This window comes from Typopeltis vanoorti, chromosome 8 (assembly GCF_054136105.1).
Source record: "Typopeltis vanoorti isolate ZY-2024b chromosome 8, IOZ_Tvanoo_1.0, whole genome shotgun sequence".
NCBI classification, from domain to species: domain Eukaryota; kingdom Metazoa; phylum Arthropoda; class Arachnida; order Uropygi; family Thelyphonidae; genus Typopeltis; species Typopeltis vanoorti.
The window spans coordinates 3,754,396-3,876,291 of NC_143556.1; the positions used below are offsets into that span (position 1 = coordinate 3,754,396).

General features: G+C 39.1%; 1 protein-coding gene and 1 non-coding gene across 2 annotated transcripts; both read right to left on the reverse strand.

The window, feature by feature from the left end:
* Nucleotides 1-18,376: 18,376 nt before the first annotated feature.
* On the reverse strand, nucleotides 18,377-18,447 carry TRNAG-GCC (transfer RNA glycine (anticodon GCC)). The gene has a single exon. It is a non-coding gene; the product is annotated as a tRNA-Gly (tRNA).
* A 35,345-nt stretch (nucleotides 18,448-53,792) lies between these two features.
* LOC150103687 (cubilin-like) lies at nucleotides 53,793-109,040 on the reverse strand. Its single transcript, XM_090397051.1, has 17 exons — nucleotides 108,927-109,040; nucleotides 98,476-98,500; nucleotides 93,571-93,840; nucleotides 91,027-91,161; nucleotides 90,689-90,934; nucleotides 85,692-85,826; nucleotides 83,778-84,017; nucleotides 83,440-83,568; nucleotides 82,782-83,012; nucleotides 81,478-81,612; nucleotides 80,400-80,642; nucleotides 79,577-79,699; nucleotides 74,765-75,022; nucleotides 69,338-69,469; nucleotides 60,839-61,075; nucleotides 56,554-56,645; nucleotides 53,793-54,020 (listed from the first exon to the last, which is right to left on the reverse strand). The coding sequence occupies exons 1-17, from the start codon at nucleotides 109,035-109,037 to the stop codon at nucleotides 53,793-53,795; spliced, it is 2,970 nt and encodes a 989-aa protein (XP_090253177.1). The 5' UTR covers nucleotides 109,038-109,040.
* Nucleotides 109,041-121,896: the final 12,856 nt, after the last annotated feature.

Sequence of the window (121,896 nt, forward strand, 5' to 3'; positions counted from 1 at the left end):
GCCGCCGTACTACGAGTTGCCCTAGCCGAACCTTATAGAAAGCACGCACGCTCAAAGCGCCCGTATATTCTCCACCTGCTGGTCCATTTTGATAAGGTTCTCACTGATCTGAGAGCTGTTTCAAACTCATTGGATTTCGTCAGAGATCACTGTTTAAGTAAAGGATCTCCCTGAAAATTAGGCGATCCCCCGGACCACTCCCTACCAGTGACCGAAAGATTGTCCAACTGAGCATTGGTTCCACTCAGCAACAGGCTCACCCACCACTGAGCAGAACCGCTCATATTCCAAGGAAAAACACCCACAGACAAGGTTCCCCACGGGCCGCGTCGGAAAACACTTTCCCCGGAGACTCAAAATGCTCTCTTAGGGCAAACAACCGAACTCTAAGCTCCCCTCACTGTGAACGAGATTCGGAAGAAATCTAAGAGAGCAAAAACTCTCAGTACTAAGGAATTGATAATTGACATTAATGTCTTTAGGGGTGAAGCAAGAGGTTTTTCATATTCCCCGCGATCTGTTACGGCTACAGTGAGGGTAAAATTTATGAGCAGTCTGCTTGCCCTGAATGGACATGGAGATTATGCATCGCTACAGGAAGTTAAAATAGCTTTTGGTCTTTTATGTTTGAATAGATCCGTTGCCTCGTAGTCTACAGCTTGCTGAACGAGATCGTTGGGGTGAATGGACGTTTTTAGGAAAAACTTTATTTGCTAAAGATTGTAGGAAAGAGAAGAGATGAGGAATATTTGTATCTCGATGAAGTTGATTATTTCTGATGAACCATGGGGAGTTTAGGATCATTCGCAGGCACTTGTTTTGTACATGTTGCAGTTTGAGAATGTTAGTATTGGATGTATGGCTCCAAGCTGGAGAAGCATAAGTGACTATGGGATGAATCGTCAGCTGGTATAAAAGCAATTTGGTTCTGATGTTTAGCTTGCTGTTCCTGTTAATTAGGGGGTAGATCTGGGCGATGTGGCTTTAGATGTCTTTGCACACGTAGTCTTGATGTGTTGGTTAAAAGTTAATTTTTTCTCGAGTACTACACCAAGGAATTTGTTTCTGTCTTCCAGAGAATTTCAGTATTGAATTGTAAGACGTCTCATGCAGGAGATATCGATCTTTTCGGGATTTTCTTGTAGTCTCCATTTGGAGAACCATTTCTCTAACTTTAAAAGGTTTTCTTGAAGCTTTTTAGTAATGAGGTGGGCCGGAGAGATCTGGATGATAATGCTGTATCATCCGCATATAGGGCCATGATGGATGACATTGGGTTCTGTGGAATGTCTGACATGTATATAGAGAATTGCAACGGAGCCAGCAGGGATCCCTGCGGTACTCCGGCCACGATATGGCGCTGGGATGAGGTAGTACCATTGATCTTGAGTTGCATGCTTCTATTCTGTAGATATGATCTAACTAGATGTGCCATTTTCAGTGATATAGCGGCTGAGATAAGTTTATGTGGCAATCCGAAGTGCCATATTTTGTCAAATGCTTTGGATAGATGAAGAAAAACAGCTCCAGTGTATTGATGCCAGTTGTAGCTGGTGGTAATATATTCAACTATTCTGAGGATTTGCCGGGTAGTACTATGGTGTTGCCGAAAACCGAACTGCTCTTTAGGAAGGATGTTTAGTTCATTTACTGAAGCTTGAAGTCGTGAGAGGATGACCTTCTCTGCAATCTTACCCAAGTTGGAGATGAGGCTGATAGGACGATAATTGTGAGGCAGGTGTGGGTCCTTGCCTGGCTTATGTATTGGGATTACATCAGCCCTGTTTCCAGGTGGGAGGAAAATAGCGAAACCTTAAGATTGCATTTATTATTATGGTCAGATGCACTACAGCTTTTCGGGTCAGCAGCTTGATCGCCCTATTTGTGATGCCATCTGGACCAGGAGCTTTTTTTGTTCTTTGATTTTTTATAATATCATATTTCAGCAGGTGATGATGTGAGTGCAATATGGTCGGCACCGGTGTCACTGAGTTTTAATGAGTATCTGACCTGTTTGTGAATTTTTTACAAGTGATCGAAATCTAAGTTTTCATATGAAGGTTTGCTCTGCTCTTCTAAATTTTTTGCTTCTGCCTTTTCTATGAAAGGCCCTGGTCAGAAAGTATAGGGAGAAGGGATATGCCTTTGTTTCTGATATTTCTCAGTAGTCCTCAGATAGAGTAATCAGTAGGTGAGAGAGAAACTAACTTTTCTTCCCATAGTTGGTCTCTGTAAGCTTTGAGTGCATCTCTCACTGCCCCATTTAGTCTATTAAGAACTGGAACCAAAAGACAAAACCACGCCTGTTTTGTCTTGTGGCGCGTGGGGTACTCTGAAATCTTTTCTTTGCTCTGTTTTTTTCTCTGATAAATTTTATAATGTCTTCGGGCAGACGACCCAGGCTTGGGGACAGATTTGTAGGAGGTGGCTGCCATTATAGCGGAGTTAATTTGTTGGTGAAGATGGTGCCTGCGGTTTCGACATCTTCTTTTGAACTCATATGAGGAACAGGTCCAACGTAATCCCTGAGTGCTTTTGACAATTTTTCGCACGATATAAATGAGTGAGAGGGAGGAGACAGGTATTCTTGTTTTCCCAGCTGTAGTAGAATTGGGTTGTGATCAGATGACAGCTCGTTCAATAAGTTTAGGCTGTACTGAAGTTTAATATCTTGCAGGATAGCTATATCCAGGATATCAGCAGTGCCAAACGTACTAAGATCAGTTGGTTCGGTGGGGCCTATCACAACAGCATAGTTTGATCCTATGTAGTTGGAAAGGAAGCAACCATTCTTGTTGGTGGTTCTACAATTCCAGGCAGGTTGCTTGGAGTTTAAGTCTCTGGCAATAATGATGGACTCTCTGACGCCTAAGATGGCATTTAAATCAGAATGCAGTAGAGTTTTTAAGGGTGGGTTGTAAGATAAGTTGATTTTCAGAATGGTGTTTGATATTATTTTTAATGAAGATGGCAGTGTCGCTGCCTCTATATTTTAACCTGTCGGTTCTGTATAGGAGATAACCCCCCTTATTTTAGGGTTATCTGAGGATCTTAGATGTGTGTCTCGCTTATCAGAATAACATCTGGTTGATATCTATGAGTAAAATCTTGGAGCTCCAGAATTTTGTTTTTCTGAGGCCATTTGCATTCCATGCAACGATCTGAAGAGAGACTAGTTTGTTTCTATTCATCTATAAGTGCTGTGAGGATGGCCTGTGTTTCGCGTAGGAATCTTTTAGTGGAGGTTGCTGAAGGGTTTGACAGGCTGAAGTCTTGTAACATGTTTGCTAGAGAGGTCGCAATAACAACTGTCAGGTTTGTAGGTGTTGTTGGCTGATTCTGTTCTGGTGTTGACTTGTTTGTATGGGTCACTTGTTTGCCTTTGGCACTTTTTATTTTTGAAGGCCTCCGACTGTGGCTGCCGATCCTCCGGCTGTGGTGCACGGGCATCTAGTGTTCTTGTACCAGAGAAGGAGGACTGTTTAGCTGTCTCTAACCGTCTGTTCTTTGGGTGCTGAGTACATCCCTTATAGTTGCAGTATGAGGGCTACCGAAGTTGGCACATTCAGCTGAGGTGGTTTTCAGCTTTGTACAGATATTGGTTGGGTGGCTATCCCAACATTTCAGACATTTAAACTCAGCTTTACACAGTTTATGGACGTGACCAAACTTTTAGCACCTGTGGCATTGCCCAGAAGATGCCCTTTTCCGAAGTGACTCTGGTGTGATGAGCCCGCAGATTGATTTTAAGTTGTAAATATTTTTGTATATGTTGTGGATCTCTACAAGGACTAACGGCATAGGAGTCTTGTCAGATCTATACATTCTGCTGACCTTTATAGGAGGCAGATCCTGTAAATTAAGATCAACAGCCATCTCTTTTGGATCAATGTCTTCAGAGGCGCCACGGAGGACCACTTTTAATTTTTTTCTGATCTGAGTGAGAAGGTATGATACTTAATATCTCTGACGTCCATTTCCTTTATTAATTTTGTATAATCTGTCACAGTGGCGGGTTGTATCTTGATACCCTCATCCACATTTTTGGCCTTTGTGTAATCAGTTTGTAAACTGGACATTGTAGATCTTAGAGCTGACCATTTGTGTTTTTCTCTTAGTATGATTGGAGGCACGTTTTCTTTGGGAGAAGCAGTGGAGTCCGAGAATGGACCATCTTGTTCCATTTCTTTATCTTTGGGTGGTTCTACGGTTGTTTTGCTCTTCTTGCTTGCGCGGACCTCTTCAAAATCTGAGGGAGTAGAGATCACCGAATCCAACTGTTCCCGCATTTCAGCGGCGTCATCGCCTGTGATGCTTGCGGGGGAAACGTATCGTAAAGTTTCTCCTTTCCTGGCCAATTGTTATTAAGAAGCCCGCCTAGTCTGATGAATTCACGATATACAGGGTGTTCGGGATAAATTTGACATACTTATAATTAATTATATTTTTCCGTAAGTTACATGTATTAACACACACTTCTCTTCATTTAAAAGTTTGGACCCTTCTTCATTCATATACAAGATGTCAGAAAGGATGGATAGCTGGAACCCACCTGAATCATGGAAGAGAATAACTTGTATCATGATGATTCGTGCCCGCCATCAAAATAAGGATATTACGACTGCTGCCCAATGCTCCCTGAATACAGTAAAAACAATCAGGCATGAACTAGAGACTTGCAATGGTGACTACGAGGATGTAGCAAGAAGAAAGATCCCTAGCAGACGATCTGATTGCGTTCGTACAGCAGAATTCCTCGCAAATCTGCAGGAACAGGTGTTGAAGAACCCTGGCATTGGAATTCGGGCTTTGTTCGTGGAGTTGCTAACTGTAGTCAAGCCCTGGATAACAAGGGTAGCCAATGGTAGGCCGTATGTATGGCAGCAGGATTCGGCCCCTTGCCACACCTCTGGGAAAAGTCAAAAATGGTTGTCTGAAAATTTCTACGACTTCACCAGTCCAAATGTTTGGCCTCCAAACTCCCCAGACCTTAACCCCATGGATTATTTTGTATGGGGCGCAGTTGAAAAAGACACCAATCGCACTTCCAGTAATACAAAAGCCCAGTTAATGGATAAAATTAAAACAGTTTTTGCGGCCCTTCCCAGGGAGACTGTAGCATCAGCTTGTTCGAGGTTCCGAAGCAGAATTGAAGCTGTGATCGATGCTAATGGTGGTTATTTTGAGTAAATCTTGTTGATAGTATTGTAATTAACTCTGCCTGTAATGTTTTTTGTCAATTCATTAAATTTAATAGATACAAAGAAGATTTTCTTTTCCCTTACGAAACTGTCAAATTTATCCCGAACACCCTGTACTTCCTCAAATATCGTCTCATATATTTGTTTTTTCATGTCTATCAATGTGAAGTGTCAGAAGCTGAGGAAAAAAGAAAAAAAAAACGCTTACAGTGCTGTTGTAGCCTGGCCGGCACTTCTGCAAAACTCCAAATTTTTTGGATAAATGCACTGGCATAAAATGGCGAGATCTTCAGAACTCATCTGCAACAAGTATCACTTACAAAAGTCATTCCTCGAGGACCCTAAGTACTAAGGAATAATAATGAACGAATAACATTTCTGGCTAGATGGGTGAAGCAAAATTGCTTTTCATATTCCCCTTTGTCTGAAATGAAAAACTTTGAATGGAGTGTTTATGAGCCACATGCTCGCCCAGTGAGGGCAGTGACATTAGCTGTGTTCAGCTGAACTTAAGATAGACTTTGGTCTTTTATATTTGTAACTTTCTGCTTCATTATATTCCGAAGCTTCCTTGATCAACGGGTTTGGGTGGTTGCTAGTCTTGGTAAAGAACTTCGCTGCTAGATCTAGAAGAAGGGAAGAGATGTAAGGAATGTTAACGTCTCTATGGATCTGGGTGTTTCTGATAAACCAAGGGGCATCCAAAATCATTCTCAGGCACTTATTGTGCAATCTCTGCAGTTTTAGAATATTTGTATTTGCGGTGCGGATCCATGCCGGGGACGCATAAGTGATGACCGGCTGAATCACCATCTTGTAAATTGTTAATTTTGTTTGTGTACCCAATTTGCTTTGTCTGTTGATTACTGGGTAGAGTTGGGCTATGACCTTGGATGTCTTTGAGGTAATGTGTCTTATATGATTGCTGAGTAGAAGTTTTCTATCCAGGATCACTCCGAGATATTTGACTTCGCTCTGCCATGGAATCTTAACTCCCAAAAGAATGTCCTCCATATTGTGGATTTTCTTTCTTGTAAACAGCATGGCTGAACTCTTCTGTGGGTTAACTTGGATCCTCCAGTCCTCCAGCCATCTCTCTAATATATGTATACTAGTTTACAATCTTCTAGTTGCCAGTTTTGGGCTCAGAGGGCTTGCCATTAATGCATTATCATCTGCATATAATGCAGTGAATGTTGTTATTGGGTTTCAGAGCGATATCTGCTACGTAGATTGAGAACAAGAGAGGGGCCAGAAGAGAGCCCTGTGGTACTCCTGCAAATACCCTGCGTCTGGACGAAATCGATTCTCCGACCCTGATCTGCATATATCTGTCTTTCAGGTATGAGTGGGGTATTCTTATCAACTTGATTGGAAAGCCGAACTTTGAGTTTGTAGAGAAGGCCTTGATGCCACACTTTGTCGAACGCCTTCTCTGCATCGATGAAGATGGCAGCGGTACTGGTTTTCCAATTGAAACCTTTCGTAATGATTTCTACTGGCCTGTGGATTTGTTGAGCTGTACTATGCGGAAGCCAAACTGCTCGTCAGGCAAAACTTCTAACCTGTCCGTTTCTGCTTGGAGTCTTGTGAGGATCACTTTCTCTGTTACCTTCCCGAGGCTGGACAACAGGCTGATTGGTCTATAGCTCTCGGGAAGGTGAGGTTTTTTTTCCTGGCTTCTTCAGTGGTACGATGGTGGCTGTTTTCCACGCAGTGGGAAAACGCTGGAATCTGAAAATTGCATTGGTAATATTGACGAGATGAACTGTGGTCTTTCTTGGGAGTAGTTTTACTATTCGGTTAGTTATGCCATCAGGTCGTGGAGCCTTTTTATTATTTAGATGTGTGACGATATTTATTACTTCAACCCGAGTAATCGGGGTGATGTGTTCAGAATTAACAGTGTGCTGCCATAAAGTTGATCTAACATGCCGGCGAATTTTGTACATAAGATTTGCATAAGATGGACTGCACTGAGATTCTAGGTTATCTATTAATGCTTCGGCTTTCTCTTCATCTTTGTGAACTGTCCCTTTCTTTGCTTGTACAGGAGGTATGAGTTGCTTTTTGGTGCGGATGGCTCTTCGGAATTTCCAGACGGAGTGATATTCAGTCTTGATGTTAGCCAATTGATTCCCATTTGTGGTTTCTGTGTTTTTGGAGAGCTTCCCGGACCTGTCTGTTTAGGTTGTTCAATACTGTTTTGTCTTCTGGGGCTCTGGTATTGTGGCATCTCTTTCTGGCTCTACTTTTTGCTCTGATTAGCTCCATGATTCCTTCTGGGATACGGTTGGTTGGGGGGGGGGAAGACAGTGGATTGTCTGACATGAATTTGTATGGTTAGGTTATTTACTGCTGTGTCAATCTCTTCCTTTTTACTGATATTGGGCACTGGACCAATATAATCTGGAAGAACTTTGGCTAACCTAGCCCAAGGTATGAATGTGTGTGGAGGAGAGAATTGATCTGATGAACCTAGATTAAGCACTATGGGGCTGTGGTCAGAAGATAATTCGTTAACTGTTTCCAATATATATTGGTATCTTATATTTTTGAAAACGACGATGTCTAGCAGATCTGAGCCATCTGATGGGCTGAAGTGAGTGGGCTCGGTGGGACCTATCACCACTGCAGAGTTCAGCATTGCGTAGTTGAATAGTGTGTAGCCTTTGGAGTTAATTGAAGAGCTGTGCCAAGCTGTCTGGTTTGAATTGAGGTCTCCTGCTATTATTATGGAATCATTTTGTCCAAGTATGGAGTCAGATCAGTTGTTAACAGAGGAATGCTGGGGGGGGGGGGTATATAAGCAGCATAAATCTTGAGACTCAGCATTGCTGGTATGTACCTCCATCCTGATCACTTCGAGGTTTACGATTTGAGGGTTGGCTATTGTATTATGATTCAGGTAACTCTTAATAGATATGGCAGTGCCTCCCCCCTCTCGCACCAGTTCTGTCATTTCTGTACATAGTGTATCCACGGATTTTTGTGTAAACGATTTGGTGCTATATGCAAACTCTTCAAAAGTATTTGTATTCGCCTCCGTTTGGTGAAGTTGCGGCTCTGCTCCTCTTCCTCCTATCCTTGGAATTCCAAGGAATATGAAAAGCATTTCAGGGAATTTCGTGGCAGAGTAATCGTTGGTTGCCATTTCCAAGAGACTTCCTCGCAAACAATCTGCGATGATTCCACCTGTTTTTCAGCCCCCTGTTGGCGATGTTAGTCCGCTTGAATCCCCTAATGCAGTCGGATAACCTTTGGTGGAGTGAGCTGAATTGCCAGATAAGGGCTCCACTGACCCGCTTCTTTTACTCTGAGGGGGAAGCCTCTTCTTTACCTTGAAGGGGAGAGAGGAAAAAAAGAAAATAAAAAACTGTCCACCATCATAGGAGCGATTTTTGGGGAAAAAAAATCTTATCAATCTCTAAAGTGAAAGATCGACACAGGCGAGTCGATACTTTTCATTTTTGTGGCTTGGACAACATTTTGTTAATCCAGCACTTCAAACAACAGAACCAAAAGAGCGTTAATAAAACTGCAAATGAAGTATTCCTTGTTGGATGAACTTCTTATTCTTAGAGATTCCACACGCAGCCTTACAATTTCAAAAGGCCGTTTCGAAACGTTTCTCTTCTCGTCTTTGTCGAACTCATCAGATTTTAATCTTGTCATTAAGGGATGTTTCGTGAGAGGCCTTCATCTTTGGGCTCCTTTGGCTACAAACACTTCCACGATTGTTTCTCATTCCCGTAATTTTTAAACTGAATATCACCATTTATTCCTGTCTTCTCTCCTTCATGGAACATTTCTTCTGCTTCTTTGATCTACCATTTTCTTCTCAGCGTATTTACGAAATATATAAATCCCTAACGCGCTTTTTTTTTAATTCCCCAGTGGAAGTAATCATAGCCATTCAGCCTCTAACTGACGTCTGAAGACCAGAAAACAGCCTCTTGTAAAGATTTTGGCAGGGAAGGAATATTTCTGGATCGAGCGACAAATATTTTCGTAACAATTAGCGCATCACTTCCCATGAGATATTTTTTTAATGATTTTGTCCGATTTATCACATATGCCAGTCATGGCTTTTCTTTTTATTTCGTTGATCCTTTTCTGTCGATTCAACGCACCGCCTTCTCGTTTCTCATAGTTGTGATCCAAGGAGCTATTCACCACTTTATCATTTGTTAAATAAATAAATAAATAAATAATAAAAAACTCGAAACTATCCGACACAATAGTACCTCTTCACATTATCATTCAACAGTTTGTGAAACCTGAACTGATATCACTGCAACCCGTTGTCACCTTGGCTTTTTCACTCAACATCCATCTTTTCCACCTCCATGCTGATTTGTGATTAATCATAAGATTTAATGTTTGCAGATGCACACATGTTTACTTCATACATAGTGATGGGAGTTAACTTAGACACGTAACCTCCACATTGGACTCATTTCGCATATTTCTTGGGGTCACCTGTTTTATCTAGATTTTTCCGAGCAGGTGTAACTTGGAGTCGAATGTTGGTCCTCCCTGCAGACATGTGGCTTGAAGTGGCGTGAAATTAGTGGGACGACAACATTTAATACAATTAATGTTGGGTTCGAAAGAAACATTAATAATATTTTTGTATGAATTTTTTTTAGCTTTAGCTTCAAACGATGGCGCTTAGTCATCGTTCGAATTATCCAAATATAAAATGATTAATAATTATATATTGAAACTATTTATAATCTTTAACTGAATTTAAATTTATTACAATTATTATTATTTACACTTTTAATTGTGATCATATTTTGCATCCAACTTAATTTTATTCTCATGAACTTTGAAACATTAACCTTCAGTGCTTCTTCAAAATGGAGTTTTTAATACTCTTAAAAAATCAAAATTACATTTCAAAGTAAAGAACACAGAATTATAATACTGTGTGTGTGTGTGTGTGTGTGTGAGCAGACTTGAAGGCCATAAAATACAAAAGCGCTTCTGTTTAATCGGTTTCAGCTTCTATGTGGAACGCACACAGATAGAAAAATTCGTATATTATTATTATTATTTTACGGGATCTCTATGGAGTCCGGAGACTCATCATGGAAGACCCAAATCAATCATTATACATACAAATCCTATCACACCTCTCCTTGGATCCATTCACTGTCAGGGAACTCACAACCAATTCTGGCAATCCATTCCACTCACTCACTCACCACTCTCCACGAAAAAAATCTGGTCTGCACATCCCTACTAACCACACTCTTCCACAACTTTTACGGATGGCCCGTAATTATCTGACTATTTGTAGAATACTGAAAATTTTTCTTTGCATCAATTTAATAAATCCCCTTTAATATCTTAAAAGTTTCTATCATGTCCCCTCTTTTCCGCCTATTAACTAAACTCCGCAACCCACCAACATTCAACCTACACTCGTAGGGAGTATTCCGCAGACCTGTTATCACGTTGGTGACTCGTCTCTGAATCTTTTAGACCACCTTTTGGTTTCCCAAGAAACCCAAGTGACCAAATCTGTGCGCAGTAGTCAAGATGTGGGCGAATCAAAGCTTTATAAAGGGGGATAATAACAACTTCCTTATCTTTTACGTGTTAGCGTGTTTTTCAACATCCAAGATATTCATTGAGCTATCTTATCAACTTTTGCAATATGCCCTCTGAACTTTAACTCTGTCCACCATTATCCCCTAAGTCCCTAGCCTCATCAATTTCCTGCAACACAATACCATCAATATGATACACCGTATGCAACCTCTTCAACCCGAAGTGCATAACCTGACATTGTGCAACATTAAATTGACCAACGTTATCCTTTGTCCACAATGCTAATTTACTTAAATCATAGTGCAGGATATCTACATCACCTTTTATCAACTATTGCTCTCCCCAGTTTTGCATCATCAGCAAACAACTGAATATCCCTCCCCTTAAAATTTTATTTTCTTTCATCTAGAAACGTAACTGCTTTTTTCCTTCCCCGTTTTTTTTTTTTTTTTTTTTTTTTTTTTGGGAGAAGAATTAAAGCAGTGGTTCCAGAGCGAGTCGCCGACTGGCAAGGAAGCCGAAAATATTTTCGGGACCCACAGAGAACCCTATGTATACCTTCTCCCAATCCCCCCCCCCCCATGTTACTATAATAACCGTTTGTTAGAAATCTGCTGTTCACATTTCTTTTGGAAAGTTGGTGTCACGTCCTGTTCCGAGATTAGCAGACATTGTTTGCTGTCTTCACCCCCCTCCTTCCATGGCATCCCTCGTGGTTCGGTTTAATATTGTACCGGTTTTGAAATGACATGTAACGAACGAAGAATGAATTCACCCCCTCTCTCTCTCTCTCTCTCCCCGGCAAATAAAAGTAGAACTAGGAAAGTTGGAGGTTATATGCGTACGTTTTCAGAAACGCGAAGAAATTCGTGTTGTACGTATTGCTGCCCACAGCTGTTCCTCGTAACGCAATAACTTCAGCAGGGGTCAGTACAACGTTGCCATGGCAGCGCTGTGGTTCTAGTAAAGCGGTTTTGTAGGATAGATCTCATTATTTTGCTTAATCGCGTTCGTGTTGATATGCTAAAAATGTTCGACGTGAACCTAAGCCGAAATGCATAAACATATTCGATGCAGATCCGGAAAAAGAAAAAGAGGAATTTGCGTTAAATTAGATGTGTTCGCCTTCAGTGTCATGTTTATTTCTAGTTATGCAATACGAAGTTGATGCTGGTTCGACACATTTCACAAATAAGAGTGAATTTCACGTTGAACAGGTTTTTATTAAATTTCATAATAATATAGCGATGAGGGTACTAAAAGCATGCCATTTATGAGTGAGTCTAAACGAGGCGCATTCACACGGTGTTCGTTCGCTCTCATTGCAGATGTCAAGACAGACGTCGGAGGACGAATTCGGACACGACGAGGACGAAGATGATGACAGCTACTCTTCGTTTGTGCGCGTTGATGATCGCAATAAGTAAGTTGCAAACGTTTTCTTTCATGTCACCGAAACCTCATTTGAAGCTCGATCAGCGATTTCGCTCAATCCGTATCTAACTTTGCGAAAAACATGAGAACATGAGATTCGTTTCCGAAATGTCTCTAATCTTACGCCCTTTTTTTTTTTTTTTTTTTGCCTTAAAATGCGCCGCATTAGCGCCTTACGCACCCTGAGGCTCAAAATTTCAGGGATAATTGAAAAGGAGAGCGAAACATACTTTCTGCAATCTAACTAACCACTAACCCCGGAAAGTGATGTCATTTCGAATAACAGCGTAATGTTTGAAACCTTAAAAACTGTTTATCTGCAGTTATGCCTCGTTGTTTACATTTTATATTCTACAAAAGACAAACTAGCCAGCGAACATACTAATCCACTTGATAATAGATTGTCCTCTTAGCCTCAGTAATTCTTCGTAATTCTTCGTTTTTCGAAGAATTCCTCAGTAATTCTTCGCAAATTCCTGGTTGTAATTCTTCGGCCATAATTACAACCAGGTATTTGCTTTCCAATGCTAATAATTCATAAAATATTGTTTTGGTATTTTTTAGAATTTTCTAAACGTATACTTCTGGTTGTTCAATAAACAGAAATTGCCGTTCTGCTCTCCTTATTGCTTCATTCGTTAACTTGAATTTTTTCCCCCCCTAGACATATATTATAATATGCATATAGCGGAGAAAACAAAAAATCTGTATGCTGATAATTTTCGTTTCCCAGAGTGAGATGACCATGATCTCGACCACTACGCTAAATGGAAGCCGGAAGTGGCTTGAAAAAGTTCAGTCTCTAAAGAACGGTTTCGAAATTCTTATCTAATCCATCTAGAGATTCTCAACCTTTTTTTTTTTTTTTGAGTGAGGGCCATTTCGGTTTCGTTCACGCTTCTCGTGTCGAAGCAAATGAATTTTTCTAAAATGCCATTTAAGTGATATCCTGGGACAGCAGGGGATAAAGTTGCATTCAAGTCAAGTGGAAAGCCACGAAGATGAAAAATTGCACGAATTAATGAGTGTTCGCTTTAAAAAGAGTACGTTCTATTCATTTTTACACATCCTGAAAGGCAGAATTATCGAGGATTGTGTCGTAATTCGTTGAGTGCAATAAAAATGGTCGACCCCCCCCCCCCCCCTGCTTACTTCAGAAATTAAAAGAAATGATCGTGAAAATGTCACGGAATAAAACCGAAGTGGATGGGTGAGGACAGAATTGCCAATTTTTCACAAACTGAATGCGCTTCCGGGTTTCGATGGAAGTCTTTTTCTTGAAAAGACGGGGTTCAAATCATGTCGAGGACACGGAAAGTCTTCATCAGGGCATTTCAGAGTTGGAGGTGAGTTAGCTGGCCTCATACTGAGGTAAATTGTCCTCCTGGAAACTTTTTTTCGTCGTGCGATCAGGAAAACTGACCAAGAAAACACTCAATTTGCATAGAAATGCACATTTTAGCATGGGACTGGTCGCCTTATCATAAAGCTGCGGTTCTGAAAGCCAGAGACACTTGGCAGGTCGTGAACTTCTAAGTTCCGGATGGCTTATTGTTCCCGAACTGCGTGTTGCTACTCATTTCAAAGGCTGCCCCACAGATTTTCAGATTTCGCCTTTTTTTTTTTTTTTTTTTAGAACTTCATCTCAAAAGTATGTTAGCCAACTCGGCCGGAATTTTATTGTTCTTTTATTATTTTTCGTCCGAAGCGTTCATTAAAGTAAGTTTAATTCATTTTATTCGATAAAGTCTTAAATGATAAATAATAATTAAGTATATTAGTTATTGTTAATTATTCAATTAGTGTTTGTATTATTTTCAACGAGTATTTAAATAAGCATATCTTATGTCAAGACATTTCGTAAATTTTTAATTTTTATTGCCAGTGGACATTAGCGAATAATCATCATCATATAAATCCGTCGTGGAGTACTGTACGAGAACTTTGTTTCTCCACCCCAGATTCATTCACTCTTTAGGTGGGCGGAATGCATTGCTTGAACACCCACTCTCCAACCTTTCTCACTTTAAAAATCTTCCTCTCCTTCTCTTGAGCAGTTTCCAATGGTTGCATAATTCCCTTGGGTATGTTTTTGAATAAATCGCTCGGGTAAATCTATTTGCTCTGCAGGAACATGCCATCCATCTATAGCCATCGCCGATACCTCGCAGTCCCAATACAATCTCTGTTAACTGTATTAACAGAGACGCTCCGAAATCTTACAAGGGAACCATTGCAGTTTTATCTGTACTGGTCAAAGTCTTTCGCGGCATTGCAGCAATGCTTGCGTATCGAAGTAGCTGATGGGTTAGTAATGAGTACTCCGTGTTCTAACATAAAGAAATTCACATGGAGAGAATACCAAAAAAAGTCTAATTGACTGTATTATCTTTGATAGTGATCTTCACTCTTGGGCAGGACACAAGTGCGTACACGAGATTTGGGAAATTGGAAGTGGTCATCAAATTAGTTTTAAGTAGGATAAAATAAACATCACATGGAAAATTTTTAAAATAAATTAAAGCTGAGCAACTTTCAGAGGTGCACTGTAGACTCAAGCAGACAAATCTATTATTATCATTATTACGAGACAAGGACAAATCGCGCGGGGGCACTCTACTTCACTATATTCAACCCGTCCTCTTCTTTAATTAATCTTTCATCTACTACTATCACAACGTCACCACCACCAACAGTATTTTTTTGTCTGTAAATTGCGTGTGTTCTGAAGGGCCGATTTATCTGTATGCGGGATAAAAAAAAAAAACCGAGTTTCCTGGAGTAAAAATCCTGCTACCTCCGTATGAGATCAGCTAACTCATCTTCAATTGAATAATCCCATATAAAAATTATTCTCGTCAAGACGAGAATAGAACTCAGGTCTTTTCCAGTTAAAGGGTGCAATTCTTCTTCCAATTGCGCTACGGAGAAAGATGAAAACAAAGCGAAATCTGAGACGCAGTGACGAAATATGAAGAAAACATTCTGATTCAATCAGGGAGACCAGTGGTGGTGGTGTTGTCGGCAGAGATAGAAAAATCAATCCATGATAGACTCAAGAGTTCCTAGCAAGTAAATCATCCTCAGTTATAAAGGGAATACAGCAAAAATGTAAGAAAGCAAAGCAACGTGTAAAAGTAGTTATACAAAAGTAATGGGAAGACTTTTGGTGAAAAAGCCTACAACATAAATATCACGAAGGAGCCAAACGTTTTGGAGGTTATTGAAAAAGCTTAAAAATGGAGGAAAGAGTACTGTAAAGGGAACCAGGGATGATAAAGGTGACATGAAAACTGAAGATAAAGAGAATTCTGGAATGGATGGAGTAAATGGTTTGAAAAACTTTTAAATGGAAAAAGAAGACGTTAGAAAACATTGAAAACGAATATCAGTGGGAATGCAGAATAATACTTGATGTGCAAAGAGCCATCAGAAACCAGAAATGTGAAAAGGCAGTTGGGGTAGATGAGATTCAACCAGAAATTGAAAAGCTTTATGGAAACTGCATTACATAACTCAGTTGATTGGACAGATGCTCACTATCTACACTCTTACTTATCGTCTAGACTCTAGACATACCAGCCACTGAATTAGAAATCCTTATGCAGATGTACGCAAACGTCACTGACGCAGCATACGTGCAAAATTCAGCAACCGCCAACTGTTTTGATCAAAACGGGAAAAACAAAGGATCTTTTGGAGTTCGATAAAGGGCTTATTTTCGTTCCCCGTCTGTATAGAACCATGATTTTGTAAACAGTTTTTGTTTAATCAGTGGAAAAATAATCCACATTGCTTGTCTAAGAGGCAAATCTGTGGTCCTAAGACAGTCTGTCAGGAACGAGATCGCTCTCATCTGACAAACAGAAATCCCGCTTGCAGCAATTGACCGAAGCATTTAATAAAGGCCGTTCCCAATCCATATCTCACCAAACTATGCTCGGGGAATTGAAATGGATCGGTATTGGCAGTTGCATAACTGTACGAAAAAAACTAATTTCTGCGAAGAATCAGAAAGTTTGTCTGTATTGATGTCAGGAACAGCGTGACTGGACACTGGAAGATTGGAAAAAAACTCATCTGGTCCGATGAGTCACTGTACAGCTTTTTCTGTACCGACGGTAGGCAGAGAATTTGGCAGGAGCCCCAAGAATCAATGAACCCAGTTTGCCTTGTAAACGCAACTAAAGGTCCTGGAGGTGGTGTGGGCATGTTCTGTTGGTACGGAATGGAAACCCTGATATGCTGGAAGATCGGATGTCCTCCAAGGAATACCTGAACATAGTTTCCGATCTAGTCCATCCTACAACGTTGACTTTTTTTCCAGCAGGTGACTGTTGTTTCACTGAAGGCAATGCTACTGTCCATCGCGCAACAATGTTCAGCAGTGGTTCAGCGAGCATGACAACGACTTCCACCGTTTTCCCCAGTCACCACAAGGTCCGGATCCGAACCCCATTCCGAAAGTATTGGGCATGTTAGTAAAAGAGATCAGGGAGCAAAGTTCTGGATGATAGACATTGATGCAATCCAACACCTTGTGGAATGCATGCCAAACCGCATATGTTCTGCAATTCGGGCTAAAGGAGGTCCAACACGGTATTAATAAAAGTTTCTAATTCAGTGGCTGTATGTGTATTGTGGATATCACATTATGAATGAAAGTGGTATTAAACCTAATCTCAAAATTGGAAATATTAGTTCTTTATGTAGACGATGTTATGCTTTTTAATAAATCTATTTTCAGACTGCAGGATTCCCATCAAAAGCTGCATCAAATTTAACCTGAAGGCTAGCAATAAAAGACAAAAATTATGAAAATCGGAAGGAATAAATATTGAAAACTGCATCCTGAAAGGAGACAAAGTAAAATGAAATTATTATAAAATTGCTAAATTGCCTCTTAGGAACTTTTTTTTTTCTTCTTCTCTTTAGAAAACAAGAGAAATCAAATCTGGAGATCGACCGCAGAATAAGCAAAGCTGGGTGGTGGAGAGCCACATGAATAGATTTACGTGGAATAAGAGAAATATCACTGAAAACTCTAAAATAGCTTTGCACAAGACAGTCTTCCAACCAGTTTTAAGTTATAGAACCAGGTTAGAAATAAAACCCTTGATCAAAGAGTGGAGACCACAGAGGAATCACTTCTGAAGAATATTGGAGAAGGAACAGACGGGAAGTTTAGGTAGAAGATGAATTTCATCCGCCAGTGTCTTTTTTCTTCTAATTCACTTATTGATGTGTCTTGGAAGAATCCCAAGCTTCGTCTCTAGAGCAATATTTCTGGATTATGTAAAAAATTAATTCAAACAAATTAATAAAAATAGAAAAAACTCCTTAGACCACCAAAGGTGCTAAATGTGTTATGGATTCACACGCTTTCATCGGTGGGATTAAAATGGAATCGCATTATGGGCGAATCATTCAAAATGAAGGAACTTGACATCGTTAGCAATGCGTGAGTAATGTTAATCTACGATCGCATGGTAACTTAAGGAGAAAGTCAGAGGAACGGATAACAAAACAAGTGTTTGATGCCTGGATAAGATCGCTTCGGTGGTAGACTATGCTCCGTCTGCAGTGATGCGGTTAGAAGTGTGTTGGAAGACTGGAAAAGAAGCGCTGAAAATATTGGAGTGAAGACAAATAAGCGACTAATTTAGAATTTAAAAGAAGAAAAAAAAAACGTGTCGATAAGAAGTTAATTTAACGTAAACTCATGCAGTATTATCATCGTATCCTGCTTTTAAGGGTTGAATCAGGAATTTTGTGATGGTGAAATACAATTGCTGACGGTAGATGGCGATGTAAGCGCGTGGTGAAGTTTGTCATGGTAGGTCGCAATTATTGAAGTCCCTGAAGGTCATATATACTTATTATTATTATACTTTATATATAATTTATATATATTTATTTTATATAATTATTAAATTTTCATTCTTAATAATAATAATAATTGTTATTATTATTAAAAACAAAAGAAACTGGTTTGTCTTTAGCTTGAAGTATATCTCCATGTAAGGTATCGTTGGTTAGCACATTGTAAAATACAGCAACAAATTCTTGGCACAACATTTTCTTATTTTCGTTTGCTTTGTTGCTTGAGATAAGTCAACTTAAATTCCACCATGAACTGAATTCTTAATGTAATAAATAAATGAAGTTTAAAAAAAATTTGCATCAGCCGGGAATCGAACCCGGGCCGCCCGCGTGGCAGGCGAGCATTCTACCACTGAACCACTGATGCACGCATGAAGCGTATCCTTTTTATCTTATATAGACTAATACATGATATTACACTGAAATGGAAAATTTTGTGTTTTTTTAAAATACAAATAGAAAGCAATATCATCATCATCATACGTATCAAGGATTTAGGCCTAGCATGGCCTTCTTAGAAGTCATCGTTGAATCGTTTAAGAGGACGTCCTGGTTTTCTTTTTCCTAATGGCTTTAAGGCTTGTTTCGGTAATCTTTCTGTTTTCATTCTTTGAACGTGTTCCATCCATTTGTTTTTATTTTTTAATTTTTTCTATTACTGGTTCTGGTTTAATTCTTTCATAATATCTTCGTTTCTTTTGTGATCAAATAGGGTATACTTTGCAGTTTTTCTCATAAACTTCATTTCTGCTGTTGTTAATCTTTGTTTGTCTTTTTGTTTTATTGTCCAGATTTCGCTTCCATACATTAAGACCGGTAAGGCTAATGTATTGTATACTTTTAGCCTGGTTTGTTTTTGAACTAGGTTTGGTTTAAATATAGAGTTAATTGCACCTGTTATTTTTAAATATTTTGCAATTTTTACGTTTATATCTTTTTCATTTTCATATGTGATCATACATCCTACATAGAAAGCAATATATTGTATGTAATTTTATTAAAATTAAAATGAATAAACTTATTATTATTATTGTACACTCCACAGGGAGTCGGGAGACTCATCGAGAGCATTAGGCAAGGTACATGCTCGAATTAATCACAAGTTCACGCATAGATTACATTATATCGTGTTACACTCAAGTATTTTCTGATGAAGTTTTTTTTTTTTTTTTTATCAAATCACAAACCTTACGGAAATCCTAAGTGGATAAAAACCTTCGGTTTTGGCAATCCTGTTGAATTCAGTTATTCGACTGTGAAATAAGGATGGATCGGTAATATTTTTCAAAACAGAAAAAAAAATCAGCTCACTTAACTTTGAATGCACCGAATAACGCAGTGAAGGTGCGCATCTTCAACGCGTCACGGGTTACTTACTGAAACGGGAAGAATCTGGAAATTCCAGGCGATTCACAGCTACGGAGCGAGTACGCAGGTTGCGGATAGGAGAACTGTCCCTAGTTATTCAGGTTAGTTGTGAATATCCAATACAGTATTCACAAATTTAGTAACACTGGTAACATTCCCCCCCTCCCACACACACATGAGGCAAAGGTAAATTGAAAGAAGTTATGAATCGATCTTATTCAAACACGAATGATCAGAAAAGTATTTTATTATTTACCGGTTGTGTTTTAATAAATTACGAATATCGTCATCAAATTCCTGACATGCATCCTCAAGCGGTGGGCGGGCTACTCTGAGAGGAATTATTAAATTACAAACACGTGAACCACTGCTTTTTAATCCACTGCAATAAATACAAACAGGATTGAACACTTGTGAACGCACTCGTGGGTGGCGAAACAATCGCGGAAGCAGTTACAATTTAAGATACGGATAAATGATACCGAAACTTAGTGGAGAGTTCCGACTGTGATGATTCGAATTATTCGAATTAACATCCGGGGATGAATTTAACCCCCCTTTCGCTTACCCCTGGTGGTAGGTTTTTGGGAAACACTGCTATAAAATACTATCGAAGACCGCAAATAAGTTACCGTAAGTAAGTTCTAAGGAACTTCCCGTTCCCTAACGGATCGGAGGAGAATCTTCAAGGCTGATCCAGAATTAGAAAGCCCTCGTTCCGGGAAGGGGGGAGGGACTGGGCTTCGTGTTTGTGACTCGTTGAAACAAGAGTGCGAAGTGATAATACAGAATGACTTGGGCGCGTGAAGTGGCCAATGCAGACTGAACACGCTGATTAGCGGAATCTGCTGAACTTGTTTCTTCCATCTTGCTGTACAGCGGTGATGTCAGTGATGGATTTCAATCAGCTCTTATTGCAGACAGTTTAAGAAGCTGCTTTTAAGATTTACACCCATCGTGGAGACGCTTGCTTGCTCCATTATAGTGAACATCAAGTTTTTCAAGATAACATTATTATTATTATTATTATTATTATTATTATTATTATTCACATAATTGATACGCAGTCAAAACAAGATATCATATAAATAAAAATATGACTGGTGATTCAGAACAATTCAGATTCTACCCTCTGTCAGGTAACATCCTAAAATATGGACTGTTCCAAGTAATGCTGTTTTTTGTAGGTCATATGGGGTCACTTCAGTGATTTTTAATTGCTGTCAATAGTTGGACAGCTTCTTTGAAGTTGCACCAAGTGCACCGATAACTATTGAGATGACTTTGGTGTGTTTAAGCCACAGTAGGCCAACTTCGATTGCCAGATCTCGATATTTAGTAATTTTTTCCAGTTCTTTGTTGTTGTCACTGGGTACTGCGATATCAATAATCCAAACCTGTCGATGTTCGATAATTGTGATGTCAGGTCTATTGTGTTCCAAATGCCGATCAGTTTGTATTCTAAAGTCCCAGAGAATTTTTGCTGTTTCGTTTCCCAGTACTGTCTCCATCTTATGCTGCCACCAGTTATCAGAAGTAGGAAAGCCATATTTTTTGCATACATGCCAATGAACTATTTTGGCCACTTGATCATGGCGGTATTTAGAGTCAGTTTGAGCTATTCTGATGCAGGCACCGAATAGATGTTCTACAGTCTCATTTTTCTGATCGCATAATCTGCATTTGCTCTTATTATTGATGTTGAAAATTTTTGCTTTGATTGCATTAGTTTGTAATGTCTGTTCTTGAGCTGCTAGAATAAATCCGTCTGTTTCTTTTTTAATGTATCGTGTTGTAGCCATTGCCATGTTTTGTTCACGTCAATTTTGTCCTCAGTATCTCGAAGAAATTGGCCATGCAAGGGTTTATTTTTCCAGCGCACATATCGGATATTTTCTTGTTTCTTTCTGTAATCGGATTTGTTTCCTGTTACTTTTAGAAGGCCCTCTTGTGTAATTGCTTGAAGCAATAGCTCAGAGCTATTGTCGATGTAATTTCTTAAACTAATTTCTTCTTCTTCCACAGTCTGTCTCACTTGCAGCAGACCCCGTCCACCTATTCTCCTTGGTAGGTACAACCGGTCAACATCACTTCGTGGATGTGATGCATAGTCAATAGTTTTCTAGTTTTGCGGTCTAGTTTATCCAGGTCTTCTTTTGTCCAATTTATTATGCCAGCTGTGTATCGGATCACTGGTATAGCCCAAGAATTCATTGCTCTAACTGTGTTTAATCCATTTAGTTTTGTTTTCAGAATATTTGTAACTCTTTTGGTGTATTCTGATGCTGCCTGTTGTTTAACTTTCGAGTGGAATCCCAGTTTAGGAATATTAGAAGCCAATATCATTGGCTTCTAATATTCCTAGGCATTTATACTGAAATTGGTGTTATATATTTCTCTTGATCAAAATTAAAATTGCTAGTGCCATTAATTTTCCCTCGTTTAATAGATAAAATTACGCATTTATCTAAACCAAATTCCATTTTGATGTCCTGACTGAAAATACGAACTATGTTCAATAAAGAATCTATTTGCTGGGCCGATTTTCCATATAGCTTCAAGTCATCCATATACAACAGATGGGAAATTTTAATATTACATTTAGGAATTTCATATCCAAGTTTTTTTTTTTCTTCAGAATCATAGACAAAGGTATCAAAGAAATGTTGAAGCGCAATGGTGACAAGGAATCACCTTGGAAAATTCCAGGTTAATGCTGATATCTCCAAATTCTTCATTATTCACTATTAAAGTTGTTTTCCATGATTTCATAGCAGCAGCCAGAAACGAACACATGTTTTTGCTAATTCCAAATATTTTTAGTGATTTAGGATCCAGGAGTGTGGGAGGGAATCGAATGCTTTCTTGTAATCTATCCATGTCATGTTTAAATTAGTTTTTCGTCTTTTTGAGTTTCTAATAATTATTTTATTAATAACGATATGGTCTTTTGTTTCTCTAGATTTTTGAAAATTGACTTTTTGTTTAATCGGATAAATCTGATTATCTGATAAGTAGTGGTATATGGAATTTGCTACGATTGCAGTGAACAGCTTAAGCATAGGTGGTAGGCATGTTATTGGACGACAGTTACTTGGATCTGCATCCTTATCCTTATCTTTCATGAAGAGAAAAGTGCGCCCAGTTATCATCTAGTCTTCCACTGAGCCAGACTGCAACAAATATTAAATTGTTTTGCCAGTCGATCATGTGGACTGGTTAGATGTTTTAACCAAAAGCCATGTAGTACGTCGCCAGGTGCACTCCAGTTTTTTAATTTTCTAGCTTGAGAACTGACCATTTCTTTAGTGACAATGACATTTTGCATTTGTTTTTGTTTCATTTCTGATTCTATTTCCTTAATCCATGAAGCATCTTTATTGTGTTCAATAGGATTAATCCAGATTGACTTCCAAAATTTGAGTGTTTCTTCTTTTCCAGGTGAATGATGGTTTGCATTTGTATTTCTCTGGAGAGACTGGAAGAACTGACGTTGGTTCTGTCGAAATTTCATATTTTGTACATATTGGTTTATTCTTGCTTCATATCTTTTAATTTTCTGTGCAGTTGCTGTATTCTTTGTTTTAGCTCTTCGGTAACATCAGCAATTGTTTTGTTGGCCAAATTATGTGTTAATCAGTTTGTTTTTGATGTTATTATTTTTCAACCGTCCTTCTTTAAAACTCTTTCAGTTTACTTAAATTACTTAAATTAAGGGGATATTAAATCCCAATACTTTTAAAACCGAATAAGCAACTCAAAGATTGGAATCAGAGAGTTTCTTGCCGAATATAGTAAACTATAAAGTATCGGCGACACATTATAGTTTACTATATTCGGCAAGAAACTCTCTGATTCCAATCTTTGAGTTTCTTATTCGGTTTTAAAACTATGTGGGATTTAATATCCCCTTAATTTAAGTAATGTTTTCATTGCCGAAATGAAGCTTATTAGCTCTTTATACTTAAGTAACTTAATGGTTGCACCTGTTTGGATAACTCGTTCGCAGAGTATATAAGTTCTTTTCGCTATACACTTTGGTATTAGGTCTAGCTACTCACTGATGAAGCCTCAAAAAAGGCTGAAACCGGTCTGGGTAGTGACCTCTCTCCATGTAATAATGTAATAACAGCATACATTTCCTAGGAAATGTGTTTTTACATTATGGAAAATACCTAAGAATAGCGATCTGAACTTCCCCCACCTTTGCAACGAGTCGTCCGGTATTGTACTACGTACTAGGATCACTTGCATTTGCTAACGCTCGTGTCGCCGATACTTTATAGTTTACTATATTCGTCAAGAAACTCTCTGATTCCAATCTTTGAGTTTCTTATTCGGTTTTAAAACTATGTGGGATTTAATATCCCCTTAATTTAAGTAATGTTTTCATTGCCGAAATGAAGCTTATTAGCTCTTTATACTTAAGTAACTCTTTAAGTTGCTTGGATCAGCTCGAAGCCTGTTGACCTTTCGTTCTAACCGGATTTTCCATGGTGCAGATTGTTTCATCCTCGGCTTTTGCTCTTTCGGTTTGCAACCAAGCTTCACTGAAATGATATAGGCTGTGCTGTATAGGAACTGATTTGTTTCCTTTATACTGTTGGTTATGATGGTTTCAATTACAGCATTTGCGTCTAAGAGGAGCTGTTTTAGCTTAGATTGTTGCAAAGCTTTTAATGGTGGTAGTCTTATATGCTACTCCACTCTTTTACACACACCTAACCGTCTCCCCTACTTCTGTACTTAATTCTTCTACTACACACAACTACCATCAACATTTATACGCACACGTGCGGATAAATATTGATGTTAAACAGAGGAAGATAGCAAGTTAAGCTGCAGTCTGTTCGCCTCATTCTCATTCAGGCACCACTGAAATGATCTGCGCGCAGCGACTCCTAGCGATTTGTTTTTTGTTAAAACACAAATAAGTTTGCAATATTTTGTGACTCAACATTTATTTATTAGATAAAAAAACAAACTCTGTTCATTCAGTTATTAGAAGTCATTCATAAGAGTTAAGTTTTTTTCTCTCAGACTTTGTGGTCTCAGTCAATCAGCAAACTGCTGTAGGAAGGATCGCACACATCCTGACTGCTTCGCTTCTATGCCTGGCATTTCATAGTCATGAAAGAATTTATACCGGTCGTAAAATCAGGGGGTCGTAAAGCGAGTGTGTGTGTGTGTGTGTGTGTGTGTGTGTGTGTGTGTGTGTGTGTGTGTGTGTGTGTGTGTGGAAGCAGACATGCGAAATGTCCACTTTGCTTATTAGAGGCTGGAAGTTGCTTTGTAAAAGTTCCACGTTTGGTCCTCAGATGAAAAGAATGAATTGTCCCCCCCCCCTACGACCCACCTACTGTACTCATGTATTACAGGTTGTGCGACAACCTTTCGTGGGATGGGTTCTTCATAACAAATGCTTCTAAACCATCCCTTACTTCATGAGACATTTATAAATTTTATGTGAATTCTAATTTCAGAAAAAAAAAAGTTAAAAAAGGTTTGGTTTCCAAACCGTCCTCTCGTCTTATGCAACGAACTCGACTTGAAAATGTTCAGTCGTTTTGCCTTCCTCTCCTTCAAAATATTATAAAATTTAAAACAGTGTTCACCGCTCTGCTTTATGAGTCTGTTTATGAGTCCCTCTCAAAATAGCCGAAGGCAAACAGATTAATCCAATTTTATCGATTTACTTTTTTAAATCTTTTTTTTTTGTCTTTCTTATTTAATTTTTCCTAAATGGTATTATTATTATTATTATTATTATTATTATTATTATTATTATTATTAAAAAATTGTGTTGCATGTCGGTGAAATCCCACTTGATTACCCTCCAGTTCTTCAAAAATCTTCGGCAATAAATCCACTCCTCGCTTCTATTCTTTTCAGTGTGAAAAGTTTTGAATTTTGCAATTTTCCATTTTTTGTACTTTTTATGCAAATTTTTTTGCATTACTTCGTGGCACTAAAGAGTGACGTTGCACGTTAGACCTTCCATAGCATCGACGACGCCCTTTGAGTCTTTTCTTCGAGACGCGAAGAATATTTATCACGAATACAGTGTCCCAACAGACAGTGTCCACATCTTCAGATGAGTTAGCGCGTACGATACGGAGGTGGAAGGGTTGCTTTCTCCGGGAAACTGTTTTCATCCTGGAAAACAGTCTCACAGGAGAACAGGCGAAGATTACATACAAAAGCATCTTCACAGGCATAATTTAAAGTTGTTATCTGTCTGATCGTGTTAAGATTACGATTAGGAAATCCACAAGCACCTGGTAGAGCATGAGGCAGAAAGCATCATTCCCTAGAAAACAGATTTTTGCTTTTCATTCTTTTTTCTCCTCCAATATGAGGATTGACAAGTAAAAACAAATGGCTTTTCTCGGTGGCATAGGAATGCTATGGCTCGGAATAGTTGCCAGGCCAGGACGTTTTTATGTCAGAAGGGTACCGGTGACAACAGGATTTTTTTTGTTGTTGTTGTTGTTAATTATCGAAAACTTTGGGGATAAAACCAAAGCCACACCTTCCAGTCGGTGCCCCCGAAGAAATGCTGGATATACTACTTCCAATAAGCTGACGTGCTTGTGAAGCATGTTCGGGCCAATAATCCCATTATGCGGATTTATTGCTAATTAAGAAAGGAATATACGAGACACAGGAAAAATCAACGTCCATTCCTCTTTCTCAAAGAGAAATTATGAAGCCTGCCGGGGAAAACCTTCAAAGAAGCTCAGAGGGTGAAGCAGGAAGAGGTAGACATTCAAATCATCAACTCGGGAGAAATACACTCATCATATCTACTTGAAATCTGGAAAATTCCATGAACTTTGCACGGGAGCAGAGTCGGCAAACCTCGATGCAGCCCGCATCCAAAAACACAGGTGGAGAACAGATTTTGAATGGAATGAAGGCGCATCAAGTTGCAAAAATGGACTTCCATCTAAACATCAGCAGACAAATCTGTTAATGGAGGAAGCGGAATCCTACTCGACAAAAGGATTTGTAGGCACATCTCATCTATCTCCGAGAGAATAATGGCAATAACATTAAACTCTAATCCAAAGTATGAAAACTCCAAGAATGCTTTCTGCAGTCAACCCTCAGACTTTCTTTTCAGTGTCCCAACAGACAGTGTCCACATCAAGGGATCGCAAAAGATATGGGCCGTTTATGTACCACAGTACAACAAATGAAAATGGATGTCTTCTAGCTGAACTACGTAACACTCATAACTTTGCCAATCTTCAGAGAAAATTTCCAAACAAACGTAGAAGAAAATTGACCTAGGAACATCCAATGGATGACGAGCTTACAATATTGTAGAACTAAATTCCGATCACAGAATACCGAGTGCACAAACAAAACTTCGTCTCAGTGCTTTTAAACCTAACACAAAAATAACAAATATCACTGGAATGACTTAACTCTTCCTATCATAGAAACTTCAGTATAAAAAAATACCACAGCAAAAACTAGCGGAATGCTCGATGCTTGAAGAACCGTCCCAGAGCTTTGTATAATCCATTCGTGAGATAGTAGCAAAAACATTGGTGGCCAAGACTTCATCGTCTTCTCAAAGGAAATGGGTAATCCACCATTGAAGAAATGGTAAAAAACGCAATGAGATTAAGCAGTAATGTAGGAATCAGAGGCCGCACAATCTCCATACTCAGTTAAAAACTAAATGGTGAAGTATATATGTGGCCTTTCGAAATGACAAGGAAAACTATATCTGCCAAAAATTAGAACTCTATCAGAATACACATTAAATCAGGGAAATGTAGCAGGCAGCTAATTACAGAGAGAGGAAGCTCAAACGACTAAGAACAAAAGCTAAAAACGACAAGATACCTGAAGTGAAAAAATGGAGGAGTCATTTCGAAAAAGAAATTGAATAATTCATCATTTAACTCCACTACAGATGTTTTGCCAGAAATAACAATCCGAAAAGAACTTTCCATTGCGTGCAACAATTTAAAACGGCACTGGAACCCAAAAGAATAAGAAAGCATCTGGATTGGATGGTAGAATAGCAGTCGCCATTAAACATGGAGGAAACAGCTTTGGAAACCACTGCTAAACAGCCGCGATGCAGCTCTAGCTACATCCAGCATTCCATCACAATGGAGAGAAGGCTTAGTAATACCAACACCCGAGAAAGGCAATCTGAACAACCCAGAAAATTACAGAGGAATCACACTACCACGTGCAAAATCTATAACAGGATGCTTCTAAACCGAATTGAAGTACACGTAACATCTCTTCTACTCAAACATGAAGCGAGTTTCTTTAAAACGGAAGCACTGTTGAACAAACATCCACTGCAATCGAAGTTTGCTACAACGAGCAAGAAATTAGCAAAAAGAAAGCAGAAAGCTCTTCAATTCCATAAAAATCTAACTAATACCTGGAAATCCAATCTCATCACTAAAATTCATCACCAAAATTCGTCTGCACAAACCACCAGTCGAGCCATATTTACGTGTGGTGTCTAGACATGGAACGTCACTACTCAACGAGCAGATAATATCATCAAGCACCTTTGGGAACATGCCTTCGGTCAATGCCAGGATACACGTGGCAAAATGATGTTCCTAATACTGTCACTCTTGAAGAGAGCCAGCAAAGACCTCTGACAGAACAATTCAAAAAAAAAAGAAAAAAAAAGTCAACTGAGATGGTTGTTGAACACAACTTGGACATCCACCTTCACCTATGTTCAATGCTCTTGCTCTCTACAGGCCAGCGAATGGACACAGGGGAAGAGGAAGACCAAGAAAACAGTCTTGGCAATAAATGAGCAAATTTCATGTTTGAAGATGAAGCTACATTTAACATTTGGCACAAAACAGAGCAACCTGACTCGCTTTCGTCAAATGGACTTGATGAGTTTTATAATATTTGAATATTTCTGTATATAAATCCGTATTCATACATGAATAAACGATGATCGAAATTGCCACACTGGAAATGACTTGTAGCTAGTAATCTGCCAAGGGCGCCAAAACCCTTGCAAAGCGTTTGCTTACCCTACAAAAGAAAAACTCGAGTGAGATAAGAAAACTCATTTTGCAGGGGTGTTCGCAATTGCCGTGTTCTCGTTGTTCTGCGAGATTATATTTCTCTGAACGAATGCAAAGAAGGAACGATCTGAGAGAGAGAGAGAGACAGAGAGAGTTACGCTAATAAATCCGAGGGTGACACGTTTGTGTGAGGATACCGTAAACAATTTAGCGGGAAGGGTGATGGTCAATGCCGGTTGTCCTTTCCTCGCAGCAAGGTTGAGCGAATCCTTCGGGTCCACCCTTGAAGAGCCCTTCGAGACGTCACAGCCGCGATTAGATAAGCGACTGCTCGCCTGTTGTTCGGTCGCTTACAAAACGGTTGCCAGTTCATCGACTTTAAGAATTTATCGCCACCGGAGACTTCCGGGTGGGCGGCAGCGCCCTATCTCCGCCATTAGCGGTTATCTCTTTGTGCGTGCGTGTACTATCTGTTGCTGGCTGCCATCCGCTTGCGTGCCGCGCGGAAATACCGACGAGGCACTTCTCCCGGCAGGGAGTTTGTCGAATAAATGAGAGCGATAGCGAAAGGCAATTTCCTCGCAGATAACGGGCACGAGATGCCCGACTTAGATTGTCGATGGAACACGCGCTTCATCCAGCAGCTTCTCGCCGAGCCTGCGGAGGGTGCACGAGAAGAGATAGTATCGCGTGGCGTCGTCGCTGCACGTCATCACGTTGCCATAGGATACCTGCGACAACGGGACCAGGATATTCGAGACGTGCTTCTTACGTGACCGAAGAGGGTGATGCAAAATCGAGTGCTGCATCGTGCCACCAGGTGGCGTCATCTTTAGGGATCGTTTGATGGGCGCGCGTGTCGCGCTCCGTTTCAATCACAAAGGCTAACCCGCAATAGAGATTCAGCTACACCGTTAGATCTCATCAAGGAGTCTCTGGGAACCATTCCGCGAATAATTACATTTTTTTAGTTTTTAAATAATGAGTGATTTTAAATTCCACTCTCCGTTCGGTTGGCCATTCGATCACGTGCACTTCCGGTTGTTGTTCCCCTTCCAGGAGGTAACAAGATACTCCATGAACGTATAGATTTTATGATTTCATGAACCAGAGCACCGCCTATTACTAATAAGGAGGTGTAATAAAGTCAGACATTTTTAGGCTCTTTTGGAGTCCTTCGCCCCCTCTGTCACTATTCTGGATTGTCCTTTCTTCAACATTTTTGAACGCAATCCTCTTCCGCTGTTCCTGAAGAAAACTGGCATCATTATGTGGCTTCTTTCCACTCTTCGTGAAGAATCGCATTCTTCTTGGTGAGCTCCAGGACTGAATATAAGCGACTGCTGAAAACCTTTTAAAATGGAACTGCGATTTTTTGAAAAAATAAAACAGCAACAAAAATTCTCAGTTGAAAGATGACGAAATTTAATTTCGGTGATTTTTTTCGTTATTGTATTCATGAAAGCTCTTGTTGGAAAGTAAGGAGTGAGAAACTTGAAAGAAAGAAATAACAAATAATGGTTTGATGCCAGACGTGTGGCGTAGGCTGCTTTCTCAGTGAGCCCTTGGACTCATTGGGAACGCATTCAGAGCGTCTCTCCTCTTCGCATTAGTTGCCGTTTTAGTAACGCCTTCCGCAGCAAAAACTAAGAATGTTTAATTGATCCCGGAAGATTGTCGATGGACGTTCATCTTGCTGACTTCATCGCATCATTTCATAAAAAAAAAAGAAATTAAACAAACTAAAAAGAAGCTTGAATTTAAAATCTACGTGGGTTTTGAGTTCGATTTTTCGCTGCTCCCTTGACTCCTTCTTTCATGCAAAATAGGGAAATGCCATGTTCTATAGGGTAATACAAAACATAAGGTTAAAGCGAATCGATCCCTTGTGTCAGGTAAAGACGCCCCGTAAGGGCACAATCGAAGCCGCCCTCTCCTTTTAAAACGTCCCCTAATAATGAAGCGCATTTCCTTCTTCCCTTAATTGCTGTTTGCAGAGATTGACAGTCACGATATTTGTAGGAAGTTTTTAAAGAACTTAATAGCGCTTGTAAATAAAAACAAAAACACGTGATGGCGATACGGCAATTTCGGTTTGGCGGCGGGCTTCGTCTGTTTAACAAAATATTCAAAGATAACAGCGACGGAATTTTCTGTCAAACTCTGCTTAAGCGACACTTTCGTGTATGAAGACTGGCCATTCGCGCGTGCATTCGTTCCCAGTTTCGTTACTTTTAGAGAGCGTTTTGCAAAATGGGTCGCCACTTGTTGGATTCCTATCGTGGGTTTCCTTTCTCACGCATGCTATTTCTACACTCTGTCTGAATTCTAATAACAATCTTTAGAAACATTCATCGAGTCATCCCAATGTCGGATTCAATGAGACCATCTGCGAGCTCAAGAGGCAAGCAACAGGTTCAAAATTAGGTATGGTGGGAATTCCGCTCTGATGTGATAGTCGAGAGCGGAGTTCACACACACACACACACACACGCACACACACACACACACGCACACACACACGCACACACACACAGATGGTATTCACGTGATTCAATTTTAGTTTTAATCGGATTACGTTTTTTCGTTGGCAAATTTGGCAACCAGATTCCAAGCAGTATTTTAATCTCTCCACACCGGGTGCGTGGGTGCGTGGACTTGAATGAAGTTTAGGCAAAAAAATTACACGAGGATAAGCCGTAAAAAAAAGTTTTAGGTACAATTCTTGTGATAATGAAATGTGCCACAATACAAAAATGCACAACTTTCTTTACGTCTAACATCGTTTCCTGACCTTCTCCCAGGCCAAAAGAACATTTGTGGTGTTAGCTGAACTCAAACGTACAATGTTGGGAGCAGTATTTCACTACGCAAGGAGAACTATCTAGAGTCTACTGTTGCCATGGAAACATCGTTTCACAACTACATTTGACATCGAAGAAACGAAAATCTTCCTCGAACACTCACTCAAAAAACATAATGATAAAAAGAAAGAAAGAAATGAATAAATAAATAAAAAATAAATGACTTGCCACATGAGGAGATTCTCGAAGTGCAATTCTGAACAGCGCTGGATTGTGGCATTGCTTGACATGCAGGTGTGGGAGGACGCGCGAGCATAATTTCCATATTATCATGTGACGAAATTTCTTTCTGTTTGTTTTTTTTTTTTTGCAGAACGGAGCCTAGCATTCCGACGACTCTCACGGTGACGCTGCCCAGGTTAACCCCATCGGATGACCCTGGAGGAGGTAAGTATTAGTTTTTTTTTCCCACCAACTTTGCTCTTTCTTTATTCGCTTTGGGCAAGCAGTGCCTTTCGCTGCCAACGATGCTGTGATCGAGTTGATGGGCCGGGTAGGGAGGGAGGGGGGAGAATGCCGCACTTCCACTGCGAGGAATTCGCTGTGAATAGCGAAAACCAAGTTGAATACAAAATACAGGTGAAAACTTCCGCGATTACAAAACAAGAAGACTCGCGCGATTTTCTTACTTGGTTTGCTTCATTCGGTTGTTCTTTTGTGTTTGTCTTATTTGAGAAGAAAACCGACGTCGACACTCTTAAGTTTAAGTCAAACGGATTTTTTACTTCGAACAGTCGTGACACGAAAATGTGACAAAAAAAAAAAACAAAAACTCGAGAATTCTTCTCAATTGGAAAATATGGAAACGATAACAAGTCGCTTTTCAGCTGAGAACACACGTTGAGAGCAAAATGTTCTCAGTAATGTTCAGATGAGAGTTCGTTCTTCTGTTTGCGTTTTCGAATTTAAAAAACGAAAGACAAAATGAGCTGCTTTGGACGCTTCTTCGCGATCCATTTCGAATGACTGCAGTTTGCTGTCGCTCGTTTTCGATGGATGACAAAAATATTCTAAGACTTGCCATTGCTTACAAATGATCGTTAGATTGCACGTGGTTCAATGATTGAGCCACGTGCAGTGTTAACTGTCAGTCTATTAAGTGTGTGTTCTGAAGATGGTTTTTTCCTGTTTTGTTGGATTAAAAATTCTTCGCCTTCGTTTTGAGAAGCAGCTTCTTTAGTTACGAAGAATTTATAAGGTTCCGAGTCCGCGTGGTCAGCCTGGTGGCTGCGCTTCGCATGCCTGGGGAAGAAGTGTCCTCGGTTCGATTCTCGTCGACGACGTGAGGAGCTTAAGGATCTTCCTCAACAATAGACAAGTTGGGCGTGGACAACAGGGTTTTTTCCCAGTTTATGTGGGTTTTTCATCCCGCAAGCAGGCAAACCGGCCCCGTGAACACACGCAGCTACACTCTTAGGATTAGTGCTTAATGCCTCGTTAGGGGGCTCAACCAGTCTTACGGGGCGGCCGAGGAACGGGGGGAACCCCACACCAATAAAAAATAAGGTTCCGAACTGGGATTCAAACCCATGAATAACCAAGTCCATGAGGAGTCTTTTATTTTATTATTTTATTTTATTATTTCTTTATTTGAAAAACAAACAGAAAAGAAACAAGGACGTTCGAGCGTTTACCTCTCGAACGCTGTGTTTATCAAGCAGTTTAAAACAAGTCGATAAGGTTGAACCTCAAGGCAAATTATAAAACCATAATCAGATACAAAACCATGGCATCTGGAAGACCAAACTTAAGATGGCATCTTAAGTTTGGTCTTCCAGATTAGTTTTTGTATTACCGCCAATGAACTGCACCCGATTCAAGAACGAACTGTCGTATGGAGTCATAGCAAGATTTTTTTTTTTTTTTTTTTTTTACAATCGTTTCGATAAAGTGTAAAGAAACCACAGAAGCTTATCGTAAACTTAAAGAAGATTTATATATAATTTGAGCGAGCATCGGATATACGCGAATCGATGTCCGAAGGCCTCTCACTAAATTTCAGACGAATTCTCTCACAGCTTTTTGCAGAATGTGGTCCTCATTTATTGTTATGCTTTGTTGTTTCAGGTGGGATGAGGACGGCTTCCAAAGATCCCGCTAAGGAACGCACCACCTATGAGAAGGTAATCAGTTTAACTGCAATAAATATCTTTATAAAACATTTATTATTAAATCTTTGATTGAACAATTGCACAGTTCCTTAATGAGACTGTCCGTCTGGTGTTCTTGTCTTCTTCGTATCAGCCGGATTGTAGCTAGTGTGGACCAAATTTACGTTGTCACCAGTGGCGGCTCGTGCATAAGCACTGCGACACTGCAGCAACCCCAAGGAAACAATGAAAATTTAAAATTTTGTTAACAATGCTTACAACATTATATAAATGCTGTACAACATGTTAAAGGTTACAGCTTGTGTTTCGACGGTGATTGAATAGTTAATAATTCGAATTGTTCGATTAACGCTTTAGATTACAAAACCAAATGAACTGCGATCTAACGCAGTGTCGGAATTATCGCGTTCGGCCAATTGCAGCTAGACTCGCCGATATGCGTTTGCTTTTGCGATTGCACGTTACAAGTCATTTTGACACTGCTCGTTTGGGCAGTGTATCGTATGCTTGCGCGCGTTATTTCTGTGAGATACAAAACTTTTATTATTGGTGCATGTTCTTGGTGAGGGTGAAATATTTTTAATAAAGCAATTTTTTAATATGTAAATTCATTTATTAATAAATTGGTTACTGATTAGGAAAAAAAGAATTTTTATTTTATTTTATTTTTATTTTATTTTGTATATGCAGCACCCCCACTTAAAATTTTCACCGGCCGCCACTGGTTGGCACCATGCACACTCCTCGTACTGATAACGGATTCGCTTCATCTTAGAAGAATTAGTTAAGTTGAATTAGTTAGAATCATGGCTGAAGAAGCCGTCGTTCAAACTAATTCAACGAACCCAATGTTTTGGGTTGTACGCGAAGAGGTCCTTAGGGGATACGAGTCGCTGTTTTCTTAATTTGATTACTTTTTTGTTTTGATTTTTCCTTTCTCATTTTGTCATCGCCTTACTAAATCTGCATTTGTCTGCTACAGCAGACAAATGCAGATTTAGTCCACAATTATCTCAATAACTGAAATATCTAAAGAAAGATTTAAACAAAATGCGTATCTTTGCATTCATCGACTGACCTCTGTTAGAGCCGTCTGGTTAACAGCACGACCTCTAACAGAGGTCAACCTTGTGGTTCGAATTATTTGAATTTAAACGTATGATACAAACAGTTCGAACCGCGTGGTCGGAACGTTCCGCTAAATTTCATTCGTCTTATTCAACTTTTTTTTTTTTTTTTAACTGAAAACATAATTTTAATCATTTTTGTTTCTAGCGCATGCGTAGTAAAATAGTATCGCTAAAAATGTATTCAATGATTTTTTAAAAATATTGCTTCACGTGTTCGTAATTTATTATGACGCAAATGTTAAGAAAGATAAATAATTTTATATTCATTCGTGTTTGAATGAAATATTCTCAACTCCTCCGAATTGCCTTTTTACCTGAGAGGGACATGCCGGTGTTAGTCACATTTCAAGAGGATATTTGGGAAACACTGTCTTAGATTAAGGAAAAAATAATCAATATCTTTATTTGTTGAGGGGTTGTATCCTTTCCTAGTGAAACCGAGATGTACTCCCCTCGCGCGATGTTATTAGGGCACCTACTCTCGTCATTTGTGATGTCGAGGTTTTTATTAAGCCAGCAGGGAGGCGCATTACTCTTTAGGTGTATATTAGTGTGTGCAGGGGCACGCCGAGGGTATTTGTCGCCCGAGTGCAAACTTTTATCGGTCGTCCCTAATACTGTATTGTGTAATCCAAATTTGATATTAGCTACATAAAATGCCGCCCCCTATCAATGTTGCAGCCCGGGTGGTCCTCGAGTTGGCGCTGCCCCCTGAGTGTGTGGATCTTCTGTAGACAGCATAAGAAACATAAGAGTAAATTAATCTGAAGCCTTAAGCAATTGTTTTTACTTCATTTTTTGCTCGCCATTTTATTCTTGGGTTCAAGTTGTTTACGTGCGTTTCCAGCGTCTAACTGGCCACTTGGCTAAATATCGAACGCGTCGTCATAGTAACACAAGCCGGGCTTCGAAGAAGTTCTTTTCCTCGAATGACTTCATAAAACTTGGCGAGGAGGGTGGGGTGGGGGGGAGGCAAGACGTATCCGTGTCCTCGGGTTGGACATGAAACAAACTGAACGCATTGTTAATTTAAAGAGGGGGCGCAGATGTCACGTGTTTTTCTTTATCCTAATTAGGATTGTTTCGTAAGAGTGTTAACAAGAACATCTCTTCGTTCTTAGCGTGACCACCTGCGTCTCCCTCTGTTTCGTCCATCTGGGGGTTGGCCATTTTTTCGAAAATACTTGAGACGTAAGCGCGCATGGCAATTCCATCGCTAAAAATGCTTACATGTTGCAACTGTAAGGAAAAAAGGGAGTGACATGGTGACTTTCCACTGATTTCTCCCCCCCACACACACACCACACACGTCATTCATAGAATGTAGCGTTTGCCATTATTTCAGATATGATATGCAATTAGATGTATTTGTTACATTTACCGCAATCTGATCGCAGAACACGTCTAACTGTTTCACAAATTCTTTGAGAAAAAAAAAAAAAAAAACCTGTGCTACCCGTAAAAATATGAATTTTTGTATTTTGTGGCGTTCATGACGTTGCCGACTCTTGGTGGAAAGCCGATAATAAATTATTAATAATACTAATTTAAAACAACTTAAATAAAGTAAGGCAAAAATGATGACAATTTGGTTTAAAGGAACCAATTTGGAATTAACGTCTGAATGTTGTGATGAGTTAGAAAAATGAGTCGAAAAGGGCTTCCTCCAACCCACGTGGATGCCTTATTGTGCAAGAATCCATTGCGAAACACACCTCCTTGCTGTGATCATTTTCATCCCTCCCCCGAACAACATTGATCCCCAGGAAACTTATAAAACTATGGAAGTGCACTCACCACGAGCGTATCCAAGTCAGGGAGGCAATAATTTGCACAAAAATGCAATAAAAAAAAATTAATGTACTGCCTTAGAAGAAGTGATGTGGAGTTAAAAACTAAGAAGCTTTCTCCAATTGAAGAAAGAAGTAGATAATCAGCATTTTGCTTTGGTCGCAGAAATACCCGCTTATGGTTTGGCGGGGGCTGGGGAGGAGGAGGAGGAGGGGCGATTACTTTCTTGAAGGGGAGCGGAGAAGCAACTTCTTTAATAGAAAGGAATTGAATAAAACAAAACAAATGCACCAAAGACATGGCTGATAAATTTATGCCTGAGACGTGCACTATTATAGAGGATATAGAGCATGTTCTCCTGCTGCGTATTCCAATTGAAATGACTGATTCGCCTGCGAGTGAATGACGAATGGGTTATGTGGCCTCGCACCGGACGACGAACACCTCTCACTAAAGACAACCCCAAGCAGTTATATATGTTAGAAATTTTATGTTAGAATTGAAGGCAAAAAAAGTAATGACTGCCAAGTGAACTCTCCGACCAACAGGTGGGGAATTCGAAACCCTTAGAGGGTGGTATAAATGCTTGGGATTGTTTTTTAGTGGGAGGTGTTCATTTCCCGGTGCGAGACCATCACCCCTTTAGTGGAGGATTAAAAAGTGACTGTTTGATCTGTAGAATGGGTTGTCAAGATCACGCAACCCCTCAGTCCATGTAAAAGTTTACAACTGATGAGATTTGCATAAAAGTGGGTTTGGTGCGAAAGAGCTTTCAAACCCAAGAAATGGATGTTTTGTGTCCAGGCTGCTGTTCGTTTTCCCTACTGATTAAAGTGCTTTCTTAATTTTTTTTTCTTTTCCCCAGGGTTCAAGCGAAGTCCCTATGTTTCCTCCTGTGAATGAACTCTCGCAGTTTCTTTCCATGAACGACCTTCCGCCCTTCCCGTCGGGCTACCTCTGCGAGACCTGCATCCTCTGCCACGGGCCTCTCTTCGCAGGCAAGAACGACAAGGCCAAGTCTAACGACTCGCAACCCCGTTGCGAAACTCCCCCTTACCTCAAGGGACAGAGCGACATCCCCGAAGCCGTCAAGGAGTGCTGGGAGATCTACCGGAAGCTGTTCGATAAGGGAGTTCCCGTGCAGTTCTCCACTCTGCAGAGGTGAGTCTCGTCCGTGCTCTGACGTATTTCATTTTGTGTCAGTGGCGTTGCTGGAGTTTTCGCCGCCCGGAGAGGACCGCCTCCCCCCCCCCCCCAACTACGCCGTTGTCTTGTGTCATTATCGTCCTTCCTCATTATCTTTGAACGTAAGTTTTTCTTTTAATTACAAGATCAGTACATCATCTTAGATAAGCTTTTCTTCTTCAGGAACGTTTAATTATCTCTCGCTCTAATACATCCCACCTGTATTTGTCATGACGTCATGGACTATCAAGTGGATAAGAAAACAATCTTCTTTTCACTGATTATATGACCACACACACACTATCGCGATCTCTTATCTTTTTTTTTTTTTTTAAAGGAAAATTTGCCAAGTCACAAGTCCGATCGCTACTAATCAAGGATACGTTCTGCCAAATCACAAGTGACGTCATGATAGAAATACCCCGAAAAGTAAATGTCTTAATTTTTCATATGTCAGTGATTCCATCGGTGCACTCCCTGAGGGTTATGATGTCTGTGGTCTCCAGTCTGTAATCGACTGCTTTACCTTTTCCCCAGCTCTCAAATCAATCCACAAGTTAAAATTAGTTTGGACACCGCGTTATTTCCATTTTCTCAAGCTCTAGATGAGTAGAGTGAACAGTTTCGCTGTACCATCTATAAAAAGGGAAATTAAAAAACAACGAGCGAATTATGGAAAATGTCCTTCAACAACGTCAAGTAAACTTACAAAGCATTCTAGAGAACAACCAAGAAACATTCTAAAGTAAGCAATTGCTATTTAGATTCCGACCAAACAGGTATTAGTGTGATCACTAACTAGCTTGGAGTTCTGTTGGATTTCTTTCTTATCATCAACTGGGCTTATTCTGTTATCCATTTCCAAATTTAGTTTGCCCTCTTCCCTATAATTTTTCGTCAATGGCCAAGGTGTTTATCTTGTTCTTCATTGTGAACGCGGGGAATGTTTCCCACCTTCTTGCTTGTTTTTGGTTTTATCGCTGCAATTCTTTAGTTTGAAGATTTGATAACTCTTGAATGCTTGCAGCACATTTACTTAAGAAAATAACATCATCTACATAAAAAAAGATGAATAACCAGATATTTTAGCATCTAGATTGATATCACTTTCCTTAATAAGGTGATTAGGGTGGTCATAAACAGAAGTAGGGTTAAGGATGACGGGTCATGGGAAAAGTTGTCTTCGTTATTAAGTAAAAAGGTTAATAATTTGCTATCCAGATAATTATTTGGGATTGTTTTTATTATGTTTAGAAGTTGTCCTCAAGACTAATAAAATAAAACGAATAAAAAGACAAAACTTAACGATTGAGCGAGAGATAAAATAATTTATAACACATCCTTTCTTTCATGCTTACACGGTGATCAGAATACATCGTGCAAATTATGGACAAAACTACCGTGTTAGAGTGAAACGTTAGTTTAATATAAACCAAAAGAAACACTCGACGTTTCGACTATCATATGAAGGTCATCATCTGGATCATACACAAAGAAACAAGCTGCACTACACTCTACATGGCATGTTAAAATTACTGACGAACCGTTATGACTATTGGCCTGATCTCTGGTGTGAAAAAAAGAAAGAAAAAACCTTACTACATCAAAGCTAGACTCCTATTATTGTTATCTATTAGGTTACAGAATTAAATTAAGCTGGAGAGCAACATTTTTACAAAAAGAATAAAATAAAAATCACCTAAATAGTATACATATAATTAAGAGGGAGATGTTAATTATAGGGTCGAAATCTATCGACATCCATAGAGTTTCAATGCCGAAAAAAACTATCGGCGGAACCAAGTGTAAATGATCACTTGGGTAGTACAACACCAGGGCAACCTCCATGCAAAGGTGGAGCAAGATCCATCACTAACTTTAATATTCTTTCATAATGTAAAACCCAGCTCCTAAGAGATGTAAATATATTTATATATTTATATTGTTTTACATTATGAGAAGAGGTCACTACCCAGACCGGTTTCAACCTTTTTTTTGAGGTCTCATCAGTGCGTAAGTAGACCTGGAATATGAAGGTTTTTAAGTGAACATGAACTTACATACCTCTACTATCGAATTGCCGAATACGTATAAATTACAACACACTGGTATGGACACTAATCTCCGATAACAGCACCTATCAACTTGTGAACTATAATCCGGCTAACAGGATAAAGAAAAAGGCTGTGAAATTACTTAAGTCTGTCACTTCTCGGCCGTCAGACCCTGTTAAAATACTAATACCCCACTATGCCTGCTCTTCCAGATTTATGGTGTTCCCAAGGTTCACGAACATAACGTTCCACTTCGGCCGATAGTTGAGGGAATAGACAGCCCTATTACCACTTAGCCAAGAAATTAGCGTCGACACTCAAGCAGTTGGTAGGTCATTCCTCCTCCTATATAAAGAACGCACAACACTTCATGAACAAAATTAAAAACATAACACTTGGCGAAGATGATTTATTAGTCAGTTTTGATGTTTCTGCCCTTTTCACAAATGTCCCAATCAGTGACATTCTCCTACAAAACAAATTTCCTCCCGACATTACGGCTCTCTTTGACCAAGTTCCAGTTACTTCGTGTGGCAAAATAAATTTTACTTACAAAAAGAAGGAATCCCCATGGGCTCATCTCTTCTCTTGCTCCCAATTGCTAACTTTCATATGAAAGCTTTTGAGCAACGTGCCCCCGATTCCTTTACTCTAAAACCAGGCTTAGATACGTTGACATGTTTTCGTTTTCTGGCCACACGGCCGCTGAACGTTAAACACATTCCTCAGCCACCTGAACAAACAACATGAGCGCATACAATTCACTATTGAAATTGGAAATCGGAACCCGCTCCCTTTCCTGGATACGCTGGTCACACGTCTTCTCCCAGGCAGTCTATCCTTTTCTGTTTACCGCAAACCTGCACATACGGCCAATACGTACATGCTAATTCATGTATCACCATCCTTCGCAAAAATTTGGAGTCATCAACACCCTCAAAAACAGAGCTATAACAATTTGCTCTAATGAACAAGCTCTTAAACAAGAATTTAAAATTATTAGCAATACATTTATAAATAACGGATAAAGCAAAAATACTATTAATAAAATTCTTCATAAAGCTTCATCAAAAAGTAATGTAGATTACAGTAAAACCACAGCTATCCCATACATTAAAGGATTATCAGAAAAAATTAATAGAATCCTGCACCATTATAATTTTAATGCCACTTTTAAACCGCCTATAAAATTAAAAAAATATATTCAACTCCTCTAAGGATCCTCTCCCCCCCATTGGCCCACCCTAGAGTTTACTGGATCTATTGCACTGTAACGTACCTTATATTGGGGAAACTGGACGTACAATCCCTATTCGTAAAAAAAGAACATAAACGACCATTAACAATTTTGGTGAAGCAGGCCTCTCAGATCACGCTCTTAATACCCTACACCAAATTGATTGGTGTAGGGTGCTTGTTCTTTACATCATACAGAAACAACCTGGCATGAACGGAAATTTAAAGAAGCGTGTGAAATTTTGATTAACCACCCCAATCTTAACAATAATGGTGGCATAAAAATCTCAAGAATTTGGATGGCACACATTCATCCCATTTACTTTCTAGCAAACCCTGACTTTAGGACTCGGAGCAATTTTTCAGCTTTTATTGGCCACTATCCATACCAGTGTGTTGTAATTTATATGTATACTATACAGGTGATTTTTATTTTATTTTATTTATTAATTTTTTTATTTTACTTTTTGTAGACATGTTACTCTCTAGCTTAATTTAATTTTGTAACCCAATAGATAATAATAACAGGACTCTAGCTTCGACGTACTAATTTTTTCCACCAGAGGTCAGGCCAATAGTTGTAATTGTTGGTCAGTAACTTTAGCACACCATGTAGATTGTAGTGCAGCTGGTTTCTTTGTATATATGTGTATGCTCCAGATGATGACCTTCATGTTAAGGTTAAAACGCCGAGTGTTTATTTTGGTTTATATTAAACTAAAGTTTTACTCTAACACGGTAGTTGTTTCCATAATTTGCATGATGTAATTTCAAACACATGTTTAAGTGTCTTGTTTTTCAAGCACCAGTCACCTAACCATTCTTACTACTGTTGGATTAGTCGACACTCAGTTTTTTTTTTCCTCTTTCTCCAGAGCAACAGACTCCAGTGAAGATTCACAAGCATCAGTTCCTTGTTCTATGACATTTGAAGCATCTGCATTATGAAATATTACGCAGGACATAACAGACATCAAAGAAGGTGCCCTTTGTACCATTTGAAGTCTGCGTATCATTTGTCCTTCACATGACGATTGCAGTTTGTGATAAAACACGTGAATATATTTGAAATGTCCGTCATGTTTCGAGTGCATTTGATGGCAGAGAGAGAACGTTTTCAAGAGAAGGGTTACTTCTAAACATGTAAGCACACGACGTTGAAAGAGATTGATGTGCTACGAGAAAGTGGAAGTGTTTGGGCAGAGAAACTAGAGTTGAGGGTGGAAGGAAGGGCTTCAGGCAAGAATGGTGATTCGGGAGACATGGTATCGTGGACTACCTTGGGCAGACAACAATGGATATGGAGCAAATGAAAATTGACAGCACTGACACAGCAGGTGTGAATACAGAGAGGACTGGGATGGACATCTTTTCTATGTGCAAATAACTGAAATATAAAGAATAAAGCGAACGAGTTTGCAGCGTTGGTTGGACCCAGTCTCTCCAAAGATTACTGATGTTGGTGAAAGACGATTAACAGAGGTAGAAGTGGGCGAGGTCAGATAGGTCAGTGGAAAATGCTTGTGGACTATTTCACTTACGAACATGTAGATTGGGTGGAGGAAGTGGCATATTACGAAAAGGAAGCGGAGTTTCTGGAATTCATGAGGGACAAAAATCTTTATCAGCATGTGATCGAGGGAAATCGAGAATTTTGGACTTGGTCCCAATATCAGAGGATCTGATTGCAGCTGCGATGTCCTACTTGCCTCCGCCTGGCGAGAGAGTTACCATGCAGTACGCAAAAAATTTTGAAAGAACTGGATGCAAAATTATAATGCAGGCAGTTTTAATAGTCTTAGAAACCAACCTGAGAAGTAACAGAGAAGAATTGGAAGGGAGAGAGTGAGTTCGAAGCTAGTTTGGTGAAATCTAGTTTTTTTTTTTTTTTTTTTATGTTGCTCCCACCCACGAAAGGTTATTAGCAAACATATATCCCTTTATCTACCGTGGGTAGACTAAACATTTTTTTTCTATTTTTAATATATATTCTTGTTTTCCCAGCCATTTCAGGCCTTTAGTAAGTGGGCAGTGGTCTCACACAAGGCAATGACATTCATCTTCCACCGAGTTTCGTATTTGTTAACAGCAACTGCAAAATGAAGGCCATGAGTCAGAAAACTATTTTTAAAAACGTGGGATAAAATGATGAATAAGGATATCAAAAAAGAAATGCAGATGAAAAAGAGTATTGGGAAAGAATACAGAGTGTGAGAGGTGATGAACTGTTGCACGAGGAATATAAAATTAAAGCAAAAAAGGTGGCTAATTGTAGTGAGGAGAGAAAAAAATAGAATATGAGGAGAGAAAATTAGAATATGAGTCTCCATTTTTCGTTATTTCGCCAGCAACAGAAGGAATGATCACAGACGAATGGTCGTGCTACATGGAAGAGGTGGTTAAGTGACCAATAAGAGCATTTCATTCTGGCGAATAAAGGGTTATTCGAAAATGCATGCAGAAGATTGAACAATTAATCGTGATTGAAGTGGATGCAGCAAGACAGCTAACAGAACATTCACTTGGCTGTTTAATGAAAGTCTCACAATGAGAAAGTCCCTGGGGAGAGGAAGGAGAAGCAGCTCAGGATGTCGAGGTGATGGTCGATCAAAATTTGAAATTCAAAAGAAATATCGTGGTTTTAAAGAAGCAGGGGATTGCTGCACTATCAATGAAAACATTAATCAGCGGGGATAAAATGGTAGTGATTCTATTGTATAAGATCATGTTCAAATCAAATCTGGTCACCGCAGCTTAGAGGGAATGAAGATACTTTGGAGAGGGTGCAGAGGCGGTTGACAAAAATGATTTCAGGACTGTGAAATGTTAACTACGAGGATAGACTAAAGTCACGTAATCTGCAGTGTTTGGCAGATAAAAGACTCGGGTCAATACGAGGGAGAATTTTCAAAGGAAAGGCCATTGTTGAAAATTGCTCGAAGGGGTGATGAACAAGAGGGCCAGGAGTAATTTTTACGCGGCGAGTGGCGTTAAGCGGAGTGCAATGTCCGAATGTGTTGTGGGTGGCTTTGAGGTTCAGCATGGTAGAGATGTTGCAGGCAGGGAAGACTTTCCGTAATTAGTCTGCGAACTTTTGTAATATTTGCATAATTTTTTATAATGTTTGTTATACATAAATTTCGCTCTCCCTCGATGGGTCTTTAAACTGCAAAATAATGAACTATTTGCCGATAGCACTATTTTGTGAGCCTTTTAGCTCAAGTCCTCAAATTAATGTCACATGCACTAGGTGATTACTTCAAAATTAGTGACTGAAAACAGCTAACCCGTTGGTTAATATGTTCATTGCCAATCAAGCGATATGCAACCTTTCATATCTCTCTTGTTATGTAGTGGTATGAAATCGACTTCTTCCAGTCTCTAGGCCATGATCCTGTCTCCCATATCCTTGTAATCAATCTATGAAACACTCTTATCCCTCTATCCCCTGTGACTTTAATTAAATCTTCCGGGATTCCATCTGCATTTGGGGCCTTCTTGTTTCTTAGCTGTTTAACTGCTCCTTCAATCTCATCCCTAAGTGGAGGAGGTTCCAAATCGAAATTTTTCTAGTGAGAGGATTCCTCCAAATTTTCCTTATCCTATCTGCTGTACACGGTATTCTTTCCACATGTTTCTGATTTCCAGTTCTTCTGTTATTACTGTTTCATTCCTGTTGGAGACTGTAATGTATTTCTCGAACAGGATCCCCTGCTAGTCCTGATTATTCTCAGATTATTCTGCATGACAACCGATGCAGCATGAGATGTATTATAAAGCATAGCATAACCATTTTTGCATTTTGGAGTGAAGTCACTACACGAACAAACAGTGGTTTGGCTGTGGAGGCATTTTCCACATATCTGTGATGTTTTGGTCCCAACTCATCCCAGCTAGCCAGGTAGGTTGGGACTTCAGCCTACTAGATAAAGGAAAATTCTAGGAAACAATGCAGACTTCCACTGTATAAAACGAAATGAAATAGCAAAGATTAATCCCCCCAGTAGTCCTCCAATACTCCAAGAGCATTGTGTGGGTGGGGATGTGAAGAAGCAAGAAGAAAAGAAAGAAGGAGAGAGACCAGTCTACATATTATTATTATATGACACTTCCAGGGAGTCCAAAGACTCATCGAGGGACGGCACCTACTCTACAACTCTGTCGCCACCACTCAACTACCATTTACACCAACGCCATCTACCGCCCAATACCAATAGTAGTATTTTCACAGACAATCACAAACATCCATGCCCACGGCGGGATTCGAACCCGCAGCCTTTTTGGTTGGAGAGCGGATACGCTAACCAGTCGGTAACCAGGCTGGCGTTATGATCAATATATAATAGAACAGATGTACGGGGGACGTCCAGAAAGGAAGTTCCGATGGGCTGTCAAAGAAACAAAAATATACCTACAAAAAACTTGATTGGAAATTAAAGTAGACATCTTTCACTACTTTGCTACATAATTTCTGCCATTGTTCGGGCACTTATCATAACGGGGCACCAAGAATTGTATTCCTTCGTCGTAGAAGGTTGCCGCCTGCGACGCTAACCACGTATTGACTGCTTCTTTGACCTCGTCGTCGTCTTGAAACCGCCAGCCACCAAGGAAAAATTTCAGATGTTTGAACAGGTAAAAGTCGCTTGGCGCGAGGTCAGGACTACAGGGGGGGGGGATGATGAAATCGTTCCCGGCCGAAGGTGGCGAGAAGTTGAACCGTTGAATCACTCATTGCGTGTTCTCCATAAACCTCAATAATTTGCCGATGAATTCCAGCTGCTTTAACGTCCCTCGCATTCAAGAAACGGATAACTGACCTAATTTCACATGCGTGGGCGATTCGATTTTCTTAGACATTATAAACACACACCAAGAAGCGTACGCACTGCGAGAATGTCTGAAAATGGCACCAACGCCTTGCTAACGAATCAACAAACTCAGCACGCATGCGCACTTGCGATCACAGCGCTACAGTGAAAATATTTAAAAAGAACTTACTTTCTGGACGTCCCTCGTATATTAAATGAAGTAAGGCATGGTCCAGCGTGGTACTAGACTCGGGTCACCACAATTTAAACACTTGAAATCAATAAGAATCATGCCAAATTCATTAACTCCACTCACAGTTCCACCAAATTACTCGTAGTTATTCGCCATGTAACATGTATTCATAAGCTCGCACCTGAAATACTAATAATACGCCGGTGTCCTAGGGGCGAACGCTATTTCTGAAGATTATAACCGCATATTCAAACGCTTCAAACGATTTCGAGTAGAAAACGGGTACACATTCAAATTTTCGAATCACGCTTAAAGAGGGTCACGTGGTAGCACTCGAAAGGAAAAATGGCCAAAGGCTGCGCTGAGGGAATTGTGTTTGAAGGAATCGCTTTTCGTGAAGTTGCAAACTTGGATGTCTTGTAATGTCTCAAAGACATCATCGAGATGACTTCCCTTGGGGAAGAATTATTGAAAGGTCGCAGAATTACTGAAACTGCCAGAGAGTTTGGAATCTATCAGAGCGTTGTATCCAGGCTCTGAGCAGTTTCAGACCAATGGAATGTTTGCTGAGAGGTCGTCTTTTCTCTATCACGTATTTTTAGTTTTAACAGAAAAATACGATGAATGCCCCACGACAGGTTGGCTTGGAAATCGGCTTCATTCAAGTACAGGTAGTGGATATCTCGACAAACTGCAGCAAGACGTCTGCGACAAGTAGGGGTATACGCCTGAAGGCCTGAGGTCTGCATCCCTTTATCCACAGCTCATCGTAGAGCACGCTTTCAGTGGTGTTGTATCCATAAAAATTGAACAAGATCCCAATGGGCTGATGTACTCGCTACGGATGAGAGTAGTTTTAGTCTTTCCTCCGATTCTAGGCGATACTTGATCTGGCGTGAAAGTGGAGCTGCTTACCATCGCGAGAATGTTCTTGACAGAGATAGATACGGCAGTGCTGGGGATCATGGAATCCTAATCATGTGGCTTCCCCTCTTTGAGAGGGTTGCAGCTGATTACTAGGGAGATAATGACGCAAGGTGGTTTCCCGTTGCCTTCCTTACCGTAAGTATTTACGACTGTGTGGGTGTTCATGGCACCGGTTTGCCGGTTTTGGGGGAAGAAAAACCCGAGTTACCTGGAGAAAAATCCTCCATCGCCGTAGGAGACCGGATAACTTACATTTAGTCAAAAGAGACCTCATAAAGGTTCGTGACGTTCTGGACGAGAATCGAACCCAGGTCTTTCCGACCAAAGGGCTTCTTCTATACCGACTGAACTTCGGAGGTTCGGTCATGGTGTAGGGAGGCTTAATGCTTAATAGACGCACCAAGCTACTACAAGCGCTGGAAAAGGGGACTGACTGGTGAACGATATCGCAACGAATCATGTTCGATTGTTCCGTGGTGCTGTAGGTGAAGAATTCACTTTTATGGATGACAAGGTCACCCCACATCATACACGAGTAGGGAAGATGCTTCTGGGGACCGAAGATATTAATCGAATCGGATGGCCACCACACTCCCCAAATCTCAACCGCATAGAACACGTTTGGGACGCAATAGAGAGATGCGTTGCTGCTCGAAATCCTCCCCCCTAGAAAACAAACAAGCCTTATCCTTGCTCTGAAGGAGAAGTGGGCCAGTTTGCCTCAAGAGCTCCTGAATCACCTGGTGCTAAGCACGGTACGACGTTGTAAGAGCTGCATAGCAGTTCGGGATGGACATGTTCCATACTGAAATGTTTCCCCGCATACTTTTCTATAAACACTGTTCATTAATTCTTCAAGTATATCCGTAGGAAATTTATTACTTTTACCAAAAACGTATTGCAGTTTAATTTGTACGAAATTTATATCACTTTTTGTGTAATATAATTTATTAATATGTTCCCATTAAATTTATGTTTACATTTGGCTCTAGTCATGAAAATGTTTTCATATACAGGTAAAAATATAGTTCGTCCTTAGTTTTTGGACACCAGCGTATAATCACCAACATATTAGAGATGAGAAAACCATCTTGCTCCGCCTTTAGATGATTCCTGGCTTTTAAATTCGTTTGTGTTCGAAGAGGTGTGAAATGAAATTTATTCTATAAATGTGCATCATAGAAAGTGAGTAAACAACTGGAGCTCAGTTGGTACAGACCAAGCCGTTTGGTCGGAAAGACCTGGGTTCGATTCCCGTCAGTGATTCGAGGAATCTTTATCTAGTCTCTTTCGACTAAAGGTGAGTTAGCCGGTCTTCATAGGATTGTGGAATACATATTATGAAGACAGATTGAGAATTTGTAGACTGCAGACACCAGAAAACAGGAGAAATAAGGGAGATATGATTGAGACTTACAACTTCTGAAAGGGTCACACAGGATTTCAGTTGATGGAATTTTTCAGTTTATGGAGGATGGGGAAAGGACGAGAGGGCATCCTTGGAAGCTGAGAACGAAGGCCGCCAAGAAGGGTGTGAGGGCTAGATTTTTCTCTCGTAGGGTGGTGCGTGATTGGATTGGATTGCCATTGGATGTTGTGAGTGCAAGCAGTGTGAATGAAATCAAGAATAAGCATGATAGCGTGTGTGTGTGTGTGTGTGTGTGTGTGTGTGTGTGTGTGTGTGTGTGTGTGTGTGTGTGTGTGTGGTATGTGGCTGTCTTCATTGAGTCCTTGACTCCCTGGAGGTCTCTCTGAATAATAATAAAAATAATAATAATAATCGCTTAACTAATATATCGGCTATTTTCAACCCGTTATTTTTCGTGCAGCCCCAGTAGATGCGAACATAACGGTGCGAGGAAAAGAACCTTAAGGATTGCAAAGTAGTGCTTTCGACATGTCGCTCATTCCTGTACAACTTCTTTCTCGATAATCCATATATACATCCCTTTGTGACATTAAAAGAAATGCAATACGCAGATCTGAAAGCGAGTGTAGACTTCATGTACAATGGTGAAGTGAACGTTTCACATGACCCGCTTATTGCTCTCTTAAAGACATTCTGGGATGGAAATGAATTTACACAACTAATGAGCGATAATTACATGAGGTGGCATGCGATGGAGGAGACTCTGGGTTGGAGAGTGTTGGATCTAATGATAACATCGTGGATTTGCTCGTATCCCAGGTAGCAATTTTGGCTCTGATTGGAGAGCGTGGTCATGCAGTGAGGCAGCCAAGCATGGCGAATGTTTGGTCTTTAAGAACGGGTTTTAGAGCTGCTGATTACGATAAACTCGGGGAACAGGTTGGAGCAGTGCTACGACATGAGAAACTGCAAGGGATGTTAGCAGGGCATGAATATAATGAAGGGGGGATATCTGAGGGAAGCTGCATCAAACTGTATACCCACAGCGAGAAGGAAAATCAGGAAGGGGTTCGATGAATGAATGAATCAAGAGAAGAAAATATTGTTGAGGGATTATAAAGTGAAATGCTGTCATCATCATCATCATCATGCATATGAAGGATTTAGGCCTAGCGTGGCCTGTTCCGGCCTTAGAAGTCATCGTTGAATCGTTTAAGAGGACGTTCTGGTTTCCTTTTTCCTAATGGCTTGTACTTTAAGGCTTGTTTTGGTAATCTTTCTGTTTTCATTCTTTGAACGTGTTCCATCCATCTATGTTTATATTTTTTAATTTTTTCAATTACTGGTTCTTGGTTTAATTCTTTCATAATATCTTCGTTTCTTTTGTGATCAAATAGGGTATACTTTGCAGTTTTTCTCATAAACTTCATTTCTGCTGTTGTTAATCTTTGTTTGTCTTTTTGTTTTATTGTCCAGATTTCGCTTCCATACATTAAGACCGGTAAGTCTAATGTATTGTATACTTTTAGCCTTGTTTGTTTTTGAACTAGGTTTGGTTTAAATATAGTTAATTACACCTGTTATTTTTAAATATTTTGCAATTTTTACGTTTATATCTTTTTCATTTTCATATGTGATCATACATCCTAGGTAGTTAAATGAATTCACCTGTTCTAAGATCTTGTTATCTATTACTGTTTTAGTTCTTGCTGGATCTTGTCCTTTAAAGGCCATAGTTTTTGATTTTTCCGTTGATATTATCATACCATAATCTTTGGATATCTCATTTAGATTTAAAATAGCTTTCTGTAAGTTATCTTCAGAATTTGTAATTATTATTTGGTCGTCGGCAAAGAGGAGAGTGTTTAAGTTCACAGTAGGAGAAAGTTCAATACCTTGATTTAAATTTTTATTCCATTTTAATGTTATTTCATTTAGGTAAATATTAAAGAGAGTTGCTGAGAGGGGACATCCCTGTCGGACCCCTTGGGTTATTTCTCTCGTATATGACAGCTCGTGATTTAATCTTATTTGTATTTGATTATTTTCATATATACTTTTGATAGCTTTTAGGATATTATTTGGTATTTGTCTTTCTTTTAATATGTTAAATGCTGTAAGAATGCAAAACAATAATCCTGCACAAGCGAAGGTGTTCTTTAGGAAAACAAAAGCTTAATATGAGAGAAGTTAGCTGAACAGGCCAAACGAAATCTAAGACTTCTTTCGCTATGTAACGAGTAAAGGAAAAAATATTATAGAAAGACATCTTCAATGAATGCAAATGGAATGAAAATCGCAGAAGTAGTCAGATTACTAACTGATTATTTTGGGAAGGTGTATCATCCAGGAAGGAGATTTTCTTTCAGTTTCCGATGTAAGAGACCGATGTGGGAATTGTGTCAGAAGAACCAGAAGTGCTGGGGTCTCTCAATATGTAGCCTTTCCCATTGAAGAAATCCCACCTTCTGTGGCTTCCACGGTGTCTCTGGCGAGGCGAGTACTTTTTTTTAACGTGACTCCGATTCACGAAAGGTTTAAGTCAATAGCACATTAATACCGTGGATGGACTGAGTTTTCTTTTATTTTCTTTTTTTTTAATTAATTCTTATTTTTCGTATTTTTTACATACTCCGGAAACCGTGCTCTAGAGACCAAACACATTGAAGCCACTTCAGTCCTCCAATAAGGAGGATGAGGCGGTGGTCTCACACACGACAATGAAATTCAACTCCCACCTAAAGACGATCACAAACTATACCCACGGCAGGATTCGAACTTGCGGGCGGTTCTTTGGAGAGCGTATACGCTAACCACTCGGCCGCCAGAGTACTGTCGCCTTACAACTCGGGAAGATGCGATTGTAGCATATCGGGGACGGACGTCTAAGGAAAAGATGGACTGGAACGGCCCACGAGGTCGAAATCCCTGAAAGGATGATGAGCTTTTCTGCTTGAAGAGTGGTGAATGAATTTGTGTTTGGGCAGTGAATCAGTTTAAGGAGAAGTATGACGGCAAGTAGCACGCGAATGATGGTTAGTGTGTATTCCTGCGCCGAGTTTTTGGATTCCATGGAGATTAATTGTTAATAATACTCATAAAATCCTTTTTTGTAACCCCTGCAAAATTGTAATGGAAACAAATTCTTATTATAGTCATGAAAGTAAAATTCTGGCTTTGGCAATCCTTGTTTGTCCAGACATCAAGTAGTCTTCAACAAGCTGCTGATTTAAGAAATTTTTAACTTCTCTAGCATGCTCGATAAGCTTAACTCCTTTTCTTTTGATGTATAACGAGAGCCCTTCTCTATACATCTTGGATTCGTGCCCTTCCAAAACGTTCTTGAAAGCTGTAACAATTTTATCACTTTCATACCATCTTATTGGCCTTCGGGTGAAGTATCGTCTGTGTTTTTCCGAATATCAAGTTCATAATAACATTTTTCTGTCAGCGGTATTGAAATATTTTCATGGTGTGTGTTCAGTTATTGCATTTTCTTTATGATCTTTAATTTATTTTGTAGAAGCTTAAAAAGTGCTACAGTTTTGGAGAGGGTAAACCGTCTTCAAAACTGGAAGATAAGAAAAAACTTTCTACGCGATACTTACGGGAACTCCTGCTGTATCGCTTTACTTACAGCAAAGAGATGCAGCAGGAGTTGCTGCAGGAGTTTCATTCTTTATTATTTTCATCATTATTTGTTTCATTCTTTGGAACCATATGTTGTATTCATCGCGATTCCTCCACAAAGAAATAAGATCGTTGTTCAATTTTCCGTTTTAACATTCCCCTTACGTACGTTACGTTTATAATTAATCTAAAACTGAATACTCGCTGCTTTATTTTAATTACTGAATAAACCACCTTTTACAAAACACTTTCAGTTACGTGCAAAAAAAGGAAAAAAAGCAGATAAGATGTACACATTTCTTGTTACACTACGATACTTAAAAAAAGTGTGTTTGTCTTTTCAGGGCCATCATGACGCCCCTAGAGATGCGGCAAGTGGAAAAGTTGGACTAAATATTGCCTCGGCAGCTGGTCAGCTAATGCAGGGCCATCGATGGAGCACAGCGAAACCAAACGTTTCCTCTTCTCACGGTGGTGCAGTGTTTCAAGTACCGCACAGTTTCTTCACACTGCCGAGTGGAGACAAAGAAGTGGAAGAAAGATTGCGAGCCGCAGATCGCGTGTTAATGTTGTGTGCAAGCAGTAAAGGAATCCTTCGTGAAGAATTTACGGTCAAAAATTTACACGATCACCACCGACATTCACGTTGACCTGTCTTTGAACATCATCGGTCAACGACAGTGAATGATCAGGGCAGCGTAGATGTCAAGGATGTCCTTGACGACGTTCGCGATTGCTTTTAAGATGTTCGTTATGCGTAAAATTGCTGCGTCATCGCTCGATATCCAAGGAATACTCTTCAAGGATTCCGCATCTGCTATTTCCTCCTCTCTGTTTCTAATGGAGTTTATGTTCCCGCTTATTTAGTCTTCTACCCATTCGTTTTTCTAACTGTTTTCACCCTCACGATTCCCCAGTGTTTGTGTGTCCACATGTCCACACGCTGCAGTTTTCTGGAGATTTGTGGCTTCTTTAAGTGCCAAATAATCGATGAAGGGCAGTACAAATACACTGGATTTTTTATTTTCAAAGTGAGCCCCACACGGTGGATTAACACCGTGGATAGATGGGTCAAAAGTTAGACAAGCTTAAAACCTTATCATAAAGACCAAATATCACTTTCTTTATGCTTCTTCTAACAGATTTGTTCCGACGCCAATAAACAAACAATTTTAAAAACATCCCTGCCGCCTGAACCCACTATCTGTCAGTGGCAAAAATTTAGCTTTTTCCACGTGTCCACCGAAGTCAGCATGTCATGGATTTTGCGCTGATATAAATGACGTGATTTCTTTTGTAACAATTCGGTATCGCCACCGAAATGTAGCGAAAGTTCTTCAAAACATCAACGCAATGGGGTTGGTTGCAAACGGCGACTTGACATGGAAAGAATGGATTCAAATCTTGTTGGGATACGGCACATACCACAACCGAGGATAGGCCAGCCAGTCTTAGAGGCGAGAGGGCTTTTCCTTCCAGAAACTCAAGTTTACCTCCCCGCCCCCCGCGAAAAAAACAGACAGACGAAGAATCGCTCACAGTAATTAGCTAATACAGCCTCATGGCCATTGTTTCATCGCCGTTATTTCAACTAGCCCTGCTCGACCAAGAAGCATATAATGTTTATAAAGGTACATCCTTCAGTAACTTGTAAAGGAAAGTGTGTGTATTGTGATACAGAGCAGGAGTGAGCCACTTAGAGAGAAGGCAGTAGAACACAACGTAATGGCGTGCAGATACATCGTCCGGAAGATACTTTGGTATCAAGATGAGGAAACCAGAATTTGGAGTTGCACACAATTTCCAAAAACAAGCGATTAAGTGGAAACAGAAACTTGTTAGAATGAATCACAAGAAGGCATAAAAGTTAAATGCATTTGGATCCGACCGATACCATCTCATATAACGGACCCTAACGAGCGGTAGATATTTGGGTTGTAGGTTCTGTTAAGGTACAGACTATTCAAGCTGTGTTTGCCTAAATCATTTCGTTAACTTCAAATCATTTCACTCATTCCCAGTGAAGTTTCACCCCGTTCGCTCTTAAAGAGTGGCGGAATAATCTCATTCTTATTTGGTTTAGTCCGCAATTACTTTGTGAGCAAGAAGGGAACCTCAAGAATTCTTCTAGTGGATTTTCATCAGTAAGCATATCGCAAGAAGCAGAACCTCCAAACAATACTTCAAACAGATCTTCATTTAACCGATTGGCGTCTATCCTCTGCATGAGGTAGAATTGCTAATGGAAAAAAAAAAAAAAAAAAAAACTCATTTTCTACTTAAGTGAGCATTATCTGCTGCAGACTTTCCCGGTAGTCGAAATCCCCATTAAACCAAAAATTCCTGCCTGAAAATATTCAAGCTGAAAACACCTCGGGTATTTGTGCCACCACCAGTCCAATAAAGAGGAGGAGGAGGAGATTCTTTACTGGACGATGGTGGCCCAATTGAATTCCGTCTTCAGCAATTGGGAGCATTCCCCCGAAGGAGTTTGACTCCATTGAGTTCCTGCTACTAACGGTTTACCCACTTTCTGTCTCTTTCCCAGCCTCAGCGTGTGCAGAATTCCTTGAATGATGTTTCGGTCTGCGTCTGTTTCTCACTGAGAAACTCCTCATCCACAGCCGTTGCACCGTTTTTTCTGCTTCTAATTTGCAGATAACATTTCTAGAGTTGCTCCAAGGACTGAAACGTTCAGAATGTTTAATCCCTGATTTAAAAAATCAACTTAAAAAGTCGATTAATTGGCGATGCACGCCGGATGTTGGTGTATGGTGGGTTCGTGAAAAATAAACGTTTTCCATTCAATAAGGCTTTTTATAATCTTCCCTGTGGGTTCGAATGAGGGCTGCAAGGGCCCTCCCCCTCTCTCTCTGTTATGGGCTGACTGATGGGGTCAGTCCAGCATGACAATCCAAGTGCAATGCTCACCTGCGCCACTTGACTTCTAGTAGAGAGGAAGATCTCATCTCTCTCTCTCATCGTTGTTTTCCTTTCGCTGGTTTGCACTTCCAAACGTTCGTTGATTTTCCAGGACGTGTTTCTCTTGTCGATTGCGTTTCTCCCACGAAAACCTTAGCGGTAGCTTCCTCGTTTCTGTGCTTGGCATCGCTGCGAGTGCGTCTTGCACTTCTTTGGTCAATTCTAATTCAGTGTTCGTCTCCCCGTACGCGAGCGATTCAGGGTGACGCAGTGTAGTCTTCCGCTTCGTGCCACGTTCCTAAAGATATAGGCAGAGCGCCCCGAATATTTTTGAATAAACTGCGACTTGCAGCAATGCAAAAACTGTAAATTAAAAAAATAAATAAATAGAAGCAATATTTTCAAAAATAACGTAGTGGATGAAAGAGAGCAGATTACGACGGAACTGCAGGCAATCCCGCGGACGAAACGAAGTAGCTTCAAGAACTTGAACTTCCGAGTTAACTCCTGTGTATTCATTGCGCGATTTAGGCTGATTCCAGCGGTGCAACTCGAGGCAGGCTTTCGAGTGTAGGAACAGATATAAGTACGGAAAAAAAAACGAACAGCAAACTAAAGAATCAAAACCAGTGGCGCACCCAGAGGTGGGGGGCCAAGGGGCCCGGGCACCCCCCAAAGAAAAGGAAAAAACACTAGAAAAATTTCTAAAAATCTTTTCCTAATTAAAATTCATTTTTTTTATTTATGTTGTGTGCTACTTATGAATTAGCGATCACTGCAGATGCTCATTTATAGGTCGTATGCGATGTGTAGTGTGCAAAACGTCCACTCAACTCGGCCCCCCCCTAAAGGTTAAATCCTGAGCGCTCGGCCCCCTCCAAGATTAAATCCTGAGTGCGCCACTGATCAAAACAGTGCAAAGATAACTGCGATACTGATTTAGCTAGAGAGTATCCCCTCATTGCACCATGCTCGGGTAAGCTCAATGAAGAACAGGAGGGAAGTGTGGATGTTTGTTCAATGAAAGCGATGGAGGTTGGAGATCGCATTCCGAGTAGCTCATCTGCATGTTTGCCGCCGAGCTAACTCTCCTTCGGTGACTTTTCTGATTCCTGACAGTTGAGGCGATTTAAAAGGAAATTCGGGTTCCTGGCAGGATGTTCACAGCTTTAAAGGAATCTGTTGAATTATTACACTTTGAATCTGTGGGCTCACATCCTGCTCTCTTTCATCCATTACGTGTGTCCTGATAGAGTGAACCTGTTTAGTGCCCTAGCAGTGTGAATGTGACAAATGATATTCTATGTATGTACAGGCCAGACGTTTCTGACGCTACTCGTCAGCTGTCCTTTATTCGTCCCTGTTTCCCTTTTAGACTGGCAGTGAGTGACGTGTGTACAGAAATAAAACATTCCAACGCTGTTGTATCTTTCTTCCTTTCCAATTCTCACACACCTCCAAATTGTGTGTGTGTGTGGGGGGGGGAGAATGTGATGATTCAACGCATCCTTACAGCTAGCGATCTATAAAAGTGGATCCTAAAATTTGAGAACTGAATTTTTAAAAAAAATGAATCACACATCTGAGAAACACTTTTCGGGACAAAGCCTGAACCTGCATCCGGGAGATGCAGGATCAGCTTGAACCTGCATCTCCTTCGCTTCTCCATGAAGCTGCAGATAATCTGATCTTTATTGTCTTCCGCAAGGAGAGGTTCCAGTAGTGTAATATGTGAGCGTGTGTGTGTGTGAAAGGAAGAGAAAGAAGCAATGCAAAAACGATTTTCTGATAACCTTTTTACTTATAAATCCTTTATACAACTGAGTTCGTCGATTCGACTAACACTTTACTTGGTTCACGTTCAAGAAGAATCCCGCTCCATTCTTGTAGGAATCCGTGTGGAAACGAATGACCATCTCATCTTCCAAGAACTCGTATGTACCTGCAAGACAAAACACCAAACTGAACATCTCATTCCGACCGTTAACTGAGCAAGTGTTTCTTTTGAGATGGAATTCGTAACGGAACCTTCTAAACTGCCTCCCATGGGGACCCACAGACAGCATGAGCAACACTACAAGGCTGAGACATTTTCAGATTACTTCCATTAGATCACAGCGTTGAGTGTGAGTGGAAAGGGGTTGACCTTTATTGAATCGCCCATTGACGCAGTTGCTTACAGATGGACGGTTACAGGACGCGAGGGAATGAATGATGAAAGGAGATTTCTGTGGGCGGTGATTCATTCGCAAAGTTGCGCACGAGTTCGCAGAATTTACCAAAGTCTCCACAATGCAGGTCGTAGGTGTCATTCATCGCGAACCTGTCCGCAATGCTTTGTGGAATTCTCATGAAATATTCGTTGCCTCTATTAAGACGATTGATAACGGAAACTGTCTTATTTGGGTTGTAATTCATTTCAGAACGGTGCAAGTGTCAATGTTTTCACATATTTTTGTGTCGCGGAACACAATACAGGTTTTAATAGAGTGAGTGAGTGTTGGGAAAATATCGATAATTTAGAGCGATGGATCTATGAGTACACTGTTTGGAAAGAGGTCAACGGACAACACCGTAGTGTGAGGAACAGACAGCCATGGCGCCCACCTTAGTAAGATGTAGGATAGGACTTCCTTTCGCCCTACGGGATATACTTTCCTCAAGAGTACGATAGCGATCAATGGGAATTTTGGACCATTCTTGCTGAAGGTATGTAATAAGGTTCTGGACTGTTGCGGAGTGGACGTCCTTTGACCTCACCCACCAGTTCATCTCGAAGATGTTCAACGGTTAAGATCAGGGCTCTGTGGAGCCAGTCAAGTGTGGTGATGTTCATGTCCACAAACGACGCGGTTACAGCAGCAGCATTGTTATGACACGTTGCACTGTCTTGCTAAAAGAGAATGCTCAGTTCCGAAGAAACGCAACAAAGTAGGAAGCAATGCGTTGTCGAGAGTGTTCAGATACTCCTCGGAGTGCAACGTTCGTGGCACCAAAGGGCCGAGGCCAAACTAGGAAAAACAAGACCATAACACCGTCACTTCCGAATTCACACTTCGGGTTACGCACTCGGGTAAGAGACGTTCACCGGCATCCGCCATACCCATCTATCTGCTCGGTCAAGGATGTAGCTTGATTATTCGTCGCTCCGTAGCACAGCTTTCCAAGCGTGTGCGTCCCACTGTACACGCTCTTTGCACCATTGAAGAGGACGCTGCATCGGTTCGGGTAATGCAAGGGCTTGTGTTTTGCGGTCTACTATGGAAACCCATGTTGTGAGCTTCGGTTCTGAATGTTTTGTGGTGATTCGTGTTCCGGTCGATGCCCGGAACTCCACATTCAACGTGTTGGGTATCGATTGGAACACAAATCTGCACAAAATCATTCAAAACCAAGGCTCACTAAGATGGAAGAGCATTTGACTCCCTGTGCTTCCATTTCAGAATGGTTTTACTGATTGTTGACCTGGGATGACGTAATGTTAGGTGAACATCAGTTTACCTAATAGATAGGCCTGCAATGTGACATCCTATCACAATGCCTCTTTCAAAATGGTCATTTCCCTTCGCGTAGCCATTTCACCCGGACACAGTTGCGTTGACTTGGGAGCATCATATTTCTCCAGTAGATGCGGCTACAAACACGTGACTCATTATATGGAACGATGAACCTTGCTATGTGGGTGTCGGTTGACTTCTTTCCAAGCAGTGTTTCAGACTTCTCAACTCGGCATTATTAAGAAGGTCACAGCCAATTCGTACGTAATTCAAGTTCGAATGGTTATTACAAACACGTCGGAACAAGGTGTGAGCGGCCAGCGTTCGCAGCAAGGCTGCAAATGTGAAGGCCGTCGTTAACACAGTCGTAACCAGCACTGCGGTTAATTTCTCTCAAGCCGTAAGAAAGTCGGAGGCAACCACAAGCGGCCGTCAGGTTTCGCAGGAATCAGCAAACTACGCAGCATCGCCGATGAACGCAAAGCGTCCCCTTAAGTGACCAATCTATCACTCTAGTATGAAAATTGCGTGCGGGGGGGGGGGGATTCGATTAAGCTGTGTAAATAGGTAAAGTGTTGCAGAACTACGTCACGAAATGTCTCCAATGTGCGACAGAATATGTCGCAATGTTGGAGGGGGAAATATAAAGAAACACGATTTTGAGGGAACAGAATCCCAAACAGTTACGCCACAATAATAAAAGCACATCGCTTTCTTAAAAAGCCTTTCGTAAAAATACAGGGATCATGTTTTTTTTTTTTTTTTATTGACGACTCGCTTTTTATTCACTTAGAAAGACTGAGTGAATAAAATCGCTTCTACTCCTCTTGTTATCCCTTTTTCCAGCCCAACTGATTTCTCTCCCTAGAGCGAGTGGGAGCGGCGGTTAAACTCCAAAGCAAATCGGGGAATAAGTCGTAAAACGAGTGTGTGAGATCCGAATGCAGCAGTGGTTAAATTCTAAACGAATAAGTTCCGGGCCCGATACAAAATAACCAATTGTGTTTACCTTTGAATGCTATCCGGGGAAGCCCCAAACCTCCCTGTCCCTTTCATCACCGTTCGTAACCAGGCGACTGTTGATATTGACTTTATATACGCATTCAAAACTGTAAACGATTGGTGAATAACAACACACTAATGTAGGCATAATCACCGTAAAGGGAGAAAAGTCACAAAACAGAAAAATGTTCCTACAAAATAACCGACTGCATTTACCTTTGAATGCGATCCACTGGTCCAGCAAGTCGGCAAATCTTTCCTTTCGTTCAGCGTATTAATATTATCGCATTGCAATTGATGGGAATCCTGTGTTTCTGTGGATTCGTTACAGACACACTATTCGTTACTCTCTTCAGAAACTACGCACAAACTATCATTACAAACTCGTTTTGTATTGTCACTATCATCTGATCTTTTTTTCTGTTTAAAGAAGGTTCCAATGTACTTATCCATAGTTGAAATACCGTACTTTTCGAAAATAGAAATTAAAAAGTTTCGCGCATGAAAAAAAAAAAGCTTAAACACGTTCAAGTCGGGGCGACAGTAACTTGCTCCTGAGATAAACAACACGCCCTTTTATTAACGAGTACTTTTATTATGCCAGTGAATAAGGTACAAGCACTCTGTGTAATATATTTCTCAACAAATAGTGCAATTAGACACGACTGGGATAAAAACACACTAATGAATGAATCACATGTCCCCTCCTACAGGAACTATGCAAGGCAGCAATAAAATTCAACCGAACATGTTAAAATTCGTAAACGTGTTAAAACTAAGAATATATATATATATATATATATGGTGATCAGCTTTTACTCGGTTGTTGTACATTTGAATAAAATATAGATTTAATGACTATAAAACCGAGATAACATATAAAGATTTTAATGATAAATACTACTAGTTTCGGCATATGGCAGCCTTTTTCAGGTATTTATAAAGGAATACTAATAAACATTGAATTATTTAAACAAACTGGAAATTACAGGTACAAACTGCCTCACATAATCGATGCATATATATATATATTTATATAGTGAATGTTGTTATGGCAGTTTCACATATTGTTGGAATTCAGTTGAAGAAAGTTAGCATTTCAACTCCATTGTCGGCTTGCTTTTATGTTTCAGTCGCGCGATCTTTTGTTAATACCCACCAATCATATGCACGTTTTAATAACCTGCCTTTGCTGTCTGTTTCGCGTTAGGCTTAATTACCGTAAAGGGAGAAAAGTCACAAAACAGAAAAATGTTCCAGGGCCTGCCCCCCCCCCCCCCCCCCCGGCTGAATTTAACCACTGGATTGCAGCAACGTGATTTGGCAACATCTGCATGTTGTGATCGGTTGAGCTTGAAGTGGGATAAAAAATCTCATTCAACACGTGCAAATGTCCACTAACATGATGCCCTTTTTTATATTATGCGCGTGCATTCAGAGCAGCGAAACTACCACCAAAATAAATAATAAAATAATAATTAAACATGCATTAACATTTGCTTTGCCCAGTGGCAAGAAACTCATTCCCTTTCAGGCACGACTGGCGATATATTTTAATATTTACCGAATATGTAAGCTTTTCGACATAACGCGCTTAATTCCCCCCCCCCCCCGTCAAAGATAGTAATGAACTTACGGACAGAGTCGTATTCCAGTCTGCCGCACAGTTTGAACTGCGCAATCTCCAGGAAGTCGTTCTCGCAGTCCTCCGACTCTTCCAAGTCGAACGTGTAGAATTTCACTTCGATGGCGCACACGTCAAACGACGACTTCTTGATGGTGTAGCGACAGTCCAAGTTCCCCTGATAGGAGCCCTCCTGGTACCCTGGACTCACGATCTGGAACGTTTCTCCTGACAGTTCTTTGTCGCATGCTAAGAAAGAAATCAGAAAAGTAGAAGGCCAATCAGTCGCTTCGTCAGTGAAACACAAAAATTCCTGGCAAAATGAAGGAATCAAATTCAAAGCGCTACAAAGTGGCGAAGAAAAAGTGGGTTTACCGACGCATCGTTCGGAATTGTTGCGTTGAAAGCCCAAGAAAAGCAAAAGCGAACACTTTTTGTCTCAGATGACGACGCACTCGAATGGAGATGGCGAGCACACCAGTGGCCCGCCTGGATTGATTCTGGAAGAACCCAAAAGAGATCTTCCTTGCAGCGTGTCACTTAAATGGCCAGTTGAGAGAAGAGAGCCAAGAAGTTTCTTATGGGATCGACAAAGAAAAACTGGAATGCAGGCTCCTGATGCGGGTGCTTTTCCTCACCTTCACGTTTTGGCTTATTCAGCGAACACTCGTGTTTAATCTCTGTGGTGGACCCAAGGAAATGCTGTCTGATAGCATTTATCGAGTTGTACGTGCCAGCTCTCGGTGAACTGTGATAAAATTCCGAAGGCATTCAGCGAGGACACCGCTACATACGATTAACAATTGATTCTTTGATTCTCCATGGTTATCTTCACACACGCACAACACAGAGAGAGAGAGAGAGAGAGAGAGAGAGAGACAGTCACACAAGCTCAGGCGCGAATGGACGTGCCTGAAATCATTCCTGCTTTTACCTTGAATGAGTGCGTATCGAACAGAAAAACTGAATGCATCGACTGATAGCTCGTACAGTGCTTTGTCTAACAGTGAGTAATTTACTCTATAGTTTCATAGTTCTAAGCACGTATGAGTGAAATTTTATTCTACCTTTATGCAGGCTCGTTTCTACATTTTGCGGGCCCTGTACGAAATGGAAAATCGGGGCCCCTGAAAGTTAGTGACATTTATGGAAATTTTAAATGGAAGAATATCTTGTTAATTAATTAATTAAAACAACTATGAAAAATATTTATGCACATAAATAAACAAGTATGCTCTTTAGCATCAATTTAAGCAAAGGAGAAAAATTAGTTAAAAAATAAATGTGCTTTTTTGTACATGATATATTATTTTATTATGTAAGTACACATTATCACATAAATACGCCGGAACAATGATTCATTTAATCATATAAATAATAATATAAAAATATGAAAAAATATCCATTTTTACTATAAACAATGAAATATATATATAACAACTTATAAGATTTAAAAGAAATCTTAATATATTAAATTTTATTTACCCTAATGTGCTTATCAATAAAATAATTTATAACGCTATCAAAATTCAAATTTTTTGCAATTTCATGTTCTACAGATATTATTGCCAGGGACAACAAACGTTCTTGAGACACAGAAGATCGCAAATAGGTTTTTATTAATTTTAATTTGGAAAATGACCTTTCTGCTGATGCGACCGTAACTGGTCTGATCAATAATATTTTAAATGTCGTAGTAATATTTGGATAAATATCCGACAAATTCTTTGCAATTATGAATTTTAAAATATTAATGGGTGCATCTTCTGGAACGATATTTCTAAAAATAATTAATTCATCGTAAAATTCAGATTCATCAATATATGTAATTTTTGATACAGCTGTTGCAGTAAAATTTTAATTCATTTTTCGTCGAAGAAAAAATACTTTTCTTCGACCTACTCGACTTTCTTTAAATTTAATTTCTGTTTCTAATAGATTTGAGAGTTCTTTAGCAATCTCGAAACAGCTATCAAATCCTGATATTCTCTGCTCTTCAAAGTACTGCACTCTTTAATTGCTACGTCTATGAGAATTTTTGCATTTTGTGATACTTTACTTACTAAATTAACTTTTGACAAAAGCTCATACCAAATTACAGCCTTAGAATAAACTCAAATGAATATTATTTGTTCATATATTGAAACCACTTCTACTTTGATAGTATTATTTGATGCAGTTTTAAATAATTCTCTTAGTGCATTTAAAAATTCTGGAATTTGAAAACGTACAGCTCTGATTCTATTCTACATTCCCATCTTGTATCACATAACGGTTTTGGAGTTAATTGTTTAATACATTTCTTTAACATGTTCCAGCGTGAATTGAGCCAGCAAATGATGTATATATTTTTTGTATAACATTAAAAAAAATTGCAATAATTTTGGGGCCCTGTGCCACCGCACAGTTCGCACACCCATGAATACGGCCCTGCCTTTATGAAAATGACCTTTCTGCTTTATGAACTGAATACTGCTCAGACTATCTATTGTTCAGATACCTCAAGGACAATGTCCTGGTAATAATAGGATTAGCTGCTACAGCAAGGGCTAACACCGCCCCCCCCCAACTGCTGCCTCTGAAGCCTATTCAATGGAATTGTCACGTCTAGGAACAAGCAGGAAAACTGTAAGTAAACTATCTTAAACTATGCATCTTAGAAAGCATAGCAGCTCAATAGGAAGGCTATAACTAGGCTGACCGTATTTCCTTGAGACAAAAACGAGACATTGGGATGGCAAAAAGTAAGACGGTAAAAAAAAAGTTTTATTACATAAACATTATTGAGCTTTGCATTCTTCTTCAGTGACAGAACCCATACAAAACTTTAGGTAGACGTAGAGGGGGGGGGGGCTGAATTTCACCACGATCGCAAAATGAATATTTCTCCGATGAAGTGATCTTATGTTCGGTCAAAGTTCGGTCTTTCAACATCTCATCATAAAACTTCTCACACTCCATTATGACACAATTTTGTCTTACAACTAACACAGCCCTCATTGTCTCACCATTTAATCTAGATTTTGACTTTGACTGTTCATAACAGAAAATATTCTCTCAACAGGTGCTGTACTTCCTGGAAGACAAAGAATAAACTTTACAATATTACAGTCTTAAAAGTCTAGGCGTTTTTCTCTCATTTCAGAAAAAATCTGTACTTTTGTTCTATCACTTGTACACGGTTTGTCCAGTTTAATCAATCAATTCTTTCTGGAGATCGTCATTAAAATTGCACTTTCGCCTCTTTGACATTGCCTGGATAGACTTAAAGCTTTAAAAAAAATATATGAAATTTAAACCACCGCCATCGAATAACAAAGCCACCGGTTAGCATCTGGGCAAAACAAAAACTAACGCTACAGCAGAACAGACGCCACATCTGAGACGCACAAGTGTTGCCAACATGCATTTTTTATTTTCTCTGAATAAATCACTGCAGATATTGATATTTAGTATCGAACAATGCGACTCCATGGTTATACAAATTACTGGTATCCATGCTATCGATGTACGATTATAGGTTATGAATAATAATTTATGATTGACCAATATTAAAGTATATTTATAGTTTTTATTAAAAACGGGACAAAATTTACATTTTTATCAAAACGACGGAACGGCCGGGAAATTTGAAAACAAAAACGGCACGTCCCATTCAACAATACGATGGTCAGCCTAGCTATAACACACAACTTTAAATAACATTAAGATGGCAGCAAGGGAAGAATTAGAGTTCGAAAAAGCCCTAGATTTGCTACGTAACGTTTGCCAAAGTAAGCGGTAATTTAAGAAACGATTTTTTAAAAAAAAAAAACATACTAACCGCAGTTAGCGAACTAACAAAGATTTTCAATAAAATTAAAAACGAAACTAAAGTAGCAATAGAACTACAGGCAGCTACAAACAACCAGGAACAGTTAACTTAGCTCAGCCTACTGATCTATACTCGCAAGTCGTTAAAAACAATGCTAAATAGAAAGACGAATTTGAAAACAATCCATGCTATAAACTAATAGCGAAACCGATAGCTCAACTAAACAGCGAGAGAACTAAAAATATCATCAAAGAAAAAATAGACCCAAGGAAAATCAAAATCGGAATAACAAAAATGAAAAGTATTAATAACGGAGGAGTCTTAATTGAATCCAAAGAAAAGACCGATATAGACTTGCTACATAACGAAATATCTAAGGAATGCAAAGACACATTAGTAGCAAATCCCAGTAAGAAATATCTTCCGAGACTAATTATATATGGTAGTCCCATGAAATTGATACGAACAACGCAATCGACTCAATCTGCATGCAGAATGAAGAACTCTTCAGAAGCGATACAAAGCTGACACAGAAATTCAACATGATAAATAAAAGAAACGAACAAGAGAAATTTAATTATTGAAGTCGATCCAACGGTCAGGACCAAATTGCTAAAATCTGGTGTCAAAATGCTGAAAAGTGGAGAATTTGCCATTGTGCAGACTATGTAAAAAACGTTCTGAGATGCTTTAACTGCAATAAATTCCTGCACACGAGACTGTAGGGTGGGGGGGGGGGGAACCACCTGTCCAGTCTGCTCTAAAGAACATAAGTTCAGCGAGTGCCCACCAAATAAGATCGAGATGAACTGCATAAATTGCCAAAATCACAACAAGCATGCCAAAATCAAAAAGTCTTTGCTTAGGACCAACACATGGTACTAAGCAAAGACTACCCGACATACAACTATTACAGACAACTCAAAATTCAAAACGCATATCATGGAAAGCAATAATAAAGTTAGCAGAAACAGCACTACTTCCCTGGCATGCCTTCAAATAAATCTACAACGCTCTATCAAGGCTGTTAATAACTTAACAGAACTCATAAATAGAAAAAATATAGGACTAGCATTAATACAAGAACCCTACAACATCAACAACAAAATCAAAGTAATTATAATTATAAAATGTTTTCAAAGGGATCAGAAAGAACGAGAGCTGCAATACTAGTGATCAACCCTGAAGTCGAGGCAATATTAATTTCTCAGCACAGCAACAAGGATTCGGTACTCATCGAAATTACATGCAGAGGAATTAAAACTTTTGCTGCAAGTATGTATCTAAACTATCACTCTGACATAAAATACGACCTAGAAAAAATGGGCAACTTCATGGATTTTACCATCAACCACAGCCTAATTCCAGGAATAGAGAGAAACGCCCATTCGGTATTATGGTTTAACGAGAGCACAAACAATAGAGGTAAAAAACTGGAAGAGTTCATAACATCAAATTCCCTAAACATTCTAAACGACGATTGTAGCAGTCCATCATTTGAAAATACCAGGGGCTTCATTCATCTGACATTAGCAAACAACGCTATTTCACCCCGGGTTTCTGAATGGAAATGCGAAGAAGAGGAAAGCTGTTCTGACCATCGCATAATAAGTTTCATCATCAGTAACAAAAATTTAAACGGAATACACAACACAAACCATCGTATTAATACCAATACTTCACCAATAAAACCAACTTAGAGAAATTTATAAAAGCATTAAAAAGAGAATTTTCACGCCTAATCTCAGAAGATCACTATAATGCGAACAGCGAACAACAGCCCAGCGTAGACAAAAACCTAGCCATCTGGACATCAGTACAAACTGATTCCTTGCTTCTGCGCTTTCATCAAGTCTGATAAAATTCAGCGACCAAACACTCAGAACAACCAATAAGTTAAAATTGACGTATTGATTTTCTTCCATCGATGTTTAACTTATTGGTTGTTCTGAGTGTTTGGTCTTGATGGAACGACGAACAAACAGTCCTAAGAAAACGTGTTAACGAACTCCGACGACTATACTAAAGAACATACAATAACGAAGATTAGAGAGAGAGAGAGAGAGAGAGAGAGAGAGAGAGAGAGAGAGAGAGAGAGAGAGAGTAGAAGACAGAACTACTATAAAGCCAAATATAGCTATCAGTCCAAAATTACAAACGCGAAAACAGAATCATGGAAAAAATTCTGTACAGTTTCAACCGCATCGAATCCTTGTATATATAATATATAGTATATATAGTATGTATATATAATAGCATATATAAATTAGCAGCAAGCGAGAATAAGACAACACCTATATTATGAACTATCAAGAAAACAGACGGCATCTACACTAAAAACTTAGCGGAAACTGCAGCTATTATGATAAAGAAGTTCATTCCCAATGACGATGAATCAACAGATGAAGAAAATCACAAACTTTCAGACAAAGAATGAAAATAGACATAGACACTTCTGACGACGACTTATATACATCTAATGAAATCGAATCACTATTAAGATCAATAGTTCAAAAAAAAAAAAAAATACTGGAGAAGACAGAATAACCAGCAATATACTCCTAAGAGCGTTTCTCGAATTCCCAGAATTCATAACAACAGTTTACAACGAATGCTTAAAAAGAGGTCGATTTCCTTCAATATGGAAACGCTCAAAAATTATACCTATAATCAAACCAGGAAAAGAAACATCCGACGAAATTAGCAAATATAGACCAATCAGTCTCATAAACGTTACTGGTAAGGTGCTAGAAAAACTCCTAATAATGCACTATGTCTACTCAAGAAACCTATTAAGCAGCAATCAATACGCATTTAGACCTCAGGCCAGCACAGTAGACGCAATTATGGAGGTTAAAGGATTCACAGAAGACAGTCTACAGCAAAAAAAAAGACGTACTACTGATCTCACTCAATGTGCAAGGGGCCTTCGATGCTGCGTGGTGGTCAGCCATAATCAATCAGTTAATAGATTTAAAATGCCCAAAAAACTTACTCTATCTTACAAAAAACTATTTTACAGACAGTAGAGCAACCAGGACATTAAAAACTACAACTGTAGCGAAGGAAATCAAACGAGGCTGCCCGCAAGGTTCCTGCTGTGGGTCAGGTTTCTGGAACATCCAGTACGACTCGCTTTTAAGACTTCCTTTCACTACTGAAACACAAGTCATAACCTCCGCCGATGATGCCATGATAATGCTTTAGGGACGCGACGGCTTACAGTTAGAAGTAACGGCCAACGAAGAACTCTTTAAAATTGCAGAGTGGGCACGCGAGAAGAAAGTGACCTTCAATAGCACCAAGTCTAAAGTGCTCCACATCTCACGAAAAAAATCCAAACAACTTGTAACGGTGTTCCTAAACGGAAAAGTTCTCGAGGTAGCCAGTGAGTTAAAATACCTAGGGGTAATAATAGATAAAAAATTCACCTTCAATAAGCACATCTTATATGTTGCCGAAAAAAAAAGCTTACAAGTAGTAAATGTCCTAGCTAAGTCGGCAAGGATTAAGTGGGGAATAGGCCAACGAGCGCTGAAAACAATATATACCGGTACTATACTACCACTGATATCTTATGATGCACCTGCTGGAAACATTCACTAAAATCAAAGATAAACCGACAAAAACTAAACAGAGTTCAACACCTCATAGCCATACGCATAATTAAAGGATACAGGACAATATCTTTCGAGGCAGTTTGCGTTATTGCAGCTCTAATAGCGATCTGCCTAAAAGTACAAGAATTATCTCTAATATACGAAGTCACTTCCGGAAGATATAACGGAAATTGCAACATCGATCCAAATTGCTACGAACGCCCACTTCACTACAGTAGGTGGCTTCACCCAGCAAAGAGAACATATATTAAGGAGAAGGAAAGCTCTGAAAGCGACGATTTTCAAATATACACTGACGGAAGCAAAACCGAAAGGAACGTTGGTTGGTCTTTCATTGCATACAACAGACAGCCCATTATACAAGAACGCTGCATCCTCTCTGTTCCAACAACCAAGCAGAACAACTTGCATACTTCAGTCACTTACATATCTCCGGGAATTAGAAGTCAACACCTCTCAGCAAAAGACAGCAACAATCTACAGCGATAGTAGAAGCACTATAGATGGCATAAAAAAACAGAACAACCATATTGCATTGATAGAACAGACAAGAAATCTGGTTCGGAATCTCACTCTAGAGGGATGAGAAATCAAGTTCTGCTGGGTGAACGCGCATACCGAGGTAGCAGGAAACGAGAGAGCAGATCAGCTGGCTAAAGAAGCAGCTAGAAACGAACGGCTAGAAACAAGTTAATTAAATAAATTAATTAAATTAATTAACTTAATTAAATTAATTAATAAGAATTAATTAAATTTGCCAATAAGATCAACTTCCAGTGCTTGTAATCTAACATAAATTACTGATATTGTGTGAATTATACTGTATAGTGTTAATATATGGATATATAAAAATCTAAATGTAAAATTGAAAATTGATACAAACATATAAATAGAAATGTTAATCAGTACTTGTAAGCTACATGTAATATAAGCATTGTAATGCAATGGAGCATGTAGGAGTAAATTGCCTCCTGGTAGGAGGTAATTTACTCCTACATGCTCCAGTGAAATTTGCCGCCTAAGAGGAATTTCTGTTTTTCTGATTAACGATGAAAATGAAAAACGGGATCAACTCACATTCCGCTGGGCCGCCGGGACACCCCGAAGACAGCTGCTTCACCTGGATCTTAAAGCCGTTTCCTTCCTCGTAGCTGTCCGACTTGAACGTCATCGAGATTGCCGTCCGGGATCGAGGAAAGTCCACCAGCACTGAAATACAAGAATTGAAATAAAAGGATTAGTGTTGGGGGAACAAGAAAAAGAATTAGGGGAACGATTGGCTTTTACAAGCTTTATTCTTACGCTCTTGTATTCGGTACACTCATTCTTTTTTCCTTTCTTTTTTTTTTTTTTTTTTGCGGCTGTTGTCCATTTCGCAACGCACAACCAAAAGAACCAAAGACGAGTCCTTCTACTGGAAGTTTAATTCCAAACACAACATTCTACGGTGAGGGGTTTTGCATAACCTCATTGCTGTTCTCATTGTTATTACGATTCGGCACCGCGATTTCGTGCCCTTAAAACTGTTTGTGTTATGATAAGGGACTCTGGAGAAATTGCAAAATTCTTGCTGCCAAGTAAATGACACGTTGAGGAACCCTCGCTGTAGAATGTCGTGGGGTGTTTCTCTCTGAAATGGAATTTCTTCATTACAGAAGGCTGCAAACATGAAGAGATTTCGTTTGTTCGGTCAAGAATAAGAGGGGTGGGGGGAAACAAGTTTACAATAATAGTCTTAATCAGTTTATTATGAGTTAAATTGGGAAATTTCCCTCGGTAATTATTCGGCTGGGACTCTTTTTTTTTTTTTTTTCCTGGGAAAGAACTGCAGTTGGTTTACTCTGTTGTCGTTTCTCACACTGCTAAGGAGGGATCTGCGTAAAATATATTATAAAAAATCTTTAACAGAAATGGGTGGGGAAATTGCTCTCTCTCATCTCCAACTGCGCATTCATTGCTGTAGCCAGGAATATCCTCCAGAAGAACAAGGAATGGAGTGAAGACGGATCAAAGCAAAGGCAACAAACCCTAATTATGAGCCTTGATAAGCAATAGAACGAACTTCGCTGTAACTCCAATGCACACATTTCCTTCTTCTGCCAATTCTGGTCTTCGCTAATCCCCCCCCCCCCCCCGCGCGCCTCATCTTCACACTTTGTGCATGTTTAAGATTAATCCGTTGCTACAAATTGTGCACACTGATTTTTTGCCTTCTTGTAAGTCAAGTTCGGATCTCCTAACTCAGAACTGGCAAGAAAATAGAACTTGCAGAAGTCAAGAAGGCAAAAAATCCGTGTGCACAAATCGTTGGTCAGCCAGTGGCAGTACATTTTGCAGCCGCGAGGAGGACAAAACTGAATTTCCATTTAATAAAAATAAATTTCTCAACAAAAGTTCTTTTAACTTTAAGAAAAACACAAAAGAATCACATAAAGGCTATTCCAGTAACAAAATTTAATGGAACAAATTATATTTTCCAAGCAATGAATGTTCTTAATTTTTTCTTGACTTCTTGCGACAGTCCCCACACAAACGAAATGTTCTCCAATTCACGATTCAGCACCACTAGGGTTTCTGAGTCTCGGCTATTTTTCTGTTCCCTGGACATTTTTTTCTAAGTTCCTGCAATTCCCGGGACTGTTCGTTCACTCGTGAAAATTATTTTTGAAATATATTTTAAATACATTTAAATTTCTCACCATTAACTTTCAATAATGCGGTTGTCGACTTGTTTTTATAAAATGCGCCCACAACTGCGTGCTTAAGGCGGAGTAAACTTTCAACTGAAATGTCCCGTCGGATTTCCACATTTATCTCTCGTTATAGTCACACAATGTTTTTTGAAAGTATTCCAAATTCGTACATTCTTATTTGCGCAATTCTTTAAATATCAAGTATACTGACGAACATCTTTGCAGGTATAAGATCTCATCCTAAATTAAAAAAAGAAAAAAAAAGAAAAAAAAGAATGCTTCATCTGAATGAACAAGAATGTGGAAATATCTTTTATTTCCAATTCTGGTCCACTCATTCAAAGTAAGACTGAAACCATAATTCGATTCCCCTTTATTTCTTTAAGTTCTGACATTTGCTCTTCTTGGTTAGGCTCCCGGATGTCCAAAATTAGCATTAAGAGATTTGACTGGTCTTTTGGTAACACGAAATTCTGCTCTGAAATTGATTCCCATATATAAGAACTAATGGAATCGAGGTTCCATCTTGGGCAGCCAATCTAGACACAGTCGCACTTAATTTTCTTTTTCTTTTTAATTAATTTTATTTTACAAAAGTTACTGACTGATCCTCTTTGATTTCCCCATTTTTACTTTTCTGAAAGTGTTTCCAAACTTCATTATCATTTTGTAGCTGAAGGGACAATATTAAAATTATAATTGCAGATGTATAAGGCCTAAAGGCTTCAATTTGACAAAAATCGGATGTAGAAATGGAGGATATTATGGATCCCCCCAATATTTTATAGCCAAATGTAGAAAGAAACTTAATAGCTTTGAAATTGACCAGAGAGCTTATGAAATATAACTTTAGAAGCATCCGAATTGCCTTAGTACCGAATCATTAAAAGACACGTGATCTGTACAGAAACTCGTGCGTTGCCTTTTATTAGTGCTTAAATTAGGTTTCTGTTTTGTAAAGTGTTTGTGAATGTAAAGCCACGAAATTAGGATAGTCAAAGCAATGGCATTTCCAGTAGTAATGTACAGACGTGAAAGCTAGATGAGCAAGAAGAAAGACAGAAAGAGAATTGATTCATTAATTATGGGTGTGAAGGAAACTGTTAAGAATCCCATGGACTGCAAGTATGACCGACACAAAGGTTTTAGAGAATATAAATGCTTCTTGGAGGCGATGATCACTAAACAGAAGTTGACTCTGGATAGATGAGAGATTATGGGAGCTGATGAATCATTGGAAAAGGCAGTTATATTGGGAAGATTGAGGGAAGGAGAAGCAGAAGGAGAAGAAGACCGCAAAAAGTTGTCTGGCCTCTTCTCTGATGAGAAGCAATCAGCCAACTCGAACAGCAAATCAAAATAGTTAATCATCATCATCAGTTGCATCAGTCTTGGGACTGGTAGCTCAGCAGCAATTTCCTCCATTCCGCTCTGTCATTGGCTTTCTTCTTAACCCCCTGGTAACTCCTCAAACCCGTGCTGTCTTTAACTTGGTCAAAAAAGCTTTTCCTTGGTCTGCCTCTTCTTCTTCCCCCCCCCTCTATCTTGCCTTCGGTTATTCTTTTCACAAGCCCATCATGTCGAAGTATATGTCCAAACCACCTACCCCTTCTAATTTTGATCGATTTAATAGAGTTCTTGTTTCGTTTATCTCTCTCAGGACTTGTTCGTTTGATTTTTTTTTCTGTCCATTTTATTTTGTTAATGCGGCGCCAGCACCACATTTCAAAAGCTTCCAAGCTTCTTGCATCTTCTCTGCCTGGAATCCAGCTTTCACATCCATACAGTGCAATGCTCCATATCAATGTCTTTATAATTTTTTTTTTCAATTGTAGGTTGAGGTTTCCTGTTAAAATGCTTTTCATCTTAGAGAATTGGGCTTTTGCATTGTTTATTCTTGATCTCATGTCTTCTCTTGTTCTGCCATCTTCTGTTATTAGGCTTCCTAAATATTTAAAGCTTTTCACTTGTTTTATTTGTTTCCCACTGATGTCTATATGCGCTATATTGATGGGGATTTTGCCTGTAACAATGATTTTAGTCTTATCTGTGTTGATTTTCATTTTATATTTTTCAAGGTTATTATTTAGTAATTCTAGCATTGTTTTTAGTTTTTAACGTTCTTCTGTTTTCTGCTACAAGGGCTATGTCATCAGCAAATCTCATACATATGACTTGCTCACCATTTATCTTTATGCCACTATTTATTTTATCTTTAGTTTCCTGAATGGCCTTTTCAATATATAAATTAAATAAAAGTGGTGAAAGAATACATCCTTCTGTTACTCCACTCCTTATATTTATTATTTTCTCCTTATCATTGATTTTAATCCGTCCATTTTGATTTTTGTAAATTCGATAAATTATTTTCCTATCCCTCAAATCTATGCCGATATTATTTGCTGGTTTACTTTATCAAACGCTTTCTCTAAATCAAGGAAGCAAATGTAAGTATTTTGACTAAGGTCTAATCTTCTCTCTATTATTGTTCTTAAACAGAGTTTTGCCTCTCTTGTTCCTTTATTCTTTCTGAATCCAAATTGGTCTTCATCCAATATTTTTGAATAAATTCTATTTTGAATAATTTTTAGCAGAATTTTGCTAACATGTGGGATTAAAGCTATTGTCCCAAATTGGCTGCATTTGTTTGCATCATTCTTTTTTGGTATTGGTATTATGGTTGATTTCATAAACTCCTTCGGTATTTCTCCTCTATCACAGATTTGGGCTATTAATTGATAGAGTAAGGTTTTTGTCTCATCACCTAGATTTTGTAGCAGAAAATTTTGTTGCAAAATAGTTAATAGGCCAGTGAAATCTAATTTTAACACTAAAAAAAAAAAAAAAGAAAAAGAAAAAATGCGAACATACGGGCTCCTGATCAGAGCTCATGTCTTTTAAGTAGTGCGAACCGGTAACTCGGATGCCTAAAATTATATTTCATAAGCTTTCTGGTAATTTTCGAAACTTTTTTAAAGTTTCTTCCAGGATTTGGCTATAAAATATGAGGGATCGATGATGCCTCCATTTTTACTTATTAAAATTATCAAATAATCATTTTATCTTACCAATGAGTTATCAAATATCATCCAAATTTAAAAATAACCACACCCCACACATTGCAGCATAAAAGTCTGTTACCTACTGGTGGTAATTTTTTGGTTTCATTTAACTAACGAGTCCCCCCCCCCCCTTATCAGAAGGCTTGTTAATTACACCGTTAGTTGGAAAGAACGGACTTGGAGTGGCTCAGCGTAACAAGAATATCTATTGGCGTGACTCTTTCGTTGCACTTGATTATGGGTGATCTTAATAGTCACGTGATGATACCATTGCACTGGATTTAAAGGAAACCCAAAGAGAAGTACAAAATAATGAATACCATTCTATTTATTGCAGTCATCATGTGCTAAAATTAAATTGCCGACTTTACCAAAACAAACAAACAAAAAAATATATTACAATAAATTAGACACTTTTTCTATTTGGTTTGTAAATTTAAATTTATGAAAAGTCTCGAATTGCCTTTCCAGGGACTCGAGACAACAAAGATTAGAAAATTTCCTGGAACAGAAACCTTAAGAAGCAATCTGTGGAACTTCTATTGAATGATTGGGATATATCATTGAAAATGGGGTGGGCCCTGAAATGCTCTTCGGCGAATATATATATATATATATATATATATTTTTTTTTTTTGGGGGGGGGGAGGGTGCATGGCGAGTAACATTTGCATAATTTGTCGAGTCTTGGTTATGATTATTGCGGAGTGCAATCAACATCTCAGATAAAATTCGACGACGACACTCACCTCTCTGGCCATCTCTGCGACCGCAGTAGCGGGTTCCCTCGATCTCCAAGTAGTCTCCGTCACAGATGGCGTTGCTGCTGGACGATGCGATGTCAAAGTTCACGAAATACAGCTCCAGCTGGCAGATGGCGCTGCTGTAGCGGACGATCTTGTAGACGCAGTTGGTGTTGGGGTCGTAGGGGCGGGGGAAGTTCTCGCTCTGGATGTAGCCGTCGACACCCGAGAAGGCGTCGCATTCTCGCTGGTCCGAATCGGGTCCTGAAAAAGAAAGGAAGGGTGAGAAAGGATTTAGGACTCGTTTGGAATACATCGTGTGCAGATCATCGGAGTAGTCCTTGTGGAGTTCGTATTACATTCGTTACCGTCGTTAATGTGATGCACTTTCGATGGATTCCGTAGTGTGGCCTTCGTTACCTTAGTCTGTTGCCGAATCCCCACTCCAGAGTACGTGACGTGCGCTCTTTGGTATCCGCTCAAGGACTCTGCTGCCCAGTATGCAGAAAGCACTCCTCCCGTGAGAATCGAAGGTCAGGTCACCAACATTAAGCGGCAATTCTCTTTATGGGTTTTGCTCCCCCCTCGAAGAAAAGTTCCTCGATCACCACGGGAATAAGGAAACAGTTTCATCCACTTAAAATGAACGAAAGAAAGAAAGAAAGAAAGAAAGAAAGAAAACAGGCGTGTTAAAGCATCTGAAGGGCATGAGAAATGTGCATGCGTAACTCCGCCCGTCGAAACTACTGAAACATTGGAGAGAAGGAAGTCTGTGATTGCCGCAGAAATCGCTTAGTAATGGAGGAAGGACTTTCCGACCCACAGGGCAAGAGTCGGAAACAAGGTTAACCTTCGAACCTCCTTCGGGATTTCAATCTGCTTTCAGCTGGAAGGCCCTTCAGTGGGGATTTGCAAATTCACCAGTTTTTATTATTTTATTTTTTTATTCCATAGCTAATTGGGTTCCTCCCTTCCTTTTCCGTTCGCACTTGTTTCCAGGAGACATCGCGTCACGTTGAGAAAGCTCGACTGATTTTTTTTTTTTCCTGCGGAACTTTGGAAGAAAAAAGTTAACCCAGGGGCATTCTCAAGGTGATCCCAAGAATGACACACGCGTCTCCATCACCTGTCCCCGTCATTTGTGCCCAGTTGGTTCATGAAGGAGGGAGAGTGTGTGGATATTGAAGTTTCTTCGTTCTCTCTCTCTCGAATCCTCTTCAACGCTACGATTCTTCGTTGAGATTTATGAAGAAGCGTCTTCCACAAAACATTAAACGAAGAAAGCACCATAGAAGGGGGGGGGGGCATTATTTGATCACGTGACTCATATGATTTCTCAAATAATCTCATTGTAGGAGTCAGCAATCGTTGTCTTCTTCCAAAGAAGTTTTCATCGTAAAATAAAAGCGGACCTAAACAACGGCAGAGTCGTTTGGATTCCACCAACCACTAAATGCTAACTCGAAAAACTTTGGCGCAGTCCATGAAACAGCTTTCAAATACTCCCCACCAGCACCCGATGAATATTCGTTTCAACTCTCACATCGACTGCCTCATTCTTCGTTACGGCTGTCACCATCCAAGAGATGAAAAAGAAATTGATCTCCGATGCAAAAAAATCTGTCAAGTGGTGACACTCACAAGCCAAGTAACGCGAAAAAGAGAAGTAATCTTTGGCCTGCATTATAATTTATCTTTGGTTTAAAACTCTCTCTTCAGGCACGTAGAAAAGCTGTCCATTGCGAGCGAAAAAACTAACATCATTGAAGCCATCTCTTCAAAAACACCATCTCTTCAAAAGAGAAGGCAAAATCGCATGAGCGAGTGATTACTTTCGTGGAATGGGATTGAAATAGCCGTTTAATCGATTTTCTAAACCCTTTTCTACTGGATGATGAGGGAGCATATTAATAGCGTGATGATCGCGATAAAAGAGGCACAAAATATCAGAAACTATCTTAACGAAAATGCGGTATTTAAATAACTGGTACTGCGAGCAAATTTATTTTGCAATGTTCAATAATAAATGCAAAATAAATGAGATGACGTCACAGACATATTACAGAAAGAAGAAGGAAAACAATAACATGTGCCCAATTTGCTTTTGCTTTTTTTCTTTTCATTCATCCAATCACAGTGAAGAAATGTTTTGTGTGCTGTCCATTTTCGTGACAAGTCAACACAGGGTGGTAGCAAACATCAGCATCGTGAAGTCCTTTTCAGAAGAGGCGCGTCATCCGTCATTGAACCACCAGATACTAAACGTGGTTCACAAATGCAACAGCACACACGTCTGGGGCTACCCGAAGTCTTAATGGCCTTTCCCTCTCAATTTCGCCGAATATTTAACTGCTGGCTTCAATTTAAGGGTGGCACGAAGAGTGAGAGCTGAGAGGACGAAATCAGGGCGACGATGAGATTCCTACACTTCTTCTGTACGTCTAATGCTCCAACATCCGTCTTCCAGGGTATTTCAATGACCGAAGCATTCTTTTCACTGCCTCCTTGCACAAATTCTTTGCACAGTGCTACGATCCCATTTGGAAAAAACGTATCTTCCCAGTGATGTTCTCTGTTTTGTATTCGTTGCTTTTATCATATTGTTCAGCCCGCCGCGTTTTGTTTTTTTCTATGTTTAGCACTGAACACGTGCACTGATCCCGATTTCGATTTAAATGAGCCAATTAAAAATTCAACTATCTTAAGAACCAGACAGTGGCTAAAACTGTAAAACTTTGGAATGAGAACTATTTTTGCACCACAAATGTAGGTTAAAACTATTTCAGGTTTGTGTGCGGGAATTTCTATCGTTTGTACTCCTTTCTCTTTTTGGCTAATTCAACTGGCGTTGAATTAGCCAATATCATTAGGAGAAAGATACTCCGGGAGCTGTGCAATGAAGACGAAACATGCAATTTGTTCAATCCATCTCACCCTCCGCAGTGAGCAAGGTCGTGATCTCGCACCGGGTGATGAAATTCATCTGTCACCTACAGCGAAGTTTAGTGGCATAAGGTGTTAGATTTTTTTAAGGTGGGACGGTTCCATTACATACAAAAGAATATTAAAAAGACATGCAATCATGAAATGTACGTGAAGATGTCACACACACACACACACACACACACACACACACACACACACACACACACACACACACACACACACACACACACACACACACACACACACACACACACACACACACACAAAAGCCACTGATAACCATCACACAGACTCAGAGAAAGAGAGAGAGAAAAACACTGAACAATGGACATCCATTTGACGTATGCAGACTGAATTCAGAAGAGCACAAGGAAATCTGAAACAGATAACGGATACATATTATTAACTCATCGAATCCAATGTTTTTCTGAAAAAGTTTTTCTGAAAAAGCTTTTAATGTAAAAAGTTGTTCCAGTGGCTGGAATTTGAGATAGAAAAAATCTGAATTTCCCATTTGGTTAACAAACTATTTTAACCTGTCTTTTGTCAATTGGAAAAAGACGGTACATTGCGCCCTTCGATTGGAAAAGGCCTAAGTTCGATTCTCGTCATGACGGGAGGAATCTTTATATGGACTTTTTCAATCGAAGGTGAGTTAGCCGATCTCATACGGAGGAAGCATTGTTTTTTTCTCCAGGAAAGTCTGGTTTTTCATCCCGCATACAGAAAAATCGGCCCTTCAGAACACACGCAATTTACAGACAAAAACAATACTAGCTGTGGTGGTGGTAGTGGCCAGTAGATGGCGCTGGTGTTGATGATTGGTAGTAGAGGTGTTCGGTGTAGTGGTGGAGACGGAGAGTTGTACAGTGGGTGTCCTCCCGCGGTGAGTCTTCGGACTCTTTGGAGGTGTCACGAATAATAATAATAACGTAAAATCTTTGATGTCGGTAGCCATTTGTTACCTTGAATATTAAAAGCTAATTGGCTGACTTAATTGTCACGTCATTATATGCTAATTGTGAGATCGCAGTGACATCTATCTTTTTTCATGCATTATGAGAAGAAAGATAGTATTTCCGTAATATATATTAGGATGAGCAATTTAAAAGAAAAACGCTTTATTATCCGAACAAAATCACTTAACAGAACTTTTCAAATGTTTCGTTCGTGAGAATTAACGGGAATAAAGTGTGGCAAAAAAATTCAGTGGGTGACCCCTTTCAGAGCATCAATTTAACAATGCGACTCTTGTATGTAACTTCAATCAAACAGACGGAAGGACATTGAGAGAGAGAGAGAGAGAGAGAGAGAGAGAGAATTTATATTTTAATAATTTAAATATTCGCTTCACGTTCGGTGTAAATAAGACGAATAATGATTGAGTTTCATGTGGGATACTTCTCGTTAATTCTTAACTTCCAAATTATTTCAAATCTTTTTCTAATTCCTGATTTGTGGTTCCAGTTTGCCAATCATCTCTCTCTCTCTCTCTCTATTCGCAACGAGGTTTAGTCAGGAAGAATTTCAAGCATTTCAAGAAACAGGCACTGAATTGTGGGCAATTTAATTAAACAGAATTGAAGTCAAAGCGGCAGTTTTATTAGCAATTAAAGAAGCCGCTGAATCACTACAGACCCCGAGAATAATACATTCTCAAAATAAACTTTTCTGAAAAACAGAATCTGCTGAGATAATAAATCCTTAGGCGACAATGTTGCCAATCAAAGCCCAAGAATTCGTTGAAATTCGCTCACCAAAGTGTTAACCATTTCGAAAACATAAAACGGGTTTGAAGTCATCTCTCTCTCTCTCTCTCTCTCTCTCTTTCTCTCACTCAGGAAGCTGCTGTATTGAAACTGCGCAACTCACCTACTGGCTGGTAGCAGGAGTCCGAAAGCTGCGTCATTTTAATCTCGAACCCTCGCCTTGTGCTGCGTCTGTCAGTGGAGAAGACCAGTCTGATCATGTCCGAACCCGTGCGGAAAGGAATAACTGAAAGAGAAACAAAATCTGAGAAAGGTTTTGTATTGTGGTAAGTGTGCACACGTGCAATTGTAGTTTTATCCCCCTCCCCTCCAAAAAAAGAATAAACAGATAGAATGAAAGCGGATGAAGAGATATTTGTCCAGTAAGCTTTGAGATGGACTGCGACCAGCTGCTCTCCTCATTACAGTCTGGAAAGAAGCTGCGGTGATACTGTAGTAGTTAGTTCAGTAGAACGCTGCCCACGAAAATACCAATAGAAGAGCCGTAAAGCAGAAGCTGAGAGAGAGTCAGAGTCAGTGAAAGAGTGAATGAACAGATCATGCGGTAAAGGAGTTCTTCCTTCGCTGCATTCAGCAAATTTTCTTCTTTTGGATAGCATCAAGCAATCTTAGAGATGCCTTGCATGAAGCCTTTACATGCGTGTAAACATGGTCAAAACAAAAATGAGATGCTTTTAATGTAAAAAGCAGAAAGCATCCCAGTTCTGCCTGGGATAGATTCGGTTGAATCTACGCAAAGATATTGGGAGGAAAGTGGGCTAGTCGATCTAGTGGGCAGCGTGGAAACAAGAAATCGTCCCGTAGGAACTGAGAAAAGACGATTCAGAAATTAGGATTACGGATGGAAGAAATGGAGAAAGTCAACCGAGGAAATGCAAATCAAAAAATGGAAACATCAATAAGGACGCAGTTGAAGTTTTGCTCACCTTGTCTACGAGGAACTTGAGAACCGCACAGCCGCTGACCGGTTGCCTCGAGCTCCAACTTATCTCCCGCGCATCCCGGAGTTTCTTCCACGTCAAAGTCCAAGAAGTCCAGCTGTACTTGGCACACTGACGAAGACTGACGTCGGATCACGTACACGCAGCGGGCGTTGTTCGGGTAGTTGGAGGGGTAGTTCGGGGATCGGATGGTGGCCACCGTGTCGAAGATGGTCTCGTCGCACAGCACTGCAAGAAAAACGGGGAGAAAACTCGTTTAACGATCGACAGAAAGTTGATGCTTCAAGGGGAAGCTCTGGAAATTTCCATTCACCCTTTACGAGCGAATCAGCGCAGGAGTTCTCGAGGCGAAAGAAGATTCAAAGAGAAACTCGGAACGTGAAATCACAAGGAAGAGTCGAAAGAAACCCCCACGTTGATTGTTGTGCCGTTGGAATGGGAACCAAACAGCTGTGTGGACAGTGAAACAAATAGACCATGAACGCGATGTATGAACAGTGTCGAAGGTGCTACGAAATCGTGAAGAACATCGTTCGAAGATAAGCGATCCAGTTTGTGAAGAGAACGGAGAGTGTTGAGAAAAAACAGGCAAAAACACGAAAAAAATAGGATGCGAAAAGATGGCGGGGAGGGGGGAAGTTAGTGGTTGAGAGTTCTTGTTTCCGTGACTGCAGGCGAGTGTCGCGCTGGAAACACCAGTCGCAAGAAGTCAACAGTCTCAACAGCAGCATTTCAACAGGAGTTGAAAAAAGTGCGACCATCTTCTACAGTGCAACCTGATCACCGTCGCTTTAGCCTAAGTGCACGAGCATTCCCAACCTCGGTAGCTTGGAATTTTATCCACGAGCATCGAATCTACCTTGAGAAACGGATTGTCAGATACTTGCTCACCTCACGAGTCTGAATGTGAAAGTCTCCTGATATACACACACACACACACACACACACACACACACACACACACACACACACACACACACACACACACACACACACACAAACAAAGCGGTTATTAGAAGTTTCCATAAAGTCGAAAATCAGAGTAATTTCGACATAGACTCACCTGTGGGTGGATAAATGCTGCACGTGTTGGGGAGCTGCCGAACGACGATGTCGAACCCTCTTTTGGAACGCTGGGTGTCGGTGGTGAAATACATCGTCATGACGTCATCAGGGAATGCTCCATAATCGAATACCTCTGGAAAAGAAAGAAAATAAATCGGCACAAACGTTGCTGATGTCAACGATGTCGAACTTTCATAAAGAGAATAAAATAAAAATATGTGTGTGTGTGTGAGAGAGAGAGAGAGAGAGAGAGAGCACTTGCACACTTTCTGTTTCTCGCAACAGTAAAGCCAACAACAACACCAGCGAGTATCGAAGCAATCGCAACGAATTCGTGTCGCGCATTAAACGTAAGAAAATGTTTGTGTCCCTGAGGAAGCCTTCACTTCTTGTCGCGTCGCTCAAAATGATTTCTGGAAACTCGTGAGGGATTTGGGGGAGGAGGGGAATTTAATGTAGAAATTGTATTTCATTAAAAATTGGTTTTATTGGGAAGTATTACTTGAATTTCGAGTTCAGCAACTTTTATCTAAATTTATGACATTTATTTTAGCGTATTTAAATCAATTTAATTACACTTTTAATGTAATTCGCCTTCGCATTTATATGAATTAATTTAATTAATTAATCTGTTTGAATTCAACGAAATGTTAAAACTCTATTCTGAATATTCGCAGCAGAGACCCAATTGCTTCTGCTTTCTCAACGCTGATCGATGCCTGACAGTCCACCCATGACCCCACTAGGTGGCCTTTCTCTTTTCTATCTCATCAGCCGGAAATTCTTTTTTCATGCCAAACAACAGACAAGAAAGCGTTTCACAGACAAAATCGACTCGCACGTGACTTTGGTGCTCATGGCTGAGCATGCTGAATTGGAAGTGACGTCACTCGAAGAAGAAAAGCGACCGGTTGTGACTTAACAGGAACTTTCGTTCTGTTGGACTTGGGTGGAGTTGTTTTTATAACTTGTGTGCTCGGGTATTTGTCGCCAGTTTATCCAAGGTTGACTTAAAAATAAACAAACAAAAATGTATTTATTTTAACCAATCCCTAAATTGATAATATCTTTAAAAGCAAAACATTATCAATTTAAAAAAGGCCGTTCGAAAATGCTGCCCCAAATGTCTCTGAGAATGATTCATTCCTGGGGTCAGTTGTGCATATTTTAAGACTGGCTTGTTGTCCTTGAGAATGCTTCACAAACCACAAACGGATCTTACGTACTGATGTAACTCTCTCTCTCTCTCTCTCTCTCTCTGTTAGATTTCCTTTCCAGAACTGCATCTGGTGTTCCACTTACTCGTCGATCCGTAGCTTCCGCAGAGTCGAGTGCGATCTGGTAGTTCGAGGTAATCTCTGCTGCACGAGGGACTAAACTCCACGTCGAAGTTCCGGAATTCGAGCTCGACTCTGCAGGTGCTGGAGTCAGGCCTACGTATGGTGTATTTGCATTTGACACCCGAGCGGTAGTTATTGGGGAAAGCAGGAGAAGTCAATCTTCCGGTGTTTCCCGAGATGTTCTGACTGCAATCTGGTGAAAAAGAAAAAAAAAATTCACAAAATCATAACGACAACAAAAAGAAAAGTCTTTCTATCCAAGCAACACTCAGTTGAATCGGTGAAAACGATGATTTCTCACTGTAGTCATCAGTTCTGAGAGATAGTTGAAACAAATGATAGTTTGCTGGATTACCGTCAGATGGCATCATAATTGAAATCATATTACAACAACATGATGCACGAAGCAATCAAAGAAACGAGTCATTTGTTCGCTTCCAGCATTCGCAGCAGCGGCGTGAAGCTGCTGCTGCTAAAGCACTCCAAATTTGTTGGCTTCGTTGAAATTGGCCGCGTCGGAAACGAAGTGAATTTGGAGAGTTGCGAGCCATCGGCGATTCCATATTATCTGCCCGTAAAAGACTGGCCTTTGAAAAGACGAGAAACGTAGTAGGACTTACCGTTCGGAGATGCGTCGCAGGAGTTTCGCCTCTGCCTGACAAATATCTGGAATCCTCTTCCGGAACCGAAGTTGTCCGAGTAGAAGTTCAGAGTCAGAGTGTCGCTTCCGGAGTAAAAACGCAGCAAGCCTGAAACGAAACGATCTCACCTCTTAGGAATTGCAGTGGAAAGAGGTCAACTTTCAAAGAGTGCAAAATCACTGTTTGCAATTGAAGTTTACAAGAGAGATTTAAGATGTTGAACACTTTTCCATTTCAGAATGAAAATAAAAGATTTTCGTGTTCGAGTGTCGTTAACCCATAAAAATACTTTTCCCTCCAGAGAGAGAAGCACTTACGGATTCCTGTCAGTCGACCGCACAGTCTTGTCTGGTCGGGAAGCTCCAGGAAATCCCTCGAACAAAACCGCCCCTGAGACTGTTCTACGTCGAACCTCCTGAAGTCCAACTCCACGGTGCACACCGTCCTGTCAACCCTGCGGATGGTGTATGTACATCGCTCGTTGACGCCGTACTTGTCGGGGAACTTCGGAGAGGTGAACTTGCCGGTGAGATCCGCTACTTCTTGGTCGCAAAAATCTAAACATAAAGAAAGAAAGAAAACCACTCAATGAGTTCACGTCGTTCTGGTAGATGCCATTCAAAACGAATTTAATTGTCTTAGCTCCCATCCCATATATTCCGTTGTCCGTCTACGTGTTTTATTATTTTAACCTCTTTCTTGTTAAATGCCCTCGAAATCTTCTGTTGACTACAGTCATTAGATCTTTTTGATTTTAGTAAAGAAATGGCTCATTTTTTTGAAAAAAAGCACTTCGCCGGCTTTATCTTTGAAAATCCCAGTTAGCCACGAACTCTGAAGTTCCGCATTTAGTTTACTGCCCTCGACTTCACATACCGAAGCAGACTGAATGCATGAACCAGGTTCAGCATTGGTTGAAAATATTATCGCAAATTATACAGATGCTTTCAGGGATGACATCCAAACACGAAACCAACGGACCTCAGAACGAGGAAGGTCAGTCAGGCCTAATGGAATACGTGGATGCAGGCTCGAAGTACAGAAGAAAGGGCTCTGATTTCGGGAGGGAGGAGACTATGGGGACAGAAAGAATCTAAAAGAATGTGAGAAGTGATTGATTTTGAATAAGGGAGAACGATTACGAAGAGGAAATGGCTAAGGGGGAAGGAACCCAGTAAAGGGGACGATGAAAGAGAACCTTGATTTTGTTTTGTTTGCTTGGCATTTAATTCAAATTACTTTTCCTAGGTCTCCGCAGAATTAATACACTCATCGCTAGAAATCCTTCTAGTCCACACACACACACACACACACACGCACACGCACGCACGCGCGCACACGCACACACACACACACACACACACACACACACACACACACACACACACACACACACACACACACACACACACACACACACACACACACACACACACACACAGTGACATCTATTCCACCTCACCTTCCGTTTGGTTGGCCGAGGTGGTTAGCGTGCCGCTCTCCAGCCAAGAGACTGCGTGTTAGAATCCCGCCTTGGGCATGATGTTTGCGATTGTCCTACGAACTTTGTGTGGAATGGGAATCTGCTACTCTACCACTTATTCTAGCAGAAGACATCATTGCCAAAAGCATGTAAGGTACGGCAGTGACCATACGGCGTCTACGGACGTCAAATGTAAAAATATTTTTACATTCAGTACTACTCACTCTGGCAAACATATTCCGCTAGGTCACAATCTTTTACGTAAACAATCTACTCTGCAATCACTAGAGCATTACAAAAGCAGCTCCCAGGATGACCTCTTCATCTCCCGCCATCCGCTACCTGTTCAATGGTCCCTTCCCCCGCTCCCCACGATAACTTCGTTTCTTGCTTCTTGACTTTCCTTCATAATGCTTCGTAATCTCTGAGATCTATTCATGAGAGTAGATTGTGGGCAGTTTCGACCTCTAATCGTTGCCTAATCAATATCGAGCATCAAGGTGGCACATTGCGATAATAACCTTACCTCGACTTCTCGCCGTGAAACCGAGTTCTTTTGCGAGGTACTAGGTGAATTTTCCAAGTATTCCCCTCCACTTCGGCTTCTCCTTCCCTTCCAAGTGTGCTGCGAACTATTAAGAGTGCAATGTTTAAAATGAGGCTTCACACACGTAAGAGAAAACTAAATGGAATTCATTACTCCTATTTTACTTCTATTTGTTTTTCTCTTACATGTGTCCGTTCTTACCTGGTTGCGGGAAATTTCCACACGAGTTGGGGATTTGTTGGACGTTGATGTCGAAACCTCTTCCCGTGAAGTAGGAGGCGTCGCTCACAAAGTTCACGACCATCTCGTCCTCGCCTGGACGAAAAAATAAAGTTTCTGAAAGAGAAATTGATTTCAGTTAAATTTCGATTCAATTCACTCATAAAAGAATGTTTTATTTCTTCTTCAAAACTTTCATAAGTTAATTGGCATTTAATTCATTATTCAGAATTTGCAAAATTCTATTTGTCAGATTTTGCTTTCCTAGAAAACCGACTTCCCAGAAGAAGAAGAAGATGCTTTTATTAAAACTATCATTTGTTTTGCTTTTTGAAAAACGCCAATTTTTCTTATTGCTTCATAGGAGTTGCAGATCAACATAGCAAGCGTCTTAGAGAATCCCGGATCACACCTGTAAGCATGCCAACCATAAGCACTTTCTTCAAAGGTGAAATGTCATAATCAGATGGTTCTTTTTTTATTTCACTGTTTTCAGAATCATCGTCTTGCTTACTGAGATATATACTCCGGACCAAAAGTCACGTATTACACGATCAAAATACGTCTTATAATTAGCTTATATTAATATAAATTAGTCAGAGTTATACACTGCTTGGAAAGAAGTAAACGGACACTCCCACGGGCAAGGCTATGTAACGAGTCACGTGTCTGTAACCGATGTGAATTAAAGATGAATAAGATGTTCCCAAGTCAGCACAAGTGTGTCCGAGTGAAAGGGTTGTGAGAAGGGAATTGACGGAGTGTGAAAGAGGTGTTGTGATAGGATGTCATATTGCAGGCCTATCTATTCGGCAAACTGGGCCATCCCAGGGCAACCATTGACCGCCTGCGCTTGCATCCCTGTGTGATACCATACTGAGATGAAGGCGCAGGGTTAGATGGACACTTCAAGGGTTACCCGCAGTGGACTACCCACCACACTCATCAAACGCGACCGTAGGGTGCTAAGAAGGAGAATACGCAAAAAACAGCCATTCGTCGGCCGACACTTTAAGCACAAAGTTCGGTATCGACTGGAAAACGAATCTGCACAAAAACATTCACAACCGTGACTCACAACATGGGTTTCCATGGTAGGACCGCAATATGCAAGCCCACATTACTCGAAGCAACAAGCAGTGTCGTCTTCAGTGGTGCAAAGAGCGTGTACAGGAGGAGGTGGAAGCTTGGAAAGCTGTTTTGAAGGGATGATATGTGGGTGAGTGTGGCGGATGCTCGGTGAACTTCTATTACCAGAGTGCGTAACTCCAACTATGAAATTAGGAGATGGCGGTGTGATTTATGGTCTTGTTTTTCCTGGTTTGATCTCGGACTTTTGTGGTGCCACGAAAAGTGAATTCCTAGAGGTATCTGAACATTCTGGAGAAAGCAATGCTTTCTACTTTGTGGCGTTTCTACGGAACTGATCATTGTCCTTTCAACAAGACATGTGTCATAAGGCTGCTACTCGAAATGCGTGCTTTGTGGTCATGAACGCCACCACACTTGACTGGCCTCCACAGAGCCCTGACAAACTTCACGATGAGTGTGGTAGGTCCTCCACTGCTGGACTGTTTGTCTATTGCTTCTTGACTAATTTTACGGCCCCACGGCGGGGGACCGTAAAATTAGTTGATCCCCTGGGATAGTCCAATTCGTCAACAATTTGCTGAACAGATAGGCCTGCACAAGCGTCAGGTGAGGTCAAGGGACATCGCCCCACAACAGTCCCTGACCTTAATACATGTGCCACCATGAAGAATGGTGCAAAATTCCCATGGATCGCTATCGTACGATTCTGTAAAGCATGCCTTGTGGGATTGCCGCAGTCATCACAGCGAAAGAAGGTCCAACATTTTGTTAAAGTGGGCTCCATGGCTTTGTTCCTCACACCATAGTATCAGTTGACTTCTATCCAAGCAGTGTATATTAGGATTGGCAATTTCAATGAATTCTCTTGCATTCAATTAAAAGAAGCGCCTTCAAAGTTTCTGTTTGAGAGCCCTTTTAGAGCAGCGATGAGTACTGTGGTGTTCAACCTTCTTATGGCATTCGGTAATAATTTCTGACATAAAATGTATTTCCCACATATAATGAAATATCAATTTATTAATTTGAAAGAGAAGCGTAATTTTTATTATTATTATTATTGTTGTTATCAATATTATCAGACCTTCATGGAGTCCAAAGACTCATCGTTGGAGATTCCATTATCACACATACAGTTCATTATACCGTTTATTAACATTTTTTATTCTGGTGAGTATCGAAAGGCAGAAATAATGCCTTTTGATACTCAATTTGTTTGGCCGAATGATTAGCGTATCCGCTCTCCAGCCGGTTCGAATTCCGCCAAGGGTGGATGTCTGTGATTGTCCTTCCGACTCTCTTTGAAAAGGGCATCTGCGACCCTACCGCAGTTTAGCAACTGAAGTTGGTCCCCTGCCGTGGGGCCGTAAAATTAGTCAAGAAGCAATAGACAAACAATCCAGCAGCACCCACAGCAGTGTACTGGTTAAGAAGGGGGACAGCCCCATCCAGACACCAGCTAAGGGATAAAAAAAATGACGCAATGAAAATTAAATTATGTTCATAACTTTAATAAAAAAATTAAATTCAGTAATAAAATTATTTTTATAAATGTGAAGCACTTTTGACTTGTCGCCATTGTAAATAAATTTCCTCTCACACGCCCATTCTGCAATTTTAAAAAGCTTTTCATCTGCTGTTAGCTGTAAGCAGAAGTTTCTCGAATCACGATCATCGCGTCATCGACAAAAGCTATTACTTTTGTTTCCGAAGTGTAAAGAAGACGCAATCGAGAAGCCTAGTCCACAAAAATAATAAAGGGCCACGATGTAGCAATTCGCCACATAACCCTTGAACGTTTCCCCTGCTCACAATGCAGTTGGACGCAGGGAAATTTTTGCAATTAGTTTGTCTTCTCTGGAATTGCATATTTTATACGATTTATCATCCTATTAAGTGATGGTTGTTGAAACGGAATAGACTTCCAGCGTTCAGATCCCAAAGTCAGTCGCACAAATCATTGATTTATAAAACGTACCAAAAGGGGAAGCCATATTTGGTAAGTGTGAAAAATGTAACGGTATGACCAGCGAATATTTTATAATGCTTCTAATTAAGCGGGGAAAAAAAAGAGATATCCCTTTCTATTACTTAAGTTATAGAAAGGGATATCTCTTTTTTTCCCCGCATAAGCCCATTCTGCTGTTATGATTATCATTCCTGATACCTCCAAGGAGTCCGAAGACTCATCGCGGGAGGACATCTTCAACTATCTCTACACCTTACCTCAACTACGAATCAACGCCATCTACCGCCCACCTCCAACACCACCACAACTAGTAATTATCTTACAGCTAACAGCAGAATGGGCTTATGAGAGGAAAGTTATTTTCAATGTCAACAAGTCAAAAGTGCTTCACATTTCATGTAAGCAATAAGAGTAATAATATACAATAAATTTAACTTTAACAAGCACATATGTCATATGTTGCAGACAAAAACTTACAAGCAGTAAACTTTCTAAGTCAAAAAGGATAAAATGGAGATTACGTCATCTAGCGCCAAACACAATACATACTGGAACTATGCTACCATTAACATCGTATGCTGCACCAGCTTGGAAAGACGCAATAAAATCTAAGAAATATCAGCAAAAGTTAAAAATAGTTCAACCTCTTATGACCACACGAATAATTAAAGGATACAGGACAATATCATTCGAAGGCAGCATGCGCCATTGCCACTTTGACACCGATTTGTTTAAAATTGCAAGAATTCTGTCTTATATATGATGTTTCTTATCCTGGAAGACGCAATGGAAATGCCAACATCAATCCAAACCTTTAAAAATTTCCGGTAAAGTAAGTGGTCTCAGCCAGCTAATAAAACTCTAGGAAAACTAGGAAAGCTCTGAAAGTGACGTTACAAACATATACACTGACGGGCGTAAATCAGAAGAAAACGTCGCTTGTTCTTTTATAGAAAATTACAGACAGTCCATCATATAAGAACGAAGATTCAAACTGCATCTCCTAGAGGGGAATGTAGTTTCAAGCAGAACTACATTCCATGGTTAAATCGCTCTCATATCTCCAGGAATTAGAACTCAACAACTTTCATCAAAAGACCGTAACTATTTACAGTGACGGTAAAATCATTACAGACGCCATTAAAAATCAAAACCTAGCGCCAATAATATAGAAAATAAGAAACCTGGTAAGGGCTCTCACTCTAGACGGATGGTAAATTAGGCTCTTCTGGATGAAGGCACATACTGTAGTAACAGATCACTTAGCTAAGGAAGCAGCTTTTAACGAGCATCTGGAAATTATTTACAAAAAGAAGAATTCAAAATCAGCTATAAAAACATTTGCAAAAGAAATAAGTCTAAATTATGGGAAGAAGAAAAAGAAGAAGAAGAAGAAGAAGAAGAATGGAAAAACGGATTAACCACAAGAAAATTCGCATCAACTATTAAAAAGCAAACTTCAAATGAATTATGCTTTTGATAGTTCGTATGACTACGCTGCTAACGACGACATGGAAAATTAAGACGCTACCTACATAGAGTCCTCATTCTGGAATCAACATTCTGCATATGTTGTCCACACACTCAACAGATTATCCACCACCACCTACTCTTTGGCTGTCGGTTACTGTACTTCATCTGGATGCGCCTACAGCACATCATCATTTCAGGAGACGAATGATAGGTGTCAAAACAAAGACATGTCAAGATCATATAGTGCAAATATATGTAGATACTAAAATATAAATGAAAATATGGAAGTAAAAATGTAAATGTGAATAAAGATACAAAACATAAATATTAATCAATTATTTAGATACTAGATGTAATATATGCATTGTATGCAATGGAGAATGAAGCAAACAAATGACCTCCTTGGTAGGGTTACTATTCGGAGGAAAACACAACAAAACACACTCACTCTTTCTTGGCACTCTGCTTCCGCATAGTTTGCTGCCATCCGCCAGCTCGAGGTAACTTCCCGTGCAATCGCCACTCTGACCCACTTGAAACTCCACAAATTCGAAAACGACTTCGCATGCGGAAGAGCCCGCTCGGCGAATTCTGTAGACGCAGCGTTCATTTGGCCTGTACCTGTCCGGATATCCAGGAGATGTGATCTTTCCGGACAGACTGCTGATCACTCGTCCACAGATCGACGGAAGATCTGAAGGAAGCGCAAAAATACAATTAGGTGTTGGACGTACCAAAACGCAAAGTGAAGGCAGCGAGGGTGATGTGAGCGAGGGCCGTTCTTACCTGGTCCTCCAACGGATCCTCGACACGAGTTCTGCTTCTGCAGCAACTTGATCATGAATCCTTTCCTGGTGCTGTCTTCGTCACTGCGAAATCGAAGGGTCATCGTACGTCTTCCGGGCATGAAAGTGAGGATTTCTACAAAGAGACAGAAAACAAGTAGGAATGACGCGTAAATACCTAAAAAAAAAGCGCCGCGTTTGGTAGTAGACTGTATGAAAAAGACGGATAAAATAGCTGTTATTATTCGTGTTAGTTAAGGTAAAACAAGTATGCTCACCCAACAACTAAGAGTACTTTCGTGGGCAAACTTCGTAGTCTCAAATATTTTTCTGTAGAGCGCCTGAGTGGCAGAATAATAAAATTAGTGTATAATCCCCCTGAACAAATTAGGATCGGAAATTATTCTTGTTTAATTTATTAAGCTAGTTCTATCTCATGCTTTCTTGTGAAGAGCGGATTTTTCTAAATGGAACTGACCTCCTGAAGACCAGCGGAGCTTTGCTGACCCTATCTCAGTTTCAGCTGGCAGAATTTCTTCTGCGCAACTCGAGTTTTGTGTTAAACAACGTTTTTAAGGGCTAATGCGATGGGCAGATATTAATCACAAACCCCTCGTGATTGATTTTCCCTCGATGATAATTCCAAATAACCTACAGAAGACCTCCCACTTAAATCGCTTTTCTGGCGATTTAAGTGGGAGGTCTTCTCCTAAGTCCTAGCCAAAACAACTGAGCCTGCAAGATGGAAGAACTTAAAGTCCCTGGTTTATTCATTTGAACTGCATACAGCAGTTCAACATGGAACATTCCCAGAGAGGATTAATGTTATTTGGAAACAATGACCAGGCACGTTAGAACATGTTATGGAACAGGAACATACCAGAACACACTGGCGTGTTACTGTTTAATAACTTTCTCAGGAGAAAATCCTGTCGCTCGCTTTTGAGGTCAACTCACACAGCTTCAGCGGCAAAGGCCTAGAAAATATCTCCTAAGTCCTTGACGTAACTTGGACCGAGGTCTTGCCAATCAAAGGACACGTGTTGGTTTTGCAACTTCTGACTCAGGACAGCCTTGCGATTGAGGAAGAAACAAAACTTGTAAATGAGAGTGCTTTAATCTGTCGCATAGTCGTATGTCGTATGTGATATAATGCGTGATATATCCAAAATAAATTTTTCATCGAAGGTAATTTTGACTATTTTAAGATGACCAAATGTAGTTAACGACAATTCACTGTGACGATAAGCATAAAAGATTAATTTATCTCTAACTCGCTTTTAAATAATAGCAAAAATAATTAATGTTATTAAATATAGCAAGTAACCGTTTGTGCATTTTTCTGATAAAGAACTGCTCTCTCACTTCCCGATATGCGGACTTTTGAACTGAAGCCGATCTCATACAGTGAGGACAGGGATTTTACCCTTGGAAACTTCGGGTTTACAACAACAACAACAACAACAAACAATAGTTTTATAACCACAGTTCCTGAATAAGTTCACTTTACTAAGGAATGTGCAATAGAAAATAGCACTCTTTATCTACCAATCTTCATGGTTCTAGTTATAATAATGTAATTCTCAAAAAAAAAAAAATTCACATGGAAAAATTTATTTTTCCATGTGAATATCACATGGAAAAATAAATATTTTTTGCTATTTACATTTATTTATATTTGACAAAACAGTATAAACTTATACCAAGAATCTTAATTTAAAATGAAAATAGCATTTTCAAATCGTACGTTTTTATTTTTTAATACAAGTAAATTGGAAGAAGTGAACTTTATTTTATTCTGGTAGAATAATGGTACAATAACTATGTAATGATTACGAGATAATCATATTTCGTAATATCTGTGCAAAATTCTGTGGTAGAGAATAAATCGCATCCGAGTATGTACTGAAATTAAAATCTTGGCAACAGTCAACGTCATTAGAAATTTCTTAACTTTTAGACAAAATGTGAAACTCTGTAGGAGGCGTAACAGCACGCAATTATGACGTTCGCTGTCTGTAATACAAAACACGCAAGTCATGTAATTACGGGGAGGTTTTGCGTAGCTGAACTACGAAGTACCGTCCAATTCTTTTATTTATGTTTTATTTATAGTCACATGTTTCGTAGCATCCTCATTAATTATGTTTTTATTTCTGGTTTATTTGACTGACTTGCTTCTCGTTTTGTTAATAAACAATTTATTCATATATTGTTGTCATGTCTTCAGTTACTGCGTGCATTCGTAATTCATTAACATCAGCGAGTGTGTACAGGTGTTAAGGAAGTGCGCCCTCTTAAGATGTGAAATTTTACTGAGCTGAGTAAGGTAAGCGATAGGTAATCAGGCATAGAAATTCCTCTATGATTGAATGTAGGTAAAGGATGTTTCTGGCATTTTCCTGACCTCTTTTCCCGTTAACGAACAGACAATAACGTGACCGGCAAAGTAATACTTTTATTGTGTTCAGATGCACCGTGCATGACGGGGTTTTATCCAATACCTATTACATTACTGATGCGCGACCAACTAGACAGCACTTACTTTTAGTTTCAGACGGCAAAGCCCCGCACAATCGTCCCTGCTGCCCTTCTTCTGCGTCCAAGTAATCGCCATAGCAACCTTCTGTTTCCTCGAGGTCGAAGTCAACCAAGGTCATCTCCACTCGACACACGGAGTTGTCCAGCCTCTCGATCACATACGAACATACTCGGTTGTTGTCGTAGTTCGAGGGATAATTTGGAGTGAAAATCCAGCCCTCCTCTTCCCTCACCGTCGAGCCACATTCGGCTTTCGTCTCTTCATACGACCCTTCTGAAAATAATGAAAGTTACAGAACAAGTTAATTTTTTTCATGATTATTATTATTCAAAGAGGGCAACATGTAAAGCAGGTTCTCAAACTCAACATTTGGCCTGAATTCCGTACCTTACAGAAACCTTTAATCAACAGATGCGAGTTCAGACTCCTAAGCTCAAATCAGTTTAGAATTCGATACTTTATTAGCACAAATAAGCACAGAAGAATTTTAAATACGTTTTCTGAAATTTATGGATATTTTGGAAAAAAAAAAAAGAAAAAGATTTTTCTCCCTTTCTGGATTTCCACACCTTGATCGCGTCGCTATTTTGAAAATGTCATTGCGGATTCAGAGCGGATAATGATTACAACTGTGGCTCAACCAGAAAGCTTCGCAAATAGTATTCTTTACTTATTTTTTAATTTTAATGTTTCTCTTTCAGAGAAGCTGCTAAGAATTTACAAAGCTGCCGAAGAGAGAGTTCCGAACGTGGAATTTGTGTTTTGTTTTCTTGAGGCGAGGAAGTCGAGGCCGGTCAATTCACACCCTCCTCTCCTCATAGACAATAAAGAAAATAAAAGTAAAATGAAATAAATCGGAAATTTAAGTTAGCTTCACATTTATTTATTTTTCAATAATTTAACAGACTTTTTACGAAACGAATAACGGAGAGGTATTAAAGAGTTTCTATTTACGAAATTCAGGATTTTCAGGATGGATCTTACTTTATGGTGACGGTCTCCGTGCAGCGCAACAAATGTTTTCGTCTGCCACTCGGACGAAGTGCAGTATTAACTGCACGACGAACCAGTCAATTCTGCAAATGCCAAACTCCACCGTCCTTCTCAGCGCAGTTTTTGAAGAGCAATGTGGCATGTGCTCTGAAACACGTCAGATGGAATTGCATCTCAGAAGCCAGAGAGCGACCTTTGTGTAACACAGCCAACATGTGTAATATTTGAAGTAAGCTGCGGTGTTTTTTAAGTGTAATTTCAGTAAAAATGAGATAACCCACAGATTATTGATGTTGTCATCGTGAATGGACTTATTCCCCCTGGTGGTAAGACTGAAGTAGTAGTAGTAGTAGTAGTAGTAGTAATAATAATAATAATATTAATTTTTTTATTATGTCTCAAATAAATTACATACATAGATACAATAATAATTATTGTACACGTGTATATATAGATATATAGTATTTATAATACATTACAATTGTCAATAACAGATACTTACAAGTTAATAATATTTTTAAATAACAATAATAATAATAATTTTTTTCAAGTCATTATTCAATAATAATAATAATAATAATAATAATAATTTTTTAATTAAAATTTATGATTACATATTTAAATTGCATGTGATACATTGCGTACATACATACATACATACATTTGATTACATATCTGTAACATAATAAAAGGTTAAAAATAATAATAAATAAATAATATGTTGGCATCATGATATTATTGCCTCGGCTAATTTAATCCAAACTAACCTAAACTCAGTCACCCCAGATCGTCTTCTATTCTTCTATACAGAATTGAATGGTATATCTTTCAATTACTATTCAATGATTTCTGACTGCCATGAAGGACCACTCCTTGGTTTCTATCTAGTGTACCTTTTGGACCAATGAGAAGCATCCTGCATGCCCTACTTAGAAGAGAATTACTTCGACAGAATGTTTCGGTCCTTTAAATTTAGTGCTTGGAATGCCGATACAAGAGTTCTGAGCAAAGCAATGATTCCTGCATTATGGCAGATTTACAGAAGGCAAAGGAATGGATGGATTGTCTCTTTCACCAAGGCACAGTGTCGTCCTGCAGTTTATGATGCGAGATGGTTTGAAGGAAAGAAGAAAAACTTGACTAGTTTGTCCGGAACAGTTGAAATCTCAACGCAGAGGAACAGTCGGTTGAATACGAATGGGACGAGCAAACGAACAGGAGTATCAAGTGCCGGCAAGCCTGATGAGTCCAACAACTCCGAGATGATGTTTAGAAAGGCAGAGAGAGATGTAATGAGATGTGTGCAGTGAGAGTTATTTCGACGTAGTGAGATTTAAATAATTACATTGGTGACTGCAAAATATTTACCGAAGTACACTTAACTGTCATCATTTTCTTCTTCTTTCATCTGTTGAAATGGTGCAGGATCCATGGTTAAATATCCGATGCTGCGAACAGTCGGTTATCTCGAGAAATACGAACATTTCTAAGATAATCTCCATTTTGTTTCCAGACTAAACCTACCATTATGTCGACTTGCGCGCATGTAAGAGAGATCGCGATAGGAAAGGAAACAGAGCAGGCAAAAGACCTGTAACATTTGAACGGATGTGGTTTTTGTGGACTTACACGCATGGCTGTAAGAGAAAGAACGAGCAGTTACACACGCCAGAAAATTTCACAACTAGAAGATCAATTACGAGACGTTCTGCGTTTTTTTTTTGTTTTATTTATTTTGAGGATCTTTACTCGTATATGCGAGGAGTTTTACTCGCAATATCGCAAGTGTTCCCATTCTTATGGCTGAAAAGCGGACTGCTGCCATCCGCAAGTTCTGCATCCGTGGTGCGCGAGCAAGAGAGCGTCTTCCTTTCCTTCTGTGACACTCGCCGTCATTCTGAAGGCCCCGCACCCCTTTTGACACACATTCGATGGGAAGGCTTCTGGCACGCTTTCGTCACTGCAATGACTGTGCAGTGCCACTCCATCTTCCTGACTGGTGTTGTGAGTCACCTTCGTCTCAAACCGGACGACAGCAAGATTAATGTTTCTTTCCCTAAATATAAACGCGTTCGTTCGCATCGTGAAATTCAAGATTTTTTTTTTTTTTTTCAAAAGATTTGCCGTGTCATCGGAAGGTACTCTTTCATTAAAGGTGCGCAGTCATCCCACGCTGCGATGTTGCAAAGTTGACCTTGATCCGAGGTGAATGTCAAATGGTGATAAGGACGGAGACCTCACACATTCGCACGGGTAGATTCGGTTGATTCGACGAAGTGCAGAATGGATTCCTGAACACAAGTATGGATCTTGAGCAGCAGAGTTGCATGTTCGTGAGTGAGATGCGACTCTCTTTGCGAAGTGCAGAATAAGATTTTTCTTTTCAGACTTTTATTTACGCTCAATTTGGCGTAAATAAGATTATCAAATAGAGGATATTACCGATCCATCCATATTTTATAGCCGATTCTTTCTAGAAAGAATGCAAGTCTCAAAATCGCTTTTGAAATTTATCAGAGCGCTCATGTATCCTTCGGCATCGGAATTGCGTTGCGTCGTGGTTCAAAAACGGCTGTCAGGCCAGTGAAACCTCATGGATGTCTTAATGGAAGGCAAACATGGGACTCCGGGATGGAGTTCGCATCTTTCAGTGGTAAAAACGAAGGTAAATCGAATAGCAAAGGGTATTTTGTCATAAGCTTCTTTCCGGAGTTGGATATTAAATATGGATGGATCGGTAATATACTTAAATTTATTGTCTTAATTAAAAAGACCTGACTTTTGCCGAATGAGAACTAATGACTTTGGTTATTTCCATGTACGAGCTATTTCGCCATGGGGTGAAAGGAGTCAAGAAAAAAAAATAAAGAAAGAAAGAGATAAAGAAACAAAATTTCATCATTTGGGATATCATTCGAAACCAGATTTCTTTTAACGCGTACCAGCTTAGGAATCCCCACATTCTTCTTCATTTGAAACTCCACGAATGAAATGTGCATCGCTTGCATTGCTTTTTAGCGAATGTAAAATATTTGTTTTTTTTTCTTGAAAAAATTTTTGAACATTTTAAGATTTTGCGGGGAATTTAGGACAAAAATGCTCGATTAAAAGTTAATTCTCTTTTTATATTTGATGAATTTGCGCGTCTTTCCTTAACCGTCACATTTCGGTCAGAGCCTGTTGCCGAAGTGAGGATTAGCTTCCCCCCCCCCCCCCCCACACGACTCACGTCGTGATACTAAACTTCTCTGCCCTCCTTAGGTGAACTCGCCTCATTTCATCTTGTTCATTCAAAATTAACAAAAATAAATTTTTATTTTTTGTTGTGGGTTAAGGTCGGAACCTTCTAAAATCAATTCGAACTTTCTCAAACTGCCTTCGCATTCAGCTGTTTTCCATCGCGTTTAAAATGCTTTTAACGACTGTGAAATGTGTGGAAGGTGTTGGAATGTGAACATATTTTCAGTTTCCGAAGCGAACGTTTGTGCTTGTTTGGGAGATTCTGTTGAATCTCGGGGAGGGAGAACGTGCTGATTTATAAAATAGATTAGAAAAAAATCCTGATATTCTTAAACCTCTGAATGATCAGCCTTGATCCTCCGTCCTCCTTATCAGAAAGCATCGCATTTTCTCAAACTTTACCCAAACAGCAACACATCATTTAAGATCGACTTCGTTGTCTTGAGAAATCGCAAATGATTTTATTCAGTCGAGCTGCATATTGTTTCATCAAGAAATCGAAAGCTCTTTAAATGATATCCCACAATGCATTTCGGTGTTTTCTGAACAGCAAAACGCTCTCTATCGATCATTCATAACAAGTTTTATCTACAAAATAAAAACTCTTTGTACAATTTGCAAAATTACTCAAAGTCCTTACCTACTCGGACACGCCAACACTCTACAATTACTCACCATTTAGGGGCTCCCGTCTGTAGTCCTGTGAAAAGAATACAAAAGAAGAATTATAAACTCATGGCGTAAAACACACACACACACACACACAAACTAAAATATAATAATACGTAATAATAATTACGTGCAAGTAACCGAACACAAAACTGCCTTTCAGTACTACGCAGATCACACGTTTTAAGAATAGATTTTAACCCAGAACAGTTTCCTGTAGGCATTACTGCATCAGTTCTTTATCAACTGCTGTGTGCAATAACGCAGGTTGCTTGTCGGTTAATCCGACGAAATTTTCTGAACGAAATATTAAACACGACAAAGCAACGACAGTTCGTTCATCGGTCGTCAGAAATCTCCAATCATATGGTTCGAAAATAAAATTTCTTTTCTGAAATCGAGAGAGTCGACTCGATTTCAGAAAACTCCGCACTGCTGCCGAGGGCGTCAGTAAACGAAAGGAGCCAACCCGCGATTAAATAACTTGTCAGTGATGAGCAAGGACATACGGTGGTGCCTGCTGTTATTCCACGCACCAAGCGTTCTCGAACGAATCCCAGTGGTTCCACTGGGTGAGTTGCTTTGAGTGGTAGTCAGGACCGTCTTAAGGTATGGACACACTGGGCAGTTGCCCAGGGCCCCATGCTCCCATATTGTTCATGAGAGATCTCTTGTCAGAGTGCATAAATTACTCGACCTTTCGCTGGAACACTGAGTTAAGAAAGAGAACTGGAGATGGCGCACAATACGTCAATAACTAAATACTTTTCATACTATACTAGAAATAAAATTTTAAAAAATATATTTTTTTCCAGGCGGATAACCCTTTGAGCAGAAATGATGCGTACTTTTATGAGTCGGGCACAGAAGAGGAAAAGACCTGCAGAGAAGAAAGTGAAAATGAGCAAACTTCCAAAGTTAACATCCTGATTCAATCCGGGTGCAAAGCCAGCTACTAGTACTACTCCTCCAAATACAGTTCCAGACATACCATTACCTGTTCCTGCTGCTGTGGACATTCCACAAGAGAAAATAACGGCAAACGAGTGTGCAATTCACGCCACTAGAGACCCCAGTGCATTGCTTTGCCCAGGGGCCTACAATACTGTTAAGACGGTACCGGTTGTAGCGCACCTGAGATGGAAGTTTTCCGGTCTCGACAGGACTACTTAAATCAGGTTTCGTTATATTTTGACCTCCTGGATATGGAAGGATCTAAAAAATGCTTCTTGAATGACCATCCGCCACTGAAGAACTAAACATTTCCGAAAGGGGAACCTCAAATACGGATCACTCTGCATTCCGTACATTCGATCGACAGAAAACGTCATGACTGTCGATGCGAATGAAACGACAAATAATCCTCCACAGCAGGAAGGGGACGTTCTCCTGGGCTTAATGAAATGCCAACTGAATGGGCTTCGATCGTGTGATGTGAACTTGTTTGAAGTGCGTTTGCTGAGTTACAAATCGGAAATTTCCCTGCAGCTCCAATAAGTACCTTTTAATGAGCTGCCACAAGAAAATCGCGATACAAATGAAGTGAAATGAAGAGAATGGAATCGAGGGCTCTACAAAAGAAACGCATGCTGCACCAAGAAACAAAATCCTTCCCCAGATCGCCATCAAATCAACGAGACAACAACTTGGAAGAGTAAAAGCTTCATTAAATTTTTCAGGATGAAACGTAGTCGAACTGAGACCAAGATTCTATTCCCTCGAGCATTAGCTGAGGGGGTCCCCATAAATGACGTCACACTTTTAATTTTTTTTTACGAAACATTGTTTAATCCGTTCTCACTGTCCATCCCAATGTTCATTTCCCGCCTTCATTGCAAACAATCGTTCCTTCCCTACCATATTTGAAATCACAAAAAGTCTGTTCGTATTAGCGATGCTTCGAAGGGTAAAAAACATTTTTAAACATACTCCGTTTACACGCGATTCCTTCCAACCATCCTCTTATGCAGTAGTCCCATTCAGTTCAATGATGATGTGGCGACAGGCCAGTTAATACTATGCTATCTTCATAATCTCGTATGTCTATGAAGTGCACGTGTTTTGCAGGGGTTCAGGATGGAAAATCTTTGCACCTCCCAATGAGGATTGGGAAATAGACTCCTTAGGAGAGTTTTCTACGGGTATAAAATCGGGTCTTTCCACCTCAAATTAGTTCTCCCAATTTGCTATGCCACGCAGTCGACTGAAACAAGTGGTTTTCATTCTTAACCACGACTTTTTACTTTTAGTCAAACACGCCTGGGTTCGAATCCCATCCTGGCTGCAAAGAATTTTAGAACCAGTTCTTTACTTGAAACCGATTTAGCTAGCGTATATAGTTGCAAGGATTTTCCTCCGGAAAAAAATTATTTTTAATTTTTCTTTCTTTCTTTCTTTTTTTTTTTTTTTCAAGGTGAAAAAAATATGTGAAAAAAAATATTGCCTATGTGAGATTTTTTTCAAATCTCACATAGGCAACTCTGGTTCCTTTCTACAAAACTCCTCAGATTTTTTAGAAAAATTGCAAAATGTCTCATTGCAACCTACAGATCTTATGGTGAGCTTTGATATAGAATCTTTATATACAAATGTACCTCTCAAGGAGACTTTAAAATTACTTGCTGACATCTTTCCAGAAGACATTAAAAAACTATTCGATTTCGTAATACACTCTGGATATTTCTTATGTCAAAACAAATTAATGGCAAACAAAACCATAAGGGGCAATATTTTGATTGTAAGGGAAGCGGCACTCCCATGGACCCCTAGCTGGATCTATCCTCTCCTTCTTCTACTTTGAGGAAGATCCACTTACTTTAATCTTTCCTATAAGGCCTTATTAGCCAACTCTTCTTATTTCATGACCCTTATGCTATTAGAGTACTCGAGGGCCATGGGATCTTTTCATTTCTGGCCTCACAACTATGTCCTCTCTATAAACCTTACTGTAATTCTTCTATAATCTACCCTTTCCCCCATCAATATACCCTATTCCTCCTATGGGTTTAAATTCGGAAGAAGGCTAGTTCAGAAGCCTTAAGGTAGCAGCCCTACCACTGAACTATTCCATCGTCAGGCTAGTCCCCTGACATGGAGAACATAATTCTATTAGCAAGCTGACAGAAAAAGATAATCGGATTGAATCTATAGGAAACGACCCTGGAATGGAAACGACAAAATATAATACACATAGCAAACTGGAATGTAAGAGGAACAGCATATAAAGAAATAGAACCAATTATTAATTGAAAGAAATTTTAAATAGCAGTAATCACTGAAACAAAAAAGAAATTAAAGGGAACCATGAGAACTGAAAATTTAATGTGATATACAGTGGAGTTGACAAAGACCAAAGAGCACAAGCAGGAGTCATGATTGGGATTCATAACTCCCTTTCAAAACAGTTAAAACATTATAAATTATGGAATGAACGAATAATAGAAGCTAGAATAAAAATAGATAGGGGCTATTTAACAATAATTGGTTTATATGCCCCAGAAGAGGGAAGAGAACAGGATAATATTGATTTTTATAATTAGCTACAAAACATATATAATAAAATAAATAAAAATGATTACGTAATTTTAGCAGGAGACTTAAATGCAAGAATTGGAAACACGAAAATTAATAATAATATAGGAATACATGGAGAACACACTCTAAACAGAAATGGTAAAAAATTGATTGACTTTGTAGTTTATAATAACCTAAAAATAATGAATTCCTTCTATAAACATAAAGACATACATAAATATATTTGGGCAGCAAGAGGATGAAAATCAACATTAGATTACTTTATACTAAATGAAAAGACATCAAAAGTTTCACTAGATGTTAGAGTTCACAGAGGATATGAAATAAGCAGTGACCACTTCCTTGTTAAAATAAAATTAAGATTACCACCTAAATGACTACAAGTAACAAGAACAGAAAAAAAAATTGAAACATTTCTTTATAAAACTAGACTATTGAATGACACAAATGTACAATGGCTATATGAACAAAGAATTAACCAATATCTAGAAAAAATAAAACAAAATGAAGAAATAGAAATAGAATGGCTTAATATAAAAACGATACTAAATGCAGCAGCAAATGAAAGCTTAGGAAAGACCAAAAAATTCAATAAAAGGAAAAAACTGAAGATCTAAGATTATACAATGAAAGAAATAATCAAAAAGAAAAATGAAGCCTATCACAAATGGTTAAGCAGTAAAAGATTAGAAGATGAAATAGAATATAAAAGAATAAGAGCCATAGCTAAAAGAGAAGTCAGAAAAAGACATAGAGAATCATGGAACAAATTTGTTTCTAATTTAGAACATGATTTATATAAAATAAAACACAATGTATATAAGATTTTGAAACACTTAAATGCAGATACCAAAGAAAATATAAAATTATATTAAGACCCTAATTGAAATTAGAAGAATTTCTAAATTACTACACAGAATTGTGGACAGACAAATATTTTAAAAAAGACAACTGGCAAACAATTAATGAAAATGAAAAGGAAATAACTAAAGAAGAATTAGAAATCAGCCTGAAAGAAACAAGAAACGGAAAATCACCTGGAGAAGATAAACTAGGTTCAGAACTATATAAATATGCAGGAACTAGATTCAAAGAAAGACTCTTATTATTTTTAAATAAAAATTATTCAACATAGAGGTATCAGTATACTAAATTCATGTTACAAAATATATAGCCGAATCTTAAATAACAAACTAATGAAATATTCTGAAAACTTTATTCTAGAGGTACAAAATGGATTTAGAAAAGGACGATCATGTATAGACCCAGCCTTCTGCCTAAAATTAATAATAGAGAAAAGAAGAGAATATAATTTAGAAACACATATTGCATTTATTGACTTTGTAAAAGCATTTGACAAAGTTAAAAGAAACATATTATTTAACATATTAAAATAAAGACAAATACCAAATAATATCCTAAAAGCTGTCATAAGTATATATGAAAATAATCAAATACAAATAAGATTAAATCACGAGCTATCATATACAAGAGAGATAAACCAAGGGGTCCGACAGGGATGTCCCCTCTCAGCAACTCTTTTTAATATCTACTTAAATGAAATAAGAATAAAATGGGATAAAAAATTACATCAAGGAATTAAACTTTCACCTACAGTTAACTTAAACACTCTCCTCTTTGCAGACGACCAAATAATAATTACCAATTCTGAAGATAAACTACAGAAAGCTATTTTAGATCTAAATGAGATATCCAAAGACTATGGTATGATAATATCGACAGAAAAATCAAAAGCTATGGCCTTTAAAGGACAAGATCCAGCAAGAACTAAAATAGCAATAGATAACAAGATCTTAGAACAGGTGAATTCATTTAATTACCCAGGATGTACGATCACATATGAAAATGAAAAAGATATAAACGTAAAAATTGCAAAATATTTAAAAATAACAGGTGTAATTAACTCTATATTTAAACCAAACCTAGTTCAAAAACAAACCAGGCTAAAAGTATACAATGCATTAGCCCTACCAGTCTTAATGTATATGAAGCGAAATCTGGACAATAAAACAAAAAGACAAACAAAGATTAACAACAGCAGAAATGAAGTTTATGAGAAAAACTGCAAAGTATACCCTATTTGATCACAAAAGAAACGAAGAAATTATGAAAGAATTAAACCAAGAACCAGTAATAGAAAAAATTAAAAAATATAAACATAAATGGGTGGAACACGTTCAAAGAATGAAAATAGAAAGATTACTGAAACAAGCCTTAAAGCCATTAGGAAAAAGAAAACCAGGACGTCCTCTTAAACGATTGAACGATGACTTCTAAGGCCAGAACAGGCCATACTAGGCCTAAATCCTTGATATGCATGATGATGATGATGATGATGATGATGAAAACAAATTTTACAGCCAAGTAGAAGGAACGGCCATGGGAAGTCCTCTCTCTCCTGCTTTAGCCAACTTTTATTTAGAACATCTAGAAAAAGTCCTCTTCTCATCTATTTTCCCTCAACCATCCTTTTGGGTAAGATATACAGATGACATCTTTACTGTATGGCCGCACAACAAACACTCCTTACCTTCTTTTTTAAACAGTATCAATTCCTTACATCATCGTATAAAGTTTACTATGGAAATGGAAGAAAACAACCAGTTATCTTTTTTAGACATTCTCCTCATCCGGCCACCTTCAAATACTCTTACAACTACAGTTTACAGGAAACCAACGTTCACAGGTCGTTCTATTCTTAAAGAATCAGCCCATCATCCAGCCCATCAAAAAACAGGAATCATAAAATGTCTAATCAGAAGAGCCCAAACTAATTGTTCTACTTCTAATTTTCTACAGAAAGAACTTTCTACTATCCAACAACACATGAAACTCAATGGCTTTTCCGAAAAGAGTACTCAACATCTTCTCGATTCTTATAATCCACCAGAAAACACAAAGATTCAATACGTCGAGTTCCAATTCCACACATCTCCGGGATATCAGAACCTATCGCAAGAATTCTGAAGCAATATTAGTTAACAGCTACGTATTCACCTATTAACAAATTGTCTTCCCATTTTCCTTCTCCTAAAGACAAACGCTCAACTATGTCTCTTCCTGGAGTTTATCAAATTCCCAGCAATTGTGATCTCTCCTATTTTGGACAAACTGGACGCTCTCTAGAAAAAAGAATCCAAGAACATCAATCCTCCATTCATCACAACAAAACCTGAAAAATCTGGATTGGCTCAGCACGGGATTGAAACTAACCACAACATCCTTTGGTCAAAAACTCGCCTCTTACATAGATCCCGTTATAAATTCGAACGTTTATTCAAAGAAAGTGTAGAGGCCTTACTCCATCATCCTAACCTGAATCGGAATGACTGTATATCTATATAAACTGAGAAAGTCTAATCAGGATAACTCATTAATTCATATTAATTTTGTGTTATTTAATATTATTAATTAATATCTTTATTTCAATCATGTCTCTGCTTAAAAATATTCCCTTTAATACTTAGTGATATAACACCACGCGGCTTGTTCTATTTTTAAATGATCTATTGTTGGTATTCCACCTTGTATTTTTTTAAAAATTGTTCTTGTAGTTCCACTGAAGATGGTCTGCTATTTCCAGACTGAAATATTTGGTAAATTAAATATCTTTCTTGTGTATACGTGCTTATATTATTCATTCTTTTTTTTCAAGGTGACTTCCAACCGCGAAAGGCTGTCACCCTGTGGTACCTTGGATTAGATGGGAATGCTACTGTAGATATGGAACTTTTAAGCCACTTTAGGTTCTCCAGTGAGCAGGGAGATGGAGTCACACTAGACGATGAAACCATCTACCGCTTTAAAGTCTCGCCTGAATTCGAATGTACAGGGCGTTAATTAGAAACAAAGATGCAATCCACTCGCCCATCCAAGTCAATAATCATTACTTCGGCTTAATATCAACGAAATCAAATTATTTCAATTTACTTGCAGTAAAGAAGAGGACTTGACCAACGCACGTCAACTATGAATGGATAGAGAAAGTACTTAAAATACTTTCAAGTATTCCAAATACGTCATAAAGTTTTTCAAAGTTCTTGGAGTATTTAAGTAATCCGAAATGTATCATGGATAAGGTATGTGTGTGTGTATATACACACAGTGATCGATGAAATTTAATAAATAGAACAGAAGCCGAGAGAAATACCACATTAGAAAAAAATTTCAATCTTTTTTTCAAATTTCGACACACCTAAACCGAAACATGACAGCCTAAAGTATTTTGGAGTTTACCGCCTTTTGTGTAACTGCAATGCACTATTCTGTTTTGGCCAGACGGAGAAATCCGTTGAGTTACTTACGGAAAAGCATGTGAGAATCATCACATGTAGTAGCACCAGAGCCATCGGTCTATCTATCTTAATTTTGCTAACCATGATGATGAAGTTTCTATCGCTCATCCAGCGATCTTGGAACAAATCAGAAAACATTTTCAGATGCTACGATCAACTGGAGAGAGGAATCGTGGAATCAACAGAAACTGTCCTCATTCCGGTCCATTTTAATACTAACTTTAGTTTAAACCTACCTGATTATAATTCTTTGGCTATCCAGCTTTGGCGTTCACGAGATCAAGTCGGGTGAATGTTCCCAGCAATACTATGGCATCCAGAATGCCTCGAATGTCAGCAATACTTTTGTGAGTTAATTTATAGCTGTTGTTCTCTTGTAATGTACATTTTTGTATTTCTTTTTCATGTTATGCACCCGATGAAGTTTTCTAAAAAAAACGAAACTAGTTGTACGATCAAATAAATAGTATTTTTTCTATTTTGTTATCTCTCGGCTTCTAGTCATTAAATTTCTTTAGTTATTTCTTAAGCCTAGTAAATCTGTTGCATCAATTTTATGTGTGTGTGTGTGTGTGTGTGTGTGTGTGTGTGTGTGTGTGTGTGTGTGTGTGTGTGTGTGTGTGTGTGTGTGTGTGTGTGTGTGTGTGTGTGTGTGTGTGTGTGTGTGTGTGTGTGTGTGTGTTATGCGCAATTACCAAACAATAACTAGGAGTTGAATAAGAGAGTTTCTTGAAATATTTCAAGGGATTGTCCCAACCGTATGAGATGCTAGTAAAAAGATCCGCGCTAAATGGATTCTGCAGAATTCATATTTTCGCACCAGCAATTTGACTACAAGTTTCGTAATGTCAGTTACGAAAAAAGAAATATTTCATAAGGACTAGAAAACGTAGTGGATTGCAAATGATGATTAGTGTTTTAATTCTTCTTTGCTTAAAATGAAGGCACCCATCGTATGCGATGGGGTTTGGCGTGGTGGAAGGAAACGCATTCTTTAGGCGAAAGTTAAAAATGCGAAAACGCAGTAAAAAGTTATGGAAGGTAAACACCAGAAATTTCTTGATCTGATTAAAATCTGCCTGAGATGTTACACGCTTCAGCATGGGAAGAAAAGGACACGAACTTCAGTTTCTTTTTATCGACGCGAACATCCTTGGACATTCATGAAAATCAAAAGAAAAAAATATGTCTGACATATTGAGAGAGAAATTTCATATTGTGGGTCATAATCTTGTAAACAACCGAAAATACGTTGACCCTTCTAAATTGTCTGCACTTTCCCATGAGGATTTTACTGTGGAAAACAACAGGCGAACAACACAACACAACACAACGCAATGAGCAGATTCAACCCATTCGCCTTAGTGACTACCATTAAGGAACTAATTAGTTCCTTAGTGGTAGTGGCAATCAAATGGCTTGTTGAGAAGTCCATCTGAAAAGGAAGAGAAGACGATTTTGATGTGTGTAAGCCTGTATGGAAGAAAGTGAATCAAGAGTTAAAGAAAAGATATCGAAGGGGTTCAGAGTGGCTGGTTAGAATGATGAATTAGTTTAACCGGCTGATCAAAAGAGATTTTTAATCATTCCGTCAAAGCCATGATGGGAGTTGATAAAAGAGTCTTAGGCCAAATCCAGTCGAGACGAAATATCGAGCAGGGAATTTGGAAAATGAAAGAAAACGTAGAGTGAGGAGCTTTTCCAGTTAGAAACAGCGAGGCTTCGAATTTTGCAAATGAATCCGAAGTAACATTTTCAACGACTGTACATGAAAGCAAACTACGCTTCATTTTGAGAATGAAAACGGATCTCGAAGGGACCAAAAGCTGCTACTTCTTACCACAGCGATATATATTTGTTCGATTTTTTTTTGTTTCTTATAATTAAAGTGAGTGGAACGTATAATATGAAATCTTTGAAAAACGTAAAGCCTGAATATTCACAGAATTCACCTCCACATGGAGATCCGCTTGCGTAGTGTTTCTCGACCAGCGTCTGCTCCCCTCCTGTGCCAATCATAAATTAGTAAATTCGATAAGAAACGGATGTTTTAACTTTTTAAAGAACCGTTCTGGTTTTTGCAAGCCTTTTTCTGTTGAAGATCAGTCAGTAGCTTTTTTGAGCTCATCTTCCCTTCTGTTCTGCCACAAGCGATGTATTGCAGGAAGAAGAAGAAGAAGAATTAAGGAGTGCGGAGAGATGACCATTCTTTGGAAGGCTGTTTAAAACAGTGCTCTCTACGGACCACTTTGCACTCAGAGCGTGGCTATGCTTTCGAATATCATCACGGATATTCCGATGGAGGTTTGCGCAAGCGAATGGCGTCAGACCAGCTACGACCGTCCAGTGATCAGCATAAGGAGGAAAAAGGTGACACATTTTTGTGGTCGATCTTTTTTTTTCACGTTTCTTCTTTTGGTTTCACATTTCATAAGGAAAAGCACGTTCACCCTCCATATAGTTCGTGGCAACGAAACTCACTTTCCGTCGAGTTCCTTAGTCTTGAAGATAAGCAAGAAATGCCCTGCTTATCTTCAAGGGTTAGGAGAATCCCTCCCTTCTCGTTTAGAAAGAGTAAACGAAGAGATTAATAGAAAGAATACTCACGGGGAACACAACTCTTCTAGACTGCTCGAATATCCGAGGGTCGGTGTAGACCTCCGTTGCGAAGCCCCACTCGAGGACGCACAGAATCAACAGGTAACCTTTCACGAGCATCGTCCCGCACTGGATGAAGCACGGACCGCCAGAAGCTGCTTCTGAAGCGATGACGTCATGAAACTTCAACGCGACGTCATCTCAAGGTAAGAAGTCGATCTGCTTGAGAGGAGCAGCCGTGGAAAACGAAGGAGCTCTACTAGAAAGGGACACCTGAGGGGTGGGCGTCGCTTTCACGCGGTTAGGACTTCCGCTGACACATGTTAACCTTAGCCCCGCTCTTTCCTGAAGTGTGACGAATGTTTGTTTGCAGTCCTCCATGCCGTGGCTTCCCCAGCACACTCAGAAGCACAGCCAGTCGCTAGGGTCATTACTGTAGGTCACGGTGTTACCCCACATCCGGTTTTTCTTTCTCTCTCTCCTAATATGCAGTAGCGGCAGTTTATTAACTATCCAGGGATGAACTCACCTCCGAAACCCTCATTTGATCAATGCAATGAGCCTCGGGTTCGCAAACTGACAGAAGCATTTGAACCTCAGGGGGTGCACACGACTGGTGCATTGTGAGCTATTTCGTCATCACTGAGAGCCGTTTACGGTCACGTTTACGAAGCGTTCAATCGACCACACAGAAAACGAAATCTCGTCTGTGACCGTAAGATTATTTCAATAAGAGTCAGAACGAACCAGTTTTGGACAGGAAAACTGAAGAAATTAATTGTTGACAGAAAAGGGGGAGTTTGGTTGCATTTGGAATTTTGGGTCGCATTTGTTGTCGAAAGCTCAAAGCAAAGAGTTTGATTTCGCTTTCGGATATCCAACAAACAGAATCAGAATTACGCAAGAAACCAATTGTTAGGATTCCATCAAATAGTTTTCTGCTTCAGAAGAACTTCATGGTAATGCGTGCGCCGTCAGTGAGTACAGCGAAATACACCGAATGAGCACTGAAATGGTACCAAATACGATTGAATAGTGATTAAGGGATGGCATGAAGATGGAACCAATTTCTCTCTCTCTCTCTCTCTCTCTGAAATTAGCGCTTGTTGTTCTTTTCAGTATTCAGTCCCATATCCCCTCCCCCTTTATTTAGTTAAGATTTGGATTACTTTATTCCGAGTATTAAAGATTTACATCTTCAATACTCGGAATAAAGTAATCCAAATCTTAACTAGAAACAAATATAAGGATACTGAATGTGTAATAAATACACCGCACTAAGCATACTACCCCTTAGATGTTTATACGTCTATAGGGTGCTATTATTCATAAAAAACGACAACGAATACGTAAATATCAAACAAGATGCTTTCCTTAGTAGACACAGGGACCTAAAATATTTCGTTCCAAAAGCAAATAAAGAAGCAACACACAAACATTATACTTATTTGGCGCCAAAAGTATTCAACACACTACCTTTAACAGCAAGAAATGAAACTAACCCAAACCAATACAAAACTCTAATCAAAGCGTATTTATTTTCCCACAGAAATGAGGAAGTTCTGTTCAAAATAATTGTATAAATTATTGTTTTTTAGCATATTTGTATTGAAAGATCCAGTCTCATGTGTAAAACGTAAAATTTAAATGCTATTCAACTGCTTGGTTTTATTTTGTTCCTAATTAATTGTTATGCAACTTTCTCTGTATGATGAAATTTTATTTATTTGCGATTTTATTATGTAATTATATTATAATAATATGTATATTATATGAATGTACACATGTGTATATAATGAAAATGCATCACATAAATTTTTGTAACTTTATGCATATCGTAACCTGGATGAGCTGTTGCTCTTGGGTTACACACGTGATTATTCAACATTTGGTACTATTATAGGAAGCATACAAATAACTAGCAGGACAAAGGGCCAGCAGGACACAGGTTTTTTCTCATCTGGATTCTCTCTCGTCTCTTCTTCAGAGATGCAGAAAATCCTTCAGAGAATAATCTATCACACACTTTTCTCTTCTTTCGAGATATCACATCTCGGATTTGGAGAAGGGGAAAAAACTTTACAATCTGCTTTCACATTTATTGGCGTCCAGAAGGAAGTAATCTGCGTTAGGAATAAACAATTATTGCACCGTAAACCAATTAGCTCCGGTATGGCTAGGGACAAATTCCATATCCTGCATTTTTTCCCTTCTTCTTCTTCTTCTTCTTGAGCTTCATCGAAGTGCATTTTGAGTGAAGTACTTGAAGTGTTCTCCCCGGAGGATGTGTACTTTGGACACAGGAGGACTACGCCCATCCTCTAAATTTCGAGAACACGGACAAACAAACTCTGGTCGGAGCTAGAAGTCTCGGCTCATGCGAATTCATCGGTTGATGCGGAGTCACTTTCCATCTCAATTCTTTTGGCAAAATATTCATCTCGAAGACTTGTGAACACACTTCTGTGCGGAGACAGACGGGAAGATGCCTTTTCTTGTCATCGGATCAGATTCCAATTGCTTGAAAGTAGATGAAGTCTGAATAGGTTGGAGTCACTTGGTAGATTGGAATTGTGGCAGAATTAGACTCTTTGTGTAGTTCGTCACTACGTGTGGGGATCGCGCCATTAAGCGAAGCCGACAGAACAGCCGAGTTGGCGAAATGTAATGGGCGTATTCTGGCAAACACCAAACTAAAATTCGTTCAAATAGTATGCGTAAAGGATGCGCCAGTATGGCACACTTGAATGATCTGGATGTCCGAAGTTTTAAACTAAGAGGCGTTCCTTCGGTACCGTATTACGAAAAAAAAAAAAAACACCGCAACCTGCTCCTCTCCAGATCAAGTACACTGTTTGATGTGGATAGGAGCAGCTTGTGCATCTTCTCGAGTTGTGTGTGTGTGCGTGCATCGTGATCGATCTTATCCCCTCTGATCTCCATTTATATGCAGAAATTGTGGAGGAAGCGAGCAAAGGCCAACGAGGTGAGGGTGGCGCAAATTAACCACATTAAAATACGAACGCGTGCTTTTCATTGGAAATCAGCGCTGCAGAGAGGGGGATTTGTCTTAGTTGAGGAAGTTTGTGCCTTGTAAACAGTCGAAACTGCTTGCCAAAGGGGCTTAACTCGGGCCCGCCCTATGCTGATGCAAACGTTTATCATCTATTTTTGTCATTTATTCCGAGAATCGACAGACATCACATGCGGAGCACAAATTATCAAACGAAAATCAGATTTCGAGTAACCTTCTACGAATATCTAGCCAAGAAGACCACTGGAATTTAGTCCTTACAGGAGAGAACAAACACAGAATATGCAATTTCCTCTTCATCTGCGCCAAGTTTACAGTTTCTACCTTAAGCAAACAAAATATAACCAGGACCCAGCCATCACTGAATCGGAACAAACCCTCATGTGTAGCTTACGTCGGAAACCACAGAGCAGAATTATTACAAAGAAACGGGAACTGTCGCAAAAATCATAGAGTGGAATCCAACCGATACCCTTTTCTTAATTACCGACGACAACACACTTCGGCTGAAGAATAACTAAAAGTGAGGCTGAACTGTAATATTGACTCTTACTGAAAAGACACATCCTGTCTACCACTAATGTACTTTCCCCCCTCATTTCTGTTGTATATCTAAAAAGAAAACCCTTTTTTTCCCTCTGTAATATACATTCTTATAATCAGTAGTGTGCTATGGAAATTTTAGCAAAGGGTTCGCATCGTCGAGCAAGAAAAAAAAATCTAACTTAGCCCTTATAATACTTATATTGCGACTTTGTAGAGCTTCTGATAGATATAATAATTCCTGTAGGATATCATTCATTAATGATAACATACATTTAAAACGTTTTTGTGTTCTTCATCTTCCAAATCCTCATAATTTTCATTTTCTAGATCTTTTAAAAATTCCAAATTGAGAAGTCTGTTTAAAAAGCCCTTATATTTATCGTTCGATGCAAAATGCTTGCATAATGCTAAGTTGGGTAATTTCTCCACAGAGCAAGAGCCGCTCGTAAACTTCAAGCTGCCATATCGTAGGCCAAACACACGGCAGATCATTAAAATTTCGATACCAAGGTCTTTTGCAATCGTATTTAATTCTCGTTGATTTTTTTGGTGATTGATGATAAAAAGCATATAATTTATCCATAAATATTTCAAAATGATTTATTTCTTTAATGTTTTTTATCGAATCGTCTACTGCTAAATGTAAACGATGAGCGTAATGCCAAATCACAACGTTGGGAAATTTTTGTAGAAGTTTGATTGCAACACCTAATTTGTTTCCTAATTTTACACTAGCTCCATCAGAAGAAAATGAAATGAAATGATTTTTTATATAGTTATCAGAAAATCCATATGAATTTAAAGTAGCAATTATAGTAGCATGTATACATTTCACGGTGGTATTTTCTAGTTCTACAAGTTTTTGATGAAATTTTTTGGATGTTGAAAGTTTATTTTTCACTTGGTTAGAGTATAATAAAATTAGTTTAATCCTTTATCCAAGTGTAAGCAGAGAAAGTTTGCGCATGAAAGTATCTTCAGGACTGGGATAAGGTGGTACAACACCAGGGTAACTCGTTGCAAAGGTGGAGCAAGCTACCAACACTCCTGTCTCAGTATCTCCTATAATGCAAAACACAGCTCCTTGCGGATATGTCTAATGTTATGCATTAAGGGAAGGGTCACTACCCAGACTAGTTTCGACCTTTATTGAGGTCTCTTCAGTGGGAGCCAGGCCCAAGTTGAGATACCAGGCAGAAGCTTTAGCAGGTCATCTCTACCTATAGGAGTTGCCAAATGGTGTGCCACCCTTTTTTAATAGATTACTCTGGATTTAGAGAAAGATGTTGAAAGTTTATTTTTCACTTGGTTACAGTATAATAAATTTAGTTTAATCCTTTATCCAAGTGTGAGCAATTTGGCAACTCCTATAGCTAGAGATGACCTGCTAAAGCTTCTGCCTGGTATCTCAACTTGGGCCTGGCTCCCACTGAAGAGACCTCAATAAAGGTCGAAACTAGTCTGGGTAGTGGCCCTTCCCGCAATGCATAACATTAGACATATCCGCAAGGAGATGTGTTTTGCATTATAGGAGATACTGAGACAGGAGTGTTGGTAGCTTGCTCCACCTTTACAACGAGTTTCCCTGGTGTTGTACCACCTTACCCCAGTCCTGAAGATACTTTCAGGCGCAAACTTTGTTTGCTCACACTTGGATAAAGGATTAAACTAAATTTATTATATCTAGTTCTACAAGATTATTAAACAAAAAGAACAAGGGGCTCGCAAATTTCAGAAAAAATTAACAAAGGGCTCGCGCGAGCCCCTTATAGCTCACCACTGCTTATAATATGTAAATAGTCCTTTTTTGTTATTTATCTTCCAGTGTATATTTTATCAAATTTAATATATATATATATATATATATATATATATATATATATATATATATATATATATATATATATATATATATATATATATATATATATATTAAATTTGATAGATTTAATAAATAAATTAATAAATTAATAAATAGATAGAAAAATAAATAGATTTAATGACTTAAAAAACCGAGATATCCTATAAAGATTTTAGTGAGACTAATACAACTGGTTTCGGCTTATAACAGCCTTCATCAGGTATTCATAAAGGAAGAGAATAGTAATAAACATTGAAGTATCTAAAAACTGGAAATTACAGGTAAAAATTGGCACGCATAATTGATACATAAAAAACGTTGTATTTTTTCAAATTGTTCTAACAGGCGTGCCATTGTTTATTGCAAGTGTATGTGTGCAGACTCACGTGAACGCCAATGTTGAATAAATGCAGCATGGTTATCTGGGATGTTATAACTCAAATTGTTGTTTAAGTGGACAGAGTTCAGCAGGATTTCCCTTGATTCTACAATTTTTCTCTCAAACTCATCATCACAGCGAAAAATATTTTCTGATCTATCCCAGCAAACGGAGTGGCTTTGTTGATCATCATTAGGATTATTTGAAAAAAAGAACATGACTGGATAACGCAGTTGCATGAGATCTTTTGTAAGAGATGTCTCTCTTATGCTCTTCTATACGTTGTTCAATAGATTTGTTTGTTTGTCCGAAGTAAGGGATATTGCAATCGCACCATAATTTATATACACCTGGATATTTTAGGTTGTGATTAGGAGGCTTTGGATGACTGATTAGAGAACGGATTTTAGGAAGTGTGGTGAAGAACGTCCTGATATTATATTTTTTAAGGACTTTAGCTAATTTGTTAGAGACTGTGCTAATGTATGGAATGGAGATGCTACCTTTAAAATTAATAGTTTCTCTAGTACACTGCCTATGAGGATCCAGAAGAAATTTCTTAATCGTTTTTTTAGAGTATCCATTTTATTTAAAGATAAGAGAGAGGTGATTTATTTCTTTTTGTAATTCATCTGGTTCATTCAAGAGAGATCGTGCTCTGTGTCCTAAGGTAGATATAGTTCCAAGTTTTTGTGGTGGAAAATGATGAGAAAGATTATGCAGATATCTATTGGTATGAATAGGTTTTCTGTACATAGAGATTTTTAATCTTTCAGAGCATCGTGTAAGCATAACATCCAGGAAAGGTAAGGAGTTATTATTTTCTAGATCAGCAGTAAATTTTATATTAGGATGTTGGATGTTAAGATGATGAATCTCTGAGAGATGTGTGCCCGTAATTCCAAATAATGAAAATATCATCACCATATAGTTTCCAAACTTTTGGTTTAAATGAGAAGGAAGATATGGCTTTCGTTTCAAAATCTTCAAGGAAGATGTTAGCTAGAACTGGAGACAAAGGATTGCCTATTGCCAGGTCTTGTTTTTGTTGATAAATAGAGTCCTGATATCTGAAGTAACCAGAATGAATGCAATATTTTAATAAAGCAAACATTTTTTTTTGGATAATTTGTCCTTTAGTAATGTATGTACCTCGTCTGTAGGAACGTTAGTAAATACAGATATAATTTCAAGACTTGCTAGAATGTCATTTTTATTGATGGGAATATCTTTTGTATGAGAAACAAAATCTGTGGTGTTTTTGATGAAAGATGAAGATTTATTGGAGAAACACTTGAGGTACTTTGCTAGATATTTGGAAAGTTTATACGTAGGTGAATCAATTACTTCCACAATTAGGCGAAGAGGGATGTTTTCTTTATGTATCTTGGGAACTCCATAGATGCGTGGGATAAGAGGATGTAGAGAGCGTAAAGAGAGGCGAACATTATGAGGAAGTTCACGCGTAGTCTTTAACAAGTTGTTTGTACAGTTTTATAATTCTCTTGTAGGATCGTCCTGAAGAATTGAATATGTCGAATTATCTTCAAGTAATTGAAGCATTTTGTTGTGGTAATTTTCAGAGTTGAGGATGACCGTGGAATTGCCTTTATCTGCAGGTAAAATAATCTCTTATCTTTAAACAAAATGGATACTCTGTAAAATCGATTAAGAAATTTCTTCTGGATCCTCATAGGCAGTGCACTAGAGAAACTATTAATTTTAAAGGTAGCATCTCCATTCCATACATTAGCACAGTGTCTAACAAATTAGCTAAAGTCCTTAAAAAATATAATATCAGGACCTTCTTCACCACACTTCCAAAAATCCGTTCTCTAATCAGCCATCCAAAGCCTACTCATCACAACTTAAAATATCCAGGTGTATATAAATTATGGTGCGATTGCAATATCACTTACTTCGGACAAACTAACAAATCTATTGAACAACGTATAGAAGAGCATAAGAGAGACATCTCTTACAAAAGATCTCATGCAACTGCGGTAGCCAGTCATATTCTTTTTTCAAATAATCCTAATGATGATCAACAAAGCCACTCCGTTTGCTGGGATAGATCAGAAAATATTTTTCGCTGTGATGATGAGTTTGAGAGAAAAATTGTAGAATCAAGGGAAATCCTGCTGAACTCTGTCCACTTAAACAACAATTTGAGTTATAACATCCCAGATAACCATGATGCATTTATTCAACATTGGCGTTCACGTGAGCCTGCACACACACTTGCAATAAATAATGGCACGCCTGTTAGAACAATTTGAAAAAATACAACGTTTTTTATGTATCAATTATGCGTGACAATTTTTACCTGTAATTTCCAGTTTTTAGATACTTCAATGTTTATTACTATTCTCTTCCTTTATGAATACCTGATGAAGGCTGTTATAAGCCGAAACTAGTTGTATTATTCTCATTAAAATCTTAATTGGTTATCTCGGTTTTTGAAGTCATTAAATCTATTTTTTAAAAATGTATCACAACAACCGAGTAGAAGCATATGATCATATATATGTATATATATATATATATATATATATTTATATATAATCGGATAATCTTTCACTTTCCCTAAAGAAAAGCCTTAAAGATTCTTGAAAAGAATAAAAACATCATTGTTTTACCTGCAGTGACACAGTCGTCCTCAACTCTGAAGATTACCACAACAAAATGCTTCAATTGCTTGAAGACAACATTACATATTCAATTTTTCCGGATGATCCAACAAGAGAACTACAAAACCGCACAAACAATCTGTTAAAGGCTACAAGTGAACTTCCTCACAATATGCGCCTTTCTTTACGTTCTCTGCACCCTCTTATACCACGCATTTATGGAGTTCCGAAGATCCACAATGAAAACATCCCTCTTCGCCTAATTGTGGAAGGTATTGATGGTCCTACTTATAAGCTTTCTAAACATCTTGCAGAATACCTCAAGTGTTTCTCCAATAAATCTTCATCGTTCATCAAAAACACCACAGATTTCGTTTCTCATATCAAAAATATTTCTATCAGCGAAAATGATATCATAGCAAGTTTGGACATTATCCCATTATTTACTAACGTCCATATGGAGGAGGTATTAACATTACTCAAGGACGAATTGTCTAAGAAGATATTTGCTTTATTAAAGCATTGTATTCCATCTGGCTACTTCAGATTAGGGAATCCATTTACAAACAGAACCAAGGGCTAGCAATGGGCAACCCTTTATCCCCGGTTCTAGCAAACATTTTCCTTGAAGATTTTGAAACGAAAGCTATATCGTCCTTCTCACTTAAGCAGAAACTTTGGAGACGTTATGTTCACGACTTTTCATTATATGGAGTCACGGACACACACATCTCTCATGGATTTTCTTCATCATCTTAACAAACAGCATTCTCATATAAAATTCACTGCCGAACTAGAACGAAATAAGTGCCTTCCGTTCCTGGATGTAATTCTTACACGACGCTCTGATAGATTTAAAATCTCTACATACAGAAAACCAACTCGTACAAACAGATATCTGCACTGTCAATCTCATCACTTTCCACCTCAAAAGCTCGGAACTATTTCTATCTTAGGACACAGAGCACGCTCTCTTTTAAATGAACCAGATGAGCTCCTAAAAGAAATGAATCACCTTTCTCTTATATTTAAACAAAATGGATATTCTGAAAAAACGATTAAGAAATTTCTTCTGGATCATCCCAGGCAGTGTACTACGGAAACTACTAATTTTAAAGGTAGCATCTCCATCCCATTCATTAATTCAGTCTCCAATAAATTGGCTAAAGTCCTTGAAAAATACAACATCAGGAAGTTTTTCACTACACTTCCTAAAATCAGTTCTCTTATAAGCCATCCGGAGCCTCAGTACAACCTGAAACATCCAGATTATTACAAATTATGGTGCGATTGTAATATTCCTTACTTTGGACAGACTAACAAATCTATTGAACTACGTATAGAAGAACATAAAAGAGATCTCCTATAAAAGATCACATGCATCGGCGCTATCCAGTCATGTTCTTTTCTCAAACAATCCTCATGATGATCTACAGAGCACTCAGTTTTCTGGGATAAATCCGAAAACATTTTTCGCTGTAGTGATGAGTTTGAAAGGAAAATCGTGGAATCCAGGGAAATCCTTCTTAATCCTGAACACTTAAACAACAATTTGAGTTACCATCCCTGCTAGCCATACTGCAGTTGTTCAATACTGGCGTTCGAGAGAACTTACAAGCACGCACGCAACAGACAATGCGCGTTGGATAGAACAACTTGAAAAATACAAGTTTTTTATGTCAATTATATATTGCATTTTTGCCCGTAATTCTCAGTTTTTTGTAACTTCAATTTTTACTATTGTGTTTTACCTTTAGTGGATACCTGATGAAGGCTGTAAAAGGCTGAAACTAGTTGTATCATCATCATTAAAATTTAATATTTTATCTCGGTTTAAAGTCATTAAATATCTATTTTTAAAGTGGACCATAACAACCGAGTAGAAGTTCAGGAATATATATATATATATATATATATATATATATATATATATATATATATATATATATATATATATATATATCCTGAACTATCCAACATTTCTATATATATATATATATATATATATATATATATGAAAAAAATATAGATTTAATGACTATAAAACCGAGATAACATATAAAGATTTTAATGATAAATACTACTAGTTTCGGCATATAGCAGCCTTCTTCAGGTATATATAAAGGAATACTAATAATATATATTTAAAAATTAATTATTTTGAAAATTTACCATGTTAGATAGAAATAGATGTCAATTTTCTATGTCAATGAGAAAATTGAACGTGTCATACAGGATATTTTAAGTTCTATTTTTTATATACTTAAAAAATTTATTCATTTTTTGCTATTGTAAAAATTGATCGTGCCATACAAGCTTTAGTCTATCCACGCAGCAGACGAGTCTTAACTAGTAGTATGTCGGTCAACTATTACGTAGGTAATTCACTCAATTCAGCATGTTTTGACAGGAATATGGGTGCTTGCAGTGACATGTTCAAAGCACGAGTACGATGGTATCGCAAACAAGTCAATGCATGCAAGTCGATTCGGGCTAGATTTCAAATCTATAAATACCAGTGGTTTAGGAATAAGTTATTTTTTGTGTGCTTTGCCAACAATCATCAGTCGAAAGTGATAAATAAGTGGAGTCACAAAGTGTAAATTAAATCTTTTATTTTGTGAATATTTTTGCAAATTTTATTACTTCATGTCTGAATATAAGAAGAAATGTCGACAGTACAGTATTGAGTATTTGAAATATGGTTTTATTCAAACTGTTATAATGGGGGGCGTTATATATCCGTCTTTAGATTCGTGTGTTCATGGACCAGTTTGCCTGTTTCGAGAGAAAAAGCTCCCCTCCCCCCTAACTAACTAACCTCAGATCGAAAAGCTCAGATAAAAGTTGATCGCGTCATAGACGAGTTTGAACTCAGGTCTTACCAACCAAAGGGTTTCGCTGAAACCAACTGAGCGATGAAGGTTCGAAGTGTTATTAATTAGTGATGCATCCACCAGCTGAGCTAATTCACGTTGGCTCATCTGTCGGTGCCTCTTATAAAAATGCAGGTCCGTTGACGAGCCTCTTTCTTCTTCTTCCATCGGTTGACCCTTTCTCGCAGCAAATTCAAAGCAGGTTTGTTTGTCTCAGTGACGGATGCGAAACGTGAAGATGGGACCGAAGGACGCCCAACCTCAAAACTGCACTGTTTTCTCATTGGACTTCTTAAAAAAGATTCACGAGCAATGTCGATGATTTCTGCAAGTGGATCGTTCTGCTGGGGGCTTCTTTGAATTCTCGTTACGCACAGATTACAAAAAAAAAAAAAATACATCGAAGTTCGTATTGAGCGGTCTTCGTCTTGACACGTGATTAAAATAGATGTAAACGCACTCGCGCAAAAACTCTTCGAGCAGGTGAAACTGGTTTGGATAAGGCAATCACTTTTCTCCTCTGATTATCAACACCGGGGTTCGAATCCCGTCTGGGACTCACAAATCTTCACAAGAGCTTCTCAACGGAAAGTGAGATAATTTTGTTTTCGCATAGAGGTGGCGGGGACTTTTTTCCACGAAGCGAGTGCAGTTCCGCTGAAAAGAGACAAATCCACCGATGAACAGAAAAGTGAAGTTAGGGGGAGAGCCTGGGCGGTAGCAATAGGTGCTTCAAATGTGACTCTCTTCAGGTGATCTCCCAGAGAATAACGCAAAACTGATAACCCTCAGCCGATTTTGCTTTTCCACGCTTCTTCAGGAGAAAAGAAAAGTGAAATAATTTTTAACAGTAGCTGGTATTGTGTTACTAACATGGACGGGCTGTTTGCAGACGTGTAATTTCAGAACCGTGAGATTTCTGTACATCTCAATAATTTTATCTGCAGCCAGTATCAGAGCTCGACTCTGGCGCAGGCAAGTAGGGTTTTATTCTCTCCAACTCGGAATATTAATTTGGCAATTTAGTAAAAAATGGATCCTACGCCATTTCAGATAATAATACGAGTTAAGATTAGGAACACAAGATGGGGGGAGTGTCTATGAATCTTTGGTAGAGGTGAAGACTAAAGATGACATGACTGCTAAAAAGGTCCTCCTACTCCCTGGTGAGAAATAAAACAGCGTTCGATGATATTCCTTATTGCTAAAAACTAAAAAATAACTAAAAATTGCTATTATTGCCTTATTGCTAAAAACTATAACTAAAAAACCTTCGAACAGAGAATGCTCTTTCTTTCCAAGAATACTGAAGAAAAGGGATTCAAATTTGATTTGACCTGTACCATATGCTGATGAGCGTAAACGTGATCATTCGGTTCGAATGGCACTGTGGGCGCTGAAGCTTGTGAAAGTGTCGAGGAACTCCATTACCCACTTTACGTGCGAAGGCTTCTCACCCTGCTTACTGAAGACCTGAAATAACTTGAAAAAATCGAATATCTGATCTGAGGAGCGAAGTTTCGAGATGATCTAACTTCCCTTAATCCGACTCACAGTACTAAGGGTAGGATATAGATACCATATTTTTACCCCAAAATAAGGCTACCAACCTTCATGCTGATGGGATTATTAAAACAAAAAAAAACAAAAGCG

Bases quoted from the DNA above. Each gene is read 5' to 3' on its own strand.
- LOC150103687 (XM_090397051.1), bottom strand. From the start codon at position 109,037: ATGCTCGTGAAAGGTTACCTGTTGATTCTGTGCGTCCTCGAGTGGGGC. The intron at 93,841-98,475 runs GTGAGTAATTGT...CATTATTTTCAG, and splicing joins CAGACGGGAGCCCCTAAATG to AAGGGTCGTATGAAGAGACG. The intron at 54,021-56,553 runs GTAAAGTGTTAG...TTTTTCCATTAG, and splicing joins TCTTCTTGAACGTGAACCAA to CAATTCTACCTCATGCAGAG.